Here is a 144,179-nt window from a genome sequence, read left to right as displayed (position 1 = left end):
GCCAACACAGCCAGGCTCTGTGTTCATGATGCGGCTCAACAAAACCCAAATCCCCGGTCAGACCGAACTAGTATCACGGCGGTGATGAGCTGCGCCTGTGATTTCAGCCGGGAGGAGCAGGTTGATTTAATGGAGAGCTGTGAGGAATAGCCTACAAAAACGTGATCACAGCCAAAACATGACAAGAGACGAGGCAAGCTTGTAATTTCTGACAGCTGAGCATTGCACATTAACCCTCACCCTTTTAAACAGGTGCTATTTTCTCATCCATACTCTGTATAGCAATGTGTGGGTGTCATACATGGTGGTTGGATCACTCTTCCTGAGAGGTGTCCTTACTCTACAGTGAGGAGAGCGTACTTTCCCTGGAAGTATAGACTAACACTATGGACTAGGGTTACAAAGTTATTTCAATGCTTCATTAAGTCATCTGAAATTCATACAAAGATGAAACAAAGTGTCCCCAACATAAAATAACACGTCTGTGTCATGTTGTTGCAGCAGTTGTTGATCTTCTCCCATGTTTTGTCTCAGACTTTTCTTCCTTTTGTCTTGCCCCTTTCTCTCTGACTTGTCTACAGGTAAGCTGTCACATGTGAGCAACAGATTTCTGTGTAATGGGCAGCTTTGCCCCCCCCCCCCCCCCCCCCCCCGGTCTGATCTCATACACAGGCATGTCAGGGCTCTTTTGACTCACCACCATGTTCACAGCATCCTCTGGCAACAACAGAACAATGTAACACGTACACATACTTTTTAGGCAAGGGCCAGGCAAAGCACAAACACCCGTCCGTCACCAGCTGCGAGATGCTCACTATGTGCATTCACAGCGCCGAAACAAGCTTATCTGTCTCATTGGGAGAAGATGCATGGTCCAGTGCCACCAAGACAATGTAGCAACTGAGGCTCTATGGGACACTGGAGCTCAGGCAAGCCAGAGACAATACCTCCCACACAGCAATGTCAGGCCACTTGCTGAACTTCCGGATACAAACCACTGGTAGCAGTAGCTACAAATGGGAGTGAAAATCCATATGATGGGTGGGTAGAAGTAGAGTTTTACTTGGACTGTGACACACATAAGTGTGTGTGTAGTGTCCAGTGACCCCAAATAAAAACCCATTATTGGATTTAATGTAATTGAAGAAATAGTGGGTAAATGGGGCAGACAGCAGTCAAAACACATGCCGGGGATCAGCAGAATGTTCTCAGTGTCTGCAAGAACAGATAAATCAGTGCTGAAATTACTCTAGACCCCAGATCCAAGTCAAGGTGTGGGCACAGTGCTGACAGGAAAAAGGGGAGTACGCCTGGCGGCCAAACAGATAACCACCTCATCCATCTGTGCACCTGTGGGAGCCAAGTTTGCAGGACAAAGTATGTTGTTTCTTCCACATAAGACATTACAGCTGCCTGAGGATCTGGTCATCCAGGAGGGACTGTTCACTGACAGTGAGTCTCAATAGCCAACACCAACAAGCATGACGTCACTTGAAATCCTCACACCATCCTGGGGCACCTGGAAGAAATTAAAGCAGCGTACCCCATTGCAGTGGAGTCGCCTGGTGAGACAATAATTGCAGCAGCACAAAACACCTTGCAGCCTTCCATCCAACTAAATAAGATAACCAGCAATGCACAATACAGACACAGACGATCTCAGTGGGATCCTCCTGATAACCTTGACCACCTCTTTTGGTGCATTCCCACTTTGAACATGCACATCACACACGACACTACACCCGTTCAGAAGACCTACATATTCACCCACCCCAGCCCACCCGTAGACACGCCCCTGGTTTATAACACCCTGGGGCAGCTGTTGAAAATCACCTAAGACTCCACCCTGTCTGGATGGACACGCCTCCTCCTGAGATGATAAAGGCCCACCTTCAAACTCCAGCCCTCTCTCCTTTCCCTCCACATCAGACAAAGGTACCAAAAGAACCGGAGACATATCCTTACCTTAAAAGCATTTAATTGTGGATGTGTTAGTGGGTTAAGTTCAATGTCCTTATTGATTGTTTTATTTACCTGAAATTGATATTTATGTTCTCTTCTATTTTTCCTGTACAGGAAATCATCCACCACCCTTTGTTCACCACTTTACTGCCTTCATCATCGTTCAGTTACAAATAAATAACTGTACTGATCTCTGCATCCAGTGTTTTAATGTGCAGACCCCATGGTTGTTCCACTACCACACCCCCAACATATAGTTTTTTCAGCCACCATCAACAGTGGGCGAGCTGAGCACAGTCCTGTGTTTCCTCTCCTACTACAGGGCCTATATCCCAGACTTCTCCAAGGTGGTAAAACTGCTCTACCAGCTGCTGACCCTGCCTCCAGACAGAGCCTTGTCACCTGTGTCCAAAAGCAAAGGAAAAGTGAGTAGTACAAGGCACAAGGGCCACACACCACCCAGCACACCCATCAGTTGGACTCAGAGCCACCAGGATACTTTAAATAATCTAGCTGACACCGCCACCTATTTTAGGTTATCCTGACTTTGCAGAGTCATTCCTTCTCCTCCGTAATGCCTCACAAGAGGGCTTGGGGGCAGTGTTATATCAGAGACAAGCAGGCAAGATGAAGGTCATAGCCTATGGCTCATGGACATTAACACCCCCTGAGAAAATGTATCATAAGCATTCTGGGAAGCTAGAAATCCTCGCCCTCAAATAGTCAATTTATGAACGCTTCAGAGACTATGCCCCACATTTTATTGTCTATCCAGACGACAACCCCCTAACATATGTTCTTAGCAACAGCAAAACTTAATACAATAGGCTATCACTGGGTGGGTGAGCTGGCCGACTTCAACCAGGCAAGAGGAATGCTGATGCTGATGGACTGTCACAGCTAACCTTTGACATCAACCAGTACATGGCTCAGTGCCCAGCAGAGGTAAAGCAGGATGTTATTGGAGCTGCTGTGGAAAGCACAGTACAACAGAGAAACAATGCTTTTCCTGAGACAACTGTAGTCAGCCAGAGTGCCATCAGTTCAGTGCAAGACACTACATACCTGTCCGCTGGGAAGTGTCTTTAACAGATGATATCAGAGTGAGTCAGGAGCAAGATCCTTGGTTATGATCCATGGATATGAATACTTTCTCGTGGTGATGGACCAATTCACACGCTTGGCACAAGCTTATGCAACTAAGAACAAGTCAGCAAAAACAGTGGTGGAAAAAGTTTTCAATTACTTTGCCTTTGACATCTGTTTTCCTGCAAGGATTCATCACGACATGGGCAGAGAAAAAAAATCAACTGTTTTCCTAGCTGCAAAAGATGTGTGGCATGCGTGGCTCCCATGCTACCACATATCACCCACAGGGAAATGGTCAGGTGGAGGGTTTTAATAGAACCCTCCTGTCCATGACACTGACAGATAATCAAAAAGCAGAGTGGAAAAACTCTGTTAAAAGTAGTCCACGCCTATAATTGCACTTGGATTGAGGCCACTGGGTTCTGTCCTTATGACCTGCTGTTTAGGCGTTCTCCCCGACTTCTTGTAGACATCTTGTATAACCTACCGTCCCAAGAACAACAACTCAGCTACACAGAGTATGTAGAAAAGTGGCAGTCACAAATGAAAGAAGTCTATGAAATTGCATCAACAGCGGCTAAGAAAGAAGTTTCAAGAGGAAAACAATACTACGACCAAAAGATCCACGGAGCTCAACTGCAGCCTGGCAACAGAGTCTTGCTCCACAATCTCAGAGAAAGAGGTGGACCTGGTAAGCTCCGTTCAGGTGGGAGGATGCCGTGAACGTGGTGGTGAGTCAAAAGAGACCTGACATGCCTGTGTATGATATCAGACCGGGGGGGGGCAAAGCTGCCCATTACACAGAAATCTGTTGCTCACATGTGACAGCTTACCTGTAGACAAGCCAGAGAGAAAGGGGCAAGACAAAAGGAAGAAAAGTCTGAGACAAAACATGGGAGAAGATCAACAACTGCTGCAACAACATGACACAGACGTGTTATTTTATGTTGGGGACACTTTGTTTCATCTTTGTATGAATTTCAGATGACTTAATGAAGCATTGAAATAACTTTGTAACCCTAGTCCATAGTGTTAGTCTATACTTCCAGGGAAAGTACGCTCTCCTCACTGTAGAGTAAGGACACCTCTCAGGAAGAGTGATCCAACCACCATGTATGACACCCACACATTGCTATACAGAGTATGGATGAGAAAATAGCACCTGACATGTGGTTTCTGTGTAATTAAATAATAAAAATATTTAATAACTCTTTGAATGACTCATTATTGTACATTTAAAGATGTAGGCCCTATATTAAGCCTATTACATTACTGTATTGTTTGTGTTTTGTCCTGGGATGACACTATGTACAAGATTTCCATGGATGTGCATTTGTGCATTTGAAAGAGGTAAGTTTGGTTTGTATTCCAGCCAGACTGTTATGAGCCAATTTCCATTATATAGATAAATTTCTCTTATTCCAAATCATGAAGCTTGCCTGCTGACACGTAGCCTACACAAAACTGTCACAACTGCAAAGAGCAAAAGCATTTGCTTATTTGGCATAGTACAACACTTAAAAAAAGAAGAAAGAAAACAGACAGCTGTTGGCTATCATTTATTTTGTTTAAAAGGGTGAGGGTTAATGTGCAATGCTCAGCTGTCAGAAATTAAAAGCTTGCCTCATCTCTTGTCATGTTTTGGCTGTGATCACGTTTTTGTAGGCTATTCCTCACAGCTCTCCATTAAATCAACCTGCTCCTCCCGGCTGAAATCACAGGCGCAGCTCATCACCGCCGTGATACTAGTTCGGTCTGACCGGGGATTTGGGTTTTGTTGAGCCGCATCATGAACACAGAGCCTGGCTGTGTTGGCCATCATCCCCCGTAGTAAAGCACAGGTCTACTATTCATGTAAAAACTGCGCCACCCTGTGGCTAAACATCAACTGCACTTAAGTCATAAATTCTCATTTTCAAAATCATTAGCCTGTTATAATAATATAGCCTAGTCTTGACTGTGGGTGATGGAGACATCTGCTGGTGACTTTATAGATGTTCTTAATTTAGGCAGGGAACGTATAGCCTAGCTAATTAGGGTAAAGTTTTTCCACAAAGTGCATTCACACACTCAGCTAAAATGATAATTATAGGCCTATCAGGTTCTCCCAAACAACCAGCTGTTATAGTTTCACAGAAGTAAAATAAATGTGAACCATACGGTGTAGAAAGAGAACGGTAGTCTATAATATACGCTACGAAGTTAGCACCAGCACGCTAAACTATTATATTGACCGTTTTACACTTCACTTCCGCTTCCGGTCTGTCCGCCGTCATATTCATGAATAAGACATGAAAAACGAAAAAATTAATTTGCAAAAACCAAATTTTGGCCGTTATTTGGTTTTGGTTTTTTTGGTTTTCTCGTTTTTTGATGCGGACAGCAAAAACCGTTTTTCCGCTTTTGATTTAAAATGAAAAAAGGAAAAAGGGGCGCTGTTTCTGTTTTTTCGTGTTTTGGTTTTGACAGAAAAATGGATTATACTTTGATACCCAGACCTTGGAGAAGGGTAATTGGTCATCAAACATGACACCCAGGTTTCTTGCAACCTTAGATGGGATAAGGGATGACGAGGCGATTTTGATATCAATATCATGATAAAGAGACTGATTGGTCAGGATGACTAGGAGTTCAGTCATTGAGAGGGTTAGCTGAAGGTGGTGTTCCTTCATCCATGCAGATATGTCAGAGAGACAAGCTGAGACTTACCTGGTGGGAATGACAGGTAAAGCTGGGTGTTATCAGTTTAGCAGTGGTATGAGAAGCCATGTGAGTGGATAATTGGTCCCAAGGAGGTGGTGTATATAGCAAAGAGGAGTGGTCCCAGAACCAATCCTTGGGAGATCCCAGTTGGGAGGGGATGAACTAAGGACATTTTCCTTTGCCATGACACAGTGAAGGAGTGCCCAGTAAGATAGAATTTAAACCAAGGAAGGGCTTTGCCAAGGATGCCCATGTTGGAGAGTACAGATAGCAAGATGCATACAGTGGTTCACTGTATTGAAGGCTGCTGAGAGGTCCAGCAAGAAAAGAACTGAGGACTAACCTGCAGCTCTGGCTGCCCTTAGGGCTTCTGTCACAGAGAACAAGGCTATTTCAGTGGAGTGGCCACTCTTAAAGCTAGACTGGTTCCAATTGAGGAGACTGTTCCATGACAGGTATTCAGAGACCTGCTTAAAGACCACTCTTTTTATAAACTAAGATAAGAATGGAGGTAGTGAGACAGGTCGACCGTTCTCCACATGAGCAGGGTCAAGTGAGGGTTTTTTGAGCAGAGGACTTACCTGAGCCAGTTTGAATGCGGTTGGGAATGTTCCCGTAGCCAGTGAAGCATTTATCACGTGTGACTGCTGGCACAAGAGAGAGAGAGAGCTGGCTTGGAGGAGGTTTGTGGGAACAGGATCCAGTGTACATGTAGTAGGATGGTCACTGGTCAGAAATTTTGACCTCTCATTCTCAGTGAGAGGGCTGAATGAGGAGAAAGTTGTGTCTTTCACCTGAGGAGAGCTGGATGGACATGTGTTAGGACTACCACATAATGCACCTTTGAACTCTAGAGGGCTGAGTGAGGAGGGTGGTGAGGTACTGATCAGAGGAGGCAGAGAAGGGCATGAGAGCAATGTGGAGAGTGGTTTGCCCTTAGCACCATCAGCAGAGACTGGTTGTGTCTGGGAGGTTTAGAGAATTGAAAGCTGATGGCCATCACCTTTTCAGTGAAGAAGGAGGCAAAGATATCGACTGAGAAGTTAGTGTCTGGAAAAGGTGGTGGAGGACTGAGTAATGTTTTGAAGTTGAAAAATAGTTTCTGAGCATATGTGGTACTGCTGATCTTATCATATTACAAAGCAGTTTTGGCAGCTGATTTTGGATGAGAATGACTAAAGCAGCTCAGAGGCAAAGAGAAGGTAAAAGGAAACGGGGAAGGATTTGTCTCTGTCTTTGTCTCTGTTGTCTCATCTCATTGAAATCTGAGAGCAGCAGTGAAGAAGAATCTGCTAAATGAATCAGGACACGTCTCCTTTGAGTCTGATGCATCATTAACACGTGTCTGCCTTTCGTCTCCTTCATCACGGTGAAGTGACTCTTCACAAACACACACACACAAAGAAACACTCACACACAAACACACACACAGTCTTTCGTCCATTCGGTTTTTTATTGGAGGGAGAACAGAAACATAAACCACGCCCCCTGGAGAAACTTCCATGCTGTGATTGGCAGGCAGTTATGTGGAAGCAATGATTCAGCTGGAGTGAAAATGTCAGCAACAAGAAGACAAAGATGCAGCTTTTCTTCAGGGCCATGTTTCTGGGCTGAAAACAATTCCACTGGCTTAAAGTTACTGAAGGTACTGTAAATAATCATCACCACCACTAGATGTCACAGGAGACCACCAGCACCTCAAACCTCGGACCCCACTCCGACACCCCTCCACCAAGCCCTTTAGCAGCTTGTAGGGTTCTCGATCTTGGTAAAGCCAGATCAGTATTGGCTCCACGTTCTTACTGGGAAAGAAATTCAGCCTTGACTGATCCACTGGGACCAGCTGCACAGAGACAGTAAAAACTGTCTGGATGTTTTGACGGTCCACCAGGGTCCCCATGGCCAGTCGACCTGTGCTCTGGTCTCATCTCTTTCTTTGTTGGAGCCTTTTTAGACAACATCATTGTTTCTTCAGTGGAGGAAATTCTTGAAGGTCACTTTCACCTGAACGCTGCATACTGCACTGTGTCGGCTTGTGTGTGGGTGAAGCCTGTGTGTTTAAACATGGGGAAGGCCAATGGTTTAACATGAGGGATGAACATGCACACATACATGCATGTGTTTCAAGACCGGTTACCAAAACAAAGACCAGAGAAACTCACACACACACAGAAGGGGTGTGATTTTGTTCTCTGTTCAGGAATCTATTACCCCATATTAACTTCACATAGAGAATAGTTGTTTACTGCTGTATTATTATTTAAGATTCTGTTTGATCTCATGTACAGAACCTTTAAAGATAGCTGATGTCAAAAAAGTGAAACAAGGCAAGAGTATTCTTAGTTCAAATCAGCATGTTTTAGCCAAGTGGCAACCCACCGTGACGTCACCCATTGGTTTGCAAACTGCCGTTTTGAAGCCTCGAGTTTGCAGTTTGGCCATCTCCACCTTGATTTTCTGAAACCAGAAGAAACCATATTTGGAGAAGAGGCTGGAGCTGAGGAGGAGTGAGGGGTGGAGCTGACCTAAGAGCCGAGGTCACTATGCACACTCACCTACAACCGGCTATCTGACGGACCGTGAGAGGCTGCTCCGTGTGAATCTGAAATCAGTCATTTTCCATCAGTCAAGGTAAACTTTAGTACGAAGTGATAACTTACTGTTAATAGCTGACTACATGCATCACCACATGTGGAAAATATTACACATAGGAATGTAATGTACACACAGATAATGAAATGTTATTGTAACTGAAGTTACCGTATGCTAGCTTACACACAGAGTAAGCTAACTGTATGTGAGCTCACTGTAGAGTATCAGTAGTACTTCTTGCGGTAAAACTATAGACTGTAAATGGTAAAACACGATGCTGTTGTGTTTTAAAACTAGTTCTGTGAATCAAAGGTTATTGCCTGACTTCATGAGTGTTAACGATGACAAAACGATAACGTGATTACAGTGAACTGCTGGTGTCTGTGTCTGTGCTGGAGACCTGCAGACCCAGCAGATCAGTGTTATTGATTAATGTTTATTTTCGCAGTGCAATCTATCGTGACGTGAGTGTGCGTTAATATTATGTGTGATTCAGTGGTTTTAGTTTTTCATTAATTTCATCATTAAAAACAGGCGTCAGAACATCTGTTGGAATTATTCTTTCTCTCTTTCAGAATAAGTAACATCACTGTCTGCTTGGATTGATTATTGCATCTGCACCCACTCAATGCCACTGAAGTGAGTATTAGTTTCTATTATATTATTTATTGTAAAACAGTACAGCAGTTTTTACAACTAGGCGGAGGAAGTACTGTTTTTTTTTTATAAGAGTGCTGCTTATTTTACCTTTTTCCTGCTAGAACATCATGCATATCTCACTATTACAATGTTTCTCTCCATCCTGCCAAGGTCTGGATCACTGGGGACAGCTACGTCCAGCGTGGAACCCAAAGAGCTACAGAGACCATGGGGAACAACCTTGGTGATGATGGTGTCTCCGTCCATTGGTTTGGCTGGGGAGGTCTGAAGTGGAAGCTGTCTAACACCTCTACTACTTGTTACTAAAGATGAGGGATTGAACAATTTATTATGCAAACTTGTGACAGTTCACCTTTACCTTGAGCCACAAAAGTATTTTATTTTTTATAAAAGTTACTGAATTTAGTAAATTTTTTTGATGCCTTTCCACTATTGTTGATGGTTAATGATTTTCTTGAAATTTATGGTTTTTAAAGGAGCAATAAAAGTATTTATGAATCTCTTGGTCTAAGTTTGTCGATGGTTTCATAGTATGAATTATATCTGGTAAAAATTTAGACACTAGCAATATGCACAGATTGTACAACAACGCACTGATGGAGGTTTTGCCAGAATTTGTAATTAGAAGGCTATTTCTATGTTAGCTTCAATAAACAACACAAATAATACAAATATTTATCAAATGTTAATATCCTAGAACATTGACAATGAAGGATCAAAAGCCAGATATTTTAGTTTGTGCTTTCCATATGTTTTATGTACTTTATGAACTATGAATTATCAACTTCAATGATACTGAACACTCATCAAAGTCAAAGTCAAAGTAGCTTTATTGTCAATTCCTTCACATGTTAAGACATACAAAGGAATCGAAAGGACGTTTCCCACTCTCCCGCGGTGAAACATATAAAGTGCACACTGCGCAGGCACGACAGATAAGACAAGAGCACGACAGATACGACAAGAAAATAAAAATAACTCAAAAATAACTCATTCACCAAACTGTACTGTTAAGGTCATCACAAGCTGTATGGTAAATCTGAAAACCCAGGAAACACTTCTGTAGTTCATAGGAAATGCTCTCAGTACACTTTAATCACAGTAGGTTTATTCAAGATTCCATAAACAAACCTACAATCACAAATTAGAAAAGCACATTAAACACATTTCAATGACAGTAACAGCAGATATGAGTAAAACTAATGTGCATAAGCTGTACTTCACTATACAAAAGAAAAACCATAAAAGGGTTCGTGAAAGGGTCCGCTCTTGATTGACAAGTCACAATGTGTCAAACATACATTAGCCACGCCCCAGTGCATGCCTTACTTTATCGTCTATTTTCCAAGTGAGAAGTAGGGAAATTTTCTCATAGACTTCTATAGAAGCAGTTCTTTTTGCAATCAGTGGAGTCGCCCCCGATGGTAATTCGATAGAATGCAGGTTTAAGGCACTTAACCATTGACTTCATTTCCAGAGACGGAGTCTACGTCCATTTTTATATACAGTCTATGGTTTTAGCAAATGTATGAGCCTCAGACTGTTCTGTGTGATGGTCATGTACATGGTGAGTGGTTGAAACAATGTTCATTTCACTGCTGCCATGGATCTGACTTTAAAAACTACTGGAAGATAAAAGCATCCTGTGACAATATTCTGTCTCAATATTCTTGTCTTCTGGATCAAAACCCATATATGAAAGACAAAGACTGAGCTGTGATTTCAGTTGGATTTCCTTACAAAATGACCACACAGAGAGAAAGTTAGAACAGATAGACTATATTTCTTTGTTTAAGTTATTTTTTCAGGCTTTTGCCTTTATTACAGTCATAGTGAGAGATGGGAAAATTGGGGAGAGAGAGAGAGAGGATGACACGCAGCAAAGGGCCACAGGCCGGATTTGAACCCACACTTGTAGCTTACAGGTGTGGCCATCAGCCCCCGGTCAGCATCCATACACAGTCCAGACCTGGACCAGGTTTATACCCAGTCTGTTTGAAAAAAGTCTCTAAATCTAGAGACAATGTGCTAAGTTAGCAACACTGCACAGTGTAAACTCCCCCCCGCCCCTAGAAAATACAATGGTGGAAATATGATCAGTCAGTCAGTCAGTTGGTCAGTCAGTCATCAGTCAGTTAGTGAGTTAGTCAGTAGTCAGTCAGTCAGTCAGTCAAGGTCATAGGGCTGGCCCCGTTGTTGCAGTCCAGCCCAAAAGAACAAAGTGTGTGTGTGTGTGGTTTGTGTGTGTGTGTGTGTGTGTGTGTGTGTGTGTGTGTAAATATATATATAACCACACAGTATATATACATTTAGGATTACAGAGAGAAAGAAAAAGGAAATAGGAAGGAAGAGGAGCTTGTGTATGTGTGTGTCTGTTGATTATGGATGGGGTATAATAATAATAATAATAATAATAATAATAATAATCATTTAACTCTTTGGTATGTTGTGGATTGTTGTGCTTCTTAAATTATATTTATTATTTATTTACTCTTTTTTTCTGCAGAAGTAGGACACAGGATGGACATGTCATCGTCTTCCACTGAGGTCAAAGGGACGTCCGTCTGCCCTGTGTCTACAGTCAGCTGACTGTGACTGAGCTGCTCTACCCTCACACATTTAGTGGAAAGGCTTTGGCACAGATGGTTCTGTACCTTCCACGTGTGAGCTTCAAAAGACACTCAATAATCTCAACAAGCATTTTGTTCAGGGCTTCACCCCAGCCTGGATCCCAGCTGAATTCAAAGTGAAGAATGTAATAACTAAAACCTCGACGCGATGCAACTGCAGGAGATTCAGAAGCTGACTGGCCTCCTTATCATACTTCCCTCTGTTCTGCTTCCTCAGCAAAGACTCTACATTATTCTCCTGTTTTGTTCCCATGAAAGACCGAACAGAGAGTGTGTAAAAAAGAAAAAGAAAAAGAGTGCTGGTTGTGTGGGGGTTTTCAAAAGATCTGTGGTCTCAGTGTACTGAGAACGAAGGAGGGGCGAGAAGCCAGGAGCTGCAGAGCGAGTGCAGTGCAGTGTTGGTGGGTGCAATAGGGATTAAGGGCACTGCAGACTGAGTGCGGTACATAGAGAGGATATGAGCAGTGTGTATGGGCTTCTGAGGAGTGAGTGAGACCAGATGGCTGTGGTTCTGGCAGGTTTCCCTCTGTGCATTGTCACTGATCTGCACTGCACACCAGCATTCTCTCCCTTGATGCCTTCTCTTATCCTCTAGTCTCTGAAGGGGGAGTGAAGAAGGAGGTCACTGTGCACAAGAGGAGAATGAGGCTCTATAGAAATTCAACAATAAACACCATTTGACGTTTTGGTTTGCCTGCTGCTAGTTGGTTGAACTGATTAATGTAATGAGTTATTATAGTGGATTATATCTGTAAACTTCTGACACTGACAGGCTGGTTCAAAGCTCTTTCCTGTTAAAAAAGCCTGACAGCACCAGTGCTTTGGTCGGTATATGACTGACACCTCTGCCGCTCACAGAGCAGGAAACAGGAGATATAGAAAGGATATTTTACTTAAATGTGCCATTGCTGGCTGTTTCAAATGCTCATTTATAAGCCAATCGAGTTTCTTTAGGATTTACTGTTTTCTTCAGAGCTGATTATTTCAGACAAGTAAAGAGCAGCGAGAGAAAAACTATCCTATGTGAACTTTCAAAATCTTACATTGATGTTAAAGTTAGCTCTATTATGTCTTGGAGAAATAGGTGAGAAAAAGAGATCTTATTTTGAAATTTCCTTTCCTTACCTTCCTAGTGACTGGCACTGCTCAGCAGTGTTGTAGTGTACTTTGTTTTAATGGGTATACTTGTATACCTGAGATTTTCTGATACTGATTTACAACTAATTATTTGGTTGACTGTTTGTACACAACCAGCACTGTTATAAATTAAGTTGTTTTTGAAGGTGTATCTTAATCTTCATCCCCCAAAACTAAGTGCATGGATGGAACATTAGCATGATCAATTTGCTGATTATTGCCTTGTTACCTGGTTATAGTATAATATAGGCAAACATAATATTGGCAATATATATAATAAATTAAACAATAGGTTATACCATATCCACTTCAATGGAAGTCTGGGGTATAAGGACTTGAAAGATTCCACTCACACTGTGCAGTCTGCTCTTTAGCTGCTGTGGGTAAATAGATAACACCTGCAGCTGCTGTGTCAGATCAGACATCCCTCCATGGGCGACTGAAAGACTAAGTGTGTGTTTCTTTATTCTGACAGCTACAGTGAGAGAGAGACAGGACAGTCAGGGAGAGAGAGGGGAGGACATGCAGCAAAAGGTCACGGGATGGATTCAAACCCACACCAATGAGGTATGAACAGAGGTTTAATGATATCCGCTCTTCCTGGTGAGCCACCACAACACTGTACTATAAATCCTTAGTGTAGAGGGAAACCACCGACACTGACATGTTGGGCATTTTTGAGTGGTTGTACGGGAATTCTGGAGCTGTCTTGGTGGGTATATGACGTATACCTGCGTATCACATAGACTACAGCACTGCTGCTCAGTTGTGCTAAGCTACGTAAAGACGACTTATCAACCAAACGAACACTGCTGAGCTGTTCATTATAAGTATGAAAATGCACCACAGGTGTTTGACTTGATCCATTATATACAGTATATATGATATAGGTCACATGTCACATATGAAGAATGACAGCCCACCTAAGAGAGAATTATGGAATAGCTTTCATCAAATCAGTACTGATGTACTGATTGTGAGGGAGCCTGGGATTGAACAGCGTCCTGGGCTAGAAAACAAAAACACACATTCTTTAATGTCACTCCCACTTTTTTCAGATCTATAGATGCTCCCTCTCCTCCAAACAGTTGTCCCCGTCCTCCACCTATGCCTCACACTCCTCCTGTGTCCATGACATGACCCATGACCCAGCTCTGCGTCATTGCCCAGCTACTCAGTGACCTGATCTCCTCCTCTGTCGCCCAGTGTTTCCTCCACCAACAGAACAGACCGATTAAGAAGATGAGGTGCTGACCTCAGAGTTTGTGCACATGGTAAAATCAGTCGTGGCTGGTTTCCTGTAACAGCAACCACGCAAGCTAAAGGCAACATGACTACCTGGAGGAAACACCACAGTACTTTGACCTGAGGCACTTTGACAAGGTGACAGAAAGACTTGGACAGAGCATTTTATTCCGGAGTCACACTTCATCACAGCCTCAGAGTCATGAGCTACAGAGACAATTCTACACAAACTAGAACGAGACCACCGCCCTGTGGACAGAATCAGGAGACAGTGAGTGACCCTGTTCCCTGTGATTATGAACTCTTGACTGTCGAGTTATTTATCTAGTGTCCAATAAGCAGCCATGTGATAGCACATTAGTTTTATTGTCATTCATGCTTCACATGTTCTGTCTGTGCAGGGCCATGTGCAGCAGGTTTCTCCTTGTGTAGTTCATGAATACAGAATCAAGTGAACAATGACAATGATTAAATGTGTGGTTTTGTGGTTCACGTCTTCCTTTATCACCAGCAGATTGCTTCCTGTCAGAGACAGCTCCTTTACTTTGACGTCACAGTGACAAAAGGAAGTTTCTTGGTTGTTCATGTGGGCGTATAAACAATGATACTGAAGCAGCCAGGAGGTCATTCAGTTTGTCCGGGAGGAACAAACATGGACGAGAAACAGAAAGAAAAATGCTGCATTCACACTCAGTCAGTAAATTCATTCATTCATCATGGGGTGATACAGAAGTCTACATCCTCAGAATATTAACACAACCTGCAGAGGTTAAGGCCCGCTTTGAACATGACAGGCTACTGCTGGTGGTTATGAGAAGCTGACATGACAGTGCTGTGATTACTCCCTGATGTGCACAATAAAAATAAAATAACCTGGGTGTACTTGGTGATGTACAGAGTCCTCTTTTGATCTCAGAGCTTCTACCTCCTCTCTGTCTTCAGCCTGAACTCATGTTATCCTTCAAACACCAGCGCACGCAGCAGGTGTGTAGAAGCAGGTTACACTGGTGTCGCTCTGCACCACCTGAGCAACAGAGAATTTTCCAGTCAGATCAAAGGCCCCCAGGTGAACATGGACTTCCTCTTTGCTGTCTGTAGAGACGTCTCCTGTCACTGCTGGGATCACTGCTGTCTCCTGTCATGTGTCACTTCTAAAGCTCTGTCTGACAGCATTATGTGAAACTGGTGCTTCGTCCATTGTGACAATGACTGGCAGGGGAGGTCTGTGCTGTGGCTGGAGGGAGATGAGACGGTCACTGTCCCCCCTCCTCACATGATGCGAGGACAAAGCTGTGGCTGGTTGTGGATGTCAGAGGACATTTTCAGGGAAGATGAGACAGATATCCATACTTCTCCTCTGTCTCACATAGCTCATTAACTCCAGCACAGGCACAGCCAGCTGTTGTTTAAGAGGAGTTTTCTAGTTCTCACGCTTCACTGGTGAATTCAGGTGTTGATTCATAAAAAGAAACAATATAAATGTATGTTCTCAGCAGCCATGTTCAGGGAAGCATGGCTGGTAGCTGAGCTGAGATATCCAATGTACTTAGTAATATATACCCACTGAATATAAATGAAATGTTTTAACCTCCAGCCTTCATCAACACCAGCACAGCTCTCGGCCTCAGACAGAGGAGCTGCCTTTTCACTGGCTTCTCTCTCTGTTGGATACAACTGTAACAGGCTGATTCCAACCAGGTATGAACAATGCAACCACTACAGAGCCATAGAGGGAGATTCAGTGGAGAGGAGCAGCATTTAAGTTTCTGGACTAGACAGTATATATTCCTGTTGTATTCCTCAGGTCTGCCAGAGGAAGCATTGGTTGTAGGCTTCATTTCTGCACTTTTCATTCAGCCAAATGACTTTTAGTCCTGAGGCTGTGGTGTGATGCTGAGAGAGATGTTTTCTGTATGAGAGGGATCTCTGATGCATCTCCCAGTCATCAGATAAGATGTGTTTTTACACACTGACGGGCTTTTTGCTGTGTGAGGATATCGATGCACCTTGTAGAGGATGGAGAGAGAAGGCTGTGAGACAGGTGGAGGTCAATACAAGTCTTAGCTCCACCCTCACACGAGCAAGTAAAACTAAAGCATTAACTGGGCCCAGGACACAGAGAGCAGCATCACTTTCTCAACTTGTGGTGCTTCAGAGTCAGTCTGCTGCTGATATTACCAAATATTAGAAAGTTCTTTCTCTCTGTTTGAACTGAAACATGTGAGCTCAGATTTCTTTTTCTACTTAGTCTGAGGAATCATCACATCATCCACAGTGGTGCTGTAACAGTCTTGATTTCTCTTCCTGCTGCAGAGGTACTGTTGAGGGACGTCTGAGTGCATTACACTCACTAAGCCAGTCTGTTAATGATTTCAAAGACCCATGAGTCACTGCAGCTAAGTCAAGACTTTTGAGTTTTACATAGCTTGACAAGTGCCATACTCCCACAGGGTGCGGTGGGGTGGGGGCACAGTCAGGCAGCAAGAGACAAAGAGGAAAGAAGAAGAAGAAGAAGAAGAAGAAGGGAGGGAGAAAGAGGCACAGTGAGAGACTGTAAGTGAAAGATTTCAGGCAGATGTGCAGTCAGTCCACCTCTGTAGTATGCCTCTCAGTATCAGTGACTTTCACACACACTTAGACTCCTTGGTTTCCTTTATCAGGTTTGGCTCAGCATCATCAGATGAACTGACAGAGTTCCTGCTCCTCCAGAGATGCCAAGGAGGCTGGTAGTGACCTCACACTGCCCATGCTTTGACACTGTACTGTCCTTGATGCATGCCCTATGCATGTATTGACAGGCAGCTAAACACCTCTCTCCCATCAAGACTCTGGATACAGTTTTGCCAGGTTTATTGACAGAAGCAAAGGGTGAAACTAAAAAGGAATACAGACAAAATGATCAAAAACATGTATATTACATCTCCACAGATGTGTAAACTATCAAAACAAATATCACCTGCATTTGCATAAATTTCACAAATAAATCTCTTGTGTCAAAAATGTCGCACAAGTACATTACACATACTTCTCAAACAACTACACCTCATACTGATACACCATCTCAACCAAAAAAATAGCATGGCTAATGAAAACAGTATGCTAGAGAGAAATGCAAAATGAAAGGAATTCCTAATGAGCAAATAGCGTATATTTTACCACCTGAATGACAATATACGGAAGTAAAAGGCATATAAACATAACAATAATACATACCGACGATGCAACCTCAACAAGATGTATGCAGGAGCGGCCAATTAACGACATGCGTTGCCAAACATCTTTCCTCTGCGATTGTATTAACACTTCCTGGTTAAAGTTTTTAATTCAAAATTAACAAACACTTCCTGCTGGACCAAAAAGAGTCAACAGGTGGCAGTGTTGAACTTCTAATGCTCGTATTTATACAAAATACAATGAAATTAATTACATCAAATGCTCTTCCCTAAAATCAAACATTAAAACCTATCTTGTCACAACTAAAACAGAACAGACACATTACAGTGAAGAGCTCTTTTCATGCAAAGGCAAACAACAAGAAACACCAGGGGGTGATGCGCTACCCTCCCAAGAACCATAAACAACCCAAGACCTGAGCTGTGTGGCTCTGACTCCCCAGAGAAACACTCATGTCGTCTGGTTCATGGTTCACATGATGTGCTGAAGCAGCATCAAGAATAAAATCCTCCATCAAAACAAAAACTGTACAGAGAATTTATAAATCAGTTGAGTGTTGGGAGGGGTAATGACTGAATGACTTTGAGTCTGGTTGCAGTGTTGATCTGGTTGTGGCAGATGGGGCAGCTGAAGGTTAGAGACTGACTGTGGTGGAAGTTAAACTGAAACACTACTTACAAGTAAAAGTCTTTATTAAAGTGCCACAGGTGAAACATCAAACCTGCTGTTGTTTATTATCATGTAACTCAACCACCCCCTCACCATAGTAATAAAGGCTAATGAAAAAAGTCTAAATAATTATAAATAAACACCAACATTATCACTCTTTGTCACAAAGAACACACTGTTCATGTGAACAACATATGATGCTGGAGAACAGTTGTCATTACAGCATGCCTCTCCATCTCCAACATTATCTCCAACATTATCTCCATCATTATCTCCAACATTATCTCCAACACTGTCTCCATCATTATCTCCAACATTATCTCCAACATTATCTCAATCATTATCTCAATCATTATCTCCAACATTATCTCAATCATTATCTCCAACATTATCTCCAACATTATCTCCATCATTATCTCCAACATTATCTCCAACACTGTCTCCATCATTATCTCCAACATTATCTCCAACATTATCTCAATCATTATCTCAATCATTATCTCCAACATTATCTCAATCATTATCTCCAACATTATCTCCAACATTATCTCCAACACTGTCTCCATCATTATCTCCAACATTATCTCCAACACTGTCTCCATCATTATCTCCAACATTATCTCCAACATTATCTCAATCATTATCTCAATCATTATCTCCAACATTATCTCAATCATTATCTCCAACATTATCTCCAACATTATCTCCAACACTGTCTCCATCATTATCTCCAACATTGTCTCCAACATTATCTCAATCATTATCTCCAACACTGTCTCCATCATTATCTCCAACATTATCTCCAACATTATCTCAATCATTATCTCAATCATTATCTCCAACATTATCTCCAACACTGTCTCCATCATTATCTCCAACATTATCTCCAACATTATCTCAATCATTATCTCCAACACTGTCTCCATCATTATCTCCAACATTATCTCCAACATTATCTCAATCATTATCTCAATCATTATCTCCAACATTATCTCCAACACTGTCTCCATCATTATCTCCAACATTATCTCCAACATTATCTCAATGATTATCTCCAACATTATCTCAATGATTATCTCAATGATTATCTCCAACATTATCTCCAACATTATCTCCAACATTATCTCAATCATTATGTCCAACATTATCTCAATCATTATCTCCAACATTATCTCAATCATTATCTCCAACATTATCTCCAACATTATTTCCAACATTATCTCAATCATTATTTCCAACATTATTTCCAACATTATCTCAATGATTATCTCCAACATTATTTCCAACATTATCTCAATCATTATCTCCAACATTATCTCAATGATTATCTCCAACATTATCTCAATCATTATCTCCAACATTATCTCAATCATTATTTCCAACATTATCTCAATCATTATTTCCAACATTATCTCAATGATAATCTCCAACATTATCTCAATCATTATCTCCAACATTATCTCAATCATTATTTCCAACATTATCTCAATCATTATCTCCAACATTATCTCCAACATTATCTCAATCATTATTTCCAACATTATCTCAATGATTATCTCAATGATTATCTCAATGATTATCTCCAACATTATCTCCAACATTATCTCAATCATTATCTCCAACATTATCTCAATCATTATCTCCAACATTATCTCCAACATTATTTCCAACATTATCTCAATCATTATCTCCAACATTATCTCAATCATTATCTCCAACATTATTTCCAACATTATCTCAATCATTATTTCCAAGATTATTTCCAACATTATCTCCAACATTATCTCAATGATTATCTCAATCATTATCTCCAACATTATTTCCAACATTATCTCCAACATTATCTCCAACATTATCTCAATCATTATTTCCAACATTATCTCAATCATTATCTCCAACATTATCTCAATGATTATCTCAATCATTATCTCCAACATTATCTCCAACATTATCTCAATCATTATTTCCAACATTATTTCCAACATTATCTCAATGATTATCTCCAACATTATCTCAATCATTATCTCCAACATTATTTCCAACATTATCTCCAACATTATCTCCAACATTATCTCCAACATTATTTCCAACATTATCTCCAACATTATCTCCAGCATTATCTCCAACATTATTTCCAACATTATCCCCAACATTATCTCCAGCATTATCTCCAACATTATCTCAATCATTATCTCCAACATTATTTCCAACATTATCTCCAGCATTATCTCCAACATTATTTCCAACATTATCTCCAACATTATCTCAATCATTATCTCCAGCATTATCTCCAACATTATCTCCAGCATTATCTCCAACATTATTTCCAACATTATCCCCAACATTATCTCCAGCATTATCTCCAACATTATTTCCAACATTATCTCCAACATTATCTCAATCATTATCTCCAGCATTATCTCCAACATTATCTCCAGCATTATCTCCAACATTATTTCCAGCATTATCTCCAACATTATTTCCAACATTATCTCCAACATTATCTCAATCATTATCTCCAAGTCATTTGAAAGTGGAGAGTTTAGATCTCATAAAGGAGCCTGAGGATCTCATTTCAGATCACATAAAATATAAACCCAGGCTAATCAAAACGTGTAGAGCTGACCAGCACCCATAGCAGAGGGTTTAAAGTGGGTCAGTGTGACCATGTTGTGTACAGTGTGTCCTTCAGTCCTGCAGCTGATGGAGCGACTCCTGCTGAATGTTGGGAGGATTTGAAATGATCAGGGTGACAGGAAGTAAGTACCATACGGCCAAAAGCAGCACTCCTCAGACAGGAGGCTTAACAACCCACAGCACTGATATGATCATGGTGAATATGTGAGTAGCTTTGAAAAGTGACTGGGAGCACAGTTTCCCTCCCTCTTCAAAACAAGTGAAAACACACTTCACATCCAGCTCTCTGGGTCTCTACACAGACAACAGATGAATACTGCATTAATTCACTACATCTGGATTCCAGGGAATATCCACTAATAACTGTGTTTTAACGAGATGTCCTCCTAATATAACTTCTTCACTGACAAGACCAGAGGCCATGAACATCCTGGGCCCTTCACAGTCAGAGACTAAAGCACAACCCTCAGAGGATAGAGCAAACCTGTTTCCTCACAATGTTTCATAAGAGCATTTTCAGCCGGGCTCAGAGGACCTGAGGGGCCAAGCAGAGGTATAACTGGACATCAATCATTCACTGATAAACTGGAGCAAGATTACTCCTAAATGTCATCAGACATCAGTGTCGGGACATCAGAGCTGGGAGATGTGAGAACGATACAATGCTGCAGAGTTTTGGACTAACTGTGACCAGGAAGCAGCGTCTTGGTTTAGGCGGGAATAAAGGGAATCAGCAGGAGGACATGAAACCATGGCAACCATTTCCAACAGCCATAATGATAACAGAGGGCATATGTTTGTGATTTGTCAGGTGAAAGCAACAGGACTGAACGACTGACATGTCTCTGTTGACCCATCTATACCTTTAGCCCTCATTGTAATGACTTCATGAGCTTCTTTACAGATAAAATTGTCTCTGTTAGAGAAAAAATTCACCATCTCCTCCCCACAGCTGGTTCAGATGTACTGTCCAGTTCAGCAGCCTCAGAGTCAACTGTAACTGGTTTATATTTTGACTGTTTCTCTCCTGTACATCTCCCTGAGCTCACTTCAACAGTTTCTTTATCTAAACCATCAACTTGTCTTCTTGACCCCGTTCCAACAAGGTTGTTCAAATAGGTTTTTCCTTTACTTGACACCTCTATATTAAGTCTGATGAACTTATCTTTATCAACTGGTTATGTACCGCAGGCTTTTAAAGTTGCAGTAATTAAACCTCTACTTAAAAAGCCTACTCTTGATCCTGATGTTTTAGCCAATTATAGACCTATATCCAACCTCCCCTTTATTTCCAAAATCCTTGAGAAGGTCGTTGCAAACCAGTTATGTGATTATTTGCACAGGAATGGTTTGTTTGAAGATTTTCAGTCAGGTTTTAGAGTCCATCATAGCACAGAAACAGCTCTGGTTAAGGTTACCAATGATCTCCTCATAGCTTCAGACAATGGACTTGTCTCTGTACTTGTCCTACTAGATCTTAGTGCCGCATTTGACACCATTGATCATAAGATTTTATTACAGAGACTAGAACATATGGTCGGCATCAAAGGAACCACACTAAGCTGGTTTAAGTCATATCTGTCAGATAGACTCCAGTTTGTTCATGTTAATAATGACTCCTCTATCATCACAGAAGTTAGTCATGGAGTTCCACAAGGTTCTGTGCTAGGACCAATACTCTTCACTCTATATATGCTTCCTCTAGGAAACATTATTAGGAGGCACCAGATGAATTTTCATTGTTACGCAGATGACACCCAGTTGTACTTATCCATGAAGCCAGGTGAGACTAACCAGGTAGCCAAGCTTCAGGTGTGTCTTAAGGACATAAAAACCTGGATGACCAGTAATTTCTTACTCTTAAATTCAGACAAAACTGAAGTTATTGTAATTGGCCCAAAACACCTCAGAGATACACTATGTGATAATATACTGACTCTGGATGACATCACCTTGGCCTCCAGTGCTACAGTCAGAAACCTTGGTGTCATTTTTGACCAGGACTTGTCCTTTACTTCACATATAAAGCAAGTCTCTAGGACAGCCTTCTTCCACCTGCGCAATATTGCAAAAATCAGACCCATTCTATGTCTAAAGGATGCTGAAAAACTAGTTCATGCATTTGTTACCTCAAGACTGGACTACTGTAACTCTTTATTGTCAGGATGTCCCAAAAATTCAGTAAAAAGCCTCCAATTGATCCAGAATGCGGCAGCACGAGTACTGACAGGAACTAGGAAACGGGATCACATCTCTCCTGTGTTAGCTTCTCTGCATTGGCTCCCTGTAAAATCCAGAATAGAATTTAAAATCATTCTCCTCATCTACAAAGCCATTAATGGTCAGGCACCATCGTACCTTGGAGAGCTTATACTTCCCTATTTTCCCAATAGGACACTTTGCTCTCTAAATGCAGGTCAACTTGTGGTTCCCAGAGTTAGTAAGAGCAGAATGGGGGCAGAGCCTTCAGCTATCAGGCTCCTCTCCTGTGGAACCAGCTCCCAGTGTGGGTTCGGGAGGCAGACACCCTCTCTACCTTTAAGATCAGGCTTAAAACTGTCTTGTTTAGTAAAGCTTATAGTTAGGGCTGGCTCGGGTATGTCCTGACCCATCCCTTAGTTATGCTGCTATAGAGCTAGACTGCTGGGGGATTCCCATGATTCACTGGGCACTCTCTCCCTATTTCTGTCTCTCTCCCCCTCTCTCTCTCGATGACTTCATGCCATTAACTTTGTTTCCTTTTCTCTCCCGTAGTTTGTGCTTCTCCTCTCTCTCCCTCTCTCTGTCCTCATTCTGCAGGTCTCTCTGCCTCGGGAGCAGCAGGATCCAGATCCACCACTACTCATCCTTACTATTAACCACTGTTACCTGTCATTATTACTGATAACACCATTACCTACACAGCTGTTCCTGGTCTCTCTCTCTCTCTCTCTCTCTCTCTTCTCTCCCCTCTCCTCCCCCTCCCCCTCTTTCTATCTTCTCCTAAACCCAACCGGTCGAGGCAGACGGCCGCCCACCCTGAGCCCGGTTCTGTTGGAGGTTTCTTCCTGTTAAAGGGAGTTTTTCCTCCCCCCTGTCGCCAAGCGCTTGCTCTTTGTGGGAACTGTTGGGTTTATTCTGTAACAAAGTAAGGTCTTGACCTGACCCTGTAAAGTGCCTTGAGATAATGTATATTATGATTTGGCGCTATACAAATAAAATTGAATTGAATTGAGTTGAATGTTTATCAGATCTGGCTTAATGAGGTGTTGGAGGATGTTAGTGGAGACCTGCAGCCTCATGCACAAAGCCTTGTAACGTAGTTACACTAACTCTTAGTTTGTTTATTTTTATTTTGGTTTCATGTCACTAACTCTCCTGTCATTTCAGATCCTGCCTTTCTTCCCTGCCATGCAATCAACTCATTTCCCTCACCTGGGTTTCCCCGCCCATCTCCTCCTCACCTGCGGTGCATTTGTTCATTAGTTCCTCAGTATATATATACAAGTCCATTTTCACTTGTTCCCTGCCAGATTGTCTTGTGTTATTTTTTGCCAAACTCTCCAGCATTTCCAGTTCTGCCTTCCTGTTCTGACCCTGTTTTGCCTTTCGTGTACTATGGATACCTGCCTGCTCCTTGTCGGATTTGTTTGCCTGATTCTGATCTCCTGGTTTTGACTCTGCCTGTTCTCCTTTGTCTGCTCCAGTGATCGTGACAAGCCTTGTGTAGAATTCACACTGAAACGTGGTGTATGTGCAAAGCTGGAATTCTGTGTACACACCAAATAATTCAGATGTATGTTTCATGCGTGCACACGTAGGATTCCATGCACATTTGCTTTGTACATCCCAATTAACGTGGAATTGAGCACACATGCACGAACACCACACTCCACCGTCTCTCCTCCCCAAATTTAATATGGTGATGAGCTTAAATGCCTGGACTACCCCTCTCTGCAGAACCAGGAAAATGACAAAACCAAGCAGAAAAATTTAACAGAATACGAGGTAGAGGTTCTGTTTTCAGAGGTACAGACCAGAAAAACTATATTTTATTCTGATCTTAGTCCTCTGACATCAATAACACAAAGCAAAAAGAGTGGGGGAGGCCGTTTATCTTATTATATTAAATCCTGTTGTCCCCTGTGGTGAGTCTGCCACCATTTTAAAATGTCCCAGTCTAGTAGTGGTGGACCTGACTGACTCTTGTTTTCCTCTACAGGTTCACTTGATGTTGACCCTCTGCTGTTTCCCCCCTTTGATAGCATCCTAGTAGTTAATTCTTTTTCATTTCATTGCTCTGTTACTTTTGATAGTTTAGTTGTGTTTACTATGTTTGCTTGGTTGTTTCTTTTGTGTTAGTTTCTTTCTTTCAAGAGTGGAGCACCATACTGGGGCAAGGCTAACCACCTGTGGCGAGCTCCCCTCACTTTATGTATGTGAGTAGAAGCACTGGGACACAAATATCGACTGCACCATTTTGCTGAGGTTGTGTTATTTGCTGTGTTGCATGGTTGAGTTGTGGTTTCAACCCCAGACACTCCTCAGTGTAGTCTGCCTCTCCACAAGTGGCCTCAACTCAATTATTGTACCTCAGCACATTCAGAAGCCACCTGTCATCACCTGCAGCCTGTCTGTTCTGAGCTGTGTGTGAGGATAATGAATCATGGGTCACCTCACCACAATCAGTCGCATTTGTGTATTTGCACCGTTGATGGAATGAAAATGTCTTCAACTGACATTGCTCAAATACTTTATCCATATAAAATTCATAGTTATCCAGTTGCTTATTCGTGTATTTAGTTAAAGTAAGATTAAGACTGAGTCTGTGTCATGAATACATTAATAAGCTACTGGAAAATCAGAATTTCCTCTCTATCTGTACACAGTACTGTAGGCCTATGTACACAATTCCTTTGTGGGGCTGAGTGAACACAAAGACAGAGAAAGGCAGAGCTGCAGGCTTCAGTTTCAGACAGTGATGTGTGATGTGACTTCTCTCCACAGCCTCTTTACTCACACACAACATGGTGCCGATCTGAACATGTTCTCCAGCCATCATCTGAGCTAAGATACTCTGGATGTGTGGGGAAGCCATGATGGGTTGAGTCAGGCAGCAGTTAGTGAGCCTGGTGACTCACACAGGTTTGATGATATGTTGTTTATCATAAACAGTTGATCACCTGCACCAGTTTAGCTGCATGTGTTTGGAGCAAACCCCCACACAGAACCTGGACTTTGAACCCAGAGCTGTCTTGCTGTGAGGTGTCACCACTGCACCACACAGGCTACAAACATCCTCATCTGTACTCCAACAGTCTGATGTCTGAAGTTACAGAATGAGAGCAGCTTCTTCTTGTTAGCAGCATGTGTGCACAGTAAATTGCTGCCTACCTGACAGCTAATGCTACCACAGGCAATAAGACTCTGTCATACTAGATATATGACTGAACTGCTGACAGTTTAACTGATGGAGGTAAATACAGTATATTCCTTCGGATCAGTGTCATGGATGTTGCTTCAGTGCAGTCGTCATGTTGTTGGACTGCTGTCTGACTTTTACATTTAGACCTGATAAAGTGTATTTGAGATTATAATACAACTTTGAACATCAAATCAAAAGAGGCAACATCAGCCTTTCTAAATGAGCTCCGTATCCTTACTGATAACTGGATCTGCTGGAATGTGGTGTGTGAAGACATTTAATCAGAACAGCAGTCGTAATTGTTCATGAGGCTGCCAGAGACAGACAGGTGTTGAGCACCATTTTCAAAGGAGGGATGAATGTCACAATCATCAGTCTTATTTCCCAGCCAGGGAGCTGTGACTTTGAAGAAGCCAAGCATGTGTGAAGACATTCGCTATAGGACCAAACACTTCAGAGGCAAACTTTATCAGGCATTATCAGAAGGACTTTATTAGACAGGTGCTTGCTGAGTGCAGCCTTCCACATCTACAGATGCTGAAGTTGACAATGTCAAAGGAGACATGCAAGAAACTGTATGTATACGCCTGTGGTGATTTCTTCTACTCCTCATTAAAAAGATGGCTTCCCCTCCTGTTTACAGTGTAGAAAAATAATGAGGTGAAATTAGATGGAGCACACTCAAATGTTAGAACACAAAAATAGTCTGAGCATTAATGACCTGAGCATCATGGAGGCACCCTCTGATGCAGACACTGGTCAGTAAAATGAGGAGCTACTTTACTAACTGGCTATTTCCCAGTGCACTCAGCCAACCATGGAGGGAGCCTACTCTGTTCAGCAGCAAAAAACACAAAAACCCTCAACAATTGTCCACTGGGAAGCAAAAGCTGCATGGCTGCATGGTAACAGCAAGGAAACACATCATTATGTGGAGTCGAGGTGCCTGGTTCCTGCTCCTGCAGGAGTTCTGTACAAGTTAAAAGGCTGATTTACATTTATATTGCAGAAGCAAGGCAGAGGGTTGTAATTGCTGTAGTGGAGCTTGATCCACATGTAAACACATGCATCTCTTCACACAGACAAGCAGTGTGCATACTTATGTCCACATATATATGCACCATTGTTCATCTGATGAAGCCCTTAACTATGAGCATGTGTGTCTGTGTGGTTGGTGTGAGAGTAACTGAGTGAGGTAAGACAGCCCTGTGCAGGAAAACACTGCCTGCACATATCAAATCAGTGCAGCCAACCTGCAACACAAAACACATGAGCCTGTGCACAACCTCATGGCTCTGTCAATATCTGCAGCCATTTGTTTACATCAGGCAGCTCCAAGCAGCGCCAGATTCATATCTGCACTACTAAAGGAAAATGTGTTAATGTTTGTACTATTTACCCCCACACAAGTAGACCTGTACATGCACACACCCACACAACATTGTTAAGCTATGATGCAGCAGCACCTCTCTGTTTACAGACGGTAACAAGTACTTAAAATGTGTGTCTCCTTTCTTCTGCGTTCAGCTTCTCTTCCAGTTTCATTGTAGCTTAAGCTGCAGATGTGCAACATCACTCATTTCCATCCAGCCAACTGTTTCAGTTACTGAGGGAGTCTGAGGCCTCCTGTGACTCCCTGTCCATGAATTGCTCTGAGCTCAGTAATCCATCAGTAACCTGCATGTGCTGCATTAAAGGACTGACAGAGCTCTGATATACACCCCACCACTGTAGAAGACCAGGTAGGTCTATAGGAGGAGCTTCTACAATGAACGGTAGAGGACTGAGGAGGGGCCTTGACGTAATGTGACATCTCTACTGTCTTGTTACTTTGACATTTTGAAGGTGGTAAGAGGAGTTGAATGAATCTCACTGCCATCGGGCCTCTGAGCTGTGGATGGATGGAAGTCTGGGCTGTGCTGCAGGACTAGACCAGGTCTGGATTTTAAAGCATCAGCATGTCAGACCAACAGAACCCATGATGTTGGTGTTGAGGGAGGAAATGATGATATTGTTGTTATTGATATTGTTCATCTTGAGTAAAGACCTTTTAATTCTCGGTCTGTTACTCAGGAGAGTTTCCTGTGAACCTGCTCACTGCGTCCTCCTGCTGGGCCTGAGGCTGCTGTCCCACCTCTCTCAGCCGCATTCACGCCGTCCACATCAAGCCTCTCGTCCTCATTCACGCCGTCCACATCAAGCCTCTCATGTCCTCATTCACGCCGTCCACATCAAGCCTCTCGTCCTCATTCACGCCGTCCACATCAAGCCTCTCGTCCTCATTCACGCCGTCCACATCAAGCCTCTCATGTCCTCATTCACGCCGTCCACATCAAGCCTCTCGTCCTCATTCACGCCGTCCACATCAAGCCTCTCATGTCCTCATTCACGCCGTCCACATCAAGCCTCTCGTCCTCATTCACGCCGTCCACATCAAGCCTCTCATGTCCTCATTCACGCCGTCCACATCAAGCCTCTCATGTCCTCATTCACGCCGTCCACATCAAGCCTCTCATGTCCTCATTCACGCCGTCCACATCAAGCCTCTCGTCCTCATTCACGCCGTCCACATCAAGCCTCTCGTCCTCATTCACGCCGTCCACATCAAGCCTCTCGTCCTCATTCACGCCGTCCACATCAAGCCTCTCATGTCCTCATTCACGCCGTCCACATCAAGCCTCTCATGTCCTCATTCACGCCGTCCACATCAAGCCTCTCATGTCCTCATTCACGCCGTCCACATCAAGCCTCTCGTCCTCATTCACGCCGTCCACATCAAGCCTCTCGTCCTCATTCACGCCGTCCACATCAAGCCTCTCGTCCTCATTCACGCCGTCCACATCAAGCCTCTCATGTCCTCATTCACGCCGTCCACATCAAGCCTCTCGTCCTCATTCACGCCGTCCACATCAAGCCTCTCATGTCCTCATTCACGCCGTCCACATCAAGCCTCTCATGTCCTCATTCACGCCGTCCACATCAAGCCTCTCATGTCCTCATTCACGCCGTCCACATCTGCAGACAGCAGTTTACAGCTGAACAAACAGATCCCAGCTTGAAAGACATGAAGAAAACCTGATACTGACTCAGGCTCTTTTCAATAATAAATCTGGATTAATGTCACATTAATATTTCTGCCTCCACTGGATTAAAAGGGAGGGTCTGATCTTGACCCATTGCCATGGTGACTTGTGGTATTACAGCTCCATTGATAAAATTTATTTTCATTCACCACAAACACACTGAGCTCAGAGTGACCTGAAGTGACACTGATCAGCTGCTTTTATCTCTGGTTGGGAAGATGAAACCAAGATAATCTCTGTGTCTTTTCTCATTCATATGCACACATAGAGACACACACAAAGAGCCTGACTCAGTGAACTGAATGTGTCTGCTGACAGAACCTGTATCATGAGTTTTCCTCTGATTTCAAACTGATTTTACACTTTTTTTTTTTTAACCTAATAAAATTCTTGATGGTTTGAAGAAAATAAATGTATGAAGCCTGAAGGTGTTGAGCTGTTCTGTCTGAACTGTTACTCTGTGGCTCTGGGTACTCACTTTGTTCAGAGTTTCATGACAGAGATACAAAGACACTCAGTCTCATCTTTTAATCACGTTTTTCAACACTACTTGTTTCATTTTTCATTCTGCTCCTGAACTTATAGAAAGGTCTTCCACTAGGATGTCAGAGCTCACCTGTCTGTCTGTGACATCAGAGCTCGCCCGAGAGCCTGCAGTTTGAAGTTGAAGGCTGCCAAATCATAGTCCAGTATCCCCCATATTCCAGTCTGCCATCATAATAACCATGCTTTGCAGGAAACACACAAACCTGGCAGCTGATAGTTGCTGCATAGATCACAGAGGGGAGTTAAAAAGGAAAGGGCTTTACTGGACTGTCATCAGTCACAGCAGCTAATACAGCAGCTAATATATTAGCTATTACATCAGCTAATACAGCAGCTAATACAGCAGCTAATATATCAGCTAATACAGCAGCTAATATATCAGCCACTCCAGTTCCACAGAGTAGATATTTTACACTTTCCGCTCCTGAAGTAACCACATCATACTGCACAGATGTCAGTGATAAAACGCTCCACTGACATCAGGCTCCCAATCACCTGAAACACACAGTCACTCACCCAGCTGTTCCTGTTCAGACACCAGATTTCCAGCTGTTCCTGTTCAGACACCAGATTTCCAGCTGTTCCTCTTCAGTTGTTTTCCTCCTCACAGCCTGTTTTCATTTCCAGCACCAGATTGCTTGTTATTTGTCTGGCTGTTCTTCTCTCACTTCAGTAACTCCTTCCTCTTTACGTTAATGACACCGGGTTGCCAGTTACTCATTCAGTAACATTTTGTCTGACTTCATTAATGCTGTACCACTAATCACACTGGGTTGCCAGTTAGTGACTTGGCTAAAGTCACCTCCCCTCAGTAGCCTTCTCCTGTTTCTAGTGTTCTCCTGGCAGGAGGTTGCCAGTTTAATTATTCCCGTATTCTCACCTCATTCACATTTACCAGTGCTGTGAGTCACTTATTTGGCATAAATGACTGATCATCATCACATAACTGCAGGTTAGCCCTCTTGGGGAAGACAGCCCCTTTGCTCTTGTTTGAACTGTCTGTGCTCAGACCCTCTGTCCTTCTTTTCTGCTGGTCTGAGTTTACCTCCACATCCATCACATGACTCCATCTCGCCACACCATTTCTGACTTATTTCATCAGAGTGCTTTGTTCTCTTGAGTATAACTTCTTTCAGGTTTTGTTTCAGACTTAAGACACACATCTGCACGTTCTGCATTTTTCTACAATTCATAATTCACAAGGTGTCTCCTCATCTGACCGACTGATCAGGAGACTTGAGCTGCACACACCAATTCTGACAGGGCTCTTGCTCACCTTGATACTGTCCTGCATTGGATTAGTGTTTTCACTCGAATTACTTTAAACTTTCTTCACATATGTATGAAAAAGCAAGGCCAGTCACACACACACACACACACACACACACACACACACACACACACACACACACACACACACACACACACACACACACACACTTTTGTGGAATGATCAGTTTGAGTCTTCATCTGTCTTTCAGTGCACAGTTTCATGTTTATCATTTTGCTTTCCTCAGTTACAGGAATCTGTATTTTTTATCTGTAATTTGTCAGGAATTACACAGACAAAATGCATTGTGCCAAAAATGACATGAATGAAATGCGAAATGAATCTCTGCGATGAAAATATCATAAACATCTCAGAATCAAGTATTTGCATCAAATGCCAAACACTGTTTTCATGGTAGTAAACCTTTAGATATACCATGTATGCACTGTTGCTCTAAATCTAAAGCTCTTCTGTCTTCCATTGGCTTGTGTAAACATTTCCCTTTCTCAGCTGCTTCCAGTGTTGGAAAATGTACACACCTGTGGTCTTTCTGTAATGCTTACATCCTGGGTGATTTTGTGATTGCTTACACATTTATTGCAGGTCCCTCATCCTCCAGCTCCTCTCTGTCTTCCTCCTCCTCTACATCTCCCTCCTCCTCTCGCTTTCACTGCTTCCATGTTCTTCCAAGTTCTCACAGAAACTCACCTGAGGTCAATATTTAGCACTAAGGCTCAGACTGACTGGTGATCAGTTTCTTTGTTTTCAGGTGTGTGTGTGTGTGTGTGTGTGTGTGTGTGTGTGTGCATGCTTGCGTGCGTGCGTGCATGTGTGTGTGAAATTCAGGTGTGTTTAGCACTTTGAAAAAGAAATGTTTTGCCACTGATTGCAAGATTTAAGTCTTGAACAATGTGTCTTATGTAAGAAATTTTTTTTAGTGCTTTTTGAAGGTGTGTGCTGTAGAAAGCAAAAGTGAAAAAACAAAGTGTAAAGCAGAAAATGCGTTTGTACTTTTGGTTCCTTGGTTTAATGCATGATTTCAAAAGTTGAGGTTTTGATGCTTTTGTCACATTCAGTGTGTAAAATATCAAATCAATTGATGTGTGAGTCTAATAGCTCAAGTGAAAGGGTTTTATCCATTGATGATAATATTGAAGTGATTGACTAACTTTGCATGTTTCAACAAGTGAGCTGGGTTTTGCACAAGTGTTAAGGAAGTGTTTTGAGAATAAAGAGTTGTGAGAATGATGTTTCTGATGAGTGAATTGGATCAATGCAACTGAGAAAACTGTAATATGTTTATTTATTAATATAGAATATGTTTAAAATGAATGGTCATCCTGTGGAGCACCCCCAGGTGGTGCACCACTATGACTGATAAGAACATCATAAAACCATTAGAACTGTGTATTATAATTATATTTTTCTTACTCTAGAAATTCAGAAAATTACCCTTGATCATTTCTGTCAAAAGGGGAAGTGACAGCAGTTTGTGTGTGTGTGTGTGTGTGTGTGTGTGTGTGTGTGTGTGTGTCTGTCAGGCCCATATTTTAGTTTCACTGAAGTGTTTATATCCACAACAGAATATATTTGTGGTTTAAGAACCAAAAACCATATCAGTGTAGGATCACATCTCAGGCTCCTCTCTAGTAACAACAGGTTTGAGTAACCAGGGCCAACCAGCCAGGTAAGTGACTGTAGCCTACTACTGTAGCTTTGTAAATCTCACCGGTAAATAAATAAATGTTGATGGTCAATCAGCCCTGGAATGAGACAATCAAATTCAGATTAAAATGTTCCAGTTGCATTTGGTGTGGAGCTAAACACCAGAGCCTTCGGCTTGGTTCTGGTGCAAAACCCTGGCTATCTGGTGGCATCGGTGTGCTGGAGCCCACTGCCTCTGCCTCAGCTGGGACAACAAGTGTATTATGGAGAGTGGATTAACAGGAGAGGGGGAAGGAGCAGTCTTACCCCCCAAACCGTGTAAAATTTTGAATGAGAGGGATTTGGACGACAGATGTGACACGTGCATTGCTGTCAAAGCGATTGCAGGGAGGGAACGTCGACCAGCAGCAGTGTGACGGTGGAGTGTATGTCAGCAGCTACATAAACAAAGCCTTTAAGCTCATCCTTTTTTCAGAGCTCCAGCTCCAGGCAGTGGATATTATCCCTTAACTGTGAGTAAGCAAGTTTTCAGTCCACACACAGCCACAATAACAGCTGATGAAAATATAGCAGATGTCAGGTAAACCAAATCCTGCAGGTTGAGTCTGAATCACTCCTCATTCACTGCTCCCTGCTCCCCACAGAGGACTCAACTGAGCTCATCAGGAAAATGAAAAACACCTTCAGACTCCACTCAGCTCATTTCCTCTTTCTGTCAGCGCAAGCACAATGCATGATGGTATATATTGCTTGGTCAGTGACCACTGTTTTTGTGCTACTTTTCATGATGCATTGTGGGACAGCAATACAAAATGACAGACTCATGACACAATGGACTGCAGAGGGAGTGGTGAGTGATGTGTGTCTGAATACAGGCTGTGTGCATTTCTCTGTGGACTGAGGCTTTGATACTTTCACAGTATTAATATAGAACCTAGACCTGCTTTATAATCACAAACACATGGTCATCTACCTTTTATAAAATATTGGACCCTTAAAACAGTGCATGATAATGAGTACAGATTATAAACAAGGCTCTAGGTTCTGCAGCTTGGAGGATGCATCGCTCTAAATGATTCTTCCCTCACGCCCAACCTTGTGTGGATCATAGCTCTGAAAATCCAGAGGACCAAGCACCACATGACACGCAGCCTCACACTAACTCTGAGGCTAGCTGATCTCACCAGAGTATTTGTAAATGCTGCAGCTTAGCACAGGGGAACTTCTGTGTGGTGCACCGGGGAGAACAGTCCTATGAAGTATTGCTTCTGCAAATGAGGCAGTCATTTGGAAACTGTGGAAACTCAGACTCTCACTTTACAAAAAGGGGGTAAAGCGACTCAGTCCGCTCCTACACCAGCAAACACTCATACTCATAAACCCAGGCAATAAAGCTGCTGTCCTCTGGAGAGTTGATGTACAGGGCCTGGAGAGAGCTACTGAGAGCCTTATTAAAGGCTTTATTGCCAGTGTCAGATTTAAATTAGTGGTGGTGTGCCACAGCTGAGTGTGTGTGTGTGTGTGTGTGTGTGTGTGTGTGTGTGTGTGTGTGTGTGTGTGTGTGTGTGGATTCAGCCTGACAGGTTTGCAGGTTTTCTAGCACAACCTCTACACAGCTGACTTCAAACACTCAACTTTAACATTATGTTTAGCTTGTGAAGCTTCCTCTTCATCTCACAGCCTCTTTGTACAAAGGAGGCTCAGGCTGTCTGGGTTTGGTATCAGGTGTGTGACAGCTTCAGTACCTCTGGTGTAAAGTCAAGGTCAGATCCTGCTCATTTGCAGAACAGGCAAAAATAATGGAGGTGAATGTTTGGGGATGTTGCTTCAACGACTGGCAGGCCCCCCTTCACTCACAGTGAAACCTTTACAGATGGTCCAGAATGCAGCAACCTATCTGGTCTTCAATCAGCCCAAAAGGTCACATGTCACTCTGCTGCTCATCCACCTCCACTGGCTACACATGGCTGCCTGAGCCAGATCCAGTCTCTGATGCTGCCTTCAGAGAGACTTCTGGGTCTGAACTCAGCCTGATGCTCCTTCTCCTCCACTGTGTTCCTCTAATGAATGTGGTCTGTCATCACCGTCCCTGCAAACAGACAGTCTCAGTCCAGACTCTTCTGGTCTCTGTGGTTCCCTGATGGTGGAACCAGCTCCTGAAGGGGGGTCCCTCTCTATCTTCAAGACCCTGTTAAAGACTCCTCTCCTCAGAGAGCAGCTCCTCTCCTAACATCTCTAACACCCTAACATGTCTAACAAGTTCTGACACTGACTCTCAGTTCACTTCTCTATCTGGTCTCCTTCAGTGATTAAACAGATGTAGAACTGAGTCCTGACACCGAGGTCTCTACCAACCTGAAGTTGAAACTGATCCACCTCACTGAGACATTTAAGACACATGAATAAATGTAAATGTAAAATACAGCAACAATAATCACAATATTTGTTTGTCGTCACTGGAGAACTTTGCAGTGTAAACCCATATAACAGGTAAGACGCCATCATTCATTCATTGCATCGTTCATTCAGTCATTATAGATTCAGTGAATGGGCCGTAACTGTAAAGTCATCACTCGCCAACACACATCAATCAGACCAGTCCGAGCTTTTAAAGCTTTTACACTCAGCACTCGTCAACTTCATTCACTCCTTTGTTTCCCAATTTAATCGGCAACGAGGAGAGAACAAACACCCGCTGTTCAAACAAAGGCTGACTGCACCATGCAAAGAAAAGCTGATCTTAGAATCTCAAATACATTTACACGGTAGAATGTGTAGCAATTTCACACAGCATCAAGGACTTGAAATATGTATTCATTCATTAACTGTCCATAAAAGAAGACAACCTGCCAACAATGCAGCTTCTGTACGCTGTGCTCTTTATGGCTCCGCTGGTCAACATGCTGTAAATTATCCAAACCTGTTCCCTCATCACCCAGCACTGAACAAACCAGCACCCTGGGATGAGCAAAGGCTAAGAAGTCACTTTCTGAAAAGGACATGGAACAGAATTTCAGCCAATAGCAGGACAAGAGAGGACAAGAGGATGGTTTCAAGTGTGAAAAAAAACAAAGCATGAAGACCAATCCACCAGCAGCTCTGCTGATGTTACATCATACCACTCAACAGAGACCCGACACAGTGGCTGCTGCTTGGAGCACCAGCACAGGGCACGGCTCACAACTGCATCTGAACTTGTAGACCATGACAGAAAGAAAGCTGTGTTCACTCACCTGTGCTGATAAAGCCGCAGAGAAGAATAAGCTGCAGCCGGGAAATCATCATTGCAAATGAGAACAGCAGTGTGCTGCTGTTTGATGGTGGCACTCAAGCAGAGTGAACAGTTGGGGTACAGAGCGTGAGGAGTTGAGTCACTGTAGCTTCCTCCCTCAGCTGCTCCTCACTCAGTCTGACTGGATCTCCTTGCTCCTCCTCTCTTTCTCCGCGTTGGTCTGAAGTCTTCACTGCTCAGCGTCTCTCTCCTGCTCCTTGCCACTCACACTGCACTCATCAGGCTTGCTCCACTAGTCTTGTTCTCTTGTTCACTGGCTCCCTCTCTCCTCTCTGCATCTCTCTCTCTCTCTCTCTCTGAGGTACAGGCAGCAAAGAAAGTGCTTCAGAGGCTCCTCCCCCTCCCCCGCCTGCTCATCTGCCTCTCTGCTTCTGAGATGGTCTGGACTGAGGCTGATCTGCCATGCATCATCATTGAATGAGACAGTAACATAATGTTGAGCATTTGATAATGAAATATTCATTGTATTTGTTGACAGTGAGACGGAATAACATCAGCACATGAACAAATAAATGATGTGGAACTTTTAAAGTAGCTTCATGTCTGTTATTTGACAATATTGTTGGCTCTGTTGTTTTTTTTTCTTGGACTACAGCAAGACATTAAAGATTTAATGTGCTCTACATGTTAGCATTAGGTTTTAGGGGACTACAAATACCAGTAGGGTTGGAGGGCTCAGGTTATCAGGTCTGATTATTACATGTCTGCTCTTACACTGCCTGTTACTATGCCATGTAGAGAAGGTCGAAGTAAAATAAGCAGATTATAAAATCAGCCATCATTCAAACAATGACCACCACAGAGCCCTGCAGTCTGTGAGCCAATAGATAAACTGGGCCCTCAAGCATTCCTCTGTCCAAAAAAATACAATATTTACACAGATATACACACATAAACTGATAATCACACATCTGTAAAAAATGAGGATACCTTCAAATATTAAGTACTATACAATCTCACATCAGTCTATTGAGAGTAATTCAGTGTCAAACCGGAGAAGAAGTTAAATCAGGAAAAAGAGCTAAGGCGGCTCCAGATCTGCTGGGCTGTGGCAACATGAACCGGGGCAGGGGTGAGCTTCTATTCACATACAGTTATTCTCCCTAATGCTCCTAATTGGCTGAAACAGGTTATGTCAGGGGGTGTTTACAGCCTGCAGTTTTCGAGTTGCTCAATTTAGAGACTTTTTATCAAACCAGACTGGTATAAACCTGGTACGACAGGACCTGACTGTTTGGCAGAGATGGAGAAGATATGAGAGCTCATTTCATTTTTCCACTTCATCCTCCAGCACCTGGACTCCTCAGGGACCTATGCCAGGATCCTGTTTGTGGACTTCAGCTCTGCCTTCAACACCATCATCCCGGCTCTGCTGCAGGACAAGCTCTCCCAGCTGAGCGTGCCTGACTCCACCTGCAGGTGGATCACCGACTTCCTGTCTGACAGGAGGCAGCACGTGAAGCTAGGAAAGCACGTGTCTGACTCCCAGACCATCAGCACTGGATCCCCGCAAGGCTGCGTTCTTTCTCCTCTGCTCTTCTCCCTGTACACCAACGCCTGCACCTCCACCCTTCAGTCTGTCAAGCTCCTGAAGTTTGCAGACGACACCACTCTCATTGGACTCATCTCTGATGGCGATGAGTCTGCCTACAGGTGGGAGACTGAGCGTCTGGTGACCTGGTGCAGGCAGAACAACCTAGAGCTAAACGCTCTGAAGACAGTGGAAATGATAGTGGACTTCAGGAAGAGCCCAGCCCCACCCACCCCCATCACCCTGTGCGATTCCCCCGTGGCTACCGTGGAGCATTTCCGCTTCTTGGGAACCACAATCACAGAGGATCTCAAATGGGAGCTAAACATCAGCTCCCTCATCAAAAAAGCTCAGCAGAGGATGTATTTCCTGAGGCAGTTGAAGAAGTTCAACCTGCCAAGGACTATGATGGTGAACTTCTACACCTCCATCATTGAGTCCATCCTCACCTCCTCCATCACCATCTGGTACGCTGCTGCCACGGAGAAGGACAATAACAGACTGCAGCGTATCATCCACTCTGCTGAGAAGGTGATTGGCTGCAATCTTCCGTCCCTCCAGGACCTGTACGCCTCAAGGACTCTGAGGCGTGCAGGGAAGATTGTAGCTGACTCCTCCCACCCTGGACACAAACTCTTTGAGACACTCCCCTCTGGCAGGAGGCTGCGGTCCTTCAGGACCAAAACCTCTCGCCACAAAAATAGCTTCTTCCCATCTGCTATTAGCCTCATCAACAAGGCTAGAGAGCCCCACTGTTGCTGATCAATTGCACCAATCACCAGAAAAAATTCCTTGTATGTGAAAACATACTTGGCAATAAAACTGATTCTGATTCTGATTCCGATTCTGATTCTGATTTTTATGTATTTCTTTCTTTTGGAATATGTGAATATTGGACAGTCTGGCCAACATTCACAGACCATTTGGTGGCACTACTGCACCAATTTGTTGTTTGCAAATAAACCTCAGATAAGAAGAAGCAGAAGAAGATAAAGACAGCGCTGTGATTTTCGAATTGGTGGTTTTTGGAAAAAATCTGATTTGTGAACGGATCTGAATGGCAAGTAGCAGGTGGAGGATGATGAAATGGAGACTGATTGGACAAGAATTGTGAATAGTGGGAAAGGTGGAGGAGGAAGGAAGGATACAAAGTATAGTCAGATGATGCCTTCAGGAAAACTGTCATTTGAAGAAAATGAGGAAAGGTGAAGGAGAAGATTATGATGGAAGTATTTAAGGTAATTCTTAAATTCAAGGCAAGGAACAAGATCACATCAGGTAGCCCGAACACTTTGACAAATTGATTAAGGAAGGCAATTAAGGAAATAGAAATGGCAAAGGTGTTATGGAGATGGCAGTTTGTTTGTGAAATGCACAAGTATTGAGCAGAGAAAAAAAGTGATACAATTGCAAAGTGTGTGGAAAAAAGAAATGGTGGAAAACGGATAATTGTGAGAGAAGTGGAGTTAGGGAGGAATAACTAGAATCCCCATCGGAGAAAATCTGGAGAAACTGAGAAATGTGCTGAAGGGAGGAACGACCTCAGGAATTAGATGGCTGCAGGCATTCAGGGACGGGGAAAAGGCTGACAGTGAGTCAGTGATGAGGTGCTTCCTGGAAAAGTGATGGTCGGCTACATCAGCTTTAATGTCAGAACATGTGTTCCTCCGCTGGTCAGATGATATTAATGCCAGAGATATGGACACAGCAAAGGGAAACAAAGACCAGGAAGATGTGGGGGATGACATGCATATGGAGAATGTGGTAATAAAGATCCAGTTAAATGTTGAAACTGTGGAGGGAACCACACAGCAACTTATGGAGGGTGTACACTCAGGAAGCAGGCAGTTGAGATTCAACAGGTAAAATCAGAACAGAAAGTGACCTATGCAGACGCAGTAAAAATATATGAAAGTGAAAGAAGAGAAATAAGGGTCATCCAGAGCAATGGACAGATTAGTGCTAGTTTAGCCTACGTCTTCAACTTTTCAGAACAAGCAAAAACTAAGAGAGAATAAATGAAAATGAGTTAAGACAGCAGCATGAAAGAAGATCTTAGTCAAGGGGAAGGGTCTTCAGAGGCAGCTTCTCAAGTCTTCCTATAATGTTGATACTACAGTGGAATGCAGGAAGTCTAAATGCAAATGGTCAGGAGTTTAAAGGCTATATTAAGAAGTTAAAAACAAAACCAGATGTCAAATGCATTCAGGAAACTCAAATCAGCTCTGGATTTCATTATTAAAGCATATACTATCATATGTAAGGATAGAGGCAAGGTGCAGGTGGGGTGTGCTACATTCATTACAGAGGGTAATGAACTGGAAGCTTCTAGTTACAGAAATATGGAAGAAAGTTGTTAATTTTTAAAACCAATGCAAAGAGCTAGAGAACAGAAAGCTAGAAGTAATACTGGAACATTGGAGAGGTAATATTATCTGGTTTGTGGACTGCAATGCTTATAGTGTGGAGTGAACAGGAAGATTTAAATTGAGAAATCTTAGAGGAACTAATGGATGAAAATGAAGTGGTGTGTTTAAATGATGTGACGGAAACAAGGGTATATTAGGTGAAGGGCACACAATCAGCAATAGACCTCGCTTTAGTACCACAGTTATTGGCTGGGAAAATAAATTGTGACGTTTTCTAAGGGAGCAAGATAGGTGATCACTATCCAATATTTATAGATTTAGGAGAAGGAAAAAGAACAGAATGAGTGAGAAGGAAGGTGGAAATTTGAAGCGAACTGGGGCAAGTTTAGAGTATTAACTGAAGGAAAATTAAAAGAAGGAAAGCAGGACAATTGATGAACTTAATACAGAAATAAGCAGATGCTGAAGTGGTCTGACTACTGTCTTCCTCTGGCCTGTAGCCCTGGCCGGCCCTTCAGGGCGGTAGCTCGGGCCACTGTAGAGAACTTCAGTCAGCTTGGAGTTGCTTTTATGGAAGATCGCCTTCAGCTCGATGATGGACTTCTGCCCTCAAAGATAATCCGTATGTTCCTTAAATTACATTTCATATTTGCCCTTTTTATATTCAGTTGTATTTTCATATCACCCCCTCACTTATGTGTTCATTCATCTGGTGCCATTTTGTTAGTGTTTGTTAGAAAAAGAATCAGCTGTAACAAACTTGAATTCTTATCTTAATCCTTGTGTCAGTAACACCTTTTCATGAGGTCACCGGTGATGACAAACACAGACAGAACTATCCCCTCAGCGTCTCAGCCTCTTTTAGTCACTGTTTGGGTTTTATGGCAACGCATGTTTTTATTTGAAGTCAGATTGTGCTGACGTTGTTTCTCTGTTTTGTCACTATAGCTGTTGTTTTGCAAGAAGCCACCCTCAGTGAGCTGTTGGAGAAGCAGCGTCCACAGAGCCCAAAGACTGTGACAGCCCTGTGGCTGTGCTCCACCCAGGCTGAGGGGGGTGTCGCTAAGCCCTCACCTTTTAGCCTGTTAGCTGACCACCAGCACCCACAATGCCGTAAAGGCAGCCCTCCCACCTTTAGATCAAGTGCGGGGTTTGTTTAAGAAGATGTCCGGCTGAAGGAAAGAATGTGGGTATCCTATAATGAAAGAAGGAGGAAATGGTAACGATAGATGAGAGGGATAAGGCAGAATTATAAGCAAAGACTTTTGTGAAGGTACATCGTATTGCAATTGTAATGAAGAAAGCAGACAGAGAGAGGGAACAATAGACAGACATATGGAAGCACTGCAGGATGAGGAGGAGGAGGAGGGGATGCATTAAATGTACTGGTTACAATTACTAAACAATGCATTAAGCAGGTGTGGGAATGATCAAATAAGTTATTGTATGCTAGACAACTTCAGTGTTGGGAGTAAAATAGTATTATTAGAGCTATATAATAAGACATGGGAAGTGGAGCGTTTACCAAACCAGTGGAAGGAATCAGTTATTGTCCCCATACGTAAGCCAGGTAAGGATCCACAGTTAGCGGAAAGTTATAGACTGATAGCTCTGACTTCACATGTAAAATTTATGGAAAAAATTATAAACAAAAGATTAGAATATCATGTAGAGATAAATGAATTATTAAAGAATTATCAAAGTGGATTTAGAAAAGGAGAAAGCACAACCGATCCAGCTCTTTGTCTAGAAAATGAAATTAGAAAAGCTCAAACTAATAGAGTTTAGTAGCTGCATTTGATGTTGAGAAGGCATATGACATGATGTGGAAGCAAGGGTTAATGATCAAATTATACCAAATGGGGATAAAAGGGAGAATGTACAGATGGATTAAAAAACTTTTCAGCAGATAAATTGATATCAGTAAAAAAAAAATGCAAATGCAAAAAAAGGACTTAATATTGTTAGATGTTTGCGGGGCAGAGAGTGGGGCAGGTTTTCTTTGAAAACAGTGTAATGGGTTAATCACCGCAGTTTTGTGTCAAAAACACAGTTGAAGTTGGATATAATTCAGTATCCTTGAGCTTCTGCTGTGGTGCTGAGATTGTGGAATTGGAAACTGATCATATCAAGCTTGAACTAAAACTGTTGTTACAATTGAATTCATGACATATGGAGTGTAGAGCTATATTCACATCTTTGTTAAAAACAGCAGAAGAATATAATTTATCAGTCACTCCGGTCCACACTCCATTCCAGTTGGTGGCGGTGATGCACCGATTCGATGTTTGCAAACCGCCATAAAACAACATGGGAAGAAGAAGAAAGAAAAGAAGCAGAAGAAGAAGAGGAAGGCGGAAGTGGTAGCGGTTAGCTTGACAGCTGAGTTCGACCGCAGTACTGTGTCCGCTACTGATAACTTTTCCACGGCGAGGAGACCAGCCACGATGGCCACCTTCCCGGCTGCAGGTTAAGATGCTCATAACGTTGTGCTACGTCTACATGTGGGTGCGCTTTCACAAGTGCTACTCGGTCCTGATCCGCAACAGTCTGTCTAGACTGAACAGCGGCAGCTTCAGCTTCAGCTTCAGCGTCTGCTCCAGCTCGGCCGCAGCACCAGCCACAGCACCGCCGACTGGATGCCGCACAGCCGCCCGCCGGTGTCCCAGCCTGCCTCAACCCGAGGACATCGTCTTCCTCCAGCTGGGGAACAAGGCCGTCTATGTCACGGAGCCTCAGGTTGGACACTGGAGCTAGCTGTTGGTGAAATGGCATGATCTCTCATGGAGAGTCTGTGGTGGCGGGTACAGGCGTGTTAACATTTAGCAGCCATGGCACGTTTTAAACTCGTTCAGCGGTGACACAGCTGTGTCTATATGGCCCGTGTACGTTCAGGCAATTCGTTTTTTCGTTTCAAACCAGAAATGAAAAAACGAAAAAAACTATGGTATTTCTGTGTTCTTGTTTTGAAAAACAGAGCCGTTTTTCCGTTTTTGTTGTCAGAATGAAAAAACGAAAACAAGAACATCAAAGTAGAAGAAACAGTCCAATTTTGGTGTTTTTTTTTCATTTTTCCTTGTTAAATTGAGGAATGAATAAACGCAGTCAGGTGACACGGAAGTAAAGACAAATATGTCAAAATAAAAGCCAGATGATAGAATTGCCATTGGCATTCTATAAAGTGTAAAATTATACAAGCACAGCTAGACAGACAGTTTGTTTATTTTGTCTATTTTACAGAACCCATTAAATTTTGCGGTTAGATCTGAAATATCTTTAATATGATTTTTTTTACTTTGAAGTCTGATGTATGTTGACACACTGTCTAGAATAGAAACTATCAATGTGTAAAAATAACTTGTATGTAGTTACGGTTATTTTACACTCAATAAATAGGCTAAAAGTTCCCTACTGCAAATATGATTGTGATCAATACAATATCAATATCAATTTGGCAGATTGATTTGTCCTCTGTAGGAGTAATATATGGCTGCAGACTGATGAATTTCTGAGTCAAAGTTGCAGTGTCTGCTACAGCCAACAACAACAACAGCTATAGAAAGCTTTGCTTAGCTCCATCATAGGAGAATATGAACTTATTTGGTGAAAGGGTGAACAATTATAAACACGTGGGAACCTCTGCTGGTCACTGTAGTCAACGCTATTTTGGAAGAACCATAGACTGTAGACATCACTGTGCATTTCCAAATGTTTGTAAATTAGGTTATTAATTGACGCTGCCATTTGCTCTCCTCCACTCTGTTTAATCACAGTCGAGCACATTCACACAACAAGCAGTTTAAATGATGATCAGGTGGTCCCAATGTGTGCATGCACACGCATTGGTTATATGCAGGGGGTGCTGACATGAAACTGGCAGGGCAAATTAAATGTAACATTAATTTAACACTACAAATTAAGAACATTGATCACATACATTAATGGGAAAACGAGCCAAATTAGTCTTTAACTGGCAAAAGCATGATCGCACTTGGTCGATCACCAACATCATCGTCCATCGGCAAAGCCCTATGGGTGCAGATCTTTAATTTCAAAAGTTCAGTCACAGCTAAGTGTTGACAGCTATCCCTCTGACTGTAGCTGGCGTTCATGTTCTGCTCTGCTTGGTGTGGCGGTGTATGTATCAGCTCTCCACCAGATCTGAGCAGGAAACACCATCACCAACTGCAGTCCAAGATGGTGGAGGTATAGTGTGTCCACGGGACAAGAGGGCCGCAGAACCTCATTAATGTATCGCACCTTATAAATAAATAACAGCGCTTTCAAAACGAATAGTCCCTGTGAGCTAAGCAACAAAGTGTGACTGGTTGTAACACAATATGTACACACTTGAAAAGTTCCAGAAGGTTCCAGAAAGAAGCGTCAATGTGGTGAAAAGATACAGATCACAAATCAGGACTTTCACAATAAAACCAGAGCGGAAATAGGATCGTGATTCTGATCGTGATTGCGACTTTACCCCAAAAGATTGTCATATGATCAGTACGCCCACCCCTACATACACTTTTGATAAAACATTTTTCATGTCTTAATGCAAAGACCTAAGCAAAAATAGATCTTTATCTATTTGTGCTTGCATAATTTTACATTTTATAGAATGGCTGTTCTCTTGGCTTTTATTTTGAAATATTTACCTTTACTTCCATGTCACCTGACCTAACCTTTTTCCATTGCTCAATTAAATAACAAAAAATTAAATAAGGGAATTTGCAAACACCAAAGCAAAAGAAACCACCAATTTTGAAGTTCTTGTTTTTCATTTTTTAATTCTGACAAAAAAAACAGAAAAACAGCTCTGTTTTTCCAGTTTTCCATTTTTGGTTTACAACAAGAAAACGGAAATACCATAGTTTTTTTTTTTTGTTTGTTTTTCTTGTTCTCTGAGAACCTGCCAGGTCCTGGTCTGGATTGGGGCTGATCCACAACCTCTGTAGTCTGGTTACTGGTTTCTACTGGTAGTTTTGCAAGTTCAATACTAATCCTGCTACACACTAACACATCTTCACTCTCGCTGTCTGATGTCACCTTAAAGTAGCAGTCCATTTGTATCCATACGTTTGTGGCAGAAAAGGAAATAAGGTTTCCACACCAGGGGGCATTTAAAGAAGTGACACATCTTTTGCATGCAGTCCCAATGTACCCCCTAAGGCCTAAATCCTGAACCCTCACAGACTTAATTGATATCACCTGGCTTCAGGGGCTCAAAATGGTACCTAGAGGAGTGGGCCAGCACTTTGTGACTTATCATGATGACACCAAAATGTGTTGCATACAATTGTGCTTTGGGATTTTTGATTTTCTCCCTTCACTCTCTGTTTCAATCCAACATTAATCATGCTGCTGTTTGTATTTAGGCTTCAGACATCATAAAGTAGAGTCATTAGTGAAGATTATCCTGCTGAACAAAACCTGTCGGGATCAGAAACTGTTGCTGATTTTCTCTAATCATCCAGAAGACAATGGTGAAATCCTGTTGGCTGTTTGTGGAGGGAACCAGGTGATGATGACTTCACGGTTGGTCTACATAAATACATCCTGCGTCTCAGATCTGGGGTCCCCAAACTTGAGGTCTGCAGTGGGACCTTGTTGGGATGAGCGCCGCTAAAATGTGTCGGTGATGCTCAAAGGTACCACAGCTGATGACAGTAGGAGGAGAAGGCGTAGCTGTCCTTGTGAATGGCTCTTTGTCTATATTAAGTCAAAAACACATCCTTGTACTGCTGGTGTTTACATGCCATCAGCAGCAGAGAAATGCCACCATAATGACAGTAAAACACAGTAGAGACCCACACTGAAACAAGTGTGCATAAAGTAGCTAAATGACATCAATTAATTAATTTTATTTTTAATATTTTATTTATTTATTTATTTTTTTCATTTGGTTTCATGTGGAGGGTGTGCGCCACCTGCCCCCCCTCCAAGATACTGTTAAGGAACACTGAAGTGGTTCTGGAGGATGAGCAGCTCCCCTGTGAATGTGTGTTTTCATTGTTGGTCTTATTTGGCTAATGCTGCATCAGCCTGAACCAGTCCTCAAAACTCTCCCTTAAACTACATGGTAGGTTACCATCATCACGAATCACAACATGAGAAATGAGGGTATATAAATAAGTGTTATAAAGAGTCCGATGTGTAACCGTGTCACATGGATCAGTGAGTGATCATCGTTAACAAAGACATCCTGGGTTAACAAACTAATGTCCAACTGGGACTTTGATCTCGGCAGGATGGGAGGAGATGAGAGAAACGCTGGTTAGCTGAGGTGAAGGGATCTCAGTGTTAGCATCATAGAGTAAGTTGCCATAGTAACTGAGGTAAAGAGATCTCAGTTTCCAAAACGGAAACCCAGTTGTGTTGTTGTTGAGAGACTCTTTGCTCAGAGTTTATTTAAATGTCAGTATTTCTATAAATGCAGATCTTCTCTAGACATTTCCAGCGTTAGATTTTACATCCAAATTTTTAATCAGGCTCACAAAATAAGATATAACAAAAGGATGACGTTGTTCATTAAACACTTAAAGCAAGACTAGAATTTGAATCACTGAATTTATAAGCAATAAAGAAATGTGCCCTTACTCATGTGGATCCTCAGGGTTTCTACAGATAAAGCCAAATATACCAGGCTCATTCATTATTCATTATTCAGTTTTGCTCATCACAATTGACAAAACTGAATAAAAAGGAAAACAAATCAGTGGGTTGGTACAGTGAAAAAACCAGAACCAGAAAGAACCAGACTTGGATACCTAGTTCTGAAACACAAAAACATAAAGAGACTCATACTTCAGTCAGGGGTGTCGCTCTCTGGACTTTTCAGCTGTGAGACTTGACTTGGGGGCAAAATGTTGATCAGAGTGTGTGACCAAGAGCAACAAACACTGAACGTGCTGCTGTGTGTAGTTAATCAATGCCACACTGTGTAACTAACTGATGTCATAATGTGAACAATATTTTGATCAAATAAGACATGATGTCATCGTTTAGATGTGAAACAGTGACTTTATCAGAATGTCTCATTGTGTCACTGTCTAACCACACAGCCACACAGGTTCTACTGAAGCATCTGAACAATACTGTCACTAACTACTAATCAGTGTGACCTGAGTATTTTTGTCTGTGTTGTCTGTACTGTCCCCAGGCCTGTGACGACATCAGCAAATGGACTGTGCTGTTGGGGTCCTCTCTGGTGCGTGGTCCACACATAGAGAATATTTCATTCATCATAGAGGCTACAGGACACAGAGTGGGCGACCATTCTCGCCACACATCAAATAAGAAAGTAGGCACCGCACTTTGCTTAACAAGTAATATTAGCTGTGTTCCGGTTCAGGGGCCACAGGTGTGGTCCTTGCGGATCTCATAGCCATCGTAGATCGAGAAGGCCAAACTGAAATCAGATGGTCTGGTCCACAGTGGATTTCTGATTTGTTGCCTAGCAACCTTGACAACATATAACTTTTCTTCACTAAAGCTTGAAGTTTTAAGGCCAGTGGTTTTAACAGTTTCACCGTTACTGTTGAACTGAGCTGAAACACAATACTTAGGTTTCAAAGTGTAACCTTCAGGCTCTCTGTCTGTGTTGTTTATTGCCATATCATTTTCATTTGAGAAGGATTCACTTGTTGGAGCCTCTGTTTCCCGGTGAAACAAGGCTGCATTTCTCAGCTGTATTTGAAGGAACCTTCTAAATAGGGCAGTCTAGTTGCACCGCCCTGAAGGGTGTGGCCCCTGAACTGGGACACAGCTACTGTCAGAACTATTGTTCAAATTTAGCAAAACTGGCTTTTAGTAGACATGTTTTTAACCTAATTTCCCAAACACTCAACTTCATTATTCCCTAATCTCACAAATCTGTACTTCATGTATCTATGTACTATCTCTATATGTATTAACTGTTTGGTATACTCATACTGGCAACTCGTACTGTGCTGTTGGAGTGCTGCTAACTGCTAATTGCTAACCTAGTCACTTACATTTATATCTGGAGTGCAGTGCCACCTATAGGTTGAGCAGAACTGTTGGATCATGCAGTGTCACCCATATTAGGTTACAATTGCATGATGCATTCAAAATGATGACAGTGCATTGTAACAAACAGTGGTGTTACTACACTGCCTGGCCAAAAAAAAAGTCGCCACCAAAAAAAAAGGTCAGACACTCTAATATTTCGTTGGACCGCCTTTAGCTTTGATTACGGCACGCATTCGCTGTGGCATTGTTTCGATAAGCTTCTGCAATGTCACAAGATTTATTTCCATCCAGTGTTGCATTAATTTCTCACCAAGATCTTGTATTGATGATGGTAGAGTCTGACCGCTGCGCAAAGCCTTCTCCAGCACATCCCAAAGATTCTCAATGGGGTTAAGGTCTGGACTCTGTGGTGGCCAATCCATGTGTGAAAATGATGTCTCATGCTCCCTGAACCACTCTTTCACAATTTGAGCCTGATGAATGAATGAATCCTGGCATTGTCATCTTGGAATATGCCCATGCCATCAGTGAAGAAAAAAATCCATTGATGGAATAACCTGGTCATTCAGTATATTCAGGTAGTCAGCTGACCTCATTCTTTGACCACATACTGTTGCTGAACCTAGACCTGACCAACTGCAGCAACCCCAGATCATAGCACTGCCCCCACAGGCTTGTACAGTAGGCACTAGGCATGATGGGTGCATCACTTCATCTGCCTCTCTTCTTACCCTGATGCGCCCATCACTCTGGAACAGGGTAAATCTGGACTCATCAGACCACATGACCTTCCATTGCTCCAGAGTCCAATCTTTATGCTCCCTAGCAAGTTGAAGCCTTTTTTTCCGGTTAGCCTCACTGATTAGTGGTTTTCTTAAGGCTACACAGCTGTTCAGTCCCAATCCCTTGAGTTCCCTTTGCATTGTGCATGTGGAAATGCTCTTACCTTCACTATTAAACATAGCCCTGAGTTCTACTGTTGTTTTTCTTCGATTTGATTTCACCAAACGTTTAAGTGATCGCCAATCATGATTAATCTGGATTTTTTTCTGGCCACATTTCTTCCTCGAAGACGATGGGTCCCCACTATCTTTCCAGTTTTTAATAATGTGTTGGACAGTTCTTAACCCAATTTTAGTAGTTTCTGCAGTCTCCTTAGATGTTTTCTCTGCTTGATGCATGCCAATGATTTGACCCTTCTCAAACAGACGAACATCTTTTCCACGACCACGGGATGTGTCTTTCGACATGGTTGTTTAAGAAATGAGAAGCAACTCATTGCACCAGTCGGGGTTAAATAACTTGTTGCCAGCTGAAAGATAATTGCCCATGCAGTAATTATCCAATAGGAGGCTCGTACCTATTTGCTTAGTTAAATCCAGGTGGCGACTTTTTTTTTGGCCAGGCAGTGTATGTTTGCATGTCTTGAACGTGCCCAGGGAGAACCCATGCATCTGGAACTGGACTGTGCATCATGGCTCATGAGTTATTAGCCAAATCACAGAGTAGCTGTTGAATGACCACATGGTGGTGCCACTGGTGCCCTGCTTAAATGTGTTGGGCAGATCCCTGCCTGAGGTGACCGTGTGGAAAGTTCATGAGTTATAGCCAAAGCACAGTGATGGTGCCATCAGTAAACTGGTACTGTACTACACGTGGTAGTTTAGGGCAGTAGTTTTGATTTACATGTTTATTGTAGCACACATGGTAAAGATACATGTCACTGTCACAGGTTAGCCAGTATGGTTTCTGTTAGAGTGAATCAGTGTGATGGTGTATGTGTATTTGGCCACACCCACAAAATTAAGGTGACCAATGACAGACAGGTGGTAGGTTATATCTAGAATTGCTCAACACATGAGAAATGTTGGTGTAGAAAGACGAACTCTGAGGCAGCATGGTCTCAGTCCTGATGTTCTCATGCTGGATCAACACAGGCCCACAGCTGGAGACGCATGTGGACTGAGGTCTGAGAGCTCAGAGAACAAAGAGTGGAAAATGAAAGAAAATGTATTTTATACATATATTTAAACCCCTTGATGCACCACGTCACTGATTACCATTCATAATGTAATACAGAACAACCTGGTACGATGTAAAGTGTTGTGTTCCTTAACCTATTAACCCACAACAGTCCACATTAGCACATACTGTGTACTTCATTGTATCAGCACTAGGGTTGGGCGATTGGACTAATATATTGGCGACTGGCTGAGTCCATCATGGTTGGTTTTTTTGTGGGGATTTTTGGGGTGATTTTTGTCATTTTATCTGCTAATGTAAGGGTCTGCCTCTGTCAGAATTCAACACGGTCAGTAATTAACCTGTAATGTGAAATTCAACGTGTGCACTAACCAAACCGACAGTTGGAGTCCAGCCGTATTATGCACATTCTTGTAGCACTGATTTCTGTCTTTCACAAAATACATCAGGGACTAAATGACATTGAAATTGTCTTTATAGTTTGCTGTCCGATCAATAGGTGAAGAAAAGCAGCGTCAATTTATAAATCACATCCGAGAACTACGCAAAAAACTGTATGTGTTGTTGTGCACCCTGATCATCTAACAGCATGTTATCCTCACCTGTTTGTTCATCTGGAGACTGAAGTGGAGGCCAGCTGCTCCACCTGTCTCTACAGCTCACAGCAGCGGCTCAGCAGGATGGTGGATTCAGAAATGCTCATGCAGATTGGCAGTGTTTTGCCAGTTCTATACGTTTGCAAAGATGGCAGAATGCTTTGTTTAGGTACCCTGGCTGCCGGTTGTGTCAGGTTTAACTGACGCAACCAGTGTTTTACTCCAGCTGCTGAGGCTTGGTCCTGTTAGCACACACACTGTACTGATCACTGTGGGCTGCACTAACACCTGGTGTGTGTTGTGTGCAGGTGCTGAAGTGGTCTGACTACTGTCTTCCTCTGGCCTGTAGCCCTGGCCGGCCCTTCAGGGCGGTAGCTCGGGCCACTGTAGAGAACTTCAGTCAGCTTGGAGTTGCTTTTATGGAAGATCGCCTTCAGCTCGATGATGGACTTCTGCCCTCAAAGATAATCCGTATGTTCCTTAAATTACATTTCATATTTGCCCTTTTTATATTCAGTTGTATTTTCATATCACCCCCTCACTTATGTGTTCATTCATCTGGTGCCATTTTGTTAGTGTTTGTTAGAAAAAGAATCAGCTGTAACAAACTTGAATTCTTATCTTAATCCTTGTGTCAGTAACACCTTTTCATGAGGTCACCGGTGATGACAAACACAGACAGAACTATCCCCTCAGCGTCTCAGCCTCTTTTAGTCACTGTTTGGGTTTTATGGTGACAGATTCTCTCAACACAGACGAAAGAGAATGACAGGATGTCTAAAACTGTTGCCCCCCTAGATTGCATAGATCAGTTCTTGTTCTCCCAGTCGGTTAAAAGTTAATTTTCAGGCCTTGTTATCACAACGCATGTTTTTATTTGAAGTCAGATTGTGCTGACGTTGTTTCTCTGTTTTGTCACTATAGCTGTTGTTTTGCAAGAAGCCACCCTCAGTGAGCTGTTGGAGAAGCAGCGTCCACAGAGCCCAAAGACTGTGACAGCCCTGTGGCTGTGCTCCACCCAGGCTGAGGGGGGTGTCGCTAAGCCCTCACCTTTTAGCCTGTTAGCTGACCACCAGCACCCACAATGCCGTAAAGGCAGCCTTCTCCTGACCCCAGAGGCAAAGAGGAGGGCAGAGAAACGACGAGGGTCAGAGCCATTCCACAGCACCCAGGATCTGGGACCTGTTGGTGACTCAGAGGACCACTCCTTGGGGAACCGTCACCACATGGAGGGCCATGGACACCACCTCCATCTGTCCAGCTGCCATGAATGCTTGGAGATGGAGAACAGCACCATCCTGTCTGTCAAATATGCCTCAGCTGAGAACATCCCAGACCTTCCTGATGATAATTTGGAGCTGGACAGTGGACCTGAGACTCTGGATGAACATGACGCTGAGGGTTTTTTTGATCAGAGCAATAGATTTGACTGCAGGGGCAAACCACCAAATGTTCTGGTGTACACGGATGGTTGCCTGGAGCGTTTTCACGTAGTTCGTCAGCTCCTATCAGAGTGTATAGACATGGAAAACAACATAATATATCCCCTCCAACCACAGCAGGCTCTGAGTGACCCATGGCTGGACAACACCAGGCTCCTGGTGCTGGCAGAGGAGGAAACCCTGACCCCCCAGCTTCAGGCCCGCTTTCTCACCTACTTAAGCCAGGGTGGCAAGGTCCTGGGGCTAGCCTCCACCCTGTGCCCTGCGGGCCTTTGTGTGGAAGCCAGGGAGATGCGAAGAGGACAGGTCAGCAGGCTGAGCTTCACTAAGGAGGACAGTACTGAGCTGGAACTGAGTGTGTTGGCTAGTGGGAAGGTCTACACCAGGGACACTCGGGCAGGAGGGGAGGTGGAGCTCTGGGGGGAGCTGAAAGGGGATGTCCCTCATCAGAGGGATATGGTTATCGTCAGGGTGACCCACGGGGGGGACGGTGGGGAGGCTGTCCTCTGTCAGGTAAAGATTCAAAAATGTGTTTGTCTCATTCTCATGCAGAGCAGTCAACACCTGTGGAATCAATGCAATCCAGTACAGCTCAGCTATAAAATAATCAACATGCAGTGCTCATTGACACCGTGCTGTCAGAGGTATTGTTAATGGGCTGTAGTTTGCAGTGGTGTTGAATTGGTCTACAGTATATTGTAATGTATAACATGGTGCTGTACAACACCACCACTCACTACAGACGAGGGGTCCACCAATTATCGGCCTGGCCGATTACTGGGAGCCGATATTAGGCATTCTGCCGATTATCGGTATCAGTGTTTTATTTTAACGATCACCGATATTATGAAGTAATTACAAAGCGCGCTCCGCGGCTCCGCTGCCGTCTCTCCCTGTGTGCCGTTTGCTCTCAAGTCGCTGCTTCATTTAATGTTCCGCCCACGACAATCTCCGATTTGCTAGATGTCACACGAGTAATAGCCAATCAATGCTGAAGCCTTGCTGTCACTCACATGACACTCCCGCACGAGCACAGCGTGAAGCCTCGAGGAGGAGGAGAGAGGAGAGTTCCCGCTGAGCGTGGGCTGTGGCTGAGGGCGGAGGGCAAAGCAGCTGATGTTTGCCAAGTGGAAACATTACAGTCCTGCACACCGAAGCTGCGACACACCACCTAGCTCCTGTGAGCTACTTCTGTAATGAAAAGCCCGGTTTCCTGGTTACACCGCTGAAAATGTCCGAATAACAAACCGTGTTGCGGTGATAACGTGAGCCTGCAGTGTTACCTGTACTGACTACGTGTTAATGTTATGTAGCAGCACCAGCTAATGTTGCCACAGGGACTTTTGAGCTTCCACGCTGCAGAGGGCAGTTCCAGAATTGGAGGACAGTTTACGCAGCAACATGTATTCATTCTCTATTATGTAATTAAGCAAAAGGTATAACTAGTATTAATTATCTATTGATTTGATTCGTCCAGCTCAGGTATATCATTTTTTTGTATTTATTGATAAATATTAAATGCATTTAAACAAAGTTTTTTGTTGGAGTTTGTAAAATTCCAAATTTTGACAGATTTTCATTTTTACTGTAAATGTTTTTCGGTTCCAAATATCTGTTATTGTCCTCATAATCCTTATCGACAACGGCCCTAGAAAACCAATATCGGTCGATTTACAGACCCCAGTATGAAACATGGAGGTAACTTCATACCTCAGAGGTTCAAATTAATCTGGCTGCTGTAATCTCTATGAAGGTAAAACGTGCCAGTGAACAGTAGTCTGTTTACAAACCTTGACCACACGTCTCAGTGTGTAGGTTGCCACTTGTCCAAGCAGCTGGGGGTCTCAACCCAAGGTTTTGGATACACACACACACACACACATACACATACACATACACAGTGCATCTGGAAAGTATTCACAGCGCTTCACTTTTTCCACATTTTGTTATGTTACAGCCTCATTCCAAAATGGATTAAATTCATTTTTTTTCCACAAAAAGTTTATTAAAAATAAAAAACAAAAATATAACATGTACATAAATATTCACAGCCCTTGCTCAATACTTTGTTGAAGCACCTTTGGCAGCAATTACAGCCTCAAGTCTTTTTGAGTATGATGCTACAAGCTTGGCACACCTGTTTCTGGGCAGTTTCTCCCATTCTTCTTTGCAGAACCTCTCAAGATCCATCAGGTTGGATGGGGAGCGTCGGTGCACAGCCATTTTCAGATCTCTCCAGAGATGTTCAATCAGGTTCAAGTCTGGGCTCTGGCTGGGCCACTCAAGGACATTCACAGAGTTGTCCCGAAGCCACTCCTTTGTTATCATGGCTATGTGCTTAGGGTCGTTGTCCTGTTGGAAGATGAACCTTCTCCCCAGTCCGAGGTCCAGAGCGCTCTGGAGCTGGTTATCATCAAGGATGTCTCTGTACATCTCTGCATTCATCTTTCCCTCGTCCCTGACTAGTCTCCCAGTTCCTGCTGCTGAAAAACATCCCCACAGCATGATGCTGCCACCACCATGCTCCACTGTAGGGATGGTATTGGCCAGGTGATGAGCGGTGCCTGGTTTCCTCCAGACATGACGCTTGGCATTCAGGCCAAATAGTTCAGTCTTTGTTTCATCAGACCAGAGAATTTAGTTTCTCATGGTCTGAGAGTCCTTCAGCTGCCTTTTGGCAAACTCCAGGCAGGCTGTCATGTGCCTTTTACTGAGGAGTGGCTTCCGTCTGGCCACTCTACCATACAGGCCTGATTGGTGAAGTGCTGCAGAAATGGTTGTCCTTCTGGAAGGTTCTCCTCTCTCCACAGAGCAACACTGGAGCACTGTCAGAGTGACCATTGGGTTCTTGGTCACCTCCCTGACTAAGGCCCTTCTGCCCCGATCGCTCAGATTGGCCGGGCGGCCAGCTCTAGGAAGAGTCCTGGTGGTTCCAAACTTCTTCCATTTACAGATGATGGAGGCCACTGTGCTCACTGGGACCTTCAATGCTGCAGGAATGTTTCTGTACCCTTCCCCAGATCTGTGCCTCCATACAATCCTGTCTCAGAGGTCTACAGACAGTTCCTTGGACTTCATGGCTTGGTTTGTGCTCTGACATGCACTGTCCACTATGGGACCTTATATAGACAGGTGTGTGCCTTTCCAAATCATGTCCAATCAACTGAATTTACCGCAGGTGGACTCCAATCAAGTTGTAGAAACATCTGAAGGATGATCAGTGGAAACAGGATGCACCTGAGCTCAATTTTGAGTGTCATGGCAAAGGCTGTGAATACTTATGTACATGTAATTTTTTTTTTTGTTTTTTATTTTTAATATATTTGCAAAAATTTAAAGCAAACTTTTTTCACTTTGTCATTATGAATTTAATAATGAATTTAATTCATTTTGGAATAAGGCTGTAACGTAACAAAATATGGAAAAAGTGAAGCAATGTGAATAATTTCTGGATGCATTGTATATTTATATTGTTGATAATAGATTATGGTACAGGGTCCTTCCTCTCTGGTGGACAGGACCTGTTCCTGTGGTACAGACCACCCTGAAGCTCCATCAATGCTGTGTTCCGCCTGTGGTGGTGTGCATCGTATGTTGTCCCCAGCTCTAAATCTGCAGACAAGGACAAACACTGCTCCCTCTGCCTTCAAGATGCAAACTGTCCTTGCTGTCCAGTCCTCCTGTCGACTGAGTGACTAGATCAGAGTGAGGGTAGCCACGGTGACAGAGCGGTTCAGTAAACACTATGTTCCAGTGTATCCACACCTGAACTGGAAAAAGATAGGCCGTCCTCTCCAGGTGAGAGTGATACCACATCCTCTAGGTGTAGTGGAGTCACGTACAGATCCACACCACCAAACTCCCAATCATAGGAGACAACATCGTTCACCAGAGCCCAGGAACAGAAACACAGGCATCGACTCTACCCTCAAACACTCAAAAAAAACAGACACCAGCTACACATACAGTGATGCTACAGTGAAGGAGTAGACAACTGTGATACTGGAGTTTGACAGAGGAACAGTTGACAGGTACGATTTCAGTGAGGTCTGAATGAATGAACAGAAGAAGGTAGATACCACAGTTGATTCAGCCAGGTGGTGTCCAGTGACAGTGAGAAGGTGGGTTGTCGTCCATACGTCCCATTCTCGGGGACAATCAGGCATATCAGTAACGTCCTGAGGGAATTTCTTCAATTGTGGTACAAACATTCACTTGGACTCAAGGATGAACTCATTAAATTTTGGTGGTCAAAGGTCAGAGGTCAAGGTAAGTGTGACCTCACAAAGCACTTTCGAGGAGGTAGTAATTCTAGTTTTCTTTTTTCTTTTTATTTAAATGGATCACATCTAATCTCAAGTAGTGTAATGTACCATGTCAAATATTCTCACCTTTAATCTCAGCACAGTCTTGCTGACTTTCACATTGTGACTCGCTGGGACCCTGAGGAGCCCGGGCAGGCAGCACTGGCTTTGCAGAGACCCTACACGCTGTAGTCTTCCTCATCAGCTGCTTTGGCCTCAAACCACAGCACTGCAGCCCCAGAAAGGCATTTTAACCCAGGCTGAATCTGGTCTGATCCAAAGCTTTCAATTAAATCTCAAAAATAATTGTTGCCACAGTGTATGCTAGTAGATTGGGTTTCCATATCTGGATAAAAGTAAATAGTTAATTGTCACATGAACTGTGCAGTATGTTTGGGGCTGAATGGGTCAACCTTATTAAAGTTGTATTTGGTAGGTAAATGTACATTTCTGTGAGTGTGGTCAGTGGGAGTTGAACATTTTGTTGAAGTTGTGTTGTTTTCTGAGCAGCCACACTGGCAGAGGTCAGTCCCATAACGTAAAGCGTTCCCAGACAGACCGATAAATCAGATGAACCTCAGGTATTAGTTTGGAAAATGTTAAATTAAGATATATGTGAATGTAAGTTTGTTAGACATTCTTCATGTTCTCTGTCTGCAGGTCCACCTGGAAATTGCACCTGAGAACTTGACACCAGAAGGCTTCGATGAACTGAAGGTCAGCAACGCTCTGCGCTATGAAGTCTTGACAGAGATCCTCGTCTCTCTGGGCCTCAGCTGTGCACTACACCATACTCCAGCCCCAAGCCCAGTCCACTTACTGGCCACCTCTCTGGTAAGAGCCAGGCTGCAGGATTAAGGTCACAATGGTCCCAGTGAAACAAGTCTGGTGTTAGTCACAGTCTTGATGATCAGTCATGTATTCGATCTGTTTTCTGTGGCTCTGCTGGATTTGTTGAGTAACACCTTTTCATCAACATCATGTCCAAACCAATGGGGATTGTCCACATAACATGACCTGTTATTCGCTGCAGGACCAAGCACACAGACACATGTAGGAGTGCCAGATAAGACTTGTCTGAGTGTTAAACAAGAGCTGACTGTCTGTTGTTGGCTGGAAGAATGGGAAACTTCACTTAGGCCTGAGGATGAAAATCAAATGCCGAGTGTTATCTTTACATTTTTGCTGACAGTCTGCTGCTTCCTTTTCCATTTCCTCCATTACCATCATCTAACCACTCATCCACTCTTTCATTCACTCACACACACACATACAACGAGAAGCAGATTGTTTTTATTAAAGTTAATTGTGAGAACGACGGCACATAGTACACATGTGGAAACAATTTGCCTTCGTAAATGAATGCAAATATATGTGCATATATGAGCAGCAGGCTTACAGCAGGTCTGTGAACACAAGTCCAATACAAACATGTGAGGGCAGTGGATCAGTCTTTGATCAGCCGTTATAGTGACTGACCGCAGTGAGTGCTCCTCCTGTGAGTACCATGTGGTTTGATTTTTCAGTATATCTCACGGACGTGCCCGTGGAAGGCAGACTAATTAAAAGGCCCCAAGAATATTTTTGGCATGATTGAAAAAGGTCATTTGAAGTGTTTAGGTATAATATTGACTCAGTCGGCAGTTTATTAGGAACACCTAGCTAAAGCTAAGTGTACAACAGTCCTCCTTCATGGAGTTTTTGAATTTAAGACATGTACCCGTGTGAATGACACTTCTTGGAATAATCATTTGCATCTGATATTGTTTTCCAAAGAAAACTTCAACTGCCTAGTTAAAAATGAGTTAAAATTACATCTAGTCCTTCCTCCCTGAAGAATCCAGACTGTACAAATATGCAAATATTTTCAATTCAGGTTTAACTGCTGGACACGAGATGCCTTCTACTTCACTGAAAAGTGCTGTCTCAGTGTACATGCACTGGAGGTTTCTCATTTTCATTTCCAAACCAGATGTGATGTCACAGAACCCTGCCGGTATACATCACGTTTCACTAAGATTTAAAGTTAGCACAGTAACAGACTCTGAACATACATCAACACAGTAAAGCAGTGAGTAAAACTTACTGTGTACTTTCTTGAAATTGTGTTGTTACAGTGAATCATCCTCATAACAACAAGATAAGCCATCACATTTAACTTGACTTATACAGTTCAGGAGGATTACTGGTGTGTACAGGAACACATCTTAAAACGGGCACTGAGGTGCAGTGAGCAGCTACTGTATGAACACTCAACCAGTCTGGGATGGTTCCTATTTTACTTACATTCTCTGTAAAATATTGGTATGGCTGTGTAAAAGAATGACAGCAACATTCTCATGGATCGTGTGGTCTATTTCACTATGCAAGTACACAACAACAACCACCAGGGGGAGTCAGAGTTCCAGGTTGCTGAGAAGGAGGAAGTAAGGTCCTGAGTCATTCCTCAAAGCAGCTCTGGTCACATCCCCAAGTCCTCCACTGGTGCCAGTGCGGTGGGCCTCCCATAAAAACCAAAGTAGTATTAAACTAATATTAGTTGTAGAAACAGTAGTGGTGCAGTTGTTTTTGTCTTCATTGTTGTATATTTGCATTACTGTGTGACCTTTGACCCCGCTGCCCCAGCCACTTTGTACCAACAAGCAGCAGGCTGATGGAAGTGGGGCTTCAGAATTGTTTCCAGATTGTCGTGTAGGTTGAGGAGGAAAGCTGCGAGCTGTGCCCTCAGCACGTCTGCAGAATGGCTTCTCAAATCCGGGTGCACTGTGGTTGGCTTGGCTGCTATAGCTTTTATTCAGTGCTTATATATCAAAGAAATTATTATACATTCCTGGCTTTTTGTTCTGAAACAGGGACTCAGTTATTGGTTCACCAAACTTAACACAAAATTCCAAAAGCACAGTCTAAATAATCATTTATTTTAATTTGTTCTTCAGGCAAAAAGACTTTCTCTGATTGCATCCCCTCAAATGTGAGTTTTGCTCTTGGTGATTTACCGTTACCGATACTGAGCTGTTGGTTGGACAAATCAACCAGACTAAGACATTATGAAGGATATTAATAACTCTTTTTAACACTAGACTAAATGATTAATTGATCAATCAAAAAATAATCCACAGATAAACCGATCCTGAAAACTATTTGTTAGTTGCAACAGACCATTGTTGTTGCTATTGGATTGAATAAATTGTATTTTGCTGAAATTCACCACAAAATGTGCACCATATATCCAGACAAATATAACAACCGCTACATCTACCATCGCCTCTGCCTCACCCACCACCATTACCATCACTACCTCCACCTACACCACCTGCGTCATCACCTCAACTACACCCCATCATCAAAACCACTACGTTCACCACCAACAGCACATTCACTATCACCACCATCAGGACAATCACTGCCATCACTATCAGGACAATCACCGCCATCACCACCATCAGGAGAATCATTACCATCAGGACAATCACCACCATAACCACCATCAGGACCATTACCACCATCAGGACAGTCACCACCATGACCACCATCAGGACAATCACCACCATGACCACCATCAGAACAGTCATCACCATCAGGACAATCACAACCATTAGGACAATCACCACCATCAGGACAATCAGAACCATTAGGACAATCACCACCATGACCACCATCAGGACCATCACCACCATGACCACCATTAGGACAATGACCACCATCAGGACAATCACCACCATTAGGACAATCACAACCATCAGGACAGTCACCACCATGACCACCATCAGGACAATCACCACCATGTCCACCATCAGGACAGTCACCACCATTAGGACAATCACAACCATTAGGACAATCACCACCATGGCCACCATCAGGACCATCACCACCATGACCACCATTAGGACAATGACCACCACCAGGACAGTCACCACCATTAGGACAATCACCACCATCACCGCCATCAGGACAATCACCACCATCAGGACAATCACCACCATGTCCACCATCAGGACAATTACCACCATCAGGACAATCACCACCATTAGGACAATCACCACCATCACCGCCATCAGGACAGTCACCACCATCAGGACAATCACCACCATTAGGACAATCACCACCATGTCCACCATCAGGACAATCACCACCATCAGGACAATCACCACCATGACCACCATCAGGACAATCGCCACCATGACCACCATCAGGACCATCACCACCATGACCACCATTAGGACAATGACCACCACCAGGACAATCACCACCATCAGGACAATCACCACCATCGGGACAGTCACCACCATGACCACCATTAGGACAATGACCACCACCAGGACAACCACCACCATTAGGACAATCACCACCATCACCACCATCAGGACAGTCACCACCATGACCACCATCGCTATCACCATAACTAACCCCACCACCACCACCAATGCATATACATTCACCACAACACCACCACCACCTTTATCACCACATCATCATCAAACCATCCTTACCACCACCACCATCAGTACAATCACCCACCATTACCCCCACCGCATCACACCATCCTCACCTCTGCATCACTGCTCAGTCGGTTTTGCAGTTGGCTCCTCTGGCAGGAGGTGGCCCATCACCATTTACCTCTGTGTGGGAATGAGGTGGGATTTGACGAGAATCTGCCAAAGGGTTCATTCAATGAAATGCAGAAGCTTGTTGGAGTGTGTAGTTGATAGATGTTATTCTCCTTAGAAGGGGTCAACCCTCAACATGCAGTGATGGCCTCAGACTGTTTGGCCATATATGCTGAGGAATTGTTGCAGCAGTGACAGCATAGTTTTAGAATAGAAATCCAATGTATGGGGCTGAACATATTGTTGCTTTCCATGATGTAAATAACTAAGTCAGTTTGATTACTATTACATGTGTGGACACCGGGCTTTATGAATTTATTGAGTGTGTAACTGAAACAGGAATCAGAGGTTAGTTTTATCCACAAAGATTAATACAGATTGTTGAAAAAAACAAACAACAAAACTGTAGATGCTATTGTTTTTTTTTTTTTTTAAAACACCTTCTGTGTGAATTTGACCATCTTTAGATTGTGTTGTCTTTTGTTGTCTGTGTGTGAATTGTGGAACAGAATAGAATCAGTCTGTCAGGTCTATCTGGGTGGTTGTGTGTGCGTGTGTGTGCGTGTGCGTGTCCTGTTACATACAGGAAGTTGAAGAGCTGAAACGATCAGTGGCATGTATCAGAACATGTTGGACACTGTTGTGCTCAGCAAATGTTGTGATGGGGTCCGGAATCCCATATCCAGTAGCTACGCTACCTTCAATACCCACAGTGCTATAGAAAAACAAGTTCTCTCCCATTTTTAAAAATGTGGTACTGAAGTATCAGTTCTCATGACATCCCTACATGTGAGTGTAACTTCATGTTAAAGTAAATTAAATGTATACATCTCAGACAGAATTACACAGAATTACACAGTGCCTCACATTATTATGTCACCTCCACACAGTCACAGCCAATGAGAGAATAAAGTCAAACCTAGTGAGAGGGGTGAAGGGAGTTAATGTCTTTATATGAGCTAGGACACAGGAGAGACACCAGATGAACGAGGAGTGACAGACTGGGATTGCTGCCTATTTATGTCCCTGATTGGCCACACACTGAAGAGAGCCACACATTGAAACTAAGTGTTCAGGTCTGTGTCTGTGTGTGATTCCAGCGAGTTGGTAAAATCAAACAGTTCCTACTTTTACCTATCTATTTTATACTGATCACAAAACATGTTTCTATGCTGAATACTGAAAATAATCCTGAACAAGGGCCTTTTTAGAAATGAGACATATTTACAACCTCAGAAGGAACCAGTGGGCTCAGAGCTGAGAGTCTCACACAGGAGATCCAGGCTAACACCTTCACTGCAGATTTGTTGATCTAAGACATACATCAGGTGCTCTTTGTGGGTACCTCGCCCTGTGCTCATTAGACAGTGTTACCAAGTGTGGACTTCGCTGTAGGCAGTGTCTGTAGAGAAATGACTGCCATATTCATACAAAATAAGCATATGATGGTATTGTTGTCTCTCTGTGCTTCTCTGTCCTCCACAAAGAAGGCCAAGGCCAGCTTCCTGAGGTGGGCGGAGACACAAGCAGATCAAAATGGCCTCCTCACATTGTCCAGGACCTCCCTGAGGATGGTGTCCTTTTCTGAGCTCCATGATGGTCCTTTGCTGCCTGACGGCTCTCTGGCCCTGGTCACTGACTCCTCAGAGTCCCAGAGCTGGGCGCAGTTCAGTATGGAGACCTACAGCAAGAACCTAAAGACCAGTCTGCTGGGGCACGCCCTGCTGTACGCTGAGATCGCCACATCGACCATGGACCTGCTGGAAGGGTAACACACGGTCCTCTGAGTGTCTCTGATGTTTGAAAGGCACCGTGAGGCCGGCAGCAGGGTGTTTTCGTAGACATGCACATCAGAGCAGTCAAGACCACAACAGTTGTGACTGCTGTGACGTGCACAGGCTAACCTGCTGTAACCTTACACACACCTTTCACCACCGGAAAACACAGTGACCTGCAGCCACTCTCATAAACTACAGCAGCTCACTTATAATACCAGGGCCCGATGTGATCATAACTCAGGTCAAGAGTCTGATGTCATCGGAGAAGACCACGGTGCTGAAACCCTCTGTTTACTGTTCCTCCCAGTAACACACCTTTAGTTTCATCACTACACAGAAAAACTCATGAAACAGTGAAAGTGTCCTCAGGTTCACGAGTTCAACCTGGAGGAATAAATATTTTCATGTGGTCTCTGTGCTTGTTTTGCGCCTGTCCTCGGAGCTTTGAGTGTGTTGACCAGAGTAACAGTCTACACTTTACACTAGTATTAATGATGCAGTTTATTTAAAACGCATAGTCAACCCAGAGGGTAGTTGTGATGTCATGACGTGCTGGTTGCTTGTCAGTCTCTCTGTAATTTTGTGAACGTGCTCACTCTCTCCTCCAGCTTTCCTTTCACCTGTGCTGTTCATCTCGTCTCTGAAGCTCTTCAGTCTCTGAACATTAAAAGCAGGTGGTGTCTGAGGGTCTGCAGCTCTGAGTGACTGTAACTGCCCCTTGTTGATTTTGCTTTCACTAAGCCATTTGATTTTGTATTTCAACACTTGCCTGACACTCTGGGCCAATCAGCTTACAGGACACCAAGAGCACCAGAGCCTGAGACACACCACACCCTATCTGTGGATCTGTCACCTTTCAAACCACATGTGAGTTTTAGGTTAGTGCATTATTGTTTCTTCCTCCAGCTCTCAGATGCACTGAGAGATAAAATGTGTGAGAGAACTTTCATGCAGTGATATGACAGAGTAGGTTCTGAAGAAAAACAGTTAGCATCTGACTTTTCAACACACACACATGTTGTGTGTGTTGTGTTTGAAGAGTCACAAGCATCCACACAAACGTGTGTTGATGAATGAAGATAGTGCACAGCCCTGCACACGCACACACACACACACACACACACACACACACACACACCACTGGGGGAGTCTCATACACACCACTTCCAGAACAAACAAGAAAGTACTGCACAATAGAAATACACTTAAAATCAGTCTAGTCATCTCACACTCACAACAGATAATCATCTAAATGTGTTGGTGTTTGGTGCAGCAGAACACTGCTGGCTTCAGTGTGGGTGCGTGGGTGCGTGCGTGCGTGTGTGTGTAGGCACACATTGGGGTGGAGAGTAGGGCTGGAACTAATTTAATGCCTTAGTGACCTCACTGCAGCAAGTCAAGTTGCACCTAATAGACTTCTTTGTCCGCAGCCACACATGTGAGCAGAAGTGGCTGTGGAGCAGGTCGATCAGGCAGCAGGTGGGAGCAATTAAAACTGTCATAAAGTTTGAAAAATGGATTGTGGAGCAGCACTGAGCTGATTGGAACAGACAGTGTTGTCATTAAGGTTATACAAAAACTAAAGCAGGGTGAGTGAGTGTTGCTGCAGTTTGATTTCACTGCTAATGTTTGAGTTTCCAGATGTCCCTCTGGAGCAGCCTTGATTAATGTTATTATTAAGGAATTCCTCTTTCATTTCTTCAGTATTTGTGTTCATTGAGTATTCATTGGGCTGTGATACTGGATCTTTTCAGGAAAAACCAACCTTTTAGGTAGAACTGAAAACAGCTTTAGAGAAATGCTCGGGTGAGCTGCTCTGGTGTTTCAGTCTTCATATCATGGCAGGAGAACATTTACTTTTCTGTGCATGGTTACACACTAACTACGTACCCTGTTAGACAACACTCATTTAGCTTGTACTTGGACTCCACCTGGATTAAAGGGACACATAAGGTTTCTGGTTCTGATGAATGCTCCCCAGCCTGTGGAAACAGCTGGATACTGTCCTCTGTGGCTCCAGAGGAGCTTTGTCCACATTGAGTCATTTGAGTCCTTTACAGCAGCGGTCCCCAACCTTTTTTGCGCCACGGACCGGTTTCATGAAAGATAATATTTTAATGGACTGGCCTTCAAGGTGTGGGGGATAAATACCACGAAATAAAATGATACGAACGGCATAAAAACCAATATAAAGTGCATAAAAATACAACTTACCATAACACTGAATCAGTGGAAGCCCTGAGCTTGTATCTCTGCAAACAGATGGTCCCATCTAGGGGTAATGGGAGACAATGACACCTGTGTTCTTTTATGTCCAGTCCACTCCGTAATTTTGATTTGGTTGCTGTCATTGCAGAAAACCCCGCTTCACAAAGGTAGGATGTTTGAAATGGAAGCAGGGATTTCAGTGCTTTTGTGGCAATAGTTGTTGTCTCAAACATACTTTTAAGGCCACCGTCATTTTGTTTTACTCATCTTGGCTAACTTGTGGGCTCAATTTTTGGGGTAACAGATCACGTGACCAGGACAAGCTTAGGTGTAACTGGGTGTAACTGGCAGAGAAGGATGTGATTGGGAGAGAATCCGGTCATTTTTCAAAATAAAACATCTTTCAGACTCCAATAATAAATAAAATGGAAATAATACAAGTTATTTATTCTTTCTGTGCGGCCTGGTACCAAATGACCGGTCCGTGGCCCGGTGGTTGGGGACATCTTCAGGTTTAACCAGTCTGTCTGTCATTGGTCTCTGCACAACTGTTCTCCTGTGGTTCAGTGTTGTTCTGTGTTTGATTTAAGTTTAATCGTAGTCTCCATTGACAATAAAAATCTGTGAACCTCTGAGGAAGTTTGGACCAGTCGTCCTGAGAGCTGCCTCGGCTCGGCGAGTCTAAGATGTCTAGTTTGAGCGGCTCTCTGAGCTCAGTCCACAGAAGCTCTACTTGATTCAGGTCTGGGCTCTGACTGGACCACTCCAGAGATGTGAACCAGCTCCAATGATTCGAATTTGATCCAATTCAAAAATTCATGTGCAGGAAGCCATAACGAATGCATGGTTTCTGTGTGTACTCATCATTTATGCATCTGACCCCTGGTGCAGTGTAACTCCTGACTCCAGTCAGCTTCTGTTCATGTCGTTAGTCCAGGCTTCATACGCTGTTTCAGATACACAGAGAATGTCTGGATGATATTTCCAGTGTGGACCAGAACAACACAATGATTTGTGAGTTATTAGTTAAAGTAGATTGTGTTTGTCCTTAACTGTAAATTAGATCTGATCATATTTGAAGTAATATTTATACAGAGATGCAGATAATTCACAGACCTTCCTTTGCTGCTGTGGGCCTGGGCACCGAGGCTACAGGAGCCTGTTGTTTCTGTAGAGGTTAGTTAATGTGAGGCTGAAACAGTCGACTCTGCAGTATCACTGCTTCCTGTGCTCTACTTCAAAGCAGAAGCAGCAGTCACTGCTCACTAAAACACTACAACACCATTAACTGTCTGGATTAGCTAGAATAAATATGAAATATGAACAGCGACCAGTCGATGTTGGTCTGGGCAGCTCCACTGTCAACATCCTGTCAACAGAGTTCTCATTGAATAAAAGAAACATCTCTGTGCTAATGTTACAGTCAGATTAGATTAGTTGCTAGGGAAGCACTGCCTCCATGTTTACTCCCAGCTGTTCTGTTGGAGCTGAATTATTAATAATTATTATTAATTATTATGAATTATTTGCCTTCCAGTGATAGTGTTATTGATACTTAATGTCAGACACCGTCACTGAAGTGTGAGACGCTGCTCGTCAGTGGAACAGTTCCAGCAGCTCAGTTGGAGCAGCAGAGTGACGTTATCATCCACAGATGTCCGTCTTTACCTGCTGATCTGAGGGTGAGTCTGTGATGCAGGCGTAACGTCTCTGCTCTGGGTGACAGACGGTGTAGATGAACAGCTTCACCTGGTCCTGTCACTGACACCAGCTCCTCTTACAATAACATCACAGGACAGTGGTCCAGGTTTACCTTTGACCTCTTAGCTCTGCAGTTGATCTGCTTAGGGCCGACCTGAGAGCCCAGTGGTTTCCACACGTGGTGGAGCAGCGAGTCCCTGCTGGCCGCACCATTCGCTGGATGTCACACAGAAATATTCAAGTAAGCTCTTCTTTTATTCAGCAGTAACTAGATGTTTACAGGCTACAATTAAAATATACACACAATGTCAGACACACAACAACACATCTCACACACACAACAGCAAGAAATGTGTGTCAGGCAAATTTTTCAGTAAAATACAGAGAGTGAAACTTCTGACAGTGTCTGATGGGCAGAGTTTTACTTTCCGCTGAGACGTGAATATTCAGACACAACAAGAGTGGAGTTACAATCCTCCACACTCATTGTTGTTTTGAGAAATAGGGTTATATGGTTAATCAAATAAGCAAACAACCAACACATGATGAGTTCCAGATGATTAGAGTGCCTTGAAATGACAATGGCTGGGCTCCTCTTATGTCCCAGGGTAAATAGAGCATTGAGACAGGCTCTAACGGGCAGAGAGGGGCCAGGTCTGAAGGGGCCTGCGGGTCAGCGCTGCCTGAAATTGAGGTGCTCAGGGAAACACAGGTTGAGCCACTGAGTGCAGAGCCTTGAAGCTGAGGCTGAATGGTCAGCACACTGTGTGTTTGCTGAGGGTATTAATGCTTTGTGTGGCTGGGGGCAGTTAATCAGAGGCAGTAGTGAGAGAGTGTTGTCACAGGGTCTCACTAAACCAGACTCTCAGAGCAGTGAGGCTCTGTCATCTGCATCGGTCCAACAGCTGCTGCGTTTGACTGCTATTAGATTCATTATCAAAGGAATAGTCAGTCATTTTAGTGTGAAGGCACTTTATGTATTTACAGACTGGAAACAGGCAGAACACAGTCTGACTCACTAATGTTTCATCTGTGGAAACATTAGAGACAAATTCACTGCTCAAAATACTGAATCATTATTATTAGAAGTATCCAGTTACACTAATATTGGCCATTGGTCACAGGACTCATGATCTCAATGTTAAATTGCTTAGTTTTGAACTTTGGCTTCTTTATAAAAAAAAAAAAAAATTTTTGAAAAAGATCCAAAAGTCTCTGCTGTACTTCTGCTGCTACAACAGTCAACTGCATCAACATAAGTACACAATACAAACACAGTAAGAAACAACACACTTGTGTACTAGTATACATACTATGGTTTCTTTAGGTTTCATTTCTGTCTGATCAACAGAGTCTGATTTTTTCCTAAATAATTAAAACTGGATTCAATGATGTTCTCAGTCAGCCCCCTCTGTCGGCTGTAATATGTTTTGCTGAAATTTCACATGGTTCCTTCACATTCACTGTGAAACGTAACCAAGATGACCAGGACCCCACCACACGCCCACGACTCATCAGTTATTTATCTGACAAGTAACTTGAGGATTACTGAAGGAAAAAGTTGAAGTGGTTTGGACATCTGTGATGTTTGATTTCTCAAATGGTGACAGAACTCTTTTTTTTCCTGCACAAAGTTGCACAAATGAATCAAAATAGTTGTTTTCATATTTGCCACTTGAAAGAGGGACAGACAGCGTCTGTCTAAAGCTCCGGCAACTGAACACATGATGAGCCGTGGTACTGAGACATGTACAACATGTTAAAATTAAGATTTAACTAAATGATGATAATGAATTACTTTTATTATCATCTGTCAAATATTTAGTGAATCATCGTCATAAAAATATGAAAAATGCCTGTCAAAGTCTTAAACACATCCAGAATAGTCTAATTTGTTGAACCACAAGTCCAAAACTCAAATATATTAATCATATACATACATTGTAAAACTTCAATTAGTAGCCTGGGCTTTTATTTGGGACAGGACAGGCCTCTAATTCTTTCCACACAAAACACACAGCACAGTGAAGATCAGAAATACTATCAAATTAATTATGTAAACCAGTATGAATATTACTCGTATAAATATTACCAGGCTATCAAATAACATATTATTAATCATTCAATTGATCCAGATCTGAGAGACAGCGCATCTAGGCCAAACCCATGCACAGAGAGAGAGAGGGAAAGAAGGGATGGAAACCAGCGGTTACCATAGTTATTTAAACCTTTATTTGCATCAGCAAATTTGATAACTGACAGTTAAAATTTCATGTTGTTCCTCCTTCTCTTTTCCACCATGGTTTTTAAACATGAGCATTGTTCACTCTTGTGACAGAACATCGGAAGAACCGGCTGTCTAATTAAGACCTGCGTTTATTTGACAAAACGTGCAGCCACATCGGGACAGTAAATTTTAAACAGACAATAGAAGGGACCCAGCATTTCATTGAGACTAGCCAGTTAGCCATATTATTTTGTGGTAGTCCACAAATATTTTCGGCCCATACAGCACACACACAAACACACACACACACAGACACATGCGTTGAGATGACTCTCGTCACTTATCAGTAAACTGTAGTAACTGTTGTGACGCTGTGTGACAGAGCTGGTCCGTCTCTGCTGGAGGTGGTGAGTCAGTGCTGAGCCCTGTGAGTATGAACAGGAGACTGTTTCCATATTCATACACAGAATAATAAACAAAGAAAGATGTTTGTGTGGATTTCAACTCACGATCATGTACCCTCGGTGGTTAACATCTGCTGTCATCAGTCAGTGTTTTCCTTAGAGCTGATTCTGTGTGTGTGTGTGTGTGTGTGAGAGTGAGTGAGAGAGAACAGGCTGTTGTGTTAAGGACAGGTAACAGTGTGGACGTGTTTATTTGTGAACGCGTTGGGAGAAGAGACTGTAGCTATTTTCTAACACCACTTGGCTGCTGCTGAGAACATAATGATTCTTTTCCTGCTCTGCTGAACTTAATCCCTGCGCCTGGAGCAACACTTCCTACTTGTTGACTTTTTCTTCTAAGAGCTTCAGGCCTCAACATGAAAACTCAAAGGCCCACTTTTACTTCTGAGTCTCTCTCCTGCTTCTCTCCCTCAGATCAGAGTTCCCTACCAGCAGCAGCAGTGGATGTAAATGTAATTCTGATTATTTTCCCTTCTCTCAGGCTGATACAGGTTCTGTCTTCCAGGCCGTCTGCACATGTGGAAAGTATTTTTGGCATTTCTTTTTTTTTTTTTGTCAGGTTCTTCCATTGTTATGAAATTGCAGCTTCTATGACTGAGTCTTTATTAGGTTTAAACAGTCATATTTCAGTGCCTGCTCACAAACAGATAGTGCACAGTTACTGCAGTGCAACACCTTCGCACTAATCTGAATAGAAAAACAACCTTAACAAGGGACTCTTCTGCTCAAAGCTGTTCCAGTTGTTTGGCTAAAGCCCTGGCGTCCTCGTTTGTTTTCACAAGCAATCCAATATCCAAGCTGAGACTGTATGGAATTAGAGCCTGTTTCCTGTGAAAAACACAAACCACAGGACATACATGGGGGTTTGGTGCGAGAAAATGAATTCCTCACAACCGTGGCAACAGGTTCGACCATAAAAATCAAATTGGCCCAATTGGCCCTGCATGCTCCACCTGCAATTATAAAAGATTGTAAGCAGATGCCTAAACGTCTTCATTTCTTATTCTGGGGAACATATGGCGCAGTGTTCACGTGAACTTTTATATCCAGTGGAAGGTATGTTATACTCCAGAGCCCTGAACCCTTCCCTGTGTTGGAGTCACCAACTCGGGGAAGTCATGCGGGGTCCAGAGGTTTTCATTTCAGCTTCATCAAGTCTGGTCCAACCTGCCGGCAGCAGTTTCATCTGTTCACATCCACAGATGACATTTTCAAGTACAACAAACCAACAGCTGCATTTTTACAGCCTGAAACAAACACACCTCAGAACCTCTATCAGCCTAAATCACCTGAAAGACTGGTGATTCTTTTTAACCACAACTTGATTATTGTTACAGGTTTCACCAGGGAGGTTTTCACCTGTCTTTGTTTGTTTGTTTGTTTGTTTGTTTTACACAAAAAAAATCTGAGCTGATTTGCAACAGATTTGTGGAGGGAGGGGACCAGGGCTCCAGGGACGACACTTTTTGGGGCAGATCCAGGAATGTTTGCTGACTTTCCTAAACATTTCTCAGGAAATAACATTTGGATTCTGATGTACAAAATCAGACATATTAATGGTGTCACATCTCTGACTTTTTATAGTTAGTTTTAGATCCAGATAATAATCCAGATAATTACAAAAACAGGAATATGTAGCAGTAAAAGTGGGTCTTCATTAATCTTCAGGTCCTGCTGTTTAGAGGAGTCCTGAATCAATAGTATTGTGCTGACAATGTACATATTCTACATTTATTTACACCAATTATTATATTACGCAAATACAGAAAACACTCTCTGCTTCCTTAAGTGATTTTTTTAAATAATAGAATCAGTCAGAATTTTACTTGCAAAACCAGAAACCAGAGGCTGCTGCACACAGTGTGCTCACACACACACACACACACACACCTCTCCAGTAGTTTAAACTGACTAACATGGTGACAGCCCCATGGTGTGAAAATATTCATTTAAAAGTCAGTGTTATGTTTTAACAGAGTAAACAGTGATGACTTTAGCTGCTAATGAGCTGTCACTCAAATTAAACAAACTAATGTTAGCCTCAACATGCTAATATTAGCCTAGATAAGATAGAGTGTGGGAATCAAGCAAGAACAGGTTTTGGCTTTTTTGTGCACATAATGACATAAGCTATAGTGCTAATGTTGCTAGCGGTACATGATAGGTTTCAGAGTGCTGCATTAGAGGGAGATCATGTAAAGCTGAGGAGTCACTGAGGGTCTGAATGAGCTGAGCCTCTGTGGTCATAAACAACAATGTCAGTCAGTTATTACAAAGAGCTTGTTTTTACCTGATGGCTCAGTGAGAGATGCACACTCAGTTGTCAGATTATTAGGAACATGTAGCTAAAACTGAGTCAGGCTAATACAACAGTGCTGCAGTGACTCCTCCTTCATCAAGGTTAAAGTCAGTTGGTTCACCTGTGTGATCATGTTGGCGGCTCTGTTATTTAGCAAACCCTCATTGATCTAAACCGGTTGGACAAAATAATAGAAACACCTATTAGCATAACACAGTACAACTTAATCAACACTTCTGATCCAGTTTCAACACAAACTGAATGATCTGACCCTCATGAGGGCGGATTTATTGGGGTTTTAGCGAGGTTGATTAACTGACAAATGAGTGCAGTTGCAAAAAAAAGGGAAATACATCTCAGGTGTTTAATACCTGAAAATAGAAGAAAATCTGACTGACCTTTCATCTATGTACCAACTTCAGATGTGTCCACACAATGAGCCCGGCTGCTTAATGAACTAATGAGACTCATTATGGTGAATGTTGCATCCTGCCGCAGGATACAGGGACCACTGTTCAGTACAGTCGCATCACTGTGACATAAACCTGAACCGATTCTGATCACTTCACTAGAAGCTGAAGTTACAACACAGTTTTCCTATACAGTGAATTCATGTACAGTTTCCCAAACAAACAGGTAACTGTCAAAAATATGAACATTTCTCTCCCACATCTGCTAAAAACTGAAATCCATAAATCTCTCTGATGGTTTACATCAAATCAACGTCTAACTGCAGATGTGATTCTCCCTCTGTTTGTGAGTCTTTGTCACAGCGGAATTGAAATTTCCTTTGATGAGACTACTTCATGTGAAATTTGCAACCTCAATCATCAGAGTCTGTGACATCAGAAAGGGGAGGAGCTATAACTTTAGTTTTAGCTTTAGCCAGAAAACAGAAAGTGAACCCTGCAGGTGTGCAGTCAGTGTAATGGCTGATTTTGTATTGTTATCCAGACCCAGTGGCAGACCTGGTCCAGACAGGCTGTTAGCACAGCAAGGTCATTCATTGGTGGCTCAGCTGCTCTGTGGTAATGGAGCAGCCCTCTCTTATTGATCACTTCCAATAGTGCTATTTGGAAATGATAATTTCTGCTGCTTCTCAGTAAATAGGATTAGATCAATTAATCACATTTACAGATTAGTTGCTCCTTGCTTATTGATCATCCCTTTTGATGCTGCTGAATGATCAATGCAAACACACTTATGCACAGCAAATCCTGTTTCAAAAATGAGCATCGATGGCAAAAATAATCTTTTAATCTGAGATATTTTGATCTGGGGAGTGAGAGGGTTTCCCAGGGAGAATGGTGGGGGAGATAAATGGCTTTCAGAGAAATTATATCTTAAGTGACCACGTCAGATCCAGCGTTTGGTTAGTTAGATTATGTATATGTTAGGAAATGTCTGAGTACTGGTTCAGTATCTGTCAGTAAAAGTAAGCGACAGGCAGCCTCTGTTAGACTGACTCAGGTGAGACGGCTGCTGGGAGGATACAGCCCTGTGTTCTTTGTGCTGTGGCCTTTACCTGTGTGTGAGAAGGACGTGCCTCCTCCTCCTCCTCTCTCACAGATGACTCGGTTGGAGGGTGTTTATCCTCCTGTCATGCCGTATCTGGGAGGGCGACCCCTTTGGTTTAGTTGCCACCTGAAACAAAGGGTCCTGAGCAGGGATTTAGAGCCCTGGCGGGACAACGGTTCCTCTCTCTGTCTGTCAGAGATGCTACTTTGTCTTTGTTCTAGTCTTGTTGGAATGAGGACATGACACCACACATTTCCTCTGTCTGGTTTTTTATCACCTGCCTTCCCCTTCCTCCTGTTGCACCCTTTCGCTACAACTCAGGGAAACAGCCAGTAGATTCATCAACTGAAAATTCATCAGCAGGTACTGAGATAATCCAGGAATCCTTTTAGCTACAAAAAATGTCCCGTCCTCAGACCATGAAGCGACAAACTGAAACATAACTGTGAGTCAAGTGTCCTGATTACACTCACTGACCAACTCAGAGTATGTGAAGATTTGCTGCTCCTGTGTGTAGATCATGTAACTGTGTGTTACAGTCGTCTGCTGGTGTTGAGATAATGAAGTGAAGTAACCTTCCGTCCATCACTGGCTCCTGCAGTGGAAAACCCCTCTGCTGACTCCCTCCTTCGTCCACAGCACCGGGCTTTTGAGACAAAACAGACGATGGGCAGAGTTATTTTCTGAGCAGTGAGGAATTATTACCCATAATTATTTCAGCCTCGGCTCCACGGTGTGAGTCTTTCACTCACGCCAGAGAAAACGCGTGTGTGAATGTAAAAAATGTGACTGAAGCCAAATGTGCAGAGCTTTCTGCTGCACTGAGCTCGGCTGTGCTGCATCTCCATCTTCTTGATGGAGTTTGACTCCGAGTTGTTTCGGCACTTTTGTTCTCATTCAGATCAGGTAACTTTTCTCCTGATTCTGTCGGCTCATTGGTAACGTCAGTAAAACCTGATTTTATCTGTAAGTGACTTCCACACCTTTAACTGCAGCAATCACTGGCTGGTGCTTTCATTAGTTCAGTGAATGAATTAAAGTTTATCCCGTGAGTAACTCGATGACAGGCTAAAGTTAAACTCTCTGTATTAGTTCATGAGGTGAAGGAGTTTCTCATACATATTGTAACATATCAGTAATTTCAATTGATCAGCTCCATTGTTCTGAAATCATCTCATATTTGGATGAATATAAAGAATAAAGCAGGTCAGTGGAGTTTATTTCAATGTGCCAAATACATTTAGATCAAATAGTCATCGTCTGCTGCTGTGTAGATTTATTTTAGTTAGCTTGATGAATAGCAGCCTCTCTTTGCACTGTGGACATTAGCTTTGTCAGAGTTCAGCTCATTAAATCTTAGCCTGGCTTTCAGCCTGAAGTGAGCTCCCATTAGGACTCTCATTCTTTATTTGAACAGAAATAAAGTGAGTGATGGTCCTGCTGTTAGTCCCTGTCTCAGCACTTCCTGTTGTCCACTGGTTCCCACTTGCTGAGCATTTTCCAGGAACCACTCACTAACAGTGGGCAGTTCCTGGCTCTGCTCTCACTTCTTCATGCAGCGGATCCACGTTGACATAACGGCATCACATCGTCACTGCATGCATACTTTTTACTTGTGTTTTGGAAGCGATTGCATTTGAACTCAACAGGCATGTGTCTCCACACACAGACTGATCGGGTGTGAGTGGGAAAACACTTTCCATTTACACATCATGTAGTGTGTGTCCATGTGTAGTGCCCCTCACTCATTTGCTGTTTTAGTTTACTGTGTGGTATCAGGAGTCCTCTGATGTCACAGTACAACTACAATCAATAATAAAAAAGCTGTTCACATTGTTTCTTGTGGTTCGTGGTCTTGTGGAGATGTTTTCAGGCTGACGTCCTTCCCGCTCAGGCTGCCCCGCTGGAGGTGACTGCTCTTCGTCAGCACAGCCTCAGGAGCAGCACATGTTGGCAGCTGCTGCTGTAGAAAATGTTCAGCTTCTCTCCCTACAGGTTTCACTTGCCTTCAGACAAACTGGCTGACAAATAGCAAGTTATCGAATAACCACAGCACCATGTGAACGTTAAGGCAGGTCTGAAAACAAACAGCAGCTGCTCATGTGAAGCCTGCAACAGATTTAGTTTCCTGTAATGATTCATACTGGCCGTTCATGATGGGCTTTGTCAACCTGAGTGAACCAAATCAATGAAGCAGTTATCAGTTTAGTATCACTCCCAGGAGAGTGTTTCCTTGTTGAGGCTGTTGAGGCTTGACTTGTCTAAGTGAAGCTGAAGTCTCAGGTCGTTTCTGATCTGTCAGTCTGGTACTTAACCTGCCTGAGGATGAATAAAGTCAAGCATTTCACATCAAACGTCCCTGAGCTCCGGGTCCTGATTGAGCCGTCAGTCTGACTGTGGGGCTCCCTCACTCTGGGGCTGCGTCTAAGCTGATTTATCTCTGAGCAGCTTTGCATCACAATAGTAGGAAGGCTCTGCTCTCACAGTCTTTGTTCTCTAACCAATGGAGGCCAGTTGCACTTGGGTCAGTGGATCAGTTTTAATTACGTTTGGAGATGAGAGAATGTGCAAATATTTTTTCTTTGGTTTCCAGTAGTAACGGCCCCAGTTCTCAGATCAGCTGTTCTAACATGTTGACCGACACACTGGGTTAATAATGACAACCTGCACAACTGTGCGTTAAACTAAAACCTGCTTCAGCGATGGCCAAAGCAACAAAGAAGCTTCCCTCAGAATCATTTTGATAAAAGACTTCCTGCTCTGTCTCTGCGCAGTTTCATAAAACCTGCAGATTATTTTCTTTTTTATTTGTGGGATCATTAAAATGAAAATCACATTTGACCAAAGCCGAGTGTTACATCCTCAGTTACCTTCATTTGTCCAACCTACAGTTCAAACCCCACAGATATTCTGATTACACAGAGAAGCAGCAGAAATGAGCTGGTTATCAAAACAATGGTCAGTTCATCAACTAATGAACGAACCAGCAAATCATTTCAGCTCCAGAGGTAATGGAGCTGATTACACAGCTGGACAGGACAGTGTTGTTGAATGTGATTGAACAACAGTTGTGAAGCGATTTTTTTTTTTTTTTTTTTTTTTTTTTACTGGAATTGAATTTATAGATCTATATGGATTATAGTTATATAGTGATATGTAAGTTTTCTATGTGAATGAGTGAACAGTGAAAATATGTTTGAGTACCGTGGCTGAGAGAGCCCAACACTGCTGCTTAAAACACACAATGAGACAAAAGTTTAGATCCTGCTGGAGGGCGTGTTCTCAGGTTGTTGGCTAGTGACGGCTCACTCCAGGGAAAGTTACAGGATCCTGAGGTTTGTTTCCCTGTTGATGTAGTAATCACTCTTTTCCTCTCCTTTCAGACTGGCTCTGCACTTACCAAAGGATGTGGGTTTAATAGCTGTAGCTGGGAGACAAAGCCAGGGAAGAGGTCAGTCCTCTAGCACACCATAGACCTGCATTCACAGGTCTGCAGATGGTCTCAGTCTTCTGCACCCAGCAAAGTTTCCTCTCACTGTATGCTAAGTGTGCTGTAGGTTCTGGGCACCACTTCTCACTCCTTGTATGTTTGGTGTGTTTGCTGCAGGCCGGGGCAGGAACTCCTGGCTCAGCCCTCTGGGTTGTGCCATGTTCACGGTGAGGGTCCAGGTGGAGCTGAGCTCCAGACTCGGACAGAGGATTCCCTTCCTCCAGCATCTGGCTGCTCTGGCAGTGGTGGAGGCTGTTCGCACTCTGCCTGGATACCAGGTATCAGCCCACTCACTGGCACACCCTGGTAGGGTATCAAGATGTATTATTTTAATGACTCGTGATGATTATGATTCCAACCTTCATCAGGACATAGATCTGAGAGTGAAGTGGCCCAATGACATCTACTACAGTAACCTGATGAAGCTCGGGGGAGTGCTGGTGACCTCCACTGTGATTGGATCAACCTTTCATCTGCTCATAGGTAACAACCTCCACCTGTTAGAGCGAATTAACCAATAGCTCTCTCTCGTCTTCACATCACCAGCTCTGGGTTGATGATGACCCCTGATTGTGAGATGGCAGCCGTCGTACTGAACTGTTCTGGGATAAAGAGCTGTGACTCCTAAACCGCTGAAGGTGTTGATGGAGGTTTTTATTGGATCAGTTGTAAGTCATAGAGGACAATCCACTGATGTACCATGGTCCACAAATATCTCCCTGTCCACAAACATTTCCACAAAAATGCAAAACGATCTGCAAATACACACAACCTACTCTGTAAGCAATCATTAAGGTAGTGCTCCACCACCTTCCACCTACTCCATCTGTAAGAAAGTATCATAGTAATCTATTATACCGTCTTTTGTGACACAGTGAAACGCAGCCTCATGTTGTTTGAGAATGACATTATTTCTTGAACATGATGTACTCTGCAGGCTGTGGCTTCAATGTGACAAATAGCAACCCAACAGTGTGCATCAATGACCTGATCCAGCAGTACAACAAACAGCACCACTGCAGTCTGCAGCCACTCAGCTGTGCTCAGCTCATTGCTCGTACCGTCAGCTGTCTGGAGGTCCTCATCAGCAGCTTCCAACATGGAGGCCCAGACGCCGTCCTGCCCACCTACTACAAGAGGTGGCTTCACAGGTGAGCACTGCTAACATGCCCCCGGGCTGTGGACTCTGGTTCACTGGTTCAGAATCAGAACCTCTTCCACAAGGCCACAATCCAACAACATACAGCAGTGGGAGTGGGAGTAAGAACCAGTCCAGGACTTTTTGACCTGGACTAAAACCAAAACCCATCTGGAGACACCATCACATCCAGCCTGTGTCACCTGATGAATGAATGAATTATGATGATTTATAGAACAACACAAGCACATTAAACTGGTTGTTTTTCATTGCTCTTTTCATTTTAAAAGTAGTTAGTAGCTACAGAGCGTGAGACTGGACAGGCAACAGTAAACACAGCAACACACATATTTTCATTTTAGTGGCTTTTCCTCCTTCACTGTGATAATATCCAGTAGATCTGAGCTGGTCACACACAGTAGTGAAATCAGAATGAGAAGAGAGCAGAAAACAAAGCTCCACAACCTTATGCTAAACCCCTGCTAAATAAACCCAGACTCCAGTTGACTCACTGGGAGCTGTACTGGGAGCTGTGGTCCTGATCCCACTCTGTTGTCTGCACATTTACTGCTGAGAGATGCACAACTGATGCTTTTGGATTTTTCTGGATTTTAATGTCTTGTTTTTGAGCCACAGCTTTTCTTTTTATTCACCTTTGTTGTTCAGTCAGCATCGGTGCACTGTGGCCTCACAGTTTCAACAGTAAGAGTGAGTGGGGGGGTGGAGCCACACAGTTCACTGGGTAGGTAGATGTGAGAGAGATGAGGCCTCACAGAGCCACAGTGGGCCATACACACAGCTGTCCATCTGTGGCCCAACAACCACCCGCACACTGGGAATCTTCCCATGTCTGACACACATCAGACATGATGGACAAAAATGGGCAACTGCATTTACCTCCAGCAAGGACGTCATGTTTGTTTGTTTGTTTGTTTGTTTGTTTGTTTGTTTGTTTGTCAGAAGGATTACACAAAAAGTTCTGAACCACTTTGCACCAAATGTGGTGGAGGGGTGGGGGAGGGGCCAGAGAGGAACCCCTTACATTTGGAGGCAGATCCAGGAATCTTTTTAATCACTTGCCTGAACAATATTTCTGCCACTCTCTCAGGAAATAATGTTTGGATGTTGATGTAAAAACTCAGACAGGTTTATGGTGTTGAGCTCAAAGACTTTGTTCAGTTTGGTGCAGATCCAGAAAATGATCCAGATCTGGTCTCTGAGGGGTGAAGCAGTGAAGGTGGTGTGTAGTCTGGGTTTGTAGTGGTGCAGTTTGTAGTTTCCTGAAGCACAACTGTGACAGTTTTTCTCTGTGCTCTGACCGCAGCGGGACCCAGGTGGGTCTGTGGAGTGAGGATGGACCAGAGGCTGAGGTGGTGGGTCTGGACCACAACGGCTTCCTCCAAGTGCACAGCAAGGAGCACGGTGTGGTGTCAGTGGAGCCTGATGGAAACTCCTTTGACATGCTGAAGAACCTGGTGGTCATCAAGCAGCGTTAGGACCAAACTCAACAAACTACTGAAGCATCCCAACTCACTGAACCCGTTATTGAGTCTGTCAGAAAGGTTAATAAATGTTTCCAGCTTTTCAGCCTGATGAACATGTCACTGGTCCAGAGGAAAGTGGCTGAGCGTCCCCTGGCTAACCTGGCTGGGCTAATGTGTGGGGCAATAACTGGGTTTAAAGGCAGCTACATAAAGTGATATCTACACCAGTGATGCGTCACTAGCACATTCACCATTGTGACTGTGACCTGCTGGTTAGGGACCAACCTGTGCTGCTTTCTGGTAGCAATAAACCTTGTACCCATCATCTGAGCATCCAGCCTGATTTCACTGTTGACAGCAGAGATCGTTGCAGCTTTTGCTGTTGCTGATTTTAGCAAAATAAAGATTTCCACAGAAATATATTCTCTTTTCTTTAAACTAGCAGGCTTCTGGTTGATCTGGTCGCAGCAACATCCTGATGATCAAAGGAGAAAATGACATTAATCAAAAAGACAGTTTGTTTCCTGGGAGTGAAATGTCTGTGGATGAAAACCTGCTCAAAGTCTGTGGCTGCTGTCAGTCCAAAGAGAAGGCACCTGAGGTAGTGTTGTATATCATCAGCACACTGAAAGTGAAAGTTGTGGTTATCAGGTGTCAGGTAGTCATGTATGGTCAGTGTGTTAGCTGTAGTAGATCCAGATCAGCGCAGGTTTGAAGGAAGCAGCAGGAACTCAGCACAGAAGCAGAGTGATGAGCTGCTGTGTTCACGGTCAGCAGGAAAAAAGTTTGAAACACTTTTAAAGGGAACAATCCTTTCTCAATTCTCAATGAAGAAAACATTTAAACAGACATTGGATTGTTCTGGTGGGCGTCTATTAAAAGTGTCTAAAACAGTTTTTTTCTGCTGACCCTGAACACATCAGCTCATCGCTCTGTAAGTGTGTTGTGTCCCTGCTGCCTCTCCTAACTGGCAGCTGATCTGAATGTGGAGGTCACACACTGACTGTACATGACTACGTCACACAACCCCACGTCACATAATCACAACTATGGCTTTAATATAAAGCAGCAGATTTCAAACTACAGCCTCAGTAATAAAGTCACAGTGACCTGAAAACCTCTGAAAACTCAACATTGTTATAGTCCAGGCCAAAAGTATTTGGACACATTTAGTAGCTGAGTGTTTTCTTTGAAGCCCACATTTTGGCCTCCATCTCCCAGAGTTCTTTATACATTGATGTTCATCTTATCACATTAAAGCTCAGTGCAGGATCCATTATTTTATTTCAAGTGAAGTGAGGCACACAGCACGTGTGACTGTCCAAATTCTTACTGTTGATTAATCTGTGTTGGTGATCCTCCAGCCACCTGACAGGTGTGGCAGATCCAGATGTTGATTACACAACAGGATTACTGCACAGGTGTGACCTGGGCTGGTCACAATAAAAGGCCACACATGTAGTTTAATCACACAAAGCCACAGATGTTGCACATTTTGAGGGAGCGTGCAGTCGTCACGCTGAATGTCTCCACAGTCGTTTCTCAGGGTGGTCGTAGGATTTCTGCACAAACTGTCAGAAACGTCTGAGGGAAGCGCGTCATCCTCTCTCGTCTTCACCTGATCTCATCACAAACACAGACGCATCCTGGTTTTCACTGAAAACTGGGGGTATGGATTGGCAGCTACAGACAATGAACACTGGTGCATTTTGTTCATATGAAATAGGCTACTGTGATGAAATCCTGAGGAAATGTTTTTCTCTCCCATAGTTTGTGCTTCTCCTCTCTCTCCCTCTCTCTGTCCTCATTCTGCAGGTCTCTCTGCCTCGGGAGCAGCAGGATCCAGATCCACCACTACTCATCATTACTATTAACCACTGTTACCTGTCATTATTATTGATAACACCATTACCTACACAGCTGTTCCTGGTCTCTCTCTCTCTCTCTCTCTTTTCTCCTCTCTCCTCCCCCCACCCCCCCTTTTTTATCTCCTCCTAAACCCAACCGGTCGAGGCAGACCCCCCCACCCTGAGCCCAGTTCTGTTGGAGGTTTCTTCCTGTTAAAGGGAGTTTTTCCTCCCCCCCGTCGCCAAGCGCTTGCTCTTTGTGAGAACTGTTGGGTTTTCTCTATAACAAAGTAAGGTCTTGACCTTACCCTGTAAAGTGCCTTGAGATAATGTATATTATGATTTGGCGCTATACAAATAAAATTGAATTGAATTGAATTGAATTGCCTCATGATAATGCACAGTCCCATGTTGGGAGGATCAGTACCAATGACGCCACTGAACAGGAGCTGGCTACAGGCAACAACCTGATCTTCTGTGCAGAGGACGTGTGTCACAGGAAGTAAATGGTCCTCACACCAGATTCTGATTCACGACCCCAAAAAATGCAAATCTGTAGCTCAGGTGAAACCAACAGTTCAGTGTCTGATAAATGTCTGTCTCTAAAATACATCTTGACATTTTAATGTGGCTTTTTATTGAGACCAGCCCAGGTCACATCTGTGCACTAAAGCAGCTGTTCAATCAGCATCTGGATATGCCATACCTGTCAGGTGGATGGATGATCCTGGCAGAGGAGGAGTGCTCGCAAACACAGATTTAAACACATGTGCAAAAAACATTTGAGACAGAGGCCTTTTGTGTGTTTAGATCAAGTCTTTTTATTTCAACTCATGAAAAAAGGGAGGAAAATATTTAATTATATTTCTGTTCAGTGTAAAGGCAGGAGGTATCACTTTCAGACCCCAGCCAAAGTTAAAACTCTGTCACTGATTTCCAGTGTGCAGACGACATTGATAAAGAAAAAACACCATGTACACTGTCATTTAATTTATTTCACAGAAAAAGAATACACAATAAAAAGCATACAAACATCATACTGGGTGAAAATGGAGACCCCCTCCAAATAAGCTTCAGAAGCTTGTGAATAGGGGCCCAGCTACAGCAGACCACTGATCCTCAGACTGGACTGACACCTCCTGTCATATCATGTAATGTACCCAGCCAATCGATCTAGATCTGGACCAGCCCAAACTTTCTGATCAGTAGGTATATGCTCTGAATCCAGATGTTTGCCCAGGAAAGACAGCTGTCAAAGTCATAACCATAAGAACTGACTGCATTGAGACCTGCTGGTTCTCAAGATATACAGTTGTGTTCAAAATAATAGCAGTCAAACATCACTGACCAGATCAATCACTGTTTTTGGTAGAAATTACATTTCTATATGGCAAATAATTTACTAGTAGGTGTAGTGGAGTAATCGAAAACCCACAGACCCATGAGTCATGACATGCATGCTGCTGATTCTGTGCAATTGAATCATTAATTGAAAGGGGCGTGTTCAAAATAATAGCAGTGTGGAGTTCAATTAGTGAGATCATTCATTCTTTGAAAAAACAGGTGTCAAACAGGTGGCCCTTATATAAGGACGAAGGCAGCAAATGTTGTATATGCCGGTTATAGTGCATTTCTCTCTAAAAATCTGAGTAAAATGGGTTGTTCCAGACATTGTTCAGAAGAACAGCATACTTTGGTTAAAAAGTTGATTGGAGAGGGGAAAACATATAAGGAGGTGCAGAAAATGATAGGCTGCTCAGCTAAAATGATTTCAAATGCTTTAAAATGGCAACCAAAACCAGAAAGACGTGGAAGGAAGCAGAAAACTACCATTCGAATGGATCAAAGAATAGCCAAAATGGCAAAGACTCAGCCAATGATCAGCTCCAGGGTGATCAAAGAAGGTCTGAAGTTACCTATGAGTACTGTAACAATTAGAAGGCAAGAAGCCCATTGTTGAGAAAACGACATGTGCTGAAGAGGTTACAATTTGCCAAAGAACACATTGACTGGCCTAAAGAGAAAAGGCGCAACATTTTGTGGACTGATGAAAGTAAAATTGTTCTTTTTGGGTCTAGGGGCCGCAGACAGTTTTGTCAAATGACCCCCAAATACTGAATTCAAGCCACAGTACACTGTGAAGACTGTGAAGTATGGCAGCACAAGCATCATGATATGGGGATGTTTCATATACTATGGTGTCAGGCCTATTTATCGCATAACAGGGACCACGGATCAGTTTGAATAGATCAAAATACTTGAAGAGGTCATGTTGCCTTATGCCAAAGAGGAATTGCCCTTAAAATGGGTGTTTCAGCAATTGTGGAATGTGGTCCAATCGTCCTGGGCTGGAATACCTGTTCACAGGTTCCAGAAGTTGATCGATGCAATGCAACACAGATGTGAAGCAGTTCTCAGAAACAGTGGTTACACAACTAAATATTAGTTCAGTGATTCACAGGAAAGCTAAATCTTCAAGAATTTTTCAGTTTATACAGTAAATGTTTGAGTTTGTAAAGAAAAATGCAGACACTGCTATTTTTTTGAACAGCCTCATATTCCTCTTTCTTCACTTTCTGTAAAGTAATAACACATTAGATACATTTTTCTTCATGTTTTGATTTGGAATAGAATGTGCAGTGTTCCCAGTGCATTTGCGTGTATGGAAATAAAAGCTATTATAAGGATTTTTCACTTTTTTAAACACACTGCTATTATTTTGAACACAACTGTATGAACACAGTGGTCACGTGAACAGTGTGAGCAGAGCAGGACCAGGTGAACCACACCTGTGAACTGCTGCTGTTATATGAGGCCGGTCTGTGTAAATGACAGATCCACACAGAAATCACCACAGGACACCCTGTAAAATATTATAGGAAACCAGCTGATCATGTGTCTTCATGCAGAGCTGCTCAGCTGTCAAACATCTAAATGTCACTGGATGTTGTACTGAAGGACAGCAGAGTCCAGAATACATTTAAAATCAGTACATCCACTCTGCCTTGCTATTATTACTGAGCCTGGTGTGTGGCCCCCCGTCACTTCAGCCTGGCAGGGGTAGAGCTGAGCATGAAGGGCAGAGTCAGTGTGGACAGAACCAGCGCTTAGTTTAATACATACTGGGTCTGCACTGGTAAGTACTGCTCCAGGAGGTAGCCAAAGCCGGGTGAATAATCACCACGGGGAGAAGGGGGTTACATCCATCAAGTATCTGAAATATGGAAATTTACCCCCACCCTCACTGACACTAACTGCAGCAACAGGAAACACAGCATCACTAAACTGAGCCACTATAACCAGGTGGTCATTGTGTTGTTGGTAAAAATGCACACAATGCTCATGGTGGGAAATGTGGATGTGGAGCAGAGTCACATGACTCAATATGCAGCTGCTGATTCAACACTCACTGAAAATGCTGACTGACTGACCAATAGGTGATTTTTTGCTTCTATATATATACAGTGCCACATCAAGTGTCTGCATTCACATCAAACCTTGTGTGAAGGACTGGTTGACAAATGGTGTGAAAAGTTAAATATTATGTAAAATACCAAGTCGTGTAATCTGTAAAGATGACATAACTGAGGAGGAAGGACAAGACTCAACCAGAGTGAGGGATCTGTACGGTGTCTGAAATCACAGATCACTATTCACGTGGTTTTACTAAGTGTGTAATGGTTGATAAACATGGAAAAGGCCTGAAAGTGTTCAGTTAAAGGGCAGAAGGATATAATTGAAATATAAAGCGTGTGGGGAAGATGGATTTTTGGACGACAACAAATTGTTTCAGATTTCTAATGTCAGTGTCATGGACAAAGCAGAAGAAGAAATACTGGCCCTGCAACATAGAAATAAGAACCCCTCATGTTTTACCTCCAGAGTCCCACAAGGGACATCCATTTGTTTGGTTATCATTGGCACAAATGGAGTCTGTCTTATGTGGGACCTTCAATGGCTACACAACTTTAATTTAATTTATGCAACATGCACAATGCTGTGTAGTGAATGGAGTAATATCTGTAGGTAAAGATCATTTCACTGAAGTTTTAACCAGGTAAGGCGTAGCCACAGATCACTTTAGCGTTCTTTATGAGTATTTTGTTCAGTTTTGTAAATTCTCAGTTATATGAGATGAGTTTATCTCTGGTCTGATTCCTTGTATAGTAACTGTGTATTTATTGGGAACTGGATTACAGGGTATAAACCAGGATTTAGATGTTATGGGGTAATGTAGTCTGTGGACTCTCCTCTGTTTGTGTCATTTATCATTGAAGTCACCGAACTGTTGTGTCTGTTGTCTGCATCTGGGTCCTCTGTTTTGTTGTCCCGTGCACACCCATGACATAATAATTGGTTTCATGAGGGCTTTATATATTTAAAGAAGGAAAGAGAAAATGACATGACTATTGGAATCAGAAACTGCAAAAACCATATTTGAAAACACATTATACTGTAGTTAAGGTCAAAAAGAAAATCCACTGGTACAATGAATGTAAAGTGTTGAAGTTAAAGTTATTTAAGGTTTATTTTAATGATTCTAAATCATAAAAAAGTGATACCAGAATATTATGATAGTAGAGTATGAAGCATCTGTGGACCCTGCTAATGCTGATGCAGCTACAGCAGAACTCAGCTGTGCCCTGTCAAGAACCAGCTCCTTCCCAGATTGTGGATCCCTGTTAGCTCTACCTCTACCTGGAAGACCGTCAGCAGGAGTCAACATGGCAAAAAGAGTCCCTGCTCCATGTCACATCCCAGGAGCTCCAGCTGGCCAACAGCTGTAATGCCCTGGATGAACAAGACTTCCTCCCACTAAAGAGATACAGTTAGATCCCTCTCATCGGTGGACACTGGACGGGCAATCAGCTGAACTTGCTCCCCATAGGAAGCTTACCTTCCATCCCGGCAGTGTAGAGGAGGAGAGGAAGATGATGGAAGTGTAGAGAAGGAAGATGAAGATGATGGAAGTGTTAAGGAGGAGAGGAAGATGATGGAAGTGTCGAGGAGGAGAGGAAGATGATGGAAGTGTAGAGAAGGAAGATGAAGATGATGGAAGTGTTAAGGAGGAGAGGAAGATGATGGAAGTGTCGAGGAGGAAGATGAAGATGATGGAAGTGTTAAGGAGGAGAGGAAGATGAGGACAGAGTCATCCAGACGGTTTGATGACCGTGTCCCTGCCTCAGTACCAACCTCATGTCTTCTGCTTGAAATCTCAAAGGAGTTTTTCAAGCAGAAGCCTGTGAATATTCTCATAAAGCAACTGGACTTGGCTAACCAAGTCCAGTTGCTTTCGATTTAAAACTCCTTTGAGATACTATGACCTGGACAAATGAGAATATTCACAGGCTTCTGCTTGAAACCAGTTTGACCAGTATGAGCCTCCAGCTCCACAGCTGGTCTTCTAGTGAAGCTGGGGAAACCTCAGAGCTGGATCTTTGTTTCTCAGGAGAAACATCCTAATAAAAGGATCAGTCAATCATCAATTTTCAAAGGTGTGAATGTTCAGATGTGGACAGTTTATTTATTTATTTATTTGATGGGGACAATGCAGTTCAATATCGCTCCAAAACAAATCATGACACTGATGTGTTGTGCAATGAGTTTATAGCTGGTTCTAATTTTCAACTCTTTGAGCTTCTATGTGTACAGTGTAATTAAAACAGTCAATTGTCATTATCATAGAACCACAACACACTACATATATGAAAGCAGAGTAAAATACTATACTGTCATCCCTGATATGTACAGTCTAAGAACAGACAGCAACAACAGCAAAAACAGCACAAAACAGACAACATAATTGATGTGTGACCCAGTAATCCAGGGTGAATTTGAAAAACACCGTCAGGCACAGAAGTTCATGTAGTTCGTTATGCAGTGGGTCAGACTGCAGTGACTGAAGTGTCAGATTGTTGATGCCCCTAATCTTAACCAAAGCATTTTTGTTGCCTAAACCTAACTACAGGCTTGATGCAAACACTGGGTAAAATAAAGGTAAAGTAATAAAAATAAAATAAATTAAGTGCGTCATTCATTCAAAAAGAAAAATTCTCTCTGAACATAATCCACCCAGCAATCATGTTTCCTATAAAACAGTTTAAATAACTTCTGGGAGTAAGGGGTTCAGCTTTACAGATGCAGTGAGAATGTCTCTCTATGCCAGATGCAGTCAGAAGGTGATTAAGCAGATGGCGCACTGTGCCGCACTCTCAACATCCTATTAAACAATTTGAGTGGGCTGGCTGCTGGGGTCGTATTGACTGCCTAACAGCATAGCTACTGTCCCGTGGGGGGAGGAGCAGAGTTCTCTGGCTCACCTTCAGATAGGACCTCCACTCAGAGGAAGAGACTGCAGTCAAACACACACATTAGCAGTGTCCGTGCTGTGATGAACAGGGAGGAAACCACAAAGATGAACACCACTACACCTATGGGCGTTACTATTATAATTTTCACTTATCAACAGTATGCTGTTCCTGACTTGAAAATTCAACTGAATTCACCATGTTTTGCCCTCTCTGATGCCCCTCCAACTCTAGTGGACAACAGCACTGATTTGCAATGCAGTATCCCAGGAACGCATTTTACTGGACCACTGAGCATGTCTCTGTTCACATACACAAATATGTGTGTGGAAATGTGTGGACTTGGATGTTGTTGGGACATTCCATACTATGGACTTTTGAGAGAAAAGGAGTGAATACGACCCCTGCAGTAAACAGACATTAACGTGGCCCACCCTCAGAATTTCAGGTGTTCAGGTCAGTGGGTTGTGAGGGCCGCTCCATAGTGGTTCAAGGAGGATTCTGAGGTCTGCTCTGTGGGATAGTTCTGCTGTAGAAGCCAGCCTTTTCACTTTCTTTACTGACTGCAGAGAATCTATTCTTCCCTCTGTCCACGTGTTGTTTACTAAGTTCATCTAACGCTTCTTTTTTCTGCATGAGTTGAACTTCTTCTGTTCACCAGACGACTCTTCAGCTGATGACTGACCCTGTTAGTGCAGCTGAACAATGCACCACAGCAGTGGCGGTGCACTATGTTTGTGCACTGTTGAATGTAGATTCCGTTTTAGTGGACATACACACACTCACAGATTTGTCTCATCTTGTTTCACTGATACAGGGCTGCCTCTTTATTGGTTGTTTTGCCTATCAGACATCATTACTCCCACTTCCCCAGTGGGCACGCACCCCCGACCTGTGGTCAACTCTGGCCAGCCTGCCAGTCAAAATAAACAAACAAATAACACACACACACACACACACATACAGATAAATAGGAATAAAGAAAATTAAAGCAAAACATACGTTGCTTTAGTCATGTCCCTCAATTGTGGCCAATCACAGACAGCATTAAAAGATTGCCAACAAACATTCTCAAATTATAGGGAAAACAGTTTATGACAACCTGGGTTTTACTTTGACAGCTCCCGGTTCCATCACCTACAATAACACTGAACTTCAGGTGTCAGGTGACGTTAGAAAACAAATCAAAAAATGTCTAGATGTTGTAAGCGCACCTGGGCAGTCAATAAGAATCATTACACAAGAAACCTGTAAGCACAACTACAGTCAGTACAGTGAGCAACTACAGTCAGTACACAACTACAGTCACTACAATGAACAACTACAGTCGGTAGAGTGCACAACTACTGTCAGTACCATGGACAAATACAGTCAGTATACAACTACAGTCAAAACAGTGCACATAGGTTTGTTCCTGATCATCTGAGTGTTTGTGTTTTTCACCTGTCCAATTTCTTGTTAGTGATGTCATCAGGTTTGCAGATGTCAGCTTGATAAGTGCGGTGTTTTCATAAGTGACAGACTCAAAGCCCAGAGTTATGGAAATAACCCAAGTTATAATAAACCAATTTTTCTCTAAACTACGCTTCATTTTATTCTCAACAGACATGTTTCCATGACACTGTACCAATTTCAATGTCCACATTCAGTCATCACAGAGCTGAGTGTGAGAGCTGCATCATCTGTTGTACCAAGTGGTGGACAGTAACGGAGTAAATTTACTTGAGTACAGTACTTAAGTACATATCCAGAGGATTTGTACTTTACTTGAGTATTAGATTTCTTTGGTACTTATTACTCTTACTTGAATACATTTCCAAGACAAATATTTTTACTTTTACTCGAGTAAATTTCTAGGAAGGCTGAAAAGTACTCGTTACTTTCAGGTCTGCTCTTTTTTTAAATTTTTTTTTTAATTCTAAAATACTATTGGACACAAGCTGTGTTTGTCAAAGAATGAAACCTATCACAGTGCACGCTGTGCAATAGAGACAAGAGTGCAATAGAGACAAGAGACAAGACAAGACAGACATGGGGAGACAGACATTGGGAGACAGGCACGGAGACAGACAAGACAGACATGGGGAGCCAGAGTTTGTTGTGCTCCTATATTGTACTGGCACATGTCCTTCCTGTAAAGTCAAGTGACTTCAACATTGAGTTATTGAAAGCAGAGATGTAGTTTTTGTAAAGCAGTGGTTCTCAACCAGTGGTCTGGGGACAACATTGGTCTTTGAGGGGGTTCCAGTTCCCAACTTAGCTAAATGATGGAGAGTTAGTTGGACGGTGCAGGTTCATTTGGTTACAGTTTTAATGATTGTTAATAAACACTGCATCTGCAACATCTGCTGTCCTCTTATGATCCCATTCATTGTATTTGTTCTTATAGGTGTTTCTGCAGGCTTTATAAAACACTGTGGTTCTAAAAGCAAGCACATCAGTGCAGGTGGTTTCAAAGAGTTAATTCTCAGAAACAAGACTTAAAAGGTCCTTAAATTCATTTAGAAAAAATTATAGTAATTCATTGATGTGAAAAATAAGAAGTTTACTCTTACTCTTACTCTTACTTTTACTTAAAGAAAAAGCATGTACTTTTGGATACTTAAGTACCTTTAAAAGCAAGTACTTTTTTACTCTTACTCGAGTAACATTTAGACTGAGCTACTTTTACTTGTAACGGAGTAAATTTTGACCGGTAGTATTTGTACTCTTACTCAAGTACTGAGGTCGAGTACTCTGTCCATCTCTGGTTGTACCCTAATGTCTCATTTTGAGGTTTTGGTCTGTTACCTGTTTTCCTCTCCTTCCCTGTTGTCTCTACTCATAACATACACACACAGTTATACTGCACCACAAGCGATGTGACATGAATTGATGTTTAGCACACAATGTGTAGTAAGACTGTGATCACCTCATGTTCTTTTGACCACAGTATACAAGGTTTTTAGAGCTACCAAGTTAAAAATACAGTGAAGTGAAAATGTAAAATAAAGAGGAGACAAAGAACAAAACAACTTCACTGAGCTTCATTTATTATTATCACTATAAGTTTTAAACAATTTGACAATTCATAAAGGAAATAATTGCGTTTGTGCTCAGTGTTTCCTTTAGCATTGTATTTTATCCTCATTATTTATTGTTAGTCATTGTGTGAACTGTTTCACACTATTTGAATATTTACTGATCACATTTTGAGCCTTTCTGGAGCCTGATGAAGGCTCTGGTCTCTGGTTCTGACAAATGAAGGTCAGAGTAAATCTTTGTAATCTATGTTGGCAAAAAGTGACTTTGCTCCTTTATTTTCAAAAATTCATCAGAAATATAACTTTTGAGAGTTTTTCAGTTTATTTTTTCACTTCACTATGAAACATTCTTTTTCATTCAAAACTTCTCAGACATTGCAGCATTGCTGATGCTCTTCATGCAAGATGTGTTTTCCAAATGGTAAGGGCTGTACAGGACCTTCACACACTTACATAATATGAACACTTGAGATTTTCACTAACAAGTCAGACAAGGCATTTCCATGTATGTTAGTAAAGTGTTATACAGTACAAAATGAAGTTCACATTACATATAATGTTTAGCTCCTAAGTTTGGGTTTGAGTTGAATAATAACAATAAAAAGTTAATAATACTCTTGCAAAAGCTGTATTCAATACATATCCTATGTTCAGGTTGCTGTAGAGCTGTAAAGTCTTATTGCGTGTCCAACTGTCCTGCAGGAGTGCAAAATAAATGGATCAAAGAGAAATGGCCCCAGCTGGATTCAGAGTCTCCTGATTCTGTCCTGGGTCACCTCTCATTTGTGATAATGACTGATGTGCCGATGTAATGTGAGATCTCTCTGTGGCTCTCAGGGGATGAACTGGAGCTGGGACTCTGGCTGTTGCAGCTGTAAGAGGCTGCATCTTTACCGTGGTGAATCTGGCTGTCTGTTATGTGGCTCAGTTTGGTAAAAGCGGCTGGTTTAATAGAACCATGTTTGCCCATTACTTGATGAAAATTCAAAGACATATAGGGAGTTTGGGGAAGTCCCACTCCGACCCCCATACCTATCACCATTCTCCTGTCATCCTCTGCAGGCCGAGGCTGTGGCTCTGCGGCAGCTTCACACTGCTGGTGACCAGCAGCAGGTTGTGGATATTCTGCCGTTCTGCGGCTGTAAGGAGCCTCCATCATACACAGCCTCCTCCTCTGCTCCATCACCATCTGCACAGGGAGAGGCTGGCCCATCGCTGCTCGCTGCAATGAGCCGACCTGCTCGCCTTTACCCAGTACCAGGCTGCTGAGCAGAGGGCAGGGCAGGGCCCGGTCACCTCTCGAATTAAGTGCGACATCCTGGCTTGAAGTCTTACCATCTTTGGTGGCATGAGCACGGGGATGAGGACGAACATCAGACACCTCGCTGTGGATAAGCGTGTAATGTTTGTAGGGTTCTTCCTTCAGCCTGCTAGGAAAGTATTGGTTCATGTTGCTGGAACAATCATGGTAGATCTCATCAGGGAACCTGCAGTCAGCTGCCAGCATCGGGCCTGATGAGGAAAAGCATATTAACAAGCTGAAAGTACAACAGAACCTCTGCTGAAATATTCCTGAGGAAGCATCAGGAGATTAGAGGGCAACGAGTTAATGAACATGCTCTGAAAATATTTGGAGAGAAACACTAGCTGCTTTACTAAGTTGTGATATAATGTCAGTGTCCCTGCACATGTCCTTCTCCACATGATGCATAAACACACATTAGTCACTGTGTTGGGGCCTTTGACCCACACTGAGCCATTATTCCACCCCTGACAATTAACATTTGTGTTAACACTTTCCAAAGAAGACTCATCTGAAAAACAAAGTCATGTGTTGTGCAGGCATGGAAGCAGATATGTGTTAAACTTTTTTTAAACTGGGCTTCCTGTCAGCAGCTGTTTGACCTGGATAATATTATTATAGAGGCGTCCATCCATCAGCTGTCCCTCTGAACCTTTGAGGTTCACAGGGGGGGCTGGGGCTAAACACAGCTGACCATGAGAGATGTTCACCTGGACAGGTCTCCAGCCTATCAGAGGACTGACATAGAAAGACAAACAATGAACCTTCATGAACCCAGAGGAGGCCCTGGCTGAACCCAGGTTTGAACCCAGAATCTTCCCGCTGTGAGGGGACAGTGTAACCCCTGGACCATGCCGCCATATTATGGAAGCAATCATCATGAAATGAAGGGACTTCCAATTGTTGCAGCACCATAATAACATGTGTGGAAGACAAGGCACTTCAAGTTAACCATAACATACATAAAACTACATGACTATATAAAAAGAAGCCTCTAGTCTGAATCTCATGATAACTTCAGAGCAAACCTATAGGTCCATGTGATTCAGACCTCAAAGTCCTCAGACTTGATAAGGTCATGACGTCCACAATACATCTGACAGGAGTCATGTTGGGGTAATTTACACCAATGATTTAACACTCTCAATATGTGTGATGGGTCATTTTCTCTGGAGGTGTTGAGCCAAACAGAATATACCTGTTTGTTCACAGCTGTGGCCCAACTCTGTATGTCTCACCAAAGGCTCGTATAAGAAGAAACAAGATCGTCTAATTAATTTGCTCTCTACCGAGGCACCAGACAGAAGTGTGCTTTGTCCTCACTCCCAGACTTTAAAGGAGTCAGAAGAAGAGGAAAAATCCTCAAAGTATCTCTGTACGCAGATGATTGAATTCTTCTAAAAGCTCAGGTTATAAAATCCACCTGGTATTTCCAGTCAACGCTCAGGCATGCTTCACTGACCTTGACACAGACACTGATTTGGACTGAAGGATGAACTGATTAGATTTTGTAGTCAAAGTTCAAAGGTCAAGGTCACCTCAGAAAACACATTTTTGGACATAACTCTCAAAGTCATTCACTAATTATGGCACAATTTAACTCTATAAGGATAAAATGATGTGATGACAATTTATATCCAAAAGGTCAAAGGTTAACTTCACTGTGAAATCATAATGTTCTGGAAAAACACTTCTGACTGTTATTCAACACTGTAACTTGATTGTGACTGGTTGGTGAAAGCATACAACCACAAGGTGGTAATTCTAGTTTTCTGTTGGTTTTTTTGTTGTTGTTGTTGTGTAATTATGTGTGTCTATTTGCTCATTGGACTTGGTGTGTTGTGGTCTGTGTGTGTTTTTCTGTGCACTGGTGACAACAAAAATGTAAATCTAAGGAGACTACAGCAAGTACAGTAAATGCACATTGTATTATTCTACAAATCTTTGTTGTTCATTTAACCTGTTTACTGCTTGATTATTGTCAAGTGTAATATGGGCTGTAAGTGATGGTGAGTCCCCATATGGGTTTTGGTGAGCCAGTCTGAGCCAAAAATCCAGGGCCAATTTTTATTCCCCTCTCTGATGAACCATCACAACAACAGTTTGAATGGTGGCCAAGAGTTGCTTAGGTGTATCACCATCTTTGTGTGATGGAAATACTGGAGCTGCCAGAGGTAAAGATGAAGTAAAATGTATTTAATAGAGGAAACAAATCCATAGAATCCTTCATGAGGTTTTATCTTGGTAACCTAAACTGTGTTAGATAAAGACTGTACCTGTGTATTTGTTGGGTGCTGGGGGGCTGCTGATGTTCCATCCAACAGGCACTCTGCTGTGTAGGGAGCCAATGATCTGCTGAGCCAGCTGAGAGGAGGGAACTAAGCTAGGCAGCTGGCCCTGACCATCCAGATGCCGGTGGTTGTTGGAGTAGTGGAGGGTCAGATTGTAAGTGGGGCTGCAGGACGCCTGGCTTGCGTCAGGGCTCAAGCTCGAGCTCTTCTCCCTACAGGGGGTCACTGGGTATGGGGGTCTGTCCTTCAACAGCTCTCTCTGTGGGGAGCAGCTCACACGGTTGGACTGGAAGAGCCTAGTGGCCTGCTGCTATCAATAAACACACAGCAACATAGAAAATGTTACTGGCTATTTCTAAATCCCATTTTTATTTCTGTGTTTTCAGCTGTTTGCAGCATCCATGGAGAGATGTTACATTAAAGGAGCAATTTGTAAGTTTTTCTACTGTTACATAGCCAACGTTAGCATTAACAGCTGTTTACTTACCGTCTTGGCAAGAGCTTCAGCCATCATTGTGTTTACAAGACAACAGGTTGTAAAACGTCCTCTGAGCAGCTACGTCTTCAGGACAGACTGGACGCTGCAGTGATTCAATATCGGAAAGTGACGAGATGATCCAGAACTAGCTGGTTAGCATGCTAACTTCAGTAGAATAAAATAAGTGATAGAAATCGAACCAAAACAAGTGGATTTCTGTCCAGCTGCTGGTGACAAAGTTTGATGATTTCTTCTTCACTGGTGAGTAAACAGTAGTTAATGCTGACATTGGCTGTGTAGCAAAACTTACAAATAGCTCCTCTGACAGGCTTTCCCGCCACATTCTTGACTATTAAAGGAACAGTTTTGGGGTGAAATACTCGTTTGATGTCAAAGACAGTCATAAGATCTCTTTGTTTAGCCTACCTTAGCATAAAGAGTGGAAGCAGGGAGGAACTCATATTAAAGGATACCCTCACACTGCTTTTGAGATTTTGATTTCAGTGTCCAAAACCTAGGTTATATCATTATATATGTGGTCATGTGGGGACTGTTTTAGGTCAAAAAATGAATCCATGTATCACAGCAAATGAAACTGTCCTTTCAGCAGGACACAAAACATTTCCATCATAACTGTGTGATAAAATTTGATTTGTTCACTCTGAAACTGTCACAGTTGTGCTCTATCATTTATCATTCAGTTATGCCTGCATGTTTTGTTCCAGATCCTGCCACTTCCACCTGCCCTGCAGTAATCCCTGATTCCCCACACCTCTTTACCATTCCCCCTTTACCTCCATACTGTTTCAGTTCCATTCATTCCCATCCAGACTGTCAATCATGTCTTACCAGCCACAGCTTTCCAGCTGACATTATATCACTTACTGCTGTACAGTAGATTATAGATTCAGACAGCTAACCCTCACATCTTCTCTTGTTTGCATGTTTCTCAATAAAGTTTAAAGTCTGTTTGAACTTTTGCCTGAGTCTCTGAGTTGTGCATTTCAGTCCTAAGTGTTCTTACTAGGCCGTGACAGAAATACCATGAGTAAGCCGAGTGGAAGTCCCACCTCAGGATAGGGAGCTGCTCTGAGTTTGGTCTTCATCTTGACAGCTTTGGTTCTCAGTTGTTTGCGTTGGTCCTCAGAGGAAGTAAGACTGAGGCCAGCCTTAGTGGCTCGACTCTGGTCTTGAGATAACTGCAGCGCATTGCACTCGATGTCACTGCAAACAGACAGGCAAACACTGTATACCTGTGTACTGGTTTAACTGGAGGTTTAATCTGGAGACTTACAGGAGGAGGGTGCTGACTCACGTGAGGACGTAGTTCACACTGACAATACAGTGAGGTCTGGAGGAGCGGCTGTTGTGGACAATGGTGGCACAGCTCTGAACCCACACCCAGCCTCCATGCTTTGATAACATGCGGTAGTACTTTGTGGTGACCTGCCCCTTCACCAGTACTACAGGGAACACAGAGACCAGGATCAAGAAGAGGAAGGGTCAAATCCAACATCAGAGTCACACAGGGAGGGTCTCTTCTTATAACAGCACTGTGACTGTTGTGGCTTCATTACATTGTGGTCTATTAGAGTTACAGTCACAGTGTGTAAAACACAAACACACCCACCATAAGTCCGGTTAAAGATTTGGAGGACTCACATAAATGGTGAGCATAGCGTAGATGGAAAACATCACAGGTGTGGACATGGTGGTAGAGAGTCTTCTCTATCAGGTCCTGAGGCTCATAGCCCGTCAGCTCTGCCACACTGGATCCAGCACAGGAGAGACAACACAGGCTGAGAGTCACGAGCTGAACGTCATCATCATGTTCGGTTATCCCTCCAACCATACAGCAAACTATTTCATATGGTGTACGTATTTTTATAATCTCATAACATCTTATTTTATGTATGTGTTGTAGGAGTCTATTTGTAATTACCAATGATTTTTTTTTACTGTGGATGATTTGCAATGCGTTTTATGATGATTATATTCCATACAGGGATCATCCAGATATCACCACATCATGACTTTCATCTTAGTCCAGACTCACTCCTACCTCGTGTCCAGGAAGATGAGTTTGAAGTCTAGGCTGGCCCGAAACATGAACATGTTGCTGTGCAGTTTTATCTCAGTGATACCACTCGGGGGCAGGGAGTGACCGACTGCCACCAGACCCACAGTCTGATAACAGGATTCATACAGCGCCATGTCAACCATGTACTGACGTACCTTCAGGTAGCCGCTGCAGTGAATGACCTGGGAAACAGCACAACACCAGTGTCATTATATGAACTGTTCTCAGTATGATTTGTTTTCTGGAGGTGTCGCTAGTTTAACATGGCCAATTAAAAATCTGGAATATCAGTCAGGGACCTTTGAGCTTTGACTGTTGCATGTGAGCATATCTGTGTGTGTGTGTGCTGTTGTCAATTATCATCAAAGAATCAGGAGTTTAGAAAATGATTTTGGGGGTGAAATAAAGAATGACCCTAAATATGACACACCACATCAGCAGACTCGGGTGTGGACTGTGGTTGCTCAGTGGTCCTTGAACATCAACAGAAACATATCATGTGTGTTTGTGCTTTGCTGCAGAAAGACACAGTCTGAGGTTAAAAAGGCCTTAGTGTTTACCCCCGGGGGTGTTTGAGAATCTCCAGTAAGCAATGATTTGTTTATGCATCACTTATTGATGACCCCTAAGTTACTGTGGATGAATTGGTCATGTTTGTCGATCATCCAGCGGCTGCACCTACCTTATATCCTCCACATGTCAGGCCTGCATTTCGTTTAGCAAGAACACACTTCATCCTCAAGAAGAAGGCGCGCTCCACCTCATAATCTATAACACAAGCACACATCACAGAACCATTAATCCCATTATATAATATACTGTATACAATACAATGTCCCAGTGCCGTGGTCACCAGTAACTCTTCTTACTCCTAAAATGATTTAAAGTTTAGCATATTTATTTCTTCAGACACTTTAGTACAAAGCGATGTAAAGTCTAAGCTACAAGCCACCTATACAAAAGCTGACCAAGATCATACATCACACATGAACTTAAAGGCCACCCACTGCATCAGTAATCACTAAGAATAAAGGTCAATGCAGGGAAACAGCAGGAGTAAAGAAGAGCAGTCAAAGTCAAAGCAGATGTTTCAAGATGCAGCTGCCCTCCTTTCCTTAGACCCCACCTGCTCCACACCCACGTCTTTAAACTCCACCAGGCAGTAACATTCTCTGTGAGTGACCACTTGTCCAAGCCTCTTCACACTCGGTGTGAGGACGAGGATACAGATGCCCTGAGAATTTTTTTTGGTATTGTCTTTGTGATTATCAGGAACTTATGAAAGGTGCACAGAGACAGCTGCTGCTCTCTCTTTCTCTCTCTCTGTCAATAAATATAACAGGATTCAAACCCAGGCCTCCTGGGTGAAAGTCCTGTGTTTAACCCAAACATCCACTAAAACATGCTCATGATATGGGCTTTGTCCACTCAAATAGAGAGGAAATTAAAAATGACCTGGTAAAAACACATGAATCCTGTTTAGACTGGGGTTGTGGTGCACTTCAGCCTCTTGTGGCTGAAGTGAGTATTACAAAGACTAACACAAGAAGAATGTGTTTTCACCTGGCTGCCTGGGCTCCTGTACACAGAGGTGCAGTGTCAAGAATGGATGAAGACAACGAAGGTGGCAATACAACAAACTATATGTACACTGTGTGTTCCTGTGTATACATATGGAGCCAAATCAGGGCCAATAGTTTTGTAATTGAAAAACTAAAATTTGAAAGTGAAAGTTCAAGTTTTGATTTGAAAAATATGACATCAAATTCAAGTTAAAAATAAGTGTGGGAAAAGTTTTTTCACTTTAAATGTAATCTTTCAAATGTAATTTTGATTCAATTCTGGAATTTCTTTTGAATAAATTATTTATTTTGATATTTGAGGTCTTATTTTTTGCACTTTCAGATCTTTTTCTCAACTTCAGATCTTTTGTTCACTTTCAGATCACATTTTTTCAGTTTAAGACATTTGGCCCTGATGTGGCCTGTGTGGGGGGCGTGGCATCAACAGACAGGGGCGTGTAATCATGAGTGACAGCACAACAAACACAACAAGAAGGCTGAGGAGGATCTTCCTCGATTACGTTGCCTTCAAAAAATTCTGAAGGTGAAAAAAAGTTCTAAAAGTGCAAAAATAAGATTTGCAGCTGTAAAAAAAAAATAAGATCTGAATCTGAAAAATTTAATCTGCAAATGAAAAAAATAAGACCTCAAATATCAAAATATATTTTAAAGTGAAAAATGAAAATAAATAATTTATTCAAAAGAAATTCCAGAATTGAATCAAAATTATATTTAAACTGAAAAACTCAAGATCAAAACTTGAACTTTCCATTTCAAATTTGAGTTTTTCATTTACAAACACTATTGGCCCTGATTTGGCTCCATATATATGTTTAAATGTAGATGTGAACTGTGGTAGATGTTACTTCAATTATGAGTTTATCAAAATGAAAAACAAAAGTATAAATCTTGGTTAAATGTCTCACAAATTGCCTAAAAAAAGGTCTTAAAATTGTCCATATAAATATGTAGTATCAGGAATAAATTAACTGAATTAACAGAGATTTATTATTATTAAATAATTTACATCAGAAACTCATTTAGATTCTACATTTGAGGATACATCACTGATAATAGATTGTTAGACTATATTTAGAAAACACAGGAATGCATATGGAGGAGGGGTTGCTTGTTACATTCAAAGTCATATACCTGTTAAAATTAGACAGGGTCTGCAATCACCAAATATATAAATACTGTGGCTACAAGTTTGTTTGAAACTTCTTAACCAATATTAATAGGATGTTGTTATAGACCACCAAGTGCAAATAGTTGGTATTTAGACAAAATTTGTGACATGTTGGATCATGCAAGTACTAGTTATGAAATATATAGTATTTTATGGGTGATTTGAATATAGATTAGAATTCTTTTAGCTGTCAGATGAAAATGAAACTAATGAACGTGTCTACAGATCGTGGACTAACACAGGTTATTAACAAACCAACTAGAGTATATTTAAAGAGTGATGGCTCTCATGATCACTTGTATTGATCATATCTTTATAAACACACCAGAGTTTTACTCTAATTCAATATCTGTGCCAATAGGCTATACTGACAATAATCTCATTGCTATTGTTAGGAAAACAAAAGTTCCTAAGCCTGGTTCACAAGTAATATGGAAAAGATCATTTCTGAATTTCAATCAGGTCAAATATGAGGAAGATGTTAAAGATGCTAACTGGTCAAAAGTATTCTTTGAAAAAAATCCAAAGGAAGGAAACATTACTTTCAATGAAACAGTAATGGGAGTTATGGACTATCATGCACCATTAAAGAAATTTATGGTTAGAAATGTCAACAACCTATGGCTGGAAAAGGAACTAAAAGAACATATGAGGGAGAGGAAACAACCTAAACTAACAGCAATCTCACCAATCCTTAAATAAGATTAAAAAAAAATTGATTGCTGTATTTATTGATAGTGTTCATTAGGAATGTTATCATATCAAGAACTCCATCTATTCTTAATGAAAAACAATCTTTTAGCATCTTTTAGTGTACACAATTATTCAGCAAGGCTTGCTACTGGAAGTGATTTTACTTTCCCAAAATCAAAAACATCAATTCAGCCTACAGTAATATATATAGCAATGCAGGAATGGAATTCACATCCAAATTACAACTTGTGTGAATTGTACAACAAAATAATACATATGGCTTAAAAAGTATAGTAGAGTATATTTTGTGTATGATTCATTGGCAAACATTTTTGTAGGAGTATATTTATCTGTTCAATAACAGTAGATTCATTCAGAGCTTTTCATATTATGCGTTTGTTTATTCAAAATTGAGTCAGTTGTTGATGTTATGTGCATTATTATGTGTGTGTGTATTGTGTTATATGTAATGTTGTGTGATGAGGACTACTGTGATTATGTATTATGTAAGTATTGTCAAGATCAAAAGAGGATAGACCCCAGGAAGAATAGCTGCTGCAATGCAAAAGCTTCTGGGGATCTAAATAAATTAACAAACAAACTTGTTTGGATGATGGATTATTGCAGGCCAACCAGTCCCTACCAACAGGCACATTTTCAACACCCTGATGACATCATCATGACACCATCATCATGATGATCTCATCACAAAGGCCCATCATCTGAAAAAATCCTCAACATTCATATTCATCTCATTTTTTCGAATTGTTCTATAGAAGTGAGCAGCACACACACACACACATGTGCACACACACACACACACACACACACATACACACACACACATAAACACAAGAGAATTTATGGTAGAGCCTGAGACTGAGATGGAGACTATTCTTTAAGTACCTGGAGAGAAGTGATGGTGTGGGGGCTGGCAAACACCCAGTACTGCTGTCATCTCATCATGGTCTGATGGGTGGATGTACTCAAATATACTGTTTCCTGTTAGCTCCACCTGCAGCACACACATTTCCAGCATGTGAGCAGCTACACCACAACTGATCAACAAAATGCAAAACAAAACTTAGAAATAAACTGGATCCCTGCAGGAACGAAAGACCAGCTCACATGTACTATAATTTGACATGTGCTATACTGTGTGTTACATCCCATATAAAAATATAATATACCACATATGTCCCTATACCAAGAGTGATGTTGCCATATATGTCACCAATAATACCTATATTATTATCACATATATACATCCTCTGGATATATGAAGATAGACGTTTATAACATAAAATACCCATAGAAAAATGTGTATATGTACATATATTAAAATATCTATGATGAATTTTTACATGGTACAACATGTTGCGAGCATACATGGTAATGAGACATATTTAATTTATATATGTTTATTAAACAACATATATTAAAAAAATGTTTCTATATGTTTTATCTTATTAATGTCTCATTGATTTTAAACATGTGTGTCTTCACACTCTGGGAAAGCTCTCTCAGACTTTTGGACCCTACTCTTTATAATATCAACATATATTGACAGGCTTTACATAACATAAGTCTACAATATCAGCATACATACATAAACATAGAACATAGTATGGGCTACACATACATGTCAATATATGACATTTTCTAATTGGTTTTATGTATAATTTGAAATAGTTTTATGATGTTTTTTATTTTACTTTATTCATTTAAATATATTTCATGTATGGAAATTATATATTACATTTGTGAACATGCTCTCATTAAATTTTCTTACTTATGGCCACACTCCTTTGTTAATTACTAATGGTTCATCTGAAATGTTATAAACATAAACAACAGTTGACTTGTGTGGAGTGTATCGTGGTCGGAGCATGTTGAGGGGACGGAGGGTCTTACCTGGGACAAGCCAAGGTGGACTGATGCTGTTTCTGAGATGTACATGATTTTGCCGTCAGAGGCAACAACAAACACGAAGCCATCCAGAGTCTGAGTGAAGTAACAAAGAAGTTAGTGTTAAACACAACTTTGTTATGTCAATGATTTTTGTTTTCACAGCGTTTTCTGCCATATGAATCAGCTGCACCAAATTACCATGTGTGAGGCCTCTTTATTTTTTAGTTTTTATTAAAAATCTGTTGTGTGTGTGCTTTATGTTTCTTTATTTTTAATTCTAAAAAATATTGATGTAATTAAATCATACAAAACACTATTTACAGAGCCAAAACACTAAGGCTCTGTAAATTAAGTATTTATTGAAATTTCTAATTCTTTTGATGGATGAATTGTGAATGAATCAACAACTAATTTGTACACACTTTTTTAACTTTCTGGAACTGATGCATGCTCTGAGTGGTTTGCTATTATATCTATTAATAATTATTAATATTATAGTGATTCATTTAGAAAATTCCAAATTGAAAATTTACATTTTTAATTTAAATTAAATTTATTAAATTTAACTTCTTGACCAGGCTTATTAAATTATACTGAACTGATGAATATTTGCAGATATTACATATATTCCCATATGTTTAATATATAATGCAAAGGTATTATATAACCTGAAAACATATATATATATATATATATATATATATATATATATATATATAAGAGATAAGGTTAAATCATACTAAAACCAAATCCCACTATAACCCCCAATAAGCTTAGCTGTACCTGTGGAATCAGAGCCTGATGTTTTATTGTTAAAATCAGGAAAAACCTTGATTTTCTACTGGCATTTTTTTTCTATATCATTTGTGACTCAGCTTTCTCCAGAGAAAGAACTGTATCATGTGTTTGATACAGTTCTTCAGTTGGAATGAAATGTAATAAAACCAGCAACCTTTGTAATAGCACATGCAGCAAAATGTGCACAAGAATGATTAAGGTTTTATAGAATTGTTCAAAATTAAAGGTACAAATAATTCGTTTGCAAAACAATCTTAATATTATTTAATGTGCACAAAGTTGGGCGCAGTATTTGGCTGTGCTCAGTCAGACCATGTATGGACAGAACCAGACTCACAGCAGCTGCACATTTTACATCCTCTCATGGCTTATTTGGCTTATTTATTATTCTTATGCTCAAAAATGTATCACTGCACTGTGAGCACTGTATCTGCATTTATTTCACAGTATCGGTGCTCAGACCAAATGTCATCAGTTTAAGCTTCTGACTTTTTAATGTCACTTTTTTAAGGTGCTTGATTCATAGCTGTTACAAACTTACTGCTTCCTAAGTGTTTTAGTGTTTAGTGTGCAAGTGTTTTGTGATTGATACTGTTCAGTGTTCAGTTCAGTTATCTGTCCATAAATGAACAACAATTATAAGTAACATAATTGAATATACATTCAAATGCACCAGACACAGGAGCAGCAAATACAGAGAAATGAAAAAGGTTGAGGTATGAGTTTCCCTTTACTGTAATAGTTACTGTCTGTGTCACTCACTGCTGTTATCGTAGCTGCTGGGTTGTGACGATAGTGGTATTAGTGTTAACACTGTTGGTGGATTCAGCGTCAGTAAAATATTTTAACTCATGAGTTTATAGATAACGGGTTGAATTTAAATAGTAGTGGTGTGATACAGAACAGAAACAGTGTTTTAAACGCAGGATTCTCCCCATCCTGACGGCCAACGCAATAACAGGAATCCCGTTTTATTTCAGAGCAAACTTGTTGTCATGGATACACATCCAGAGCAGATGATGTCACTTTCAAAGTTGAATTCACATGATGATGTTTTAAGCTTTATTCTATCTAATTGTCACAGATATCATCATGTGAATAAAATGTAGGCCTATTACAATTATTTTCTGTGTGACCACATCCGCCGGTCGAAGAATGATGGTGGAAAGAAGCGGCTCTGCGCGGCTGTCACTCCCGCAGGAACACACACTGCACTCAGTGTTTCACTGGCTTTACTGTTATTGAAGAACACGCGTTCTGCAGAGTAACATGCGCCTACATAGGAACACAGAGCGCACACACAGTGTTTCCCGGTCATCACATGGACTAAACTTGTCCACAGTTCATAACAAAGCGAAGATTCATTCACACGCCTCATCAAATAACACACAAGTTGTGATTTGTGGAATTACTATTTTGTAGAGCTGTGCGCAGCGCACTGATTCACTCAGCCCTTCTGTGCCCCTCGGGACAGAGCTGCTGCGTGCGCCAGGACCGGACTCGCTGGTCAGTCAATACAAACAACTCAGACACAATCTCGTTCTGGGAGAGACACTGCGCCATTATAATACCAATCCGCCAAGGTGCTGTTAAAATAGAGCCAGATGAGCGGTCAGCGCATTGATATCATGAGCTGCTGAAAGTGAAAAACCTGTTCTGAGAATGATCAAGATATGCGTTGTACTTACTTGTAAAAGGTGGGAACCCAGTTCTTTAGCCATGCTGTCCAGAGGACTGAACTTTGTTGACTGACCCCATCCATCACCCAGACCTACAGAGAGAGACAGAGACACAAACTGAACTCCATCTCTTACTGCTGCTCGTCTTCCTGCAGCAACACGGCATGAAAACACAATAAAGCACAATACACCACATTAAAACTTCACACTATAATTATAAATCAAATCAAATAAAAATATGACTTGAATAATAAATAAATGATGAATAATAAATACATATATTGAGATATTTCTGTTACATTTTCACATTATAAACCAGCAAACCTTAGTCAGTCCCATGCCACAGCTGCTCCACACATACACTCATATACACACTATCAAAGACCAAAAAAATTAATTTGTCCAATCTTATATAAAAAAGGTTTTCATTTGCTGTCTTTTTCCACAGCTGCTACCGGGTTAGTGGTCTTCTCTAAGTCCTCAGGACCACCTCAAATCTAATTTAATGGTACATTACCCAGCTTACAGCACACCCTGAACAGGCCTGCATTCAAATGAATAAAGCAGTCTAGACACGTGACAGCTCAGACTAAATAAATGTCCCCTCTGGTTAATATGTTGTATGTTGTCCTGCACAGTGTTTCGTATCATATCCAGAGGACATCAGATCTGTTGTTGACGGTCGGAGCAAGATTTAAACACCTTGCAATAACCCAAAATGTTTCCATTAAGAGACATGCAAATTAGGAAACACTGCCAAGTCCAAATCACACAAAAACACACAACCATTGATAATAAATACAGCAGAAAAAAACGCTGCACATCCAGTCAACACAACAGAAGTTCTCCAGGCCTCTGGGGGGGGGGACAGACAGCCAGGACAGAACAGGACTCTGCTGTTTCAAGTCTCTTTATTCAGCTAACTCTGTGTCTGTGATGTGTTGATCTGCTGATGGTGTGGTCACTGCTGGTCTGGAGACAGCTGATCCGGTTTCCACAGTCCACTAGAGCTCCATGCACTGTAGAAACCTTGAGTCCAGTCCTGCTCTGACGCTGGGGAAGCTCCTCCGTGCTTAGAATAACAATTTCACTTCTTTCCCACTATTACAATGCTACTTAGCAATGAAGAGACACAACTCAGGGAAACCTGAGCTTTATACAGAGGAGTTCAGATGATCATCACCAACTTTGCTCAGATGTGATTGCTGATCTAGAATCAGTTCATTCTACATGAAGTCTCTAAATGTTTGAGTCCTCAAACTTTCTGATTAATTCCAGGTTCATGTGAAAGATTTTCAGGCTGCATTTCATCATTAACAATCGCTCTCTGAGGTGAAGACTGTTTCCAGGGGTATTTCCACGAACGCTCCTTAATTTTCACATTTCTCAAAAATCAGCCCTGCATGAGCGTAGCTGCTGTAAGGCACTCAGTGGAGGTTTGCTGCACTTTGTTATGTAAAGTTATTATTTAAAGCCAAATACTGTATAATGTAGTTGTGTACTCTGTATCCACGTGACCCTCCGTGACCCTCTTTATCTATGTGTCACAGAGCAGATGCACTCACAGGCCAGAGGAGCTGAGGAGTGTTAACGTGTTTGACAAAGTGTGGTTTGCTTTGGGACACAAAACTGAGCCACACTTCATGACACGTGCTGAGAGGCTGAACATCAGCTCAGTTTCTGGGTTAAATTTCCATCGTACCAAATCCAAGTTGTGCTTTCAGCAGAAACAAATATTTGTATAAAGGTGTGAGTGGGAACAGCTAGAAACAAGCAGGACATTGGAGGGAACAGGGGTCTGACATCGATCAGGAAGGACAGGAGGAAATGTTAGTGCCTGACGCTGTTAGTCTAAACTTCTCTCTATAATCCCTGCTGACATTCACAGCCCTGCGTCTGCCGCTGCTCCACTTCAACAGCTATTCAGGGTCTACCATAACAAAGAGATTATTTCAATTCAACATCAAGGATTTGTTCAGGATCAGGAGGAGTTGACTTGTCAGTATTACAAAACAGGACTGAAGCCTCCACCATCAGCTGCTCCTGCAGTATGTGTGTGTCCCTCTCAAACAAAACACTCTGATAGCAGTGGCAGTGCTCTGAGGTAAATGTTTGGTCAGTATCTAACTGCTGACATATTACCTATTATCACATTATTCCAGACAACAATTGAAATTTAGTTGTTTTGCACAAAAGCTCAGATTATAAAATCAATTCTTCTTTTCACGTCAGTTCAAATTTTGTCCCAGAGCTGCAGGAAAATAACAAGCAAGCAAATAAACCATCAAAGCTGCAGAGCATTCATTTTCAATCTTAGAGCCATGAACATGATAATGTCAACAAGTGCAGCAGAAACTTTAGAACTGTTAACAGCACTTTAATAAAACTACTCTACCATAAACTGTAGCTCATTCCCTCCTTTATTATTAATGCATTGTTTTATTAGACCTGTCTTTTTGTTTTGTACCGTGTGAGGTGTGAGGACCAGGACCAGGAGGACACCTCCACATCGGCCACAGTGTCTCACTGGCCCCTCAGAGCTCCGCTGACTGAGCATGAAGGAGAGAGTGAACGTCCCCCCGGCGTGGCCCGGATTAACGGGTGGCCCGGCCATGAAGGGCCGTGTGTTGAGTCCGACGGTGTGAGTGATGACAGAGAGGAAGGGCTCTGTTTTCCTGCCCTCTGCAGCCGCGGCCGCCTAATGGAATAATTCCCCATGATGAATGAGTGGGACGCCTCATGTGGACACCAGGTTTTAATCAGACTGAGAAAACAAGTCCGAACTCCAGGATTCAGCAGCCACTCATTACAATAATCACTGTTTGAGTGAAGGAGCGAACGTCCTTAAAGTCGCTTTCACTTTTACCACCGAGCCAGTAAGAGTTACAAGAGCTCATAATAATAATAATAATAATAATAATTCATTTTATTAGGCGCCTTTCAAGGCCCTCAAGGACATCTTACACACAGTGAAAGACATAATTCACTTTTATGAATTATTAATACGAAATAAATATATTATTATAATTATTATTCGATTTCGTTATATCATTATTATTATTATTATTATTAGCAGTAGTAATAATAATAATATTGTTATTATTATTATTATTATTATTACTACAATTTTTATCTTTGCTGTTATTGATCTTCTCACCAGCTATGAGCCTATTATCATTTTTGTTCTTATTATGTTTATTATCGTTGTGGTTATTGTTATTAATTCTTAATTCTTAATTACACTGTTGTACAGCGGCTCCTGAATTTAAATCAAAGTGGTAGAAATGTGTAGGCACAACACACACACACACACACACACACACACACACTTTATAATTGGCTAAGCTATTATCAAAAGCAAGTGTCCAGGTTAAGAAAAATCCCTCTGGACGGTGTTGACGCTTCAGTAATGAATTATTTCCGTATTAAATCATTTACACGCGGACGTCCTGCCTTTAATGCGCAATATCACGTGTTGCACTGATGAACCATGGATGAAGCCTTTAGTCGTGAACTCGGCTTCTTAAAAACACTTTACAATGACGCTTTAATAAAAGGTGTATGAATCAATTTCTCCACATACACCTGCGTGCGTGTGTGTGTGTGTGTGTGTGTGTGTGTGTGTGTGTGTGTGTGTGTGTGTTCCTCTACGAGACAGCTTTATTGTCTATATGTTATTTTTCTGTATTTACACAAACGATGTCAAATTTAAAATGGAGCCTAAAAATGTACTTGGCATTTCTGATAATTATCTGATTGAGAAAAAACTGTGATTTTTCTGGGTGTCTTTCTTGAAGGAAATGGCTCTGCATTTCCTATAACTATATTGATTATTAGAAAACATGTGGAGTGAGTGTGTGTGATCGTTGCTCGTCCCTTGTTGTTGACCTCAGTCATGTGTCGGGCCTGTGTCAGTGCGGCCATGTCCCCGGGCCCTCAGCCTGCCCGTGCTCCTACCGTCGGGGAAGACTGCCCTCATCTTCAGGTAGCTGCTGGTCAGCCGGATGATGGAGGCCTTGTCCAGCTGGGAGGTGATGGCGGCGGGCAGAGGCAGCAGCTTGGCCAGCTCATAAAACTCTCCGTTCTCCTTCTCCCTGCGCGTCTTCGCTGCGTTCTTGCATTTTTCCTTCATGTCGGAAAGTTTCAGATCAATGTTTCAGATCAAAGTTTCCTGTGTAAAAGTCTCTTAGTCTCACTCAAATTTATGTTAGCGGGAGGTGAAAACTCGCATCATGAGCAGATTCCAATAAAAACCTGAGATGACGAGCAGGATCTGGATCCAGAGACCAGACCAGACTACATGTGTGTCACGGAGGATATCCTATCAGCCCCGCGCCGATGGCCCCACCGTCCTGCTCCACAGCTCCACCTGCTCCACAGCAGAGGCGTGAGACCCCGGCGCTGAACGCCACGTCCACTTCCCGCGGTCCCGTCAGTTTTCCGCCCATCCATCCATCCAGACCTGCACACTTCCAGACCTGCAGCACTCCCGCTCCGCTGCTCTCTGGACATCGACAGTCTCGGCTTGAAAAACGAATCGAACACTGACATATAGGCCTAAGTTATTACAGACGTGAGAAGTGGGCTGCGTCACACCGCCAACTGATGTGGACTGAAAACCCCCAAACCAGATCTGCACTGTCCATTCTCTCTCTCTCACTCTCTCTCTCTCTCTCTCTCTCTCTCTCTCTCTCTCTCTCTCTGTGTGTGTGTGTGTGTGTGTGTGTGTTATTTTCACAGCTAATACTAACCTTAGTTTGAAGCTGTGTTTATTCTCTTAAATAGAATAAAAGAATAAAAGGCATAGGCATAAATCCAAAAATACAGCTGAATAAATAAATGACACATTCACCTTCTCATCTCATCAGATTTATTTATTGCGATGTGTCTTTATTGAGCTGCTGCCTTTAATGGGTACAGGAGACACATAATCAAGGTCTTCAGCTGGAGTCTTATTAGGAATGGCTCATTAGTCATGTACAGGGTCCACCACCCACAGGGATACCCTGGGATTGAGCTGTCAGGGGTGGGGAACCAGGCTGAGCCCTGGTTCTACTGATATGGACCAGTGCTAGTGCAGGTGGAGTAACATCACCCAGAAGTAGCTGGAATCAGCTCCCTCACAGCACTGAGCGTGAAACTGGTCTCCTGCCGGGGCTGGATTTACAGAACCAGACTGGGAGAACTCCAACAAATATACAAAAATCAGACATCACAGCAAATTCAAACTGTGCTGAAGACCATTAACCAAGAGTTAAATATAAACACGGTTGTCAGTTTATTAGGAACACCAAGCTAAAACTGATGCAGTCTAACACAACAGTCCTGTAATAATCCTCCTTCATGAAGGTTGTAATGTTCAGGTATTATCACACTGTTTTAGAGATGTGATGATGTGGGATTGTGCTGTTGAACTGTACTGCAGCACACAGAGAAGTGTTTCTGTTACTTACCCTCACTGATATTAATGAGCTGGACAAAAATAATAGAAACACCTGTCTGTATAACACAGAACAATTCAACAGCACACCAAACTACATCCTCCACCACATCCTCACAATGACCACACACCTCTCTACACCTCTGACCTGAAGAAGCCTTTCAGATGAGAGGAGACACGCCTTCAAGAGCCAGGTCCAGTTACCGTTGTAACAATTTAAGATCAAGACCTGGATGACTGAGAATCTCCTCATACACAAGTGAGTGAGAATAAAAAAAATTATCACAGCTTTCTGAAATCTGTCATGGTCCATCTCAACATTACATTTAACTAACACCAGAGTTTAATATGGTTCAGAGTGTATGAGCTGGATAGTTACTGGGGGAAAATTCCTCACACTCCTAATGGCAGCTTTCATAAGAGGTAATCAGTCCTTTTATTTGCATTGGCTGTTATAGTCAGCTATCACTTTCTGCATGGCTGTCAGTGTTGATGGATGAATATTGCTCTGACTCTGGAGAAAGTCTTACCACAAGACTCACTGGGGACTTTTGAATGTGAATGTGTAGCGAGTGGAAGTTGGAGTGCAGTCAAAACATTATGAATGTCAAACAGGTTTTATTTATTATTTATCTATCTATTCATCTGTCTATCTAATATAGATCCTGTGCATAATGGGCTGAACAAATAATGTTACACTTTTATATCCTCTTGGCTTTTATTTTGACTTTTTTACACTTCACTTCCTGTTGCTGTCTGTCCACTGTTCCACTGTCTTTGCCAAATGAGAAATGAAAAAATTAATTTACAAATGATAAAACTGGTGTGCCGAAAAACAGACTGAAGTGGACTAAAAACAAAAAATGATTATTGTTTTTGTTTTGTTGTTTTTGTTGTTTTTGTTTTTTTGTCTTTTTTGTTTGTCTGTGTGGAGTTTGCATGTTCTCCCCATGTCTGAGTGGGTTCCCTCCAGATACTCCGGCTTCCTCTCACAGTCCAAAGACATGCACGTTAGGTTAATTGGTGACTCGAAATTGCTCGTAGGTGTGAATGTGAGTGTGAGTGGTTGTTTGTCTCTATGTGTCAGCCCTGTGATAGACTGGCGAAAAAAACATGATCCAGAAATGTCACAGACTTCTCTGGGCCTGAGCTCATTTACGATGGTCTGAGGTGAAATGGAAAACTGTCCTGTGGTCTGATGAATCAAAACTTCAAATTCTTTTTGGAAATCATGGACGCTGTGTCCTCCAGGCTACAGGAGCCATCCAGCTTGTTATTAGCGCACAGTTCAAAGGCCAGCATCCGTGATGGTGTGGCTTGAGAGGCTTGCATGTCTGGGAAGGCTTGATTAATGCTGAACAGTATTTTAAGGTTTTGGAGCAACATATGCTGCCACCCAGACAACATCTTTTTGAGAGAAGGCCTTGCATATTTCAGCAGGACAACACCAAACCACATTCTGAGAGTATTACAATAGCATGGCTCCGAGTCCAGACACTAAACTGACCTGTCTGCAGTCCAGACCTGTCACCTACTGAAAATATTTGGCACATCATGAAACGAAAAATACAACAAAGGAGACGCCGAAATGTTGAGCATATGAAATCCTATTTCAGGCAAGAACGGAACATCTCATTTTCAAAATCCCAGCAGCTGATCTCCTCAGATCCCAAACGTTTACAGAGTGTTGTTAAAAGGAGAGGTGATGAACACAGTGGTAAACATGACCCTGTCCCAACTTTTTTGAAATGTGTCGCTGTCATCAAATTCAAATTGAGCAGATATTTTTCATAAAACAATAAAAATGTCTCAGTTTCAACATTTGATATGTTGTCTTTGTTCTATTTCCAATTAAATATGGTTTTACACGATTTGCACATCATCGCATTCTGTTTTTGTTTACATTTTACAGTGTCCCAATTTTTTTGGAAACAGGGTTGTATGTATTTTACTTACTGCTTTTTACACTTGTGGTTGGATCCTAAACCACATTTCGTTGTCTAGCATCAGTGTCCGCACTCTGTGAAATAACAATAAAGTTAATCTAATATAGAAACAATGGAGTTTTTTGTATTTTATATTAACTCCTTTAAATAACTGTTTTGTGCTATAAATGTCAGAGGTTAATTGATAATGTATTGTTTATTGTTTTGGTAGATCCAACTTAATTACACCCCACAATATCTTTGTGTAATTTCATTTAATTCAGCTCTCTCGTCAAGCAGCACTTGCGCCCTTCTTTCTCTGCAGCCAGTGTGTAGCCCGCAGCTTCCGTGTGCAGCAGTGCTCGACTTCCGCCACCAGGTGGTGCCTTTGAGTAAGATCTGCTCAGTCCGGGCCTCCGCTGATGTTAGTACGAGTTTCCTGTCGGACATATTTAGGGAAACACAACTCGGTTCACGTGGGGGAAACGGGCCCAGCTCATACGTGGAGGGAAGGTGAGTGAGGTGCTAGGCTTTAATGTGACCATAGAGGGAAGCACGGTGTCTGCAGGTAGCTCTGCCTGTCAGCCTCAGCACACACAGCATCTGAATTATCCACACTGATGAACTGAAATGAATGAGATTATTAAACTGTCACCAGGCCGCTCTGACACTTGTACAGCACAGACAGTCAGTCGTGTCTAAACCTCATGTTAAAGTGCATGAGTTGGTTGAAAGCTGCACTTGAATTTAGTTGAGTCTGTGTCATGCTGCTTGTTGTGTGGTGATGTGTGACTGTCAGACAAACTCCAGATGTTGAGTCCATATAAACTGTGTTAGACAAACTGATTTAAAATGACAGAAGGCTGAAACAACACGTCGGAAAGTTTAGAACAGGATCTGCCTGTAGCTCGCCTACATGGTGAGTCTCTGAAAGCACCAACAGGAGTGAGGTGGTGAGTCCACACCACAGGTATTCAGAGAGGAGCTGGGAGACACAGATTCAACTGAGGGGGAGGGAGATCAGCACAGGCTGCGAGGCTGGAGAAGCACTGGTGTGGGGGGATGTTAGCAGTAGGTGTGAGATTCAGCCTCACTTCATGTCAGCATCACATTGAGGGTATCTTTGATTTTTCTTAGATAAAAATGCCAAAGAAAAGCAAAACAAAGACTGTGAGGAGACGAAGCAGTGATGATGAGCATCTCCCTCCTAAACAGAGCAGGGCGGAGCACAGCGACACCCCAGCCCCTCTGTGCTTCCACAGCCCGCTCAGCTTGTTCGAGAGCCTCATCCAACCCATGGGGACAGAGCAGTTCTTCAGGGAGTACTGGGAGAAGAAACCTCTCCATCTCCAGAGGTCTGACTCCAGCACAGCCTCCTACTACCAGTCTCTGTTCCAGCTGTCTGACCTGCAGAGCTTGTGCTCTCAGGGTCTGAGTTACTACAAGGACGTCAACGTTGTTCGCTGCATCAACGGCAAGAAAAAAGTGCTCAACAAGGAGGGCCAAGTTAAGAGCAGTGTCCTCAATAAGTTCTTGGTTCAGAATAAGGCCACGATCCAGTTCCACCAGCCACAGAGGTTCAAGGTAAGAGAGAATATCATGCTCCCTCTATGTTACTGCTGATGGTCATCCGTCCATCAATCAACTATTACACCACATTCCTTAAAGTTACACCTAATTAATATTTGTGTACTATCAACAGGTCAGCTGACTGTGTAATGTGAACACACCTTCTCACATTCAGTGTGCAAATGATCGTCACCAAATATATTCTCATTTATTCTCTTTTAAATACATCCAACATATAGAGACATGTAGTATCAGTCAAAACACTTGTCACATGGTGCGAGGCATCATCCTGAAGGTGCATGTAATGTGCGTACCAAATTTCATGGCCTTGTGTTCACTAGTTTTTAAGACAACTAACTGAAAATCAAAACTGACAACCTCAAATTGGTGCTAGAGTAAATTTGAGTAAACACCAGAGTCTGCTGCTTTGTCACCAGTGTCTATAAAATAAAATAAAATAAAGTAACTACACATATTGCCAGTGTGATCAGAGGGGCCAGTCAGAGATAAGAACTGTGAGACAGGTGAGTGACACCAGTAACCACCAGTTCACCTCAGCAGCCACATGTCACACCAGCAGCTAACTTGTCCCTTCATACGGGTCACTGTGCTATGAGAGAGACAATAAACTGACTTATGTCACTGTTGGCATGATGGGAGATCAGCAGTGTGGGTACATGCTTATCATTACACATTTTTATTTTTGCATTGCTGTACAGTGGAGGTACAGCGGCCCTTTATTCTTCCTCATGAATAGTTCCACTGTCACTGAGCTCTACTCTGGGTTTCAGCTGCAGGCAGTTTTATGTGGCACATTCAAAACAGCGGGTGTCTGGGCTGATACTGGTTAAGATATACCTGTGCACTGTCTCTGTAGTAGAAACATTTCCATCCAACAAAAACTGCAAAATCATCATTTCTGATAATAAACTATATGAGATTTTTCAGATGAAGATGATTAAGAATCTTATGAGACCTCCAGTCAATGAGTGATGACTTCCTCATAAGATCATTCACTTCTTGCTTTCATATTTTACAAGTGTTACTCAGTTGATCATTGTTTGACTGAACAACAGCTTGTACCTGTGTTAGACCTGGACATATAGCACTGCTGACACCTTTCTAAATGACATTACATACATAAAGGACATTCAGCCTGTAGCAGAGGAGCTCGATGCAGTGTGGTGATCTCAGATCAGACACTTGAATGGTTTTCTGTGTGTTGTCAGGATGAACTGTGGAGGATCCAGGAGAAGCTGGAGTGTTTCTTTGGAGGCTTGGTGGGATCCAACGTCTACATCACACCACAGGAGTCCCAGGGCCTCCCCGTGCACTACGATGACGTGGAGGTACAACAATCAATGCATGACTCAACAGACAGAGCCACATGTTAATGACTTAACCACGCTGTACTTTACCCTGCTGACAAGACTGGAGGCTGTGGGTTAGAGACATTTTATAAAAAAAACACTCAGACATGTAGAGAAACATCAGCTGATGTGAACATGACTCACAACACAGATCTCAAATACACAGTGACATTAACTTGACCGAATGAATGGAGCCTCCAAGCAAAACAGTGTTGTACGTCCCAGTGTGACAGATTTCGATCAGTCCTGTTGGTGTTGATTAATCAGCCAAACTGAATAACTGGTTGACAGGTAGCATATACACAGTGTTTTACATCAGGGGTTTAGATGAAACAACACGGGTCTAATTCCTCAGTTAAAAAAACACTGAGCTGAACCGGATCACCACCTCTGCTTGAGGAAGTGATGACCTCGTCCATGTTAGATGAAATATGCTCAAGGGGGTAATCATGAGACAGCTCACTGGGCACACGCCCAAATTGATCATGTTGTCACCCAGGCTGTACAGTGTGGAGATTAGTCAATACACACACTCAGAAAATGAGTTCACGTGACAGAGTTGGTTTGGAGACAGAGGACAGGATTCAATGGAAAAAAAGTAGAGCGTGTTTTAAAATGTGTTTTAAATATGAAAGACGGTTGATGAGAGTCCTGAGCCTCTACACCCACCTCCGTCAGTCAGTAAGCCTGTGTGGAAAGTTTGAAATACAGATCCTGAGCAGCAGATAGCAGGTACCGACTGGAGGTCTGATGGTGCTCTTTGCCCAGGTCTTTATTCTGCAGCTGGAGGGACAGAAACGTTGGCTTCTCTACAACCCCACAGTTCCCCTGGCAGCAGAGTACAGCGTGGAGTCAGAGGAGAGGATCGGCAGCCCCACCCATGATATTATACTGAAGGTACAGCTCATCCATCCATCCACATCCACCCACCTATCCATCCATCCATCCATCCATCCATCAATCCATTCATCGATCCATCCGTCATCCATCCATCTATCCATCCATTCATCATCCATCCATCTATCCATCTGTCATCCATCCATCCATCATCCACCCATCCATCCATCCATCCATCCATCCATCCATCATCATCTATCGTCCACCTATCTATCCATTCATCATCCACTCATCTATCATTAATTGATCGATCCATCATCCACCCATCTATCCATTCATCGATCCATCCGTCATCCATCCACCCATCTATCCATCCATCATCCACCCATCTATCCATCCATCCATCATCTATCATCCATCATCCATCCATCTATTCACGCATCTATCATCCATCATCCACCCATCCATCCATCCATCCATCTATCATCCACCTATCTATCCATTCATCATCCACTAATCTATCATTAGTCGATCCATCCGTCATCCACCCATCTATCCATTCATCTATCCATCCATCATCCACCTATCTATCCATTCATCCATCATCTATCATCCATCATCCACCCATCTATCCATTCATCCATCCATCATCCATCCATCATCTGACCATCTATGCATTCATCTGTCCATCCATCCATTCCTCCATTCATCCATCCATCTCTAATGTGAAGTGGTCTCAGACTGTTGGACCCTCTGAGTCCACAGTGACTATTGAGGTCAGTGTATTTGTGTGTATGTAAAACGATGTAATGTGTGTGATGTAATATAAGTGTGTTGCAGTATATCGTTCTGTCATGAAGGTTAAAATGTTTGACTCTGTCTCAGCCCGATCATTTTGGATGATGTAGTCTGTGTTGCTGTTAAACTGGACCGAGTGTAACAGTGAAACACAATTCAGTTACAGATCAGAGACAGGCCGTTCAGTCAAAGCTAATATGAGACCTCAGCAACCCAACTTCATCATGTGTCAGAGTGTTTTCTTCATGAGTGGATGAGTCATCCTCTCTCTCCACAGGCTGGAGATCTTCTGTACTTTCCCAGAGGCACCATCCATCAAGCCAGCACCCCAGCAGGAGTGGACCACTCCACCCACCTGACTCTCAGCACCTACCAGAGAATGTAAGAGAGCTCCTCCTCTCACTTTATATAGTGTCTACACAGGAGGCCCAGTGTTCATATGATCATTGTGCTCTCAGTGCTGAGTGCACATCATCACCAACACGCAATCACTGTAGTTGTGTGTGTAATACAAGAAAACAGACCTATGCATGTACAGCTTAGTCACAGCCTATCCTTAAGTTTTCCTATCATGAATAGAAAGGAAATAGTTGAAGCATGTTTCATCCTTTAAAATGGTCTGTATCACATCATAAAAATGTTGCGAAAACACACCTTCACTTGCCTTCATTATCTGACATACTCTCACAATAAGTTTGCAAGATGGGAACAGCAGGTTGGTCAGACCTTTCAGCTGGTCATTCCAGGAGTGTGATTTCTACAATATTTACAGTGACATTGATTCATTCAAGTCCCCACCAAATCCAGCTCATCCGGTATAGGTGCAACGAGAGAAAGTGAAGTGCTGGAGGGAGAACTGAGCTCATGTAGAGCCACGAAGATCACTGGAAGACATCAGAAATCTTAAAAAGAAGTCAAAGAGAAAAAAGACACCGCCTTGTCTGCTTGAGGCCAGTATCAGTCGGGGCATAATGAAACCAGGAGTAAGCCTGTGAATATTCTCATTTGTCCAGGTCATAGTATCTCAAAGGAGTTTTAAATCGAAAGCAACTGGACTTGGTTGTTTGTCTAGGAAGACGTTTCTCCTCTCATCCAAGAGGCTTCATCAGTTCTTTCTCGCACCTGACCAGGCTGGGACTGGTCCAACTATCTGGTGTGGAGACCCAGGTATTTTTAACCTCTGGGAGGGGCTTTCACAAGGCTGATGATGTCACTGGTTCCCTTTGTGCTCCATGTGCCAACGACAGTTGTTAGAGAGACTGTCTTGGTGGAGAGTTGGTTTCGAAACCATTGGTTTCTCATTGTCAAAGCACCAGTCTGAAATCAATCATCACCTAGTCTCTAGTGCTTCTGTCTGACCCCTGACCTGGATGTGAAACCACTGTGTGGAGGAGCAGGAATTACCAGCAAATCTAAATCATCAAACTCATGATTTCTGTTGTGTCGTCACAACAGATCCAACATTTAATAAAAACTGTAAGTGTGAAATTTCCACAAACACCAAGCTAGAGGGAGATGAGCAGGGTCAGCTCAGCCCCCGGTCTCTGGTTGTCTGTCATCAGTTCCACAGGATGTCAGCGATCTGAGAAAGTAGAACAGATTTCATCAAGCAAAGTTGATGTTTCCTGTTGGAGTGGCTGATGACACCACAGAGCATCTGAAATGGAAGATGCGGAACCGTCTGATGACACCATAAACTGTCTTTTAATAGATCTCTTGGTAAAGCACTCAAACAGTGAAATCCTTCAGATACTGTATGTTGTAGTGTTACATGTGTTTAGAGTGATGGCTTGTGTACTTCCATGTACAGTCCGTCTGTGATGTGGCTGATAAAGAGCAGCACTCTCACCTGTCCTCTCTACCTGTCATTACCTCAGGTCATGGGGGGATCTGCTGTTGGATGTATTTCCCAGCTTTGTAAGTGACAGCAGCAGGACTGAAGTCAGCCTAAGAGAGGGCATGCCCAGAAGACTCTTACTGGTAAATACCTTTTCAATTCACTGGTCACTTCGGCTGAATTCAGAACTGACACCTTGAAAATAGCCTTTATAGTTAATGTAGAGCAATGTTTTGATGAGCGGGTTCCACATCCCAACATCTGTCAATACAGTGTATATTACATACATGTGATATTTACATGTAATTATTATGCATATGTTGTTGTATACCTTTATCATGGTGCCAAAACAGCTCTGACCCGTTGAGGCCTGGACTGAAGGTGTCCTGTGTTATCAGGCACCAGGAAGTTGGCATCAGATCCTTGTTTGTCTTGTTTGTTTGACTTGTTTGTCCAGCAGATCAGATGAAGATCTGGAGAATTCAGGGGTCAGGTCAACACCTTGATCTCCTGCATGTTCCCCAGATCATTACTCAACAAGTTTCTGTAGTGTGACAGGGAACGTTATCCTGCTGAAAGAAGCCACAGAGGTCGAATGCCACAACTTTTCCTGCTCCCAACACATCAGCTTCAAGAACTGATTGGTCGCCTGCTGCCTAACATCTCCCACTCTGTGAATCAGAAACACAGCTTTAGTCCCTAGAGCAGGGGTGTCAAACTGATCCATAAAGGGGCCGTGTGGCTGCAGGTTTTCACCCCAACCATGCAGCAGCACACCTGACTTGACTCAATCAATCAACTCAACTCAACTCAGCTGAGCTGAACTGAGCCACACCCTTTAATCAAGGGTGGGTGTGGCTGCAAGTTTTGGACTGTGTGAAGACAGTTCAGTTGAGTTGATTGAATGAGCCAAGTCAGGTGTGCTGCTGCATGGTTGGGTTGAAAACCTGCAGCCACACGGCCCCTTTATGGATCAGTTTGACACCCCTGCTCTAGAGGCATGAGGCTTATACGACTGGTCCTAAAATCCAGAAACCAGTTTGATCTGTGCTTCTAGCAGCTTACCCTGGCTCCATCCCTTACCCTGAGCTCACCCCTGGTCTCAAAAGAAAGGTGTAAACAACCATGTTTATTGCTTAAGTCAGTGGAGGCACATACAGAGCTGCAGAATCACACATATTTATTCACGTCCTCATGCGCCAGCTCACACTGGCTCTGTCTGGATGTGTCTGTGTGTGCAGGACAGCAGCGATGGCCTCGACACCAGCAGGTGGCTGGCCACCGCCCTCAGATCTCTGGCTGATGAAGTGGAAACAGGGAAACTGGAAGTCCGCTCCACTCACATGAAGAGAGACTTCGTCATGAACAGACTGCCCCCGTACAGCCAGCAGCCACTTACACCAGGTCAGTCCCATCCTGGTCATCATGGACAGGACGAGGTGCACATCTGTAGAATTTACTGTGCCACTTTGTACATTGTGTGTGTGTGTGTGTGTGTGTGTGTGTGTGTGTGTGTGTGTGTGTGTGTGTCACAGGTGAGAGGATTCCTGCCTTGGAGGATACGGTGTGTTTGCAGTTTAAAGAGCACATGGTAGTAACAGTGGAGCGCTGCCAGGAGAGAACAGTAAGTCCTTGAAGGCTTTTCATCTGACATCAATTCATCATTTTTCCTGTCATCAGAATTGTTATTTTGTCTGGTCTGATCAGTTAAAGAAATAACAGATGTGCTCCTTTGGCTGTGATGCTTTCTGAGTCGTTGGTGTCTGGCTCGATGTGCCGCCAGCAGCATCATCACATTGGTTATATATCACAGATGAACAGCCAATCAACAGTGCACTCTGTGTTTGTGGCAGAGACAGGGAGATGCATTGTGGAGATATCAGATGCAGATGTTGCTGTCAGGGTGTTTGGGTTGGAGCACTTCCTGTGCTCAGACTGAGTTTACTGGATGGGACACGTGCAGACATGTGGACTCTGATTTTAAACAGTTAAAAGGCCTTTGTTATCATGTGAAGTCGAAACCTAAAAACAAACTGATGCTTTCCAGCATCAAGCCTTCATCAGGGGGTCAAACATCTCATACAGCCAATGGCCTCACTTTAGTGATGGTTTTCCACCAACAAGAATCCTCCACTCGTGTGGAGCAGAGGGATAAATCCAGACACATACAAAGCAGTACAGTGTAGGTCCTCATGTGGGCCTGGGTCTGTAGTACCTGTCATGTATCAATCCAGACGTCTCCTGCTGCCTCAAGCTTCAGAGATCCGACCAGCTCTTCTCTTTGTCTTATTGAGAACCTCCGTTGGATTGTGTGTCAGAAGTTGGTCTGTGTTGTTTAGTTGACGATGAGCCTCTTTGACACACATGTCCTCTCACAGTGTTTGTTGGTTTTTGTTGGTTGTTAGTCCACAGGAAACGTCTGATTTGTTACCTGCTGTGTTTGTGTTAAGTGAACCAGCAGGAAAAAGAGAGTGAATTTCAGGACCGTTTCATAAAGGAGGGGAAAGCATTGACTTTTAAATCAGTCTCTTTCTCTTCTCCCAGAGTCCCACTATAATGTAGCAAAACATAGCTAACGCTAACTTTCATGGAGTTTGTTTATACTGTGATATTTTTGCGTAACGTGCTAATGCAGTTTTAGAAAATTCAACAACAACTTTGCTTTTGTATTGAAGTTTTCAGCCCTGTTGTGAATGACATTGCGTTGGTGTTTTACCGTTGCTAAACGGGCTAGCAGTGAGCTGTGTGGATGTGAGTGGTGGAGACAGCTTCAGCTGCTTTCCTCCTCAGCCAGAGAAGATCTCTGCTCACTGTAGATGTCAACACATTTCTACAACTCATGAATATCAACTTCAAATATCAGTTATTGGTATAATCAGTATTGGTATCAGCACTGAAAAAACACAGTAGTGGTCTACTAATGTCTAACGTATTAAGCTTGCTGACAGTGAATGAAGCCCAGTGTGTGGTGGAGTGCTCTGTCATCCTGCCAGCACGACTCAGATGTCTCGTGTGTGTGTGTGTGTGTGTGTGTGTGTGTGTGTGTGTGTGTGTGTGTGTGTGTGTGTGTGTGTGTGTGTTCAGGATGAGGCAACAGAGCTGGTCGTCTTTGTATTACATTCTCTGAAGAACCAGAGGGAGAGCCACATGATGGGTGAAGATTGTGATGAAGAGGAGGAGCACGATGTCTCCAGGGTAAGTTTTTTCTTTTTCACTCCTTTTCAATTCAATTTTATTTGTATAGCACCAAATCATAATATACATTATCTCAAGGCACTTTACAGGGTAAGGTCAAGACCTTACTTTGTTACAGAAAAAAACCCAACAGTTCCCACAAAGAGCAAGTGCACATGGGAATCCCCCAGCAGTCTAGCTCTATAGCAGCATAACTAAGGGATGGGTCAGGACATACCTGAGCCAGCCCTAACTATAAGCTTTACTAAACAGGACAGTTTTAAGCCTGATCTTAAAGGTAGAGAGGGTGTCTGCCTCCCGAACCCACACTGGGAGCTGGTTCCACAGGAGAGGAGCCTGATAGCTGAAGGCTCTGCCCCCCATTCTGCTCTTACAAACTCTGGGAACCACAAGTAGACCTGCATTTAGAGAGCAAAGTGTCCTATTGGGAAAATAGGGAACTATAAGCTCTCCAAGGTACGATGGTGCCTGACCATTAATGGCTTTGTAGGTGAGGAGGAGGATTTTAAATTCTATCCTGGATTTTACAGGGAGCCAATGCAGAGAAGCTAACACAAGAGAGATGTGATCTCGTTTCCTAGTTCCTGTCAGTACTCGTGCTGCCGCATTCTGGATCAATTGGAGGCTTTTTACTGCATTTTTGGGACATCCTGACAATAAAGAGTTACAGTAGTCCAGTCTTGAGGTAACAAATGCATGAACTAGTTTTTCAGCATCCTTTAGACACAGAATGGGTCTGATTTTAGCAATATTGCGCAGGTGGAAGAAGGCTGTCCTAGAGACTTGCTTTATATGTGAAGTAAAGGACAAGTCCTGGTCAAAAGGACATCAAGGTTTCTGACTGTAGCACTGGAGGCCGAGGTGATGTCATCCAGAGTCAGTATATTATCACATAGTGTATCTCTGAGGTGTTTTGGGCCAATTACAATAACTTCAGTTTTGTCTGAATTTAAGAGTAAGAGATTACTGGTCATCCAGGTTTTTATGTCCTTAAGACACACCTGAAGCTTGGCTACCTGGTTAGTCTCACCTGGATTCATGGATAAGTACAACTGGGTGTCATCTGCGTAAACTTTTGAAGTTTTGTTTGTGGACTGCCAACTTAACCTTCATGGACTGAGACTGAACCAACTGAAAAGTTAATTCTGAGAGTATAAGCCATGTACCCAGTGTGGTTTGGGAAAAAGTCTCTAAATCTAGAGACAGATATTTTAAGTGGTAAACACTGCAGACCGTGAACGCCCACGAATAGAACCTGAATCATTTCAAAACAGCAACGACTATCAGGAAAACTCCATCTCAGCCACATGTCCACTGACCAGTGGTGGAAACATGACCAGGTCATCACATCCCTGACATATTTGATGTGTGTGTAAATGTTTTGTAGAGAATGTCTTCATTTGTTACCCAGAAATGTATGTGTTTTTGTTTCTGCAGGGCCTGAAGTTCCCTCTGTCCCACCTCCAGGCCCTGCGGCAGCTCCAGCAGGCGGAGCAGCTGCCTGTGGCCCAGCTGCAGCTGCCCACACAGGAGACCAAACTCAGTCTGGTCTTGGCTCTCTGGAGTGAGAGCCTGCTGGAGGTGTTGTAGCACACCACTCCATCAAAAAAGTATCACTGCCACATTTGTTGGTTTTTATGAATCCCTCTAAATGTGTCTCTTGGCCTGATTGTCCTCCTGAATAAAGATGCCATAGCTGTGTTGACAGCTGGAACTCTGACCTCATGTGACTCATTGAAACCTCTCATAGAGCTGCACCAACCAAACATTTTCCTGCTTGACCAGTAGTTATCAGTTCAAGCAATTAGTCAACTGGGTGTCATGTTTGATATTATTTCATTATATATAAAATGATACAAGTTCCAGCGTTATAAGTAATATTTAACACTGTGCTGCATTACAGAGAAATACAACATCATAATAATGGGTTTAAAAAATAAGGGCTGCCTGTTGACAACACATTGATCATCTATTTCAAAACACAACTTGTGAATTTAAACACCAACACACAAATGACCCTTTAAAATATAAATTAAACAAGAAATAATCTATGATAGGACATATTTATCTAGGCCAGGGGTGTTCAAACTGCGGCCCGCCGACCATTTTCAATTGGCCCGTATCAAAGTCTAAAAACATAATGGTCAATGTCCCGCACATATTTTTTGCGCTTAACTGTATTGTAATTCTTAGTTTTGACACAAGGTGGAGCTGCTGCCTTGAACAAGATAGTATCAAATAAAAGAGACCGCTCAGGGTCACCAGAAATGATCGCAAGTGAGCGCAGAAAATTTCAGACTCGGTGGAAAAATGAATCTTTTTTCATAGAAAACAAGAGAAAGTGTGTGTGTGTTTGATCTGCAATGAAACGGTTGTCGTGAGGAAAGCGCACAATGTACTGTAACGGACTGGGTTCATGTTAGTGTTTAACTGTTATGATTGTTACTGTGAGAAATGTTAGTTTAATTCAGACATAAGGTCTGCTGAGTTGCAGTACTGATAATTACAGACTGTCAGTGAACATGTTGTCAGCTGTCCATCATTATGAAACAAAACATCAGACGTTCAGCGGGAGGAGAAGCTGAAGCAGATGACAGCTAGCCTGCTAACCCAGCAACAGTGCTTTTTCCGTGCTAACAAGGTTCAACAAAATGCCACAATAGCTAGTTATGAAGTAGCTGATCTTATTGCCCTACACGGGAAACCTTTTTCAGATGGTGACCTCATCAAACAGTGCCTCACTAAAGTCGCGGGAATAATGTGCCCGGAGGAAGCTGTGAAGTTGTGCGGCGAATTGAAGCCCTGTCGGCCAACTTAAAACAGCAAGTGCCAGATCAAGCTCGTCCTTTCCATGTTTACTGGACTGCATGTGATGAGAGCGCAGATGCCGCGGACACCGCACAGCTGTTCATTTTCTGCGGGGAATTGATGATAATTTTTGCATTACGGAGGAACTGCTTGATCTTCAAAGTCTAAAGGGGACAACAACTGGCAAGGATATTTTTGAAGCTGTGTCAGGTGCAATTGACCAGACTGGACCTAAATGGGACAGGCTGTGCGGACCTACAACGGACGGGGCCCCGGCAGTGACAGGTGCGCACAAAGGGATGGATCTCTGCTGTGCGCTAAGGCGCAAGAGAGCGGAGGTGAGGCTGTCAAAAGGCTCCGCATCCTCCACCAAGAAGCTCTCTGCCAAGACAGTTCAGCTTGGCGATGTGATGAGCACAGTGGTGAAAACTGTCAGTATAATTCGGGCACAAGAGCTCTGCCGCTCTGAGGTGCGCTGGCTCAGTCGTGGCTCCGCGCTGCAGCGGTTTTATTCCCTGAGAGCAAATATCGACACGTTTTTGAAAGAAAAGGGCAGACCTTTGCATGAGCTCAGTGATCCTTTATGGTTAGCAGACCTGGCTGTTTTGGTTGATCTCACTGATCATCTCAACACCCTCAACAAGAGACTGCAAGGCAGAGACCAGCTTGTGCCACAGCTGTGTGCCCATGTGAAAGCTTCTTGGAGTCACAACTGCGCCACTTCAACCAGCACACTTCCCCACGCTGAGCGAAATCGAATGCGCATTTCCAGCATCTCTGCTAAAATAGGAGAATATGTGTGATCACATCTCCTATCACAGAATTTCGTCGGCGCTTTGAAGATTTTTCTGTCATTGAGAAGGAAATCACACTGTTTGCAGCTCCGTGTTTAATGGATGCAGAAGAGGTGGAAGTGAATCTGCAGTTAGAACTGTTCGAAATGCAGTGTGATGATTCCCTGAAGAATCAGCACCGTGTTCTCTCCCTGCCTGACTTCTGCCGCAGCTTGGAACAGGGCAGGTTTCGGCTCAACATACATCTGTGAGCAGACGTTCTCTCTGTTAACGCTGAACAGAAACAGCCTGAGAACCAGAATGACCGACACGTCCTTCGCATCTCAACCACCACACTTGCTCCTGACCTGCCAGCCATCCTTGAGACCAAAGCGCAGCATCACTGCTCTCACTGAGAGCAACATCTTCCCATTACAGGCGAGTTCAAATATACACACAATTATACACACATTTTAATGTGTAACAAGCCCAATTATTTATTTGTGTAACAAGCTTGAAATATCCACATCCCCTATTTTTCTTCTTGTCTCTCCCTTCGTACAGGACAATAAAGAGGGATCAGCATCCTAAGAACCAATCTGAGGCTGTCACTGAGAGAATGACCTGCCAACCTTTTTATAAATATGTGAACTGTGAAAATTTGCCGATGAAGAGCTGTGATGGAGGCTTTTTTTTCTTCAAACATGTTCAATTATCATACATAATTTACCTGCAATTGATTGATTTTGTTACTATTTGTTCATTAGAAGTGAGGCAGTATACCTCAGGTGTAGAAAGTGGCCCAGTCCTTTCTGTATTTTTCCATATGTGGCCGTCATGAAAAAAACTTTGGACACCCCTGATCTAGGCTGTCTAACATTAGAGCAAGCAGCCATGCTAAGTTGCTAACGTGAGGCTACTAACATGTTTCCACTGATGAGCGTTGACGGATGACAGCTGAATGTTTGCCTGTCACCTTTATGATTGTTACATTTCTGCCTAATAACCACAGGCACATCTGTCCATGACTGACTGACTGACACCACTTCCCATGCAGAGAACCTTTTTGTCCTGACACCAACTAACCAATCAAAACCTGGTTGATAAGACTCCTCCTATCACCTGATGTTTGGTCGACTATTCAGGAGCAGCCCTAAGACAAATGGTTGACTGCAGCACTTGATTTAAGAAATCAAAACCTTTGGGACTTTAAGTTAGTTAAACAACTTATGAGACACCTGTGAGCTGCGTATCTCTGTTACATTTATGAAGAGGCATGTGTCAGGAACAGTGCAGCCTTCAGTGAAACCTCAGAGGGCATTATCCACGTGTGGATTGAACCTCACAACATGGTTGGTTCTGCATTATTGTTTGCTTTATTACAAACATCAGTTTTGAATGACAGATTGTTCTTCCTGCAACAGAACATGTTCCTGTTTTACTCCTGCTTTCTATATGAAAGATTCATGTACAGCACTAAGGCATAGACAAACAGTAAAGATTCAACCAACAAGGCACATCACATTAAAAAGATCACTGAAGTAAACAAAAACTAAATTTGAGGGACATATCCTCTTATTTTGTTTAAGACAAAGTCAGAATGAGATGTGGAAAAGATGAGTTTTATTTAGTTTGATATAATTCTCCTGTTTGGTGAATTCTGTAAAGTTAATCTTTAGTTTTGATAGAATTCCTCTCATCCTGAATGCAGCTAGAGGTTTTCTTCCTTCAAGTGCTGGGTTGATATTAAAGGATACTGAAAAAGTGGCTCCCCTTCAACCCTTCACTTTTTAAACATTTTATTGTGCTGTAGATCTCATTTTAAATGAAAGATCTTTATTTATAGATCAGGGCAAGAGTATAAAACCATTTATAAAGCTCCGAGTGTTACCTGGAACACAGTGGCCTCAATAACTGAAATAGAAAAAGTTTGGAACCACCAGGACTTCTCCAGAGTTGTTCCTCCAGCCTCGGACGGATGATTCTGGGAGGAGACCAAGAACCCATTGGTCACTCTACAGAACTTCAGAGTTCCTCTGTAGAGATGGAGTACCTGCTGGAAGGACAACCATCTCAGCAGCTTCCATCAGGCCTTTATGGTAGAGACTAGATGGAAGTGTATGACAGCCTGCTGAAGTTTGACTGACAGCAGTTAAAGACTGAGAGCAGGAAGACGAAGATTGTATATATTAGTTGTTCCAGGAATGCAAATCTTTTCCAAGAGTTTGGGGGAGAAAATTCTTCATTTCTGAGAACTTCTGCTAATACAAAATCAGTCCTAGTTGGAGACTGGGACTCCATTAAAGATCCACTGCTGGACTGTGTCTCCACAACCTGTAAGAGTGAATAACTCTGCAGAGTTTAATAATTTATGCCTGAGTCTAAACTGCTTTGACATATGGGGACATAGAATTCCTTGCAGTGAATTCCTCCTGCACTGTAATTTTGATGTAAATAAAATCCCAGTTAAATTGTCTAAGTACCATAAACAAGCCTTATCATCCAGTTTTTTTATAAACACATTTCTTCTCCTGTAAATGTTTAATTTGGAAGAATAAAGATATTAAATTAAAAGAATAAAACATTATTTATTGAAAGCTGAATTAAACATGACATATTGTTGGGGACACAATTACTAAATGAAAAGAGACTTTTATTTACTTATACAGAATTACTCAATAAATATGAAATTCCAGTTACTCCTGCCATACCTTTTGAGATTAATGTAAGGGACTTTCCTGTCTGATGTGAATCCACAGTTTGAAAGAAGTGTTGGATGTTACATTCGATGGTAAATGCTTCACAGAGAGAAAATCTAATAATAGTCATATTAAGAGACTTTGCCAGAGGTTCACAACTCCTCCTGCCAAACTGTTTTAGAACTCTGCATTTGAAAATATGAAAAAGACATCAGTTTGAAACTATAATAAGAAATATTGTGTTATCTTATTTAAAATTATACAGTGTGTATTATGACACAGAGTATTTGTCATCTATTATATGAATGCCTGTGTATTAAATCATTTAGGTTAAATAGTTCAACTATTCTTTCAGAAAAAAAAGAAGCATATTATTTTATGATAAGAATAATATTGATTGTAAAAAACTTTATTTTGAACTTTATTTTATATGGAAAATACTACATCCACCAATACAAATGGACCAAAAGAAACCACACATACAATTCAAAATAGTCTTCAGACACTATATTAATTCATTACACGGACTGTAGAAGAAGATTAGTAAATTTGTTATTTGTTAGTATCCCTATGTATATAGTTTTGTGGTATATAAAATACTCAGAATAGTTTTATTTAATTGTCGTTTATGTGTTACATTTTATTTTATTTTGTAAGTATTGTCCATATCCTCTCTGTGTCTTGCTCCGAAGTTTTGATTGATGGTATCCTTCATTTTGAATGTTTAATATCTTAAGTAGAATGAAATGGAAAATGTTTTGAGAAATAAATAATAAATGCCCCTGGGTTGCCGAAATGTTTGCAGGGAGGAATTATGGGGGGGAATCACCATGGCAACAGCAGGGTTTTGCTCGAGCCTTTAGGCGGTAGACAACACAAGAAAAAATGGCGGAACCACAGCGCGAGTGTAGTTAACATGACCGGACAGTTTTTATTGGCGCACCCAGGTACCCGCCATGACATGAATGTATGACACAGTGACAACAACTCCGAGGTAAACGGGTTTATTTCTGTCAATCTCCGTCGTGTCTCAGTTGTTCTGGTCCTTGTCGGTTGTCTGTGACGTGTCGCTGCACACGGGCCGCTGTCGGCGGCGGATCTGGAGCCTTCGCCTTAGCGTTTAATTCACTGTGATTTTACATGATTCAGACTCTGCTACATCTGGAAACGATGGGGCATATCGTTTCTTTATGAGAGCAGCTTTTAAAAGATATCTTTGGTTTATCAGAACAACGAAGTTAAGGTGTGTTTGATGATGTGCTGGGGATATTTAAAAACACAGCAGAAGTTTGATTTAATTTTTAATACGTGCTGGCTTTAACGACGTTAACATTAATGAATTAATGTTAAAGTGATTTTTTTGTGTGTTCCCAGGACCTTAAGATTAGCATTCAAACTGATATAACAATGGAGAGCAACACTTACAAGCGTACTGTCCCAGAGCTGCTCCATAAGCCAGCACAGAGCCCTGATCTCAGTCAGATCAGTGTTTCCCAGTTGAAAGTAGCCAACAGTAATGGCACACAGCTCCTCATGTTCTCAAAGTCCAATTTATCTTTATGAGAAAAACTGAGAAATGACTAGAACAACAACATAACATTTGCTAACAAGATTTTTTTCTAATACTAGGAAAAAATAGTAGGAAAAACATGATGGACCAAAGTTAAATTTAAAGGAGCTTGACTGTGAACCTGAAAACTGACTGTTCCCTCTGTCTGTCCAGTCTTCTCATCATCATCATCATCATCTCTTGTAGCTGATGTTGGCCTCTCTGTCCACCATGATGTCACATGGTTTCAAGAGCAGTAAGCAGGACTTCACCTTTGGACCATGGAAAGTGACTGCTGCCAAAAACCACATCATGAAGTCCAAAGACATCGAACGGTCAGATGTTCCTTTTACTTTAGATTATGCACTAGTCTTGTAACTTTCACTTGTTAAACTGTGTTGGACTTTCTGGTGGACTCAGCTACAGTGGTTTCATAAAGTATCGTGATTCTACTGTGCACTGTCAGTCCACTTCTTTACCTGATCTTGTATTTCCCTTACTGAATAGATTCAGTACCCAGTACTTGCTTAAAGCTGAAGCTTTAGTGATGTCCTCACTTACAAGTCACTTTTGGACAAAAGCATCTGCCACATAAATGTCATGTTACCCATAATTACAAAGTGAAACATGTTTTTCATTTTTTTTTAAGTTATTAAAAATGAAAACCTGAGATCTCATTTACAACAATATTCAGACCCTTGATTCAGCACTTTGTAGAATCTACTTCTCAGTATTTGGCTGCATTCACCCGTCCCTTATTCCTGACTCTGCCGCTTCAAAGCCCCCCGCCCATATCATGATGCTGCTTTACCACATGGAAAATACAGAATTAAATACTGAAAATACTGAACTTAAAATGTTGATTAGCTGGGCCTACTGGGCAATATGGATGCACACCACTAAATAATAACCATCAAGTTTTCAGCCAAGCCATAGTATAAAGAATATTTTATATTTGAACATGCTTCACATAGTACAGTAGCTGTGACAAGCATCTGTGTTACCTTTTTCACCCTTATGTTCTTTATCTCTGCAGAGGATATCTGAAGCTCTTTTAGAGGGACCGTTGGGTTTTTGGTCTCCTCCCTGACCAATCTCTTACTTTCCCTGTTACTTTGGACAAATCCTCCTGGTTCCAATGTGTGCTGCTTGAAACATGGGGAACAAATGGTTTTTTGCTCTTGCCCTGATCTGTACCTCACCACAGTGTTGTTACAGAGGTCTACAGAAAGTTCCATGTCCTGACATGCAGTGTGGATTGTGGTAAATTATATACACATATATGTGTCCAGTCCAGTTCTAGACACATCTCAAGAATAATTAAAGCAAAGAGGAAGCAGCTGATCACAGTTTGGAGCCACAGCTAAGGGTCTGAATATTTATGTAACAGACATTTCAGTTTTTGATTTTGATTTTTTATCTTTAAGATAAAATCTGAACATTTAAAAATTTAAAATGATTATTAATGTAGTTTGATGGGCAAAATGGTAATTTTATCCATTAAAAATAAAATCTACAACACAAAATGTGCAAAAAGTGAATCTGAATTCTTTTAGAAGATACCCCGTGTGTGACTTGGTGTGAAGTGTGTAAAAAACACTGAACCTCCTCCCACATCCTGGAACTTTGGAAATCTGACCCCAAAAAAGCCTGAGCTACATGCACAGAGGCCATTGTGGACAGGTCCATATAGCTGAAATACAGCTTTTAATTACTGTCAGAAGATCAGCTCATTCCATGGTCAGACCAGGCCTCAGGCTTTGGAGGTGAAAGACTGGGACATTAAAGCTAATGAAAGTGGTTTACTGCAGGTGTAACATTTCTGAATGAGCTTTCACTGTCTTTTACTTGTCTCAATGTGCACATTTATGTCTAGTGAGGAGTCACTACTATATTCATCATAACGTCATTTCAGCAGAATGACTAGAATTCACTGTCTTTAATTGAGCCATGGGGTTTGCTATGCAACAGATAAACTGCACATGTGTGTTTTAAATGTCAGCCCTTTACTAACGAGAGAAACTGATAAGACTTGTTCATGGCCTTGCTGGAACCAGCTCACTGACTGTTGGACAGATAAAATCAGATTCATCATCCTGGCTTTCACCACTCTACTACTTGTCCTCTGAGAGCGGGAGAGGACTGTAGACTGCAGCAAAACCAGGCGTGGCTGCTGTCAGCTTATATTGGTGATACAGAATGGTTTAGTGTGGCTTCACTGATGTGTTCCATGTTAAAATGAGCTTGTTACCACGAAGACACATAAACATCTACACAAAACACAGACTCCATTCTGCTCTTCAGCTGATCTGGGCTTAGTGTGTTTCCAACAGTGGAGTTGCAATGATGTCTGGTTGTAAAACTAGTGGAAGATACTGGTAATGAAATGACCAAAGTGCCCATTACTGTGATTTCTTGTTGCTTATCAGCTCTTATAAACACCAGTACTGATTTATTTGCAGTTAGCTTAAACTGAACCGTCAGGGTATGGCTCTAGTGTTTATACATGAATGCGTGATACGTAAAACACCCTGTTATTTCCAGATCAGTCGAGTCTCACACCTTCATCAATCAATCAATCAATTCATCAATTGATTGATTGATTCACACCTTCATGACAGAGGATGACGTCAGACTCACTGACCGGGGCAGAGTTACACACACTCTTGAAATTACACACGAAAAGACATTCAATTTTAATTGGATGTTATGTATTACTTATACTACTCACTAGTAGAAATGCTAATGTGTCAGTGTTTAAGTGTATTACTTTTAATGTCTTTAAATGTGGATGAAGGCGTCTCTGAACAACTCAGGAGATTCAGATGCTTTTATTCCTCTACAGCATGAAAAGTATCAGCACAACAACTCTAAATTAGTCACCCACGTCATCATCAGCCTGTTGAATGAAGCCTGGTAGACACAGAATATTCTGGTAAACAACTTGAAGTGTTTTAATACAAAAACTACATTGTGAACTTCTTTCCTGAGTTGTATTGATGAAACTTTACAGAAATTAAGTTGAGCTACGTTTGTGAAGTTCTTTGTGTCCTGGTTTCAGCTGTTTGCTGTTTGCCTTTCCAGGTTAGCAGAAGAGATGAGCATGCCCTCCCTTCCAGAGATGCTGTTTGGGGACAACGTCCTACGCATCCAGCACACAGACGGCTATGGCATTGAATTCAACGCCATCGATGCCCTTAAGAGAGTAAACAACATGGAAGATGCTGTCAAGGTGGCCTGTGCTCAGGAGTGGCAGGAGAGCAGGTGTGTTGCTCAGGCCGTAGCTGCTGTGGTAATATCTGAGATATTAAAAAACAGGCGTGGCCGACCAGTCAGCTGCAGAGAGGAGGCAAAAACAAACAAACAACAGAAAATAGAGAAACAGTGATGGTAGTTTCAGTGCAGCCTGTCTGACCTCAGGATGTTTCTCTGTTGGTCCCCTCCCTCAAATTGACCTGTCGTCTGTCTCCACACAATCACGTATGTGAGGTTAGGGTGATGTGACGCTCTGTACCGTCCACCAGTTGAGATTTGGCAAAACCATTTCCACCGCAGTACTTAAGTGGAATGCAGCAGAATGTTCTTGGCAGGAAGTGATCTCACAAGTCCAGCCCCTCCACAAGGTAACGTGATTTGGACATCAGGACTGCTGACCATGTTGTCACGTGAAAAGTGAGCGACAGCTGGTGGCAGTGATGCGACTCAAACAAGGGGTTTGCCAACCACTCCAGAGAGCGACAAGAAAAATGGAGGAGGAGCAGGAAATTGTAAATACAGAGCAGGAGGAGTCTGAATCAACTCAAGATAACAATGAACAGCACAGTCGTTTATTTTAAACCATGTCTTCACTGAAGTTATAGAACAATTACTGCAGTGTCTCCCACACACTGGTTTACTGTCTGTTCACTATTTCAAATGGGTAAAATCTTATTTCATGATGTGTGCGTCTGTCATTCTGGGTGCACATGAGCGCTTGCTGCTGCGTGTGCCAGGACTGCAGACGGTGAGGCTCGTTATTTGTTTCACACAGTGTGGAGCTGTGTGTATTGTTCAGTTATGCATTTGTCACAAAGTACTTGGTAATTAAAATATTCAGCATTTTATATACAGTAGAAAGACCCCCATCCCAGCCCTGTTTGAGGAGCTGCTACATCTGCCGCTACTGGGGCTTCTAGACAGTCTAATTCAGCAATCCAAGAGTTAACAAGGAATGTATAGCCTTTTATCACTAGATCTATTCTCTACACTCTGTCTCTCTGTTTTCCAGCAGTAATACATTGCACAGTGCTGCGCCTGCTTTTAGCCCATCAGCTGCCTCACCACAGGTATCACATCTCACCTCCTCATCCCACAGAATCTGAGTTTGTTGGGTGGATCTTGGTACCAGCTCAGGCCAAATCACACAGAAAATGACTGCTGGTCAAAAAAGCCACAGAAACAAGTTTCTGTTTGCAGCTTTGTCCCATTCATGAAAGAGATTGGATCAGTGATGTATGATGTTACTGTTGCCTCTACACTGAGACAAACATCACTGCAGGAACAGTGACACAGCGATAACCAACAGCTCTAACTATGTGGAAGAGTGTGTCCCCTGCACTGTTGACACGAGTGTCTGTGGCCTCCCTCTAGAGCTGATTCTGAACACTCCAAAGAGGTGGTGAGGCCTTATGACTGGACGTACACCACAGACTACAGAGGCACTCTGATAGGAGAAAGTGTGCAGATACAGGTGGGTCACCTTCATTCATGGGATGGAACAGTTCTCTCACCTTTGTCATGTGTCTTGTTTTATATATTGTATTTGTACCTGTTGTGAAGGTGACTGAGACGGCAGAACGTATTGACATGGAGAAGCTGAAGGCTCGGGAACAGATTATGTTCTTTGATGATGTGCTGCTGTTCGAGGATGAGCTGCATGACCATGGAGTCTCAATGATCAGTGTCAAAATTGTGAGTGCTGTCTTTATGTCCAACAGCTGATACTATTGATCCAAGTGATGCAGGAACCACACTCACACAGTTACACACATCCACACCTGGAATCTGCCTGTAATTACACACCACAGGTGTATTCTGGGAGTGGAGTGAGATAGCTGAGTAGGCAAAGTTCAGTGGTGGGATCCAGCTGAAGATCCTCAAGCTCACCAAAGAAATGAGCCAGACTGATTCCTTTCATTTTTGTAATCCATGTGTATGATGGATGATGCTGTGTGTTGTTGTTGTTGATGATGCAGAGGGTGATGCCCACCAGTTTCTTCCTGTTGCTGCGCTTCTTCCTACGAGTGGATGGAGTGCTGATTAGAATAAATGACACACGACTGTATCATGAGGCAAGTTGTTTTTTTTCAACCAGGACAAAGAACAGAGCAGGTTTGCACCACACTGTCTGTGGTAAAGGCTCTAATGAGTATGATTGGTGATCCTGTTTTTGATTCCAGGCTGGGAAGAACTACATGCTACGAGAGTTCAGCACAAGGGAAAGCAAAATATCAGAACTGAAGGTGAGTTATGTACTGAGGACAAGCTACGAGGCAGGACTCTGGTCAGGACTCTGGTCAGGGCTCTGGTCAGGGATCTGTGGATCCTGTTTCTCCAGTCATTGTTCAGATTTTATTTGTCATAAAAGTACATCAGTATTAAATGAACCCTTCATTCCTCAGCAGATTCCATGTAACGCTCTGTTATCAGAATATGAATTTAAAATGTTGAAGATGCATATTTGTGGGCTGTACTCACTGTTGTTGTTTCTCTCTCATCAGAACGTCCCTGCTGCTCTCTACACTGATCCCAATGAGATCGCCCAGCACTTAACCCTGAAGCTGACCGTGTGTGAGAAGCTGGAGCTTCCTGTGATAGAGCCTCAGACAGCTGCTGATGCAGCTCAGTGACCAGTCTACTTCAAGGTCCACACTATGGACCACAATGTGCTGTGTGATGAAAAACCACATCCTTAATCCTTCACTACCATAACCATCGATCTGTCCTTCAAATACCTGCAGAATAGTTTTTATATGTGGCCACTCTGATGGTGTGTTAACACGAAGCCCTGTAATAAAAAACTTTAGCCCAGTTAAACACTTTGCTCGAGCTTCAGGCTTTGATTTTTGATTTCAAGTGATTTTGAGACCAGATTTTGACTTGAAGGCTCGACAGGACAGTTGTTAGTGTGCCAGTACTATATTTGTAAAAGCTACACAAAACAATACTAAAGTCAAAGTCATCAAGAGTTTCTGTAAATAAAGGAACTGTATCTTCTACAGCTTGTTTTTCATTTGCAAGTCAAACACTTTCAGAATCTCTGTTAATATGTCGAACATGGCTAAATAAATGTTGTCTGTGTATAGCTAGGTTACTTTGCTTGATTTCTTCTGAGGAACGTTCATGGTTTACTCCAGCTGTGTAAGACACCAAAAAGGGTTTCTACCAGTCAGAATCATTAAAATAACTCTAACATGAAACCCAAAATCGACCTATGAGCTGTTTAGTCTCAATATCTGCATGTATTTTTATTCTGATTTGATGTTGCATTTATTATTAGAGATTACATAACACAAATATGTAATTCATCCAGCCAAACTGTTGAACTGTGTGTCGTACAGTATCCAGCTGTTTTAGTTTTCTAAACCTTTGAAAAAACTATTAAGTTGTATGTTGTAGTTTGGGCAATGCTGGGTAAATTATACTGTATATTTTCTTCAAACCTTGCAGGTTTTTATTTCATTTAATTGTGGCATGTACCACAGTTTGGACACTCTTCTGCTGCTGAAGTCTCAAAACTTGATCACTTGTCAGCTGATGACAGTTGGAGAGCTTTTAAATCAGCTGACTCAAAAAACAAAGCCTATTGAAGCCTGTTTTCACTGTCTGAAATGTCCATAGGTCTGACAGCTACCAGGTTTTCTGTAGATCATCACTTTTCAACAGCTGTATAGTGCTTGTCGATATCGTGTGTTTTTTTTTTCTTCAAGATATTCACCAAAAATTAATCGTTTGCTGCCGTCTTAGGCCTTTGGTACCATAATTGGAAATGATGTGCTAATGCCTCCCATGAAATATGATTACAGTTGTCCAGATGGTGGCGCTATATTTAACAGTGAAAGAAAATGTGATAAAATAGAATAATGGATACTACATTAAAGTGCTAAGTCTCAGCTTTAACTTGAGTAGGTTGAGTAGTAGTAGTAGAAGTACACCAATATTCAAAGAACTGTGTGTGGCATACGCAGTCATGGTTGAAATTTCTGGTACATAATTCTGAATATCTTCAGAAATAAATGCAAATGAACCAGTTTTATTTAACTAAAATATTTAAAATAAACATTTAATATTCAACATTTTAATTTTTTTTTTTAATGTTCTAAAGCAATGCATTTATCCTGAAGGTCACTTGGGACTAAATAATATGAAATGAATAGGTCAACACAGAAAGTTATGTGAGTCCTCCTTCCAATTTAAACAGCAACAAAACAAAAAAAAAGGTCATTAGTCTGTCATACATTTTTTCTGTAGTCTTAATATCTGGATAAGTTATACTACTGATAATTATCCCCTAAAAGCTTCTTAAGCTTGTGTTGACACTTGAAAAATCTGCCAGCAGCGCGTCTTGACCTTCCATTCCATCACTGTAATCCAACATCTGTCCTTCACACTTTTAACATTAGATGTATAACTAACACATAATCTCAGCTAAGGAGGGGTGACTGCAATGAGTTTCCAAAATGCTACAATAGCGCCATCTCCTGTGATGGATGGCAAATAGCTTTATTTTGTAAAATTGATGCTCCCCAACAGGCCGATGGTTTACACACATAATAACACCCCACAAGTCGACTTACAGAAGCAGTGATAATAAAGGTTTTCATTTCAAAGTGTCATTAACAAGCTGTCAGAGTTCATCCAGAACTCGCTCCTGGTTATGTGAACATTTCCTCCTTAATTCTTATCTTTTAAATCTTTGTCCTGTTTGCCAGGTGCAGTGGTGGGAAGTAACTAAGTACATTTACTCAAGTACTGTCTTTAAGTACAGTTTTGAGGTACCATTTTATGTTACTTTATACTTCAGAGGGAAATGTTCTACTTTCTACTCCTCAACATGTATCTGACAGCATGTATCTGGTTACATTTAAGATGAAGACTTTACACAATGAATAACACAACAAGGTATGAAAATACAACACATTGGTAAGGACAGAACCTCCTGACGTCTTACAAACAGCAGTGTGTAGTCAGGGTCACAGTTAGCAGCTCCATCAAACAGTGATTCTTCCCTCACATGGTTTTTATGGCAATAAATGTGGGCTTGGATTAGCTTCCCTCCCACAAATGAAATCAGATAGATAAAAGATTTTACCTGACAAAACTGAAATTGGTCTTTTGATTTAAGAGCTTGACAGAAAATATTTGAAAACGTGACATAGGCAGAGGTGGAGGACGCTTCACAGGCAGCTGAAGTCATTTCTGTGGTCAAAGAATGTTATTTATTATCATTTATTGACAACTTTGTACGTTGTTATGTCACGATGGCAATTTATAAACAGCCCATGCTTGCACAGCTTCTGACCACAGCTACTCACTTCTCCACTTATCTTCCCTGTGTTAGAGGTGGTGCAGAGGAGCCAGGTGGAGATACCAGACTGTTCAGGTTTAAGTTTAATTTGTGAGTTTTTTTGTTTGTTTGTTTTTTGTTTGTTTTTTGGTGTGTGTGTTTTACATTATACAGTGCATTCTAACGAACAACATATAAAATCAAATCAAATTATAATAATTAGAATCCCAAATCCTGTCAATAATTGGAGAAGCATATATGACTGTTTTGGGGATGAGTAAAAAATACTATTAATAGTATGTTGAACAGTATATTGTTGTGGTGGCAATATACTGTTCCTATATACCTGTAGTGACAATGAGATCATGGATCACCAGATCATCAGTGTGTCAGCAGCGTGTTAGTGTTGTAGCTGCTGGAGGAACAGCTTGTCTGAACTACTTTACTATACAGTTTTATGTAGAAGGACACCAGATAAATCTTAGGGTCGGCAGATGATTAATGGGAGAGGGAGGAAGAAAAAACAAAGTTCTAATTCACAAATCTAATTTCAGTTTGTTTGTTTTTTTACTTTTTATGAGATATTTTGGTGAGCTATTGGATCATTTCAACACTTATTGACATGAAACCATGTGAGATGGAAAAATCTACTTGGCTGAGCTGTACTGGATGCAAACTTGCTTAAAGTGGAAATACTCAAGTACAGTACAAGTACCTCAAAACTGTACTTAAATACAGTTCTTGAGTAAATGTACGTAATTACAATACATTCATGGTTTCAAGTCCCAAGCAAGTTCCGTAGAGCAAGTCACATAGGAGTCACTGAAGAGCGCTAGCACAGCATCCATGAACACGCAGCGCCTGACCCAGAACGCAGTTCGCTCGCTCTCATAGCCCAGATGCATGATGGGAATAACACTAAGTAACCCGGAAGCCAGGAACTTTTCCATTGTATGCGCCCAGAGCCGGGTGAGCATTTGTATCAGAACTTAACTGAATAGGCGCCATTTTGGGTCTGGTATCCAGTTCTTATTAGAAATCCATGGTTCTCACTCACATGACTCGACGCCATCTTTGTGTCCGGTACATCTATGGCAGCGACCCCCACACAGAGCAGAGTGAAGGCTCTCGTTTCACATCGCTGCCCAATCAGCTTTCTCCATTGCTGACAGCTGGCCAATCACAGAGCCTGCATCAGGCCGAAAACTATTCAACATGGAGACAACAGTTGATAAGCTAGAGGCGATGGTAAGCGCAGTGTAAAACTGTTTTATTGTCTATTACATATCTTATATTTCTGAAATTGCTGATATCCTAATAATTACAGAGAAAGTGAGCGGCTCGTTAATTATCGTTTATTTATTTGTATGGGACACGTATCACGGCAGTCATGTTGTGATTTTCTCTTTGTAACGTTATCAATAAATACTTCAAACTCCTTTGCGCCATTCAACATGCCTGTATGCCTCCCGTTAGAGCACCAGCCTCGTTTTAACTCCAGTTTACAGGCCAACTTAGATAGTAACCACTACGCCCAAAGAAAGGCCAGTTCAGACGTATGCAGTTAAAGCGGCGTCCCACTGTCTTCAACATTTATCAACATCACCACCATTAAAACACGTACATGGCTGTTGTCCCATGTTAAAACGTAGTCTCGTTGCTCCAGGTGAACGGTGGCCATGTTGTCTGGTGATCTGTGTTTACGGTTGAGTCTGTCGGAACTAACTCCAGATGTTGAGTCGCAAATTCGTCATTTCCATGTAAACTATGTTAGACAATCTGAGTTTAACATGACAGAAGGCTAAACACAACACGGTTAGTTTTATCGCGTCAGAAACTTTCCCTGTAGACAATATAAACCGCCCGCAAGGATAAAAACATGAAAGGAATTAGACGGGATTCAAACCCGCGGTCGAAGGACCGACCAGTCTGTCTGTAACCCACACTACACGGTGCGTTAGAGCGCCGATGAAGCACCGTGAACTCTAAGGTGTTTTTTTGCATTTTATACTTCTGGTGTTGAGCACTTGTATGATCCTGTTGCACGACAATAATAAGTAGGCCAAGGATGCCATGTCATATCAGAGATCAAACCCTGTCTAAATATAAAAGATGTGATTGATACCAAATTATCAAATGCATTTTGAAAACAGTAAAAACTATGTAATATTTCAGCAAACACAGTACATGTAACATAAAATATACAATCACTGAATAAACTCAAGCTTAATAGACATGGTTTGACAAGGGACTCTATTTGTTCTTTGAAATGCTAAGCACATGCTGGGCACTAAGTGTCCTTCAGGAGCTGTTGACCAACACTGCTCCAGTAGAGCCAGCCCTCACAACATGTACAAATCAAAATGACGTGTATGACAGTTCCATTATTAAGACATTAATCAACTGCAAGTGCTCACATTAACAACACTGGACACAGTTCAGATAAATGATCTGTTACAGACAGTCATGATATTTCCTGGAATAAATAGCACTTGCATTGCAGTAACTACTGAAAACAAATGTAAAAAATGCATTTACTTGATCAGCTTTTTGACCATTTCCTTTCTCAGATGTCTGATCCCTTACTCAACACTTCCTCCTTTAAAATCATGACTGGCAACTTCAACAAGAAATAATGTTCATGGTACATGCAAGCTGAACAACTCCAGGAAAAAAAAAAAAAACACATTTGCTTACTTTACACAAAATAACACCAGTGATGCTTTCACATAACCAGTCACTGCTTATGTGAAAGCTGACATGTTTGATGCATTGTAATGAGCGCTATGTGAAACAAAAGCAATTTCCTTTGAGGTGGTCATGCTTGTGTATTCTTCATAACATAAGCACCTGCCTGTGTTGTGACTGTCACCAGTTAACATGGCCGTCTTTCCTGAATCATTAACAGGTGTTAAACTGCTGACAGAGTAAACCAGATTTCTGTAGGTAAAGCCGAGTGTTGGTCGAGCAGATCAGTGGCACATGGAGGAAGACGTCCTACTGAGCTGTGTATCACTGAGGCACATCATTTCAAATCCCATCGCAGGGCTTGAGAAATACTTACAGTTTATTTTGTTTTTCGTTTTGTATTGTTTCTGTAGGTCACATTCGTATGGATATACATTTTACATTGACTCACACTTCACAGACACACAGATAGGCCTACTACTGGTGAAAATGACGAGTCTGCAAATGACAACATCTGGAGCACAGGAAGTGGAATATGTAAACACAGATCACCAGACAAAGCATGTGGATCAAAAGCACTCAAATTTCAAGTATCTTTCCATGTTGTTGGAACCTAACAGTAGCCTTATCTAAAAAGGACAGTTAATTAAATAATTGTGTCTGTTGTATAAAGAGAGCGGCAGATAGCTCAATAAAGCAGGTGTAAAATGTTTGACCAAACCCAAGGTCCACTTCCTAGCTTTTCTGGACCTTCCAACAGTCTCTCACTCGCTGTGTCCCAAATCCACACAACTGTTTCTAAGCAGGTTTTTACTTTCTAGTGTGTTTACACTAGAAAAATTTATTTGAAGCAGAATTTAGACTGAGCACAGTCAGTTTATGACTGTGCTGTTGATGCACATTACTGTCACATGTGATGCACAAAGGATACAATTCAAATCAAATGTAGGTGATACCGAAACAGCTCCAAACAACAGTGGGAAATGTTCATGAAATAAAAAGTAACATTTCTGTTTGCTGCAGGGCTTTCCTTTCCCTCCTTTCCCAAATGTTTGTATACCACTGTAGAATACAGCCTTTAGCTAAGCTAGTCTGCTGTCTGTCCAGTGCCCTTTTACATTGTACGACTGGTGACCCTGCTTGAAAACCAGTGCAATGTTAAAAGGGCATTGGCCAGAAATAGTTACAAGCAAAGGAAATGTTTTTAAACTGTGAGACTTCAGCTGTTGGCAGGTGCTCTGACTTCTTTGCACTACTGTATCAGACAGCTAGCAGTGCAATAGTATTGTCAAAGCATCTGAAAACTGCAGAGACCAGCTGCACTGACCACTGTTACACAGACTGCATCAAGTCAAGTGGAAGTGATAGATGGACCTTGGTATGATTTGACAGGGTTGGTGAGAGTGCACTACACCTAGGCTTTGTAGTTTCATCTAGTAATGGAAAATATGTACTGTACTATCTGAGACACTGTAAACAAGTAAAGGGTAACACGATCAGAGTGTTCCAAACTGCTTCAAACAATAACTGATCAACAGGGCTCCTGTGCTGTGTGGAACTGTCCAGGTCTGGATAAGCATGGAAAAAAGAAAATGGTGTAAAAATATTTATTTTCCAGACTATGCTCCAGTTCTGTTTTCTAAAGGATAAGCTGGTCACAGCGTTTGGACCAGTAGATCTCTTTTTTAGTTCCCTGGTGAATTATACATGAACATGTGTTACTGTAGGTGTAGGCTGCACAGTGATTTAAATTAACATGACAAAAATGAAATAACATTGCATTGTCTTAAAATTGCAGCTTGAATAAGATGCTGTGCGTTGGACTTGTTTGGGTTTGGTGTTAATGGATTTGTTTGAACTATAGTTCCTGCTGCAGTCTTCTGGCAGCACGCAGTGTCTCCAGACCCCTTCACTCTTCGACATTTTGTTATAATATATCCTGTAATGACAAAGTGAAAACACAATTTTAGAGAATTTAGCAAATTTATTAAAAAGGAAAAAATATCACATTGACACATGTATTCAGACCCTTCAACTCAGTACTTTTAGTGAGTACAGCCTTCTTGGGTCTGACAACACAAGCTTTGCAGACCTGGATTTGGGGATTTTCTGTCATTTTTCTCTGCAGATCTGCTGAAGCTCTATCAGGTTGGATGGGGATGTCGGTGGATGGCCTTTTCAGGTCTCTCCAGAGATGTTCAGTTTTCCATCATCCCTGACCAGTCTCCCCATCACTGCTGCTGAAAAAAAAAACCCACAGCCTGATGCTTCCTCCACCACCTACAATGAGCCTCGACACAATCCATAGTTTCTGCTCTGATCTGCACTGTCAGCTGAGACCTTATATAGACAAGTGTGTGTCTTTCCACATCACGTGGACTCCAATCAAGGTGTAGAAACATCTCAGAGATGATCAAGAGAAATGGAGGAACCTCAGCTAAACTTCAAGTGTCATAGCAAAGTGTCTGAATACTTATGTCAATGTGATAGAGCAGTTTTTACTTTTTTATATATTTGCAAAATTTCTAAAATTATGTTTTCACTTTGACCTTATGGGATATTGAGTGTAGATTGATGAGGGAAAAAATAATTTATCTGGGCTGAAAACTTTCTCAATGAACTGTAACAGGATCCATAGACAGAACTCAAAGATGGTCTGAAAAACTAACCGTCTCGAAAAGTCGGGTTTGGAAATTTTGAAATGGAAAATGTGAAGGAGCCTTGGAGAGAAACCGCCGCTGCTTTTTCAAAGGAAATCTAATCTCAGTCTCATTTGAAACAAACTCCACCTGAGCTAAAGCCTTTGCCTGCATTAAAATTCAGAGTCGCACTTAGTGTTATAGTTGATTTAGAAATTCTGGATGGCATAATAATTCATACTTTTAAAAACGATGTGTCACGTCAGCACAAGAGACATGGGAGAAATAACGTGGGTTTGTATTTTGATGGTCAGAGTTGTTTCTTGTTTATGGATTCTCTGATTGCTGACTTTAATCATCATTTTATCAGTAGTAATGTTGATTTTCAGGAAAAGCCCAGTCCTACTTTTGAGCAGAGGGAAGCAGCATTTAGTTGCCTATGTATCTTCAAAGTGTAAAGCTGAGTGTCCTTGCAGTTCCTGAAGTCAGAGGCTGACCTGGAATACATCGAGAAGCGGCTGAGGCTGGACTTCATCAACAGCACTGCAGAGAATGGAAGTCCTGCTGAGGTCAGACCTGATCCACCACTGATGTGTTTCTCTGAACACTGTCATACAAGAAAAGACAGGACACGGGGAACTGAGGACATGATGGTGCAAACACACAGTCCTGGTCAAAATTATTGGCAAGTTCAGAAATCAGAATATCTTCACAAATAAATGCAAATGAACTAAAGTTATAGAAACAATATTTAATAAAATGCCCAAAGTTACTGAAATAAAAATACAGACATTGAAGTCATTAGACATTTTTAATGACTCTAAATGAGTTCCTCAAACAAAAAAAAGACAAGACTCACCTGTGCTTAATGTTCAGTGGTCACATGACCTGAATTAACCAATGAATGATGGTTTGATTGTACTAAAAAAGGGGCTGATTGTTTTCAGCTTCTTTTTCTTCTTTTTCATAAGAGCATCAGAAAGACTCCTGAAAACCAGTTTCGCCAGTCATCAGCACGTTTCACAGCCAGAAATGTGTTGAGATGCTTCCCGGACGTGGAGCTAAGAAGAAACTCAATAAGAGACACCTGAAGGAAAACACTGCGTTAGAGATGATGTTCTGTGGGCAGATGAAGCCACAGCAGAGCTCTGTTTGTTTCGAAAGAAATGCACATGTACCTACAGTAAAGCCTGGTGAAGGCTCTGTCAGGCTGTGGACCTGCTCTGATGCCTCTGATGGTACAGGACAGGACAGCACTGAATGTATCACAAGAATGATGAAGTCAGAAGATTACCACGACATTTTAGAGCCACGTGTCACCCAGTGTCAGGAAACAGTCTGAGGTGAAGGTCTCTGGTCTGTGAGCAGAACACGGACACAGATATCACATCCAGCAGCACAGAACGGTTGAAAAGGAAAAGATGGATTGTTTAGCCAGCAATGAGTTCTGACCAAA

General features: G+C 42.2%; 5 protein-coding genes across 13 annotated transcripts in view; 4 read left to right on the top strand and 1 right to left on the bottom strand.

Moving 5' to 3' along the window:
• Nucleotides 1–41,970: 41,970 nt before the first annotated feature.
• hlcs (holocarboxylase synthetase (biotin-(proprionyl-CoA-carboxylase (ATP-hydrolysing)) ligase)) lies at nt 41,971–79,307 on the top strand. Of its 4 annotated transcripts, none has more exons than XM_071460467.1 (11): nt 41,971–42,397; nt 46,818–46,958; nt 50,538–50,700; nt 51,154–52,184; nt 56,636–56,809; nt 62,073–62,350; nt 76,161–76,228; nt 76,385–76,545; nt 76,636–76,750; nt 77,205–77,418; nt 78,730–79,307. In XM_071460467.1, exons 1-11 carry the CDS (start codon nt 42,134–42,136, stop codon nt 78,899–78,901), a joined length of 2,781 nt encoding a protein of 926 aa, XP_071316568.1. In that variant the 5' UTR covers nt 41,971–42,133; the 3' UTR covers nt 78,902–79,307. The 4 variants fall into 4 exon arrangements, with proteins under 4 accessions (XP_071316568.1, XP_071316570.1, XP_071316567.1 ...); XM_071460466.1 differs by having other exon boundaries at nt 41,975–42,397; nt 62,070–62,350; XM_071460470.1 differs by lacking the exon at nt 41,971–42,397 and adding an exon at nt 45,290–45,306 and having other exon boundaries at nt 62,070–62,350.
• A 9,913-nt stretch (nt 79,308–89,220) lies between these two features.
• sim2 (SIM bHLH transcription factor 2) lies at nt 89,221–108,561 on the bottom strand. Its single transcript, XM_071461525.1, has 11 exons — nt 108,009–108,561; nt 104,061–104,143; nt 101,578–101,667; nt 100,570–100,678; nt 96,902–96,987; nt 96,202–96,401; nt 95,802–95,908; nt 95,455–95,602; nt 95,210–95,363; nt 93,647–93,971; nt 89,221–91,579 (listed from the first exon to the last, which is right to left on the bottom strand). The coding sequence occupies exons 1-11, from the start codon at nt 108,181–108,183 to the stop codon at nt 90,840–90,842; spliced, it is 2,217 nt and encodes a 738-aa protein (XP_071317626.1). The 5' UTR covers nt 108,184–108,561; the 3' UTR covers nt 89,221–90,839.
• A 3,240-nt stretch (nt 108,562–111,801) lies between these two features.
• On the top strand, nt 111,802–122,742 carry riox2 (ribosomal oxygenase 2). Of its 2 annotated transcripts, none has more exons than XM_071461475.1 (10): nt 111,802–111,929; nt 112,554–113,000; nt 114,215–114,334; nt 115,124–115,252; nt 116,268–116,371; nt 117,868–117,970; nt 119,069–119,231; nt 119,363–119,451; nt 120,912–121,022; nt 122,460–122,742. In XM_071461475.1, exons 2-10 carry the CDS (start codon nt 112,560–112,562, stop codon nt 122,610–122,612), a joined length of 1,413 nt encoding a protein of 470 aa, XP_071317576.1. In that variant the 5' UTR covers nt 111,802–111,929; nt 112,554–112,559; the 3' UTR covers nt 122,613–122,742. The 2 variants fall into 2 exon arrangements, with proteins under 2 accessions (XP_071317576.1, XP_071317577.1); XM_071461476.1 differs by lacking the exon at nt 111,802–111,929 and adding an exon at nt 111,947–111,984.
• Nucleotides 122,743–128,139: 5,397 nt separating this feature from the next.
• tiprl (TIP41, TOR signaling pathway regulator-like (S. cerevisiae)) lies at nt 128,140–135,192 on the top strand. 5 transcript variants are annotated; one of them, XM_071461485.1, is made up of 8 exons: nt 128,140–128,296; nt 129,059–129,186; nt 131,936–132,115; nt 133,481–133,580; nt 133,670–133,801; nt 134,086–134,181; nt 134,290–134,352; nt 134,611–135,192. In XM_071461485.1, the coding sequence occupies exons 2-8, from the start codon at nt 129,062–129,064 to the stop codon at nt 134,737–134,739; spliced, it is 825 nt and encodes a 274-aa protein (XP_071317586.1). In that variant the 5' UTR covers nt 128,140–128,296; nt 129,059–129,061; the 3' UTR covers nt 134,740–135,192. The 5 variants fall into 5 exon arrangements, with proteins under 5 accessions (XP_071317586.1, XP_071317585.1, XP_071317589.1 ...); XM_071461484.1 differs by having other exon boundaries at nt 128,144–128,296; nt 129,026–129,186; XM_071461488.1 differs by lacking the exon at nt 128,140–128,296 and adding an exon at nt 128,332–128,545.
• Nucleotides 135,193–138,388: 3,196 nt separating this feature from the next.
• ska2 (spindle and kinetochore associated complex subunit 2) overlaps nt 138,389–144,179 on the top strand; it is an 8,965-nt gene continuing 3,174 nt past the window's right edge. Inside the window, exons 1-2 of the mRNA XM_071461491.1 lie at nt 138,389–138,644; nt 143,200–143,292. Of these exons, the coding sequence (XP_071317592.1) occupies nt 138,612–138,644; nt 143,200–143,292 (126 nt within the window). The 5' untranslated portion in view covers nt 138,389–138,611. The remainder of the gene's footprint in view (nt 138,645–143,199; nt 143,293–144,179) is intronic.

Source organism: Trachinotus anak, unplaced genomic scaffold (genome assembly GCF_046630095.1).
Source record: "Trachinotus anak isolate AG129_WGS33_773 ecotype Australia unplaced genomic scaffold, CSIRO_AGI_Tana_v1 ptg000024l, whole genome shotgun sequence".
NCBI lineage: Eukaryota > Metazoa > Chordata > Actinopteri > Carangiformes > Carangidae > Trachinotus > Trachinotus anak.
The sequence above is the reverse complement of the archived record's forward strand: the minus strand, read 5'-3'. Positions and strand labels throughout refer to the sequence as shown.

Excerpts from the sequence above, each read along its gene's own strand:
- hlcs (XM_071460466.1), top strand. The coding sequence starts at position 42,134 with ATGCTCATAACGTTGTGCTACGTCTACATGTGGGTGCGCTTTCACAAG. Across the intron at positions 62,351-76,160 it reads ACCATGGACCTGCTGGAAGG|ACTGGCTCTGCACTTACCAA; the intron begins GTAACACACGGT and ends CTCTCCTTTCAG. Across the intron at positions 76,229-76,384 it reads GAGACAAAGCCAGGGAAGAG|GCCGGGGCAGGAACTCCTGG; the intron begins GTCAGTCCTCTA and ends TGTTTGCTGCAG.
- sim2 (XM_071461525.1), bottom strand. The coding sequence starts at position 108,183 with ATGAAGGAAAAATGCAAGAACGCAGCGAAGACGCGCAGGGAGAAGGAG. Across the intron at positions 101,668-104,060 it reads TGGGTTCCCACCTTTTACAA|ACTCTGGATGGCTTCGTGTT; the intron begins GTAAGTACAACG and ends TACTTCACTCAG. Across the intron at positions 95,364-95,454 it reads AGTGTGAACTACGTCCTCAC|TGACATCGAGTGCAATGCGC; the intron begins GTGAGTCAGCAC and ends GTCTGTTTGCAG.
- riox2 (XM_071461475.1), top strand. The coding sequence starts at position 112,560 with ATGCCAAAGAAAAGCAAAACAAAGACTGTGAGGAGACGAAGCAGTGAT. Across the intron at positions 119,452-120,911 it reads AGCGCTGCCAGGAGAGAACA|GATGAGGCAACAGAGCTGGT; the intron begins GTAAGTCCTTGA and ends GTGTGTGTTCAG. Across the intron at positions 121,023-122,459 it reads AGGAGCACGATGTCTCCAGG|GGCCTGAAGTTCCCTCTGTC; the intron begins GTAAGTTTTTTC and ends TTGTTTCTGCAG.
- tiprl (XM_071461485.1), top strand. The coding sequence starts at position 129,062 with ATGTTGGCCTCTCTGTCCACCATGATGTCACATGGTTTCAAGAGCAGT. Across the intron at positions 132,116-133,480 it reads CAGGAGTGGCAGGAGAGCAG|AGCTGATTCTGAACACTCCA; the intron begins GTGTGTTGCTCA and ends GCCTCCCTCTAG. Across the intron at positions 133,581-133,669 it reads GAGAAAGTGTGCAGATACAG|GTGACTGAGACGGCAGAACG; the intron begins GTGGGTCACCTT and ends CCTGTTGTGAAG.